The sequence below is a fragment of the Stegodyphus dumicola genome, chromosome 3 (assembly GCF_044657685.1).
Source record: "Stegodyphus dumicola isolate Sdum_Otavi_A_Nest chromosome 3, ASM4465768v1".
Classification (NCBI taxonomy): domain Eukaryota; kingdom Metazoa; phylum Arthropoda; class Arachnida; order Araneae; family Eresidae; genus Stegodyphus; species Stegodyphus dumicola.
In genome coordinates this window covers 169,928,973-170,073,151 of record NC_140770.1, presented here as the reverse complement: position 1 = coordinate 170,073,151, position 144,179 = coordinate 169,928,973, and the positions used below count along the sequence as shown (strand labels likewise).

The following is a 144,179-nucleotide window of genomic DNA, read 5'->3' as shown; positions in this document are numbered from 1 at the left end:
CCTTCTGCTAAATGAGGTTCAAGATCTTTCTTAAATGTGTTCTTACCCCTTCTTAGACATTTCATTCGACTTGAGTGCAATAGCGGCATTTTAACACATATAAACATTATTATTTTAATATATTATTATATAGTATATAGATTACTGCATTTGCATAATTTTAATAAGTAAATAAACTGTAAAAAAAGAAAAGAAATTCTGAGAGGTTTCAGATTTTAAATTTCGTGCAAAGGCGTGTTTTCTTAACATTTTGTTTGTTACCTTTATTTATTGAATATCACGTTCTTTGCACTTAAACCATAAAATCCAGTTCAAGAGCAAATATCGCAAAAGTTTTAAATTGAGTATATGTTTAGAATTTCGGATACAGTCTTGCGCGCTGGAGATAAAAAAAAAATTTCTGTACAACATTGCCATTCCTCGCTTTGAAATCCTTGAGTTTGTTAATCAAAAATTCGTTAACGTTTTACAAAATATGAAATCGATAATAAAACAAATTCCAAATTTCAAACTTGGGCTTCCACATTCTTAGACATTTCATTCGACTTGAGTGCAATAGCGGCATTTTAACACATATAAACATTATTATCTAACATTATTATTTTAATGTATTATTATACAATATATAGATTACTGCATTTGCATAATTTTAATAAGTAAATTTTTGTATAATTCGCAGGAGGATTATGTCATTCAAATGGCTCTATGTACCGTTGTTTTATCCCAATGCGAGAAATAAACATACATTTATGCGTATTTTTCCTTATTCAATTTTTTCAAACATAATACAGGACTCTAACATTGGGTGGCAACCATTTGAAAAGTGAAACGGACGTTTATAGTGAACCAACGCAAAATCGCAAAACGAAAAATTAGTCCTTCAGGGACAAAGCCCCTTCGGACTAATAAATTTTATTATTTAATGCAAATTAAAGCAAAATTTATCAATAAAAATTAATTGATTACTTAATTAATTAATTGCTAAATTAATCAATAACGTAATTAATAACGTAAATTACTTAATTAATTAATTAATTAAATTGATTACTTAATTAATTAATTGCTTACTTAATTTTATTATTAAGTAAGTAAATTTTATTATCTAAAAGGCAGTTAAAATCAAGCCTTGATTTTTAGCAAATAATTGATCATCCTATATCCAAGGTGATTACGATAAAACTTTAGAAATGCCTTTGATTATTTGTTGTAATGATTCAAGTATTCATAAATTTTGTTATTTGTTACGTTGTAAATTGTATTAATTAAGGGTATTATGAATTATATTCGTATGATATATTATTAAAAAAATTGAAGTCATAATTTTTTAAGGAGACCTTTTTATTACTTTGCTTTTAGTAGTTTTGCGGGAAAAAATACGTTTGATATCTTTGTTTTAAAATATTAAAAATATATTTAAAATTTTTATTACTTCTTAAATATTTTTAATAATATATATATTAATTTTTAGTTTTTTGCTGGAATAAAATAATATAAACGTAATACAAAATCCCCCCCAAAACTCTTTAATGTGTTTTTGTGAAAATTAGCCAAAAAACTTACATTGATCTAGATTTTAAGTATTCAGCTACCTATTAATCGATCGAAGTAATCCACGACATCCACGTTAACTCACGGTTAATCCGAAGGCAGTTTAATAAACACAGGAAAGAGAAATAATCTCTATTATTACTGAACAGAAAAGTACTGTTGAAATTTTTTTTTTAATTTTAATTTTGTTTTATTTCAATTTTTAGGTATGGAGAAAAAGTTTACTTTTTTACTCAAATAAAAAAGCATTCAGGAAAAAAAAAAAAAAAAAAAAATCAGCTTTCAGAAAAATTCTGTAAATAACGGAAGAAGAAGTAACACACCAACCCTCTTACTTGACTTGACGAGCTCTGTGTTTTTATTCTTATATGTTGCTAAATTGTGCGCCTTTTGCCTTAAAATTAAATGAATGATGTTGTTCTTATGTTCCTGCTAAGTGTTTTATGCTTTTAGTTAATGTGCCTGCAATAGTTGTAGAATTATGGATAATTGAAAAGTGTAAATAGCAGCTAGACCTAATGTGGCGGCTGTTTGTTTACATTTGAAACTCTTAGTAGTGCAATGCATTCAGTTGGTGCGCCAACCTCAGTATCTTTCTGCCCAATGACACCGGAAGGTAACTTTAAATTTTTGTGCAACGAAAATTTAGTCCTTTTTACGTTGGCTAAATTGCCTGTTTCGGCGTAAAAGCTATAATTTTAATTTTTAATTTTTTCTTTCATTTTTATGTTCTTTAACTGTATTTGGTGTTTTTAAGTGTATTTGAGCTTTTTCTGTATTTTACATTTTTTTTTTTTTTTTTTTTTTTTTTTTTTATGAAAATGTTTTGAATTCTTATGCATTTTTGCTTTGCTGCGAAATGAGAACTGAGCAGATTGAATGCAAAATATATCTAACGAAATTCGAGGAAATATGTTTAAATGAAGTGCAGCAAAAAATATGTATATTTTTCACGTTTCTGTAGCTTCTAATAATGAAAGGTAAGGAAATTAATTATGTTAAATTACTTAAACCTTTGAATATTAAATTCGCCACTTTTTTTTTTTTTTTTGACGTTCTAGTTCATTCTTTGCCTGTTTAGTTTCAATTATCTTAATTAAATAAGCATTATTATATACACACACATATATAGAGAGAGACAGATATTAAAAGAACTCTAGTCCTAAAGAAATACGTTATACCAAGTGGTTGCTATAATGAGCAGTCGTTATAATGTAGTGGTTGTAATAGTTTCTCATCAGTATGAAATTTTTGACACCGATCTTTGTGATAGAATGATTTCTACAACGAGCGTTTTTTATAGCAATCGTCGATTTTATAAACATATTTATTTTGTTCTTTTCTTTTAATTTTGTTAAACGCATTTCTTTTTTCTTTTTCCTAATGTTATTCAAAGTGTTAAGATTTCTTTATATTTTGATGCTTTTTTATTTATACCATTTTAAATTTTAAAATAAATTCAAAAGTAAATGCTAGAACAACTAAGTTGTTAATTTTACTTGACATTAATTTAAGTTGGTGTTATGTTATAACATTGCTAATAATTCTTATTGATATCATCATTCATTTATTTTATTATTATATATCGTTTATGTTAATAGGAGCTATATTTAAGATTTTGGGCGTTTTTTAATTAAAAATGTGGAAATTTTAATAGTATTAGTATAAATAATAAGAACTAAACGAGACTAAGAATACAAAAATTTAATAATTACGAGTCTTAAAACTGTTTTAGTGACAAAATCCTTTTAATTATGTTAAATAGTCAATTGAAATTTCTAAACTTAAAGTTTTTAAACATTTTGTTTTTAAATTTTTATTCTGAAAAGGCTATTACTCTCGACGCACGATTTTACATTGTTTGACATTAAATATCTTCCACTATAAATACGTCGTTTCATTTTCCATTCGAGTCTGCTGCCATTCGAAAAAATATAAGTTTATCGAAAAAATTTATCCTTCAAACTAAGTTATTTAAAAGCAATAGATGCAATTAAGAATAGCATTATTTTACTTTTGAATCGAATTGATTTAAACAAAAATGCATTTAGTTCGCAACATATCTATGTAAAAGTATTCTGCGTTTTCATAGAATGATGTTATATACATTTTTATTATGTGTTTCATATTTTGCAAAACTCTAGCGTTTTTTTTTATGAACAAGCTCAACGATTTGGAATCGAACAGCGGTAACACTGTATGAAATAAAACATTTTAACATTTTAACTCCAGCGGGCAAGACTGTCTCTAGAAATTCTAAAGACATGCTGTTTTTAAGTATTTTGTGACTTTGATGTTGAACTCAATGTCATGTGGCGTAAGTGAGAAGAAAGTGATACTTAATAGATAAAGTTAACACTTATAACGTTAAAAAAAAGGTCTGTACGCCATCTTACTAAAAAAATTGAAGGTTGATATGATGAACTGAGAAAAGACTGAAGAAAAATGTATCTCAGCACTTAATACTACATCCGGAATCCGGAATTCTAAACATATGTTGCTATGTTGCTTTTAAAATATTTGTGATTTTGCCATTGAATTATATCTGCCGTAAGTGCAAAGGAAACGATGCTTGATAAATAAAGCTAAAAAGACAAAAAAAAAAAAAAAAAAGGTAGGTTAGGGAGTGTAACAGCAGACTGGTAAACTGCGAGCTTAGCGAGAGGGTAAAAAAACTTAACAAACCCTTTTGGGTGACCGTTAAAATCTTAAACCTTTCCGAATTGCTTTTTCTTTCAAACATTTCTTATTTTATATTTTCTTGCTTGAGATGAGTTTCGGTATTCTTATTTTGCTCTTCACTCAGTTATATCATTGTTTTTACGGTGTGGAACAGTGCAACACTTAGGTTCTTCTTCATGATATCGCATCCAGCATTACTGAGGACAGCAGCAGAATTACTCAACACATTCAAACAAATGATTTGTCTTCCATAAGACTTGATTTATACGCTTTAATTATATTTGTCCGTCACGTAGTATTGGCGCCCCCTCACGGCAATTGGCAGAGAATGGAAGATTCTTCGGCGACGTTTCCAGCTTTCCTCAGGAAAGGTCAGGTGAGATCTTGACATCGATTGAAAACGCAGACGAGGAAGAGGAGAAAATCGTAAAATCTTTTTAAGAGGCTATAAATCAAAAAGGGTGATTTTGGCCTCCCCCTTACCCTCCCTTTTATAGCAGACGTGGAAAAGAGTAGGTCTAAGCATCAATCTTTGTGCAGATATTTAAGTTAATGTACAGAGAAAAGTTGACAAGATATAGTTCTGTTCTATTGACGAATGCTTGTGACTAGAAAAATGGGTCATATTCGAATCTTTGTGTATTTTTCGTTATTTAAATATTTCGAATTCTAAAACTCACTAAATATTTTGTATGTGGGAAGATTAAAATCCTAGTGCTCGTCCGCTCTTAGTTATCTGGAGAGAATTCATCTATGTTTGACGTATGTTTGTGCTAACTTTTTGTGTATTTCCCTTCTACTTTTGCTATGATTTTAAAACGTTTGGTTAAGAATTTCGAAAATTACAGCTATTACTAAAATGCATTTTGTCAAATTGTATGGAGGACAGGAATCTCAAGTTTCAAATTTTATTTTAATCTCAAGGTTTCAAAATTTTATTCGTGTACTTCTTTCTAAATTTCGTTTGTATATTCTTAATAAATAATAGTATACTTAAAAAAATTGTAAATATATATATTTTTTACTGCAAAGAATTTTGGATGTCATAACTCAATGGAAATATCCATTTTGACACCACTGGAATCTATTCGGATGACTTTTTTGCGTGACATCTACACGTACGGGCAGAATAAAGGATTCTTTTACCCAAAACGTATTTTTAAATGGATTTAAAATAGATTCAAAGAGGACTTTTCCGTGGCGTCTGTACGTACGTATGTATCTCGCATAACTCAAAAACTGGAGAAAGTTAAAATTTTGTCTGTGGGGCTGCTACAACATCTAATCTGAATCTGCATTTTCATACGACTACCCTCGTTCCGCCCCGGAAGTATTCGTCAAAATTTGAGCCGATCTCCACAGTTAGTGAGGTGGGATTATAACAGTATAACCTACGGTGAAATCCTGATATTCCATGTATTTATACCTATACTTCTGCTAATAGGTCATGAGCGTTATTAATTACTCAAAATTCAAACATAGCTGTTGAATTTCGAAAAGTTGATCGATATTTGGACCTTTATTTAAATAGATTTTTGTCATTTGGTAAATTTGATTCAAACAATATTTCAATTTGATAGTTTTCATTCAAACAGTTTTGATTGGTGTTTGGACCTTCACTCAAATAGCTTTGGTCATTTGACAAATCTGATTCAAATAGTTTCTGAATTTGCTAGTTTTCATTCAGTTTTTGCTGGATATTTGGACCTTCACTCAAATAGCTTTTGTCATTTGACAAATTTGATTCAAATAGTGTTTAAATTTGATAATTTTCATTCAGACAGTTGTGATAGATAATTGGACCTTCATTCAAGTAATTTTTGTCATTTGACAAATTTGATTCAAATAGTTTCTGAACTTGATAGTTTTCATTCAAAGAGTTTTTGATCGATAGTTTTTGCCATTTGACAAATTTGATTCAAATAGTTTCTGAATTTGATAGTTTTCATTCAGGTTTTGACGTATATTCGGACCTTTACTCAAATAGTTTTTGTCTTTTGACAAATTTAATTCAAATAGTGTTTGAATTTGATAATTTTCATTCAGATAGTTTTTGATAGATATTTGGACCTTCATTCAAATAGTTTTTGCCATTTGACAAATTTGAGTCAAATAGTTTCTGAATCTGATAGTTTTCATTCAAGTAGTTTTTGATCGATATTCGATCTTCACTCAAATAGTTTTTGACATTTGACAAATTTGATTTAGTTTTTGAATAATTTTCTTTCAAATAGTTTTTTAATCGATATTTGGACCTTTATTCAAATAGATTTCGTCAAATTATACTGGGAAAGCAAACCGAATGTTCGAGAGCCTTTATTCTTTACTTCATTTATTAAACTTTATGTGTTGTTTAGCAGAATTAAAGATTAAGCAAACGTATTCTAACATCAGAATTATAAAACAAATAATGCTTGTAATGATTTAATTCTTAATAAAAAGTGCATTTCTATGTTACTGAACAATTATTCTGCATAATAATTCTTGTTTGCATTAAAAAACACACAGCTCAATTCATATCAGTTCATTCTTAACAGCAGAGATGCCATACTTAATACGAGCCAAATCAATGAATGGAACAGGCATAAATAATTAAAAACCCATCTTTCAAAAATCTCACATACGTCATATTAAACATCCATCGTCTTGACAAAGTCCTGATGTGTATCTCTAAGATTAATATTTGAAGTCAGAGAGAAATTGCTAATTTCCCGTGCATTTTATTAGCAAATCTTAGAGTTTATTCAAAGCTGTTCTGTAGATGTTGTGCTCAGTATCTCTCCCCTCTTTACCCAAAGCATTTGCTTCCTGATTTTGAAGGCAACTTTGCATTTCATCAGATATTTTTGACAATTTAGCAGCAGCTTTGCATGCAACTACCTGTCAGCTCGTAGTCATATGTTGCGTTACTAACAGTAATGTAACTGATTTCCAGGAGAACACCAAAAACCAGGAAATGATTGATTCTGTGATAATTTTTTACTATAAAAGTCTAAAAGGTGTCTGAAAATGTTTTATTTCCTCAGTTCAACTAAAAATGAATATTATTTAACCCTGATATATCAAGATTTCCCCAGTCAGAATATAGATTTATCTGGCATTTATAGTATGCGATTAAAGCGACTAAGTTGCTCAACTATTAAAAAGAACTCATTCTAACGGGGGGGGGAGTCTCAGATCTTTCAGATTTTATATTACGCCCATGTTTTTTTCCCTTACAAACACCTACACTTTTCAACAGCATTTCGGCTAAAAATATTTAAAAACAGTATATCTTTAGAATTTCCGATAGACAATTTTGAGCGCAGGAGATAAAAAATGTTTTATTCTCTACAGTGTTGCCACTGCTCGTTTTGAAATTGTTGAGTTTTTTAATCAAACATTCGTTAAAGCTTTACAAAATATTAAATAGACAGTAAAAAAAATATTTCAAATTCGGGCTTCCTGATGTCCATGTTCGGGTGCGGGACTGTGTTATTCAAAATATGCTGAGTCTAGGTACCGTTGTTTTATCACAATGCGAGAAACATACATATATTGATATAGGTTCTTCATTACTTAGTTTCTGAAAATATAATAAAGGGCGATAATATTTGGTGACAACAATTTGAAAAATGATATTGCCGTTTATAGTGGTACGAAGAAAAATGCTGCTTCGAGACTAATAGCTCTTCTTGGCTAACGCCCATTTGGGTTTTAAAAAAATTGCAACTAAAAATAATAAAATCCGTAAGCTTTCAGATTTTATAATGCACCCAAAGGGACTTTTTTAACATTTTGTGCGTTACCTTTATTCATTATTTAATTTCTTTAAATATAATGCAGGACTCTAACATTTGGTGGCAGCAATTTAAAAGGTGATTCTTCGTTTGAACAAAATGCTGTTTTGAGATTAGTAGTCCTTCTGGGCTACCGCCTCTTTGGGCTAAAAAGTCAAGTATCTCAATTTGTAAAATACATAACTCGTAAGATGTTTTCAAAGTTCTATGAATTTAGGTATCATTTTTTTCGTGTATTTTCATCAATATTACAGTGCAGTTTTGAAAAATAATTCCCATTTGATAGAAATATTATTATTATTCCAATTAAGAACTAAGTTTTTAACCTGTCCTCAAAGATAGTTTTCAGTGTCTCCTCAATCCACCTATTTACGGCATGGTTAAAAGCCTCAAATAGAGCTCTCCGTGAAAGTGTTTTTTGGGGAAAGAGGGAGAACGGCCCCCAGCCGACTTCGGCTTGGTCACTACTAAGACTGCTAATAGGTGGGCCTTCGGAATTCTCCGGGATTCGAATCTAGGACCTTTGGTATAGCAGCCAGCTTCCTTAACCACTAGACCGTCTGGGCGGCTAGTTTGGGAACTGAATATTCCTTGCAGACGTTGAATAATTTCTGAAATTATTCCATCCTCTTCCCATAGAAAGAAAAATGACTGTTCTTCGCATCTGCCAGGGTTGCAAAACAGTGCTGCAAAAATGTGCTTTTATCAGTCAAACAACTGAATCAGATTGCACTATATTGCATGGGATATCTACATAAATATGTCAGGACTTGTCGCTGGTCAACAGCATTGCCTGTTAGTTCTAAGCACTGAACTAAAGCTTAGATCCTAGAACTTTGGACACATCCCATGTATATATAAATCTTTTTAAACTACAAGCAGAACCCTCTTAAGAAGATTTTCAAGGGATCCAAACAGAAAAATTTTATATATGGGAGCACTTTTCAACAAAATTACAATCAGAAAACAGCTTTAACATTATTCTAAATGTATAGCTTTAATAATTGTTCTTAAATTAAATCAATTAATTTTTATTTTAATGTGAAGTTAGGTAAATTATGATAATTTTTATTTTCAATTAAATTACTAGTTTAAAACACAATTTTTAATCGTAATCTAATTTGTTTTTGAAAATGGAAAATGGGGCAAAATGACTAAGTCCATTTTTTATACATTTTTTTAATATTTTTCCCTTTAAATCTTGCATTAATTAAAATTTTAATCTTTAACTTAAAAAACTTTTAACTTAAAAAAATTGTTAAATATTATTATTCCTTGTAAATTAGTTTTGTAAAAAATTCATCTAATATCTCAGAAATGGACAATACCATTTTAAAAGACAAAAGGAAATGTGAAGAAATGGTCTTTTTCTTGTTTTATCCCGCTTTCGTTTCTGTATTTGCATATTTCAAACAAAGAAAAGCTTTAGAAAATACTAATTTTCTTTTAATAATTTACAAAATATTTCCTAGAGCATTTAGTGGCCTTCTTTGCTTAGGGATTTCGATTATCGGTATATAAGGAGGCAGCAAGTGACATATGGTCAGTCCACAGGCATTGAGGGCAATTGTAAAGTCCCATAACAGATCTAAAATCAAGATTGACGGCTTCCGTTTCTAGTTCAAACTGTGAAAATATATTCCATAAGAAACAAACAAAAAAAAAAACTATTTTCAGAAGAAAGATTAGATTTACCTAAAGATTAGTGTGTACATCTTAAGCAGAAAAGTATTTTTTGTGTGAGAAAATTTAACATCATAAAATCAGAAAAGTGTTTAGAATTCTGCGAAGTAAACTTCTTAACTAGGTTTGACTAAGTTTAGTTTTTAGTTAAATGCACTAATACACTGTGGGTTTTTTTTAGCTATCACAACATTCATATTCATATGTGGCAGCAAACAAAATCATTGAACGAAAATAATAATTTACCTTAAATCAAATCATCAAACGCACCTACGATTTGCAAACGAATTGCGCTAGTCAATCTTTATATATCATTATGATACTATCATTTCTAGTATTCCCCAGAAATTCTCTAAACATCCCAAATCTGACATAGGATCCGCATCGACGTACGTCCGACAATAATTACCGGCATGCGACTAATAAATACTATAAAAAATAAATTTTGGTAACTGATAAAAAGCACTGATACGCATCTATAAACTGTACAGAATTCCCACAGCTATAACATCGACAATGCATAGAGTCGACAAGGCATGTCATCGATCGATAAGAAGTAAGATCGACAAGACATTCGAGAGAACAAACATTCGACACTATAAAACTATTTTTGATTATTAATAAAGAAACTGATACACATCTACAAATTCTACAGAATTTTCACAGCCATAGAATCGACAATACGTAGAGTCGACACCGGTATACTATTGACCCGACGTAGGATCAACAAGACATTGGAAGATACCACAGAATCGACATCGGCATATAGGATTAAAGCACTGTATGCTAGACAACGGCTTATGATATATATTAATACCACGTAGACAAGGTTTATAATTAACTAGAGGTATAAGATCGACAGGGGATAGGGAAAAGTGAACGGAGCACCAGGAAATCTGCATATGATCACACAGGTATTGCTCCGATCCTACTGTAAACACCTCTCAGAACCCAAAAGGCTCGAGTGGCGCAACACCGAGCAGGTATCGGTAGCGATCAAGACAGTCCCCTCCGGCGAGGATTAGGCCCTTTATAAGTTGGTTCATCATTTATTAATTTTGTACAAAATATACAATTGGTACCATTTACAGAGGTGCATATAATATCGTTTGCAATAATTTTGTTAATATAATCCAAATATAATATGATAATACAGCTTATAAATTCATAAATAAGGAATAAAATTAAATAAAAATGAAATGCCAGTTAAAGGAAAATAAACTTCATAATATAGTCTTTATCTTTAAAAGTCAATGTCTTTCTTTGAGTAAGTATTCTTCATTTAAAAGTTTTTAAATTGAAAACTTCTTATTCTTAATAAGTCTTTGTCATTTGAATGTCCTTTCATTTCATAAGTTTTATCGAATTAAATTTCTTTCTTTCTAAAAGTCTTTGTCATTTAAAAATCCCTTTCTTTTACAAAAATCTAAAGTTCATATCATGGTCTTTATTCTTAAAAACATGCTTTCTCCTGTAAAATCTTTGCCCCTTATTCATCATAAGCCTTTATTCTTTAAAAATCTTTTCAGGATTTAAAAGGTCTTTCCTTTAGTTTTTTATATTTAATATATTTATATAATAAATAACATTTTGTATAATGCGTGGAGAATGTTATGAGTGTGGGATGGCATCGTTCATTATAATCGGATGACGCGACAAGCTGTGAGAATAAATCTTTTATTTTTTAAATGATGGAAGTCAGACGATTCCACCATTAAGACGATGACGCGACTGAAAGATGTTTACATGTAAAAGAAGGTCGATTCTCTTCATCTGTATATATCATCTATGAAAATTCATCTTTCTACACATTAATCATTTTGTAGTTTCATGTTTTCATTAAATATTCAAGTTATTTGTAAATTGGACTAGTTTATTAGCCCCTAGACAGCCACAAAAGGAGTAAGTTTACAGACATCATACTCCTAGACAGTAAGTACCGATCCTATAGAATTGGGTGGTCAGGCCGGGATGAGCCTAGGAAGAAGCATGATGAATATTACAAAAGAAAAGTAAGTTTTGTTTCGATTATTTCCACATTGTTACTTCTATGAATAGTATTCTACGATATTGTGAATTAAGATGACTACCTTAAATTCTCTTCCTAGAATTTCAAATTCTTTAAAGACTGGGCCTACTAAGTCAATTAAACTTTTACATCAAATTATGTTTGGAACTTTGGATGATCGAAAAAATAGACCTAGATTGCGTAACTTTTGTGGTTTTCCATCTCTTTTGTGGTTTTTAATGCCCACCATACGATATGGGGATATAATAATATTGATACAAGAGGTGAGCATGTCGAAGATTTTATAGCAGAACATAATTTAATTCTTCACAATAATGATAACAGCCTACCTACGTATGAAACAATACATGGACGTGGATGGCCTGACTTAACTATAACCTCATATCAAATAGCTAACAAAATTTTATCATGGGAAGTTTTAGATACCATATCGCTATCTGACCACAAAATAATCTCATTCAGAATAGATCTTAATTTTGAAATAATCTTAAATCATTGATTTAAAATTAATCCAAGATCTATTAAAACTTTTAATCAGCTCATGAAACAAGATCTCTTCAAGATCCATCGGGAAATCAATAATTCATCTGATAAAATCACACTCAATAAATTAATGGAAAACCTTACATTATTCATACAGCACTGCTGCAAACAATCATTTATAACCCAAGAACCAAATAATAAACTTAACTTAAACTGGTGGACTAAAGAATTAAGGATACAGAGAAACAAAATAAGAGCATTCTATAGGAAAATGAAAAAAGCCTCCCTTCAAGAACTGAAAGATAGATTTTACATTATATACTCACAACAAAAAGCAATGTATAAAAAAATGATACTATCAGCTAAAAATAAATGCTGGAGAGATTATTGTATCAAAAACACAGAAAGATATGGAAATATTTACAAGATCTGTATAAACAAAGTTTTTAAACCAACCCAAATCTCCATTACTTCAAACCTCAATCAATCTCAACATCAAGATCAAGATGCAACTTTAATAACTCTTTCTAATATCATGGAACAAGTTTTGCTACAAGACTCCTCTCAAGAAGATACTCCTGAACAATCGTACATCAGAAATAATAATACAGCTCCAGATACAATGGATGACTTTCCATTTACATTAAAGGAAATCTCTATTATAATAAAAAATTTAACAAGAAATAAGGCACCAGGACCAAATGGAATACCTAACCAAATAGTCCAACTTATTCATTCTATTGATCGAACTATTTTCTTAGATCTCAGTAATAAGTGCCTACAATTAAGCACATTTCCTACTCATTTCAAAACTGGTCAAGTCATTTTGTTTAGCAAACCAAGCGCAGATGCAAATACTCTAAAGTCATACAGACCAATCAACTTATTACCGGCAATAGGAAAAGTCTTAGAAAGAATAATAGCAAATCGCCTACGACTTCATCTAACAAAAATAGAATTTATCAGCAATAATCAATTTGGATTCATCCCGAATAAATCGACAACGAATGCCATAGATTTAGCTTTAAACCAAATTCATATCAATAACTCCAGTAATCTGCATTCTGCTTTTATTTGCCTGGATCTAAGCAAAACATTTGACTCATTATGGTGGCCATCTGTACTTGAAGCATTAAGAAAAGCAAATTGTCCAAAAAATATATTTAACTTACTTCAAGATTATCTATGTGAAAGAAAAAGTTTTATGATATACAACAATAAGATAATAGAATATGCTCAACAAAGAGGTTGTCCACAAGGTTTCTGCCTTAGTGCTGACCTTTGTAAAATTACGTTTAACTCAATAACATGTTTCAAATGGCCAACCCATACACAAAGTGTTGCTTTTGCTGACGACGCAGCTTTTGTGATCAGTGGTAGAACAAGAAATACTCTGGAAAATAATGTAAATGAAACTCTTCATCTTTTTAAAACTGAATGCAACAAATTGAAACTGACAATAAGTGAAGAAAAATCAAAAGCTATAATTTTCCATAAAAAATCTCAAAAAATCACTCGACTACCAAAATTTTCAATAGAAAATAATAGAATAAAAATAGTTCCAAAATTTAAATTTCTAGGCATAATCATTGACAAAAACCTCAACTGGATTGAACATCTCAAATATATCAGAACTAAAACGCAAAAAATAACAAACAACTTACGTTATGTCCAAGGACTAAATCCTCATATTCAAAAAATATTGTTCAATACAGTAATAACAAAAATAGTCTTATATGGTGCAGAAATTTGGGCGCAGCCTATGACTGTTCGGAAACAAAAACAACTGCAAGCCATACAACGTCAATTCCTTCTCCGGATCACAAAATGTTATAAAACAACATCAAATGCTGCCCTATGCGTACTTTCAGGAATAGCACCTCTTCATACTTTAGCACAAACTGAACATGCAAAAGCCACAGTTCTCAAATTAAAAAAATCCTGCATATTACATGATGAAATATTTAATCCAAACAATTTTGAAATTTCAGTCAATCCCTACAGAAGACGACATCCTGCCTCTAATCCTAAAATATATAGCACAGTAAAACCTCCAACCAATCATATATCTCCACCAATAATATATACAGATGGATCGAAAATGGACTTAGGAGTTGGCTGTGCATGTATAATACAAATTGCTCAAACCCAGAAAATAACTCTCCAAAATCGACTCTCCAAGAAAAATAGTATCTTCCAAGCAGAATTACACGCTATTCGAATGGCAATAGAATACTCAATCGATAAAAATTTACAAAAAATCAATATTTTCTCAGATAGTCAATCAGCAATACTAGCTCTACAAAATCTCAAACACACATCTGAAATAATTCAAGATATTTTTAACAAAATTATCCAATATCCTCAAATATCACCAAAAATTTATTGGATAAAGGCTCACGTCGGAGTTCTTGGTAACGAAGAAGCCGATTCAGCAGCCAAATCAGCTACTACCAACAATAATATCCCTTCAAGAAAAATCTCCTGGCCGAAATCATACCTCAAGAAACATCTACATAAAATCAGCCTCCAAATGTGGGAAGAAGAATGGACAACAATAAATACAGGAAGACAATTACATCAAATAGCACCTCATGTAAATGATACATGTACAATGGTCAATGGTTATATAAACCGCTTTTTAACTGGACATGGGCCATTTCCCACATACTTCTTCAGATTCAACATCTCAAACTCTGAGCAATGTGTATGTGGAAATAAAGGTGATCCAATCCATTATATTACTCAATGTCCCTTAACAAAGTCAACTCATATTAAATTGCCTAATTCAAATATCAATGCCTTCCTTCGTTTTGCAATTACCAACAAACATTTAAAAAATAAAATAGAAAATACAATCAAATATCTATCTTCAATAGGCAAAAATTTATGTGAGCACTAATGTAATTAATGTCAAAATTCATTTTTGAAGCTGCAATTCATCTAAAACTTTTATTATCTAATTATCTTAAAAACAAACCCTTGCAGTAATAATGATACAGTAAAAAAGGGAAAAGAAGAGGAAAAAGATACAGATTCATATAATAAACTTTATCTCAAGGAACTATTATGAACTGTTATAAATTATGACCGTTAGCCTACTATTATTATACCTATTATAACTACTATAATTATATCTAATAGATATATCAATCAAAATATCGATATACTATTTATACTGTTATATTATGTGTTATATTGTACTATGTACTATTTTGAATATTACTTTAAAAATAAACCGAAGTGTAGTGGGACTATACCTATATTACTTATAGTAAACATTGGGTGTCCCACTACATTTCCACCTGAACCTGAACCTGGTTTTCCATCTGATTTTAATATTGAAGAAACAAAACAAAAATTACTTAAAACTCTTACTGCAAATGATTTTATTTCTGTGTATAATTTGTTACATCTTAATTACGATTCAAATCCTGATAAAAACTGTGATTTAATATTGAATAGTCTTTGTGATTTTAAGCTTTTAAAATCCGAAAGTGATGACGATGATGAGTTATCTGAAAATGAAAGTGTTTATGATTCTGATAAAAATGATGATATTAATTCTGTTCGGTCAGAATCATCTCCCATAAATCACTCAGTGGATGAAAACATTATAATGCCTAGCAATATTTCCCTACATTTTCGTGATATCTTAGAAACTGTTTCTGAATTTAATGGCACTGATACATATCCAGTTGAATTCTTCATTGGTGATTTAGAAGAATCTTTTAAATTATTTAAGTTATCGGAATTACAGAAAATTGTGTTTGCTAAAAAATTGCTTACTGGTTCTGCTAAAGTATTTATTAGGTCTTTGAAGGGTATAATATCATGGGACAAATTAAAAGAAAATCCTTTATCTGAATTTGGTTCTAAAATAAACAGTGCACAATTTCATAATTTGTTACAGAAACGACACTTAAAACCTGATGAATCACTTATTACCGAATATTTCATTGCTATGCGTGAAATAGCCAGTCGCGGTTCTGTTGATAATTCATCAATTCTTGATTACGTAATCAATGGGATACCAGATTAGAGTAGTAACAAAATTGTTTTATACGGGTGTAAAACAATTTCTGAATTCAAAGAGAAATTAAAAATTTATGAGAAAATTCGCGTTCCAGATACGAAAAATTAGGGTTATTCAAGTACTAACACACAAAATAAAACACGCGCTGTACCTAGTAAGATTAAAGAGCCAAGGTGTTATAATTGTGAAAGTTCAGGCCATAAATCGAATTTCTGTAACAATAAGAGTAAAGGATTTAAGTGTTTTAAATGCGATTTGTTTGGAGACAAAGCCGTAGATTGTTCGAAAACATCATCTAAAAATATCCAAGATGCCAAAGCTGTTACTCCAATAACTCAGACTTGTCAGAAAGAAATGCATAAAACTGTTAATTTGGGTAATTTTTCAAATTGATGCTTTAATAGATACTGGTAGTCAAGTAACGCTAATCCGAGAAGGTATACATAAGAAGATAAGAAGGTTCTCCTGAACTTAAGTCGGCAGATATACAGTTAACGGGGTTTGGTAATGGAAAATTTAAGCCTATAGGAAGATTTGAAGGTGAATTCGAAATTGATGGTTCTTCATTTAGATCAAATATTTGTGTTATCGCAAAAAACAAGAAATCTGAGAATGATTCTGAAGAGCAAAAAAATGCTTATTGCAATGGAAATGGTTCTGAAGAAGGATTTGAAAAAGTTGTTAATTATGGTTTTTTACTTCCAAAACCAGAAACTGGTCCTGTTAGTATAGTTCCTGTTACAGTACAGAATGTGATCAAACTGGACACTTCATCTACAATCAAAGCAAGTGGCATTGATTTCCTGATTGTGAATTCTGATGATGTCCAGAGTGATGCAGATTCTGCTGTAAATGAAAATGATGCTATTAAAGATGAATTAGTGCAAAAAGGAAATTCAAACACAATACAATTAGCTCTGAAGCCAACGAGGAGAAACGCCACTGCAGAAGGAGATTCTGAAGAGGAGCATTTTCCCGAAGAAGAGTCATTTGCTAAAGATGATGAAACAAATGCGAATTCTACTACCGTCTTTTTCCGAAAATAAGACACTGTCTTACATTCTTTTTTGATCCAAAATACGCGCTAGGGCTTATTTTCGGGGAAGGGCAAAAATAAAAGTATATTTATATATTTTTATTTAATATTTATTTTACACAGAATACAGAAATTTAAATTTATTCAATTTCAGTCATGTCATCTTCTTCTGGAACATCGTCATAAATAAAATTCTGAATTATATTCTGATTTTCTTCTAAATCCATTTCCTGTTGAATCATTGGTCTGAATCTCTCATGTCTTGCGATATAGCTATCGTTAAATGAATACTTCTTGTCTAAGTAGCCTGTTCGTAGTGCATTGGAAACATCACTATCAGTTATTTTGTCCCATGAATTTTTTACCCAATTCACAACTTCTTGTAAGCCTGGTTTTACAAAATTACCTCGATGATTTCTCACCATTCTTTTTTTCAATATATTCATTGCTTTCCATCCTCAAATGATCCTTGAACGGCGGCTTGTTTATTGCAATGTCAAGTGTCTGGAGGTAACCAGTCATTCCTGCCGGAATATTATTTATTTTTACCCACAAATCACCCCTTTTGATATTCAACTCATTCTGTGGGGGTTGGAAAAAGGTCGCTGCGTCGTATGTGTCTCGGGGGTTACGGTTCAGCCCAAATTTCACCCCGACGAGAGTCTGCCTACGCTAACGGATGACGATGGCTTTTCTGTGAACGTATCTCTCTCGGGGCAAACGGTGAAGTGGTTAAGATAAATTCCAAGAATTAATTTGAAACGAACTGTAGAGGTAAACAATTAATTTCTCGGAATATTTTGTTTCAAACATTTCTCTGAAATACAAGTACTAGGAAAGCTAAACATATTATTACTTAATAAATCAACAGCATTTTTTAACGAATTCTTTCTGTCACATTATTTTAGCTAGGGATTATTTTCGGGGGATGTCTTATTTTACAAAAAGTTCCGAAAATTACGATAGGGCTTATTTTCGGAGGATGTCTTATTTTCAGAAAAAGACGGTAGAACAATTTCAGTCAAATACCTTGCAATAGAGAAGCAAAAGAAGCCACTGGGGACGAAGAAACTACAGAGACCACCGGAGAAGAAGAGAAGATTGAAAAGCAGAAGTCAGTCAGAAAATCTGATCACAACGACGCTGATACGGAAAGCAAAGACGAAACGTAAGAAAGTAAAGAAGGTGAGAAAAAAGCGAAAAAGCAAATTCAGAAGATCCAGGAAGAAAATTGAAAATCTTTGATAATGAAATATCAATTTTGATGATTCCTGATTTAGACGTTTTTCCCGACTAGACAAATTTCTCCTGATTTGACTAATAGACCATTTTTTTAAAGACGTGAACTAATTTAAGAAGACTGAAGATGATGTCTAAGGATGAAATGTATGAAGGAAGACGGCTTAAAGAAGATGATTTTTGAGAAGACGCATACGTATGATGGATCTTGAAGATATCTAAGACGCATTCAGAAGACGTATCCAGACGGTATCTAAGAAGACGCATTCAGAAGACGTATTCAGATGATGTTTAAGAAGACGTAAATACGAAGACGAATCCAGACGAATTGTTCCAAACAAGATCAAAGGAAGACGTGTTTGTAAAATACATGTATTCAGATAGACTGTTCAAGATGAACGAACACTGAAAGAACATTTAAGAAGAGCTAACGCCGTTATTTCTGAGGATGTTAAGATGATAAGGGAAGATGGCTGAAATAAACTATTTAAGACGACTTTTCCCTCAATAGTAACTAAAATCTTTTTTTTTTTTTTTTTTAATTTTATTTTTCAGATCCCTAGATGAGATGGTGGTGCTACGAGAATACGAGGCCGCATTCCATCAGGATGGACGAGCAGTTGTGAGATGGCATCGTTCATTATAATCGGATGACGTGACAAGCTGTGAGAATAAATCTTTTACTTTTTCGATGATGGAAGTCAGACGATTCCACCATTAAGACGATGACGCGACTGAAAGATGTTTACATGTAAAAGAAGGTCGATTCTCTTCATCTGTATATATCATCTATGAAAATTCATCTTTCTACACATTAATCATTTTGTAGTTTGTAGCAACTATTCATGTTTCCATTAAATATTCAAGTTATTTGTAAATTGGACTAGTTTATTAGCCCCTAGACAGCCACAAAAGGAGTAAGTTTACAGACATCATATTCCTAGACAGTAAGTACCGATCCTATATGAGATTTAATTTGTATTAAAACAATTAGGATGTTACAGGATTGTAACACATTTCTTCTTTGTCAAGTGACATTAATTTTTAATAGCATAAAGATCGACAATGCGTAGGGTCGACGCTAAAATACCGTAAAATGCCGTAGCCATGTCAAGACACAGACACTGCACAGAATCAAGTTTGGAGTAGGATCGATACGGTGTTTATAGATATAAATTATTAAGATAGAAATAATTAAGATAAAATAATTTAATTAAATTATTATTTTAAAGGACTTGCACAGGACAGATACCAGCAGAGCATCGAAATTAATTTTTTAGATGTGTCGATGGTGTTTTAATAGACAGGTTGTCGTGCCTCAACTCCTATAGAGCACAATTTTACAAAGACCTGATAAAGTTAACCACTGCAAGATTTCGGGTGCAGATTTCTAAGTTCCCTATTTTTGCATTATTTTATATCTTGATTATTAAAAACTCAGTGCAATAAACATAACAGTTTATGTATATTAAAATTTTTGGAATGAGACTTCACTCTATTTTTCTAAAAACGCATTAAATGATATTTGAAAAACTTTCTGCGCCTGAAACTTTAAAACTACTTCTTAACAAAACATTATTAATGCACAACTCTTAGTAATATGTATTTAAGCGCAACAAAAATGTAATGTAATGGAATAAGGCTGAGTGCATCCTTACAAGGATAAGTCTGTAACTCGAACCAAATCTGATGTGGACACTACATGACTTCCTTATAATGTGTATAATTTAATAGGTTTTACAAAAGCCTATTAAATTATAAACATTTTCTGTTGCACTTTATTTAAACTTATTTCCTGGAATTATTCTAATTTAATTAACAGATTCCTCAAGGCAAATTGAAAACGACATCAAAAACTGCAAATTTTGAAATTCAGTTTTCCGGTCAATTTTTGTCAAAAAAATAAAATTAGAAGAAGTTAGTACGAGAGAGTAACTTCTTCTAATTTTATTTTTTCATAACGACTGTAAAACTTTCATAAATAAAAGTACGAGAATCAAGATACGAGTTAAATTACGTTAATTGTCAAAAGTTAATTTTCCTTAAAATTTTACATGCTGAAACATGAATATTTCGTCATTTAAAACACTCCTGTAACTGGAAGTGTATGACTCCGACCAACGATTGCGAAAATGAAAGCCGGATAAAGTGGTAAATATAGACATATATAATGTTTTACCCCTTTACAAGGATGCAATTATTATATTGTTGAGTTGTTATTTACAAGGATGCAATTATTATATTGCCTTCCTTTGACTCCAATTTACTTTGAACTTTAGATGCTTTAAAGTTGTATATCTTTTTTACAAATTAATGTGTCAAAATAAGCGGATGCGTAAGGGAATTTGAACAGAGAATTGAGACTAAAATTTTTGACATAGTTTATTTAAATCATTGAAAAATTTGTCGCGCACAGTTTCAATTGTCTGTTTCGGCGAAACGCGTAATGGAGTTGGCTTAGTTCGAAATTCATTTTAAAAAATTTCCTTTGATGAGCCAAAATGAACTTCGAATTGGGCTAATTAACCCTTTACCGCTTCTTAATTTTTAATTTTTATTTTTACCTTTTATTTTTACCTTTTTAGTATTTTACTGTGTTTTACATCTACTTACCGTAATTTCCGGAAGAAAGGCCGCATCAGCGTAAACGCCGCACTCGAGAAAAATGGCAGGAAAAAAATTAAAATTACACAGAAACGCCGCAATAGATTAAATTGCGCGTGACATCGTCGTGGGCCGTATAGATGCAAAAACTCAACCTAAGTCCTGATATATGACATACCAGTTAAGAAAAATGCATGAAATGAAACCATAACTCAAAAATAAATTAAAGGTAAAAAATGTATAGCTTCTGTGTCGTTTAGAGACATTTTCAAAAATTTTCCGCTCCCTTCTTACTTAAAAACTATTCAACAAGTACTTGTACCCAAACTGATGGGATCTGTATTTGGCAGAATGCCAAGAAAAATCCATTCATGCTGAAGGGGAAATACGTCAGAGTTCGTTATTGCGAGGCAGGTGGAGTCGTGTCCGCCTTTGAAAAAAATTGCAGAAAAGGCAGGGGTGGGGAGAGGATGGGTCCTGGAAGATTCATCGAATCACAGAGGAGAGAGACTATTCAAACTGATGAGAATGTTGATTTGAAAGGGGGAAGAATGTTATTGTTCTGAGATCTCGTTTAGGGTGAATAAGGCATGTAGGTCCGTTCAAGGAAAAGAATATAAACAAAATAACGTTCGCAAAAAGCAACTGAGTGGTCTTTTGTGTGGGAACAGCACCAGTCTATGCACAATGACAAGGCCATCCAAACTATGTACAATGACCATCATAGGAAATATTTTATCTTCAGTGCACCTAAACGCCGCATGGGTAGAAACGCCGCACCCGCTGAAAATTTAAGTTTTAAACACGTAAACGCCGCGGCGTTTCTTCCGGAAATTACGGTAATACGTTAGCATATAGCTTACTATTTTTATTTTCACCTCGATCAATTGATTATTTTTTTACTGTGTTTTAAATCTAATTAATTCGTTTAGCATATAGCTTACTATTTTTATTAATTTTACTTGTAAATATTCAAATGTTGTATATTTCTCTTTTTTCACACATTTCATAGCAATTAAATATGCTTATGTTGAAGTTTTCACGAAGCCACAGTTTTTGGTAACTTTTTAGCGTGCGTATTAAATTTATCATCTAATTTCCTTAATTTTGCAGCACAATGGGCAAAATTTTTGACCACATAGGTCTTTTTTCGTTTGTTCTTACTACTTAACTTTAAATTATATATGTATATAAAACGGTTGCAATTATTATATTATAGAGGCCTTACTTTACTTTAATTAATTAATTAATTGCCTTACTTTTATTCCAATTTACTAATTAATTTAGATGCTTTAAGTTTATTCTACTTCAATCCTGCAGCTATAGCGCAGAACGGGTTTTAAAAAAATGTATTCTAATTTTTTAATTCGAATTTTAGTATATTTATATATTTCTAATGCGCAAAGTTTTTGACTACATAGGTCTTTTATCGTTTGTTCTTTTTACTTTAATTAGTTTCTTTATATATATATGTACGCTTGGTACTGCCGATTGCAATAAAAAAGGGTGGTGCAACTTAAATTCTTTAAGACTTTGACAAATGTACAGTCTTATTGAATTTGTCTCTTTTCACGACCTGTTTCAGCTGCCTAAGTCACAAAAAATTGAAAGTTGAAATAATACAAACTAGATACAAAAAGTAATACAAACTAGATACAAAAAGTGAAACCAATATACTATCAAATACCAGTAAAATGATAAAAATTAAAGGAAAATCCTAAAAAGGAATTTGCCATTCCAGAATAAAATAAATGCTAACGAAAATTGTGACAATATAATTGATATTTTATTATCACAATCAAAGTAAGCTCAAACTTTTTTCAATCATGCTAATTAATTTGATTGTCCTGTGTATAGGCAAAAAAGGTGAAAGCTAAAATTCTTGAATTAATAAACTTTTGCTAATTTTTTTAATTAAATTGATAAACTGGTGAAAGTAAAAACGGTGAAGAGCATATCTGCTAAAAAATCTTTCTAGTAAAACCAAAGAACGATGAAATTCTTACATTGTAGTAGAAGCGACTTCCGGATTCAAATTGCAATAACATTTAACATAAAAATAATTACAGCCATATCTTTATTTCGAATGCAAAAACTGAATAGTTAGCACTTTTTTCTCACAAAATTCTTTTGAAATGGACGCAAATTTTTCAAATTTTCTAATTATCATATGACGTACCATCTGATTTTTCAGTCTTAAGGAAAACAGTTACAGGTAGAAGCTAGGCCAGTACTTCCATAGTATCACAGGTAATTGAGGTATTGCTGGACATAGCTAACTGTTAATCTTCGCTCCAATTTTGAGGAAGAACACACCGAACACGCCTCGGGTGTGGTCCTAGGGTCTCCCCTCTTCCCCTCCCCTCTTCCCTACCACCAACCTCTGGAGAGCACTTTTGGCTCGCCGTGTATTTTGAGTATCCTCAGGCCGCACGGACACTATACGCATACAAACATCCGCGTTTTCTTTGGAATTCTAACCCGGGCCCATCGGTACAGCAGTTAGTGTCATTAACCGCTAAACAGACTGGGCGGCGTTGAGCAAAGCATAGCATTTTGACATATAATGCAGGGAAGAGGTTGTGCATGAAATCTTAGGCACTTGAGGCATCCAGAAGTCAAAGTGTTCGTTCAAATGTCCTTTCTAAGATGAAAGGTGAATAGTTCTTGAAAGTTCCGCCATCAGCATTGTATTGTGGTGTTCATGATTCTCTTGAAGTTATCCTTTAAAACGAAATTACAGAGTTTAAATTGGACCCGGTTGTTTCGAAAGAACTGAATTTGTATAAAAATTAAATTAAAACTATAAATTGTGACAGTGTGTAGAGACATTAGAATTTTTGGAAGCAGGCAAGATGAAAAATGAGCAATCGTATTCGCCGGAAATCGAACTTGGGATAAGGGAAGCGCCCTGTGTTATACTGATTCTGAACGTGGTCATATTGAAGTGCTTCTTTGTCGGTTCTCGGGAAGAAGGGAAGAATTCATCAATTCTTTTACTTTGCATTGCAGAGTCCCATTCTTATTGCCACTTTGAGCGAACTATTGCATTTAGGGAAAATTTTAAATGGGGATTGGGCAGCGGGACTTGGATTAGCTCACTACTGATGTTAATCAATGATGCTTCCCATTTTGATTTTTAATTTACAGTATTTTGAGGAATGGTAAGCAAGTGGAATGGCTGAAGACTCGTTTTTTGACGCATAAAAGGTGGTGCTGTTCAGATGAACATCTTCTTTGAACTAGAGTTATTTTGGTTTTTGTAGCTTCCTTTGTCACAATTAAATGTAGAGGAGGTATCTCAGTAAGAATACATAATGAGTAATTAGCTGTCGTTCTTGAGCAAACAGAAATCTAATTAAATTCTTGAATACTGATACTTCAAGGTTTTATAATTTTTCTCTGGTGTTATCGTGACAAATAAAAAAAAAATGTGTGTATGTAACAAAACTGAATTGGCAGTCTTGGAAAGAAAGTGGAATCAATTCCCTTATTTTCTTCCTCTTAAAGGTTCATTCAGAAATCGGTTTTCAGTCTCCTTTTCAGTTGTATTCAACTTTTGCGTCTTTAGTATGTTATGATAATTTCCAAAATTCTAAGGGAAAAATAATTCAAGTATGTTCTCATATAATCAAAGTTTCATCGTCATCATTTTCTCTCTGAACTATTTTTTCTAAATCTAGATTTGCGAAGGACTCATTCAACAATGCATCGCCATCACATAACACCATATATTTACGCCGTATATAATGCATTGACACCGTATATTTACACCATATATATGCATCGACAACTTATCTTAACTGTTAAAACTATCACTCCACAAACGCTGAAAAATGCATGGCTGGTATCATGGCAAGTTTAAAAGATGCCTCTTTGGGGATTATTGGTGCTCAGAAATTTTGATGTTAATTAATAAGGTGGCCAGATAAAAGCCTTAGTGATAACATCCTACAGATAAAAACCGTACTTTTCTGATTACCCAAATGATATATATATCTGTGTGTGCTTGTATATACGAGTATATAATTGGATAAAAGCATATATTTATATATATATATGCTTTTGTCCAATGTTTTGGCTCATCAATGTATATATATATATATATATATATATATATACATATATATATACATTGATGAGCCAAAACATTATGACCATTCACACTTTTTTCAATGAACTTGTCTGGAAGACGTGAATGGGAGGTGATTAAGTGGAAATAGTATTTAACCTCTGATGAAGAAGGTAGAGAATCATTCTTGCACTTACTTTTGCGAGCGATGGAAAAGGCTGCTGATCTAAGCGAATTTAGGGAGCCGATCGTAATGGCCGAAGACTCGGAACGAGTATCTCTGAAACTGGCCGACTGGTAGGTAGTCACACACAACTAGTGTTTATATAAAGTATTTAGATAAAGTGGGTGAATGGCCGTGAAACCAGCACTAGACGACAAGGTATTGAACGTCCACGCGTCATCAAAGAAAAAGGAGACTGCATCGCTTGGTACAGCAAAACCGGCGCCAGACAGTGGCACAGCTGACAGCCCAATACAATGCAGGTCCAAGTGCAAGTGTTTCAAAACACACAGTTCAGCGCACACTGTTGGGTATAGGACAGCGCAGTTGATGCCTCATTCCTGTGCCTCTGTTGACCAAGCATCATTGTCAACTTCGGCTACAGTGGGCCCGGGAACATCAAGACTGGACCATGGATAAGTGAAAGACAGGTCGGTTGAATCCCAATTTCTCATTCATCACATTGATGGTCGTGTCAGGGTACGCCGTCTTTCAGGCGAACAGTTGCTCCCCCCCCGCCTGTACAGCAGGTCATACATAGGTTGTTTTTGGTGGTATTTATGCTTTCGGGGACGTTCTCATGGGCGGCTCTGGGACCCTTAGTTATGCGGACTATCTGAATATAACTGCGGATCATTTGTACCCTTACATGGCATTTGTCTTGCCAACTGGAAATGGAATCTTCCAGCAGAACAACGCCCCATGTCTCAAGGCTCGAATTTTGTTTGAGTGGTTCAAGGAGCATAAGGATGAAATCCAGTTAATGTCTTGGCCACCTGACTGACCCGATAGAGCACATTTAGTATGTCACGTAGTGGCAGCTCACAGCTCAAACACCACTTGTCGGAATATCTCAACTTTGAGAGACTGCTGCTTAGACATTTGGTACAACCTAACTTCCGTCATCTACCAAGAACTTGTGGCATCCATGCGAAGGCGACTTGCAGCTGTTTTGCAGGCCAAAAGTTGCGCAGCAGGTTGAGTAGGTAGCCATTATGTTTTGGCTCTTCAGAGGTACATATAAGGAGATTTCTTCTAAAGGGCAATTAAAATTATAAAAATGTGTGAGGTGAAGTAACAAACAGGAATAAATTAAAACTATTAACCACCCTGTGTTTAATGTTTCAAACAGAACTTTTCAAGGGGTTAGTGTTTAACACACTAAACCAGGATGATTGATTACTGTTTAATACACGTTTCTTCGTTTCTTTTTTCCTGACATTATGCTACTCAAAAACGCTTCTAATTAATTATTCGGGAAAGCAAAATAATATTTCTAATAGTCTCAAACATCTACGTGTTGTTCTTCACTATTAATTACAAGCAAAGAATAAAAGTAATTTAAAATCACACCAAAGTGCAAAAAATTCGATGCCCTGCACATTTTCCTCAGATGGGATAATCTTTAAACCAGACAAAAATCGTGCCCGATGTGTTGATAACATCGGTATTGTGTGTGACAATATTATTGCAAGTTCCGAAAAATCCGATATTAGAATTCTAAAAATAATAACGAATAAATAAATTAAAAAGAAAATTCATTATATCAATATGTGGAAAATGATTATGAATTTCATCGAAACACTGCGATGCTGCAGAGAAAGTCACAGAGGACACATTCAAGCCATTATTTTTCATTCATAAATCGAAGCATTTAGTAAATCGGAAAATGTTGTAAATTGTACAAATATTTTCCCTTTTTTTAACAACAAACTGTTTTATCAGGCATATAAAATCCGGCGCTTTTGTTGGGACACCCTTTAGTTAATAAACTAAAGCAATATATCATAAATAAAATTGTTCCATCAACAATATATTTTAAATAATTTTCAGAAATATAAGAGTTCCTGTAGCAGTATAACATAAACAGTGCTACTAGAGTAACAACGCTAATATCTGAAACGGATGGAAATCTGGAAATTATGAAAAGCGAAGCGAAAAGCTATACAAAAATATAAAACGTTAAATTACCAATCAGATACTTCCTTGAAAAATTTCTCGCTTTGAATTTCCTGGATAGATAAAAAACCTTCCTAAACAGATAAAAAGTATCCTGTGTTAAAAGATATAGTTTCTAGCTGACAAACCAAACCGAAACATCGTAAATAGAGCTGTTCCGATGGTAATTCTCATAAATGCGCCAAAAGGCACATCATGGATGCGTAATTCAGAAACCTAGGGAAGTCTAAACCGCACATATCTCGCAATTGTGACTCATCTATAATGAATCTAATCTCATGATCATACTAATTAGCTATATATGCTAATAACTTAACTATCCAAAATGGTACGGTCATTCCAAATCTCAGTTTTAAGTTGAATCAAAGTTCCTACTCAAGAAAATTTAAAATCAAATTAAGATCTTGAAAAATTTTTGTGGTATTTCACATAATCAATTTTTCTTATTCTGGCACGTAATTAGCTTAATTTTAATTTTTTTACATGAACAGTGCAGAAATGATAGAACCGTTTGCTTAAAATAAGTTTTAAAATATGCAATGTTTATTTATTTAATTAGAATATAGTATATGCGTAAAATATGCAATTTCACAATCATTTAATAGCTAGTTTTGATTAAGAGATCAAAGTTGATGACTACGTGACTGATTTCTTTAGACTTTTAAAGAGCACTTTTAAAGAATTTTTGAGTTCCCGCCTGTAGTTTCTATAAATAGAAAAAGAATAACGAACTTCGATCTTTGAAGGAAAAACGTGAAGTACGAAAAATCGCTGGAAACTTTTCATAACACACAAAAAGCAAATTTTTTATAAATATGGATAATAATTACGAACTTCCATCACTAAAGACAAAAAATGAAGTAGCATATACGCCACTGAATACTTTCGTCATAATGCGCAAAATGTTTCTATAAATAGGATAAGAATAGCGACCTTCCATTACTGAAGAAAAAAAAAATGAAGTATGAAAAATCACTGAAAAACTTGTCATAATGTACAAAAAGCAAAGTTCTTATAAATACGGATAGTAAGCTAATTATTGTAAACTTCCCAGAGTTGCCACAGGCATTAAGACCAATATTCGTAGGATCGACACAGACATAACATCGACATGGCGTAGCAAAGATTCATAGAGTCAAAATTATGTAGGATCGACAAGGAAAAGAATCAACAGTGCATAAAATAAATACAGGTTCAATATCAACATTGATATAGTATTCTATACAATGGATAGGATAAAATAAAAATTTTGGCAAGAGTAAGATGCTTATTCCACATCTGGCACCTTTTTAGATTTGTCAAAGGCATGTAAAGTTGACACCGGTACAACATCGAAACGGAGTAGCAACGACACCGTAATGGGCACTGCATACTGTAACCAAGGATTTTAATTAACAACAGCATATCATTAAGTGAGAAAGAACTTGGTTAAATAATTATTTCGTTAGGGTACCTGCGTAGGACCAACCTTAGCATAGGAAGGACACCGGCTGAGTCGAAACTGATTTTTGAGTGCCTTTTTGAGTTCGTGATTCTTTGCCGACATAAAGCTTGTCGGTCCTATGCACTGTCTAACCTGTGCCGCATTTCCTCGTGACCAGCATGTTGATCTCCAGTGATTGTCAAACTGCAGATCGCGAGGAACTAACTATTTTGCTGAGCACTGGTATTTTTCGATTTAATTCTACTTTAAAATCTCCTTTTAAATTTACTCTTTTACCCAACTGTTTTTCCTCCAGTGACTATTAAAAATCAGCTAACCTGCAGGTTAACGGACCCTTCCAGTTAACTCTAGTAGTCATTTCCAGAGCACTGGAAGCTCAACTATCACTTCCAGTGAATGTAAATCATGACCTTCCAGTTGCCGTAATCTGTAATGTAGTTATAGTCTGTAAGTCATAACCACATCGAAAATCAGTGAAAAATCTATGTGCGGCAGTGCTTGTCGACCGGTATATTAGCGATGACCAACAACCACATTATAAGGTTCATGTATGGTTCTATTTAATTTTAGTTTTAAAAAAAAACCTAAATTATTGCACTACCAAAGGCTGATGATTTACAGGTTGGCTCCAGTGTTCATCAAACTGTACGTAGTGATAATCGGACACCGTTGTGCTTTGATCAAATTAAAATTTTAAAATTTGTTAAAACTAACTTCACTATCCCACATCGCGGATCCTAATAAGTTGATCTTAAGAGACCATCATACTGTAGATCGCTATGGACCACAAATCACTAGTCAGCACACAGATAATTACCATGGTCTTGAAGAGTAGTAGCATGTTGCTATTTAATTTTGACTGTTCCTAGCGGAATTTTTCTATAATGTTGACATTAGAAAAGTCCATAGCGGAATGTTTCCAAAATATTTGGACCATTATGTTTTGTTAAGCTACAATGGACATACCATCCATGCTTCTCAGCACGTGTTGCCACTGCACAAAATATAATGTTTTTAATTTATCTTCCACACCTCTTACTCTTAAGCAGTTTTCATAGCGTTATCTTTCGGTAAAAAGTAATTTATCTTTCGATTAGTCAGTAAAAAGATAAATTACGTTTACTTTCGAATTAACCAATCTATAATTGTTTACCAAACCGAGCGATTTAAAAATAATCAATTGCATTTCTTAATAACTTAATTTTTGCTTTATTTTTAACAACACACTAATCAGATATCAATTAAAATACATTAAAATATAGTATACAAGTAATAAAATGACGTTTCAAATGCCACACGTTTCACGTTTCATTCCTGGTACAGAATTACATAGCTTTTTTGTTTTTCCGCCCTAGCCTAAAAGGCTTATCAGTCTCGAAATACATTGATTCGCTTGAGAAGTCATTAGGTTATTTCGAAGTAAGAGACATGAAAAATGAGCAACGCCTTCGCCGGGACTCGAACCCCGGACCTCTCGAATATGCACCGAGTGTGCTGACCATTACACTACGAAGGCATACTAAGAAGGCGGGAGAAACAGCTTGTACGCTTTAAAATGTAGTCTACTGTAAATGCGTTATTTCACTTTTCATTCGAGTCAGTTGTTATTAGGGGTAAATGTAAAATATTTATCTTTCAAGTTGAACATGTCTGTTATTAATTAACAAATTAAGCTATTTAAAAGCAAGAAATGCAGTTCTAGGAGTGTTAATTTTTTACTTTCGAATTTGATTGATTTAAATAAAAATGCATTAATCCATTATATATCCAATTAAAAACCTTCAAAGTCTCGTTATATATTAGAGACATAGACGTTACATATATGTTTTCATTTTTCAAATATACAGAAAATATATAACGTTCCCCAGTTAGTCTCAATCTATATTCAATTTATTTCCTACAGAATGTTCCATTGTTCCGCTTGGGTCATCTCTGTTGATAATCACTACTGATAAACCATATATCAAACTTCAAAAGAGCCTTTTTAAGTAATCATTAAAATCTGAACCCATTCAGATTTTTTTTAATTCCCTCATTCAGTACTGCTCTACTGTACTCTAATTATATTTTTGTAATTGAAAGTGCTTTTTGTTTTTTCACAGTGAGAAGTTTCAATAAAAATTACATCATGAAAATTCAAGTGGTAAAGTTAAGCTGATTTTCTTCTTCCGTATACTGTTGATTCATACTGAGTTTTTATATCTCACTATATAAGGGTAAATTCACGACTTCTATCATAGATTAATATGAATAAAAATCTTTTTTCTGATATTCAGTATATTATGACCGAAAAGCCGGTTAAACCAAAATTAAGGAGAGGCTGGGGGAATCATTGTTTTACTGATATTTGGAACAGAAAAGAAAAATATTACCCGCATGTACATTGGACTCTTCCTGTTTGACATGTATCACCCATTTGAGCAAACTCATCCAAGCCTGAAAGAGGGAGTAAGAAAGTGCGGAAATCGCGTTAATCACGTTGTATAAAATAGTTCAGTTAACAAAGGGTTAGCCAACGGAAAAACATAGAAGTTCTGTTTTTTGTGGTACTGAATCCGAATTTTAGGTTTGCTATATCACCAGAGGCGAGCTTCACAACGGAAATTTAAAAAAAAAAAAAAGAAGAAAAGAAAAAAAGAAAAGAAAAGAAAAAAACCCTCAAAATGTTGGTGCTTTTTTTAGTTTTCCATGTATAACTCCAAAACTAAACTTTCTTCAAACATGATCAGGCTACAAAATCAAAGTGGACAAAATTTCCTTCAAAATACATGTATTAAATGTGGTGTTCGGACAATCTGCGATGACATTAGATCGCGCTGAAAAAAAACGCTTCTCTTTGGCTCTTATGAAAAACGCAGAAAAAAAAATTCAGGTGGTCGATTTTGCTTTAATATCAACGTCACACGCCCGAAACTAATTATTTTTTGAATGCTTTGTGTGACTAGATTATATCAATGGAATTAACGAACGTCAATATGGCACATGGTCGGCAGACCCACTAGTTTTATGGAAAATTGCGCCTCTCCTTGCTACATCTGCAAATCTTAAATGAAACTTGAATATTTTGAGTGAAATGATGATACAGTAGCCTAATTTTGTATATTAGATTTTGTACTAAACTGGAAGATCTAGAGTCAATGCAATTCTTGAAGAAATCCATTGAAAATAGTGTGGAGGAATGAAAATTTACAGCTGACGAATGAGATTGAAGCTGAATTTTGTCCTCATCCAAAAAACAGTAAAAGCAGACCTCCTTGATCTCTTCAAGCTTCTAGAGATGCTGTAGTATGAGCTAAAAGAAAGAAAATATCGACAAATGTACGAAGAAATCATTTTCATTAGCCAATTGCTTACTTACAGCCGTGATGCCAAGTCATATGTGTCTCCTCTGCAAATAGAGGCTGCGCCATTTTTGGAAAGAAAGGACGGATCCGAACGGTTTCTTAATCCGCTGAGTTCATTAGGATTATGCTCATCATCCGCGGAAGCCACAAGTATTGAAATATCCTCCATCATCGAGTCACCCCTCGCTCATAATTAACAAGCACTTTCTCAAATGGTATATGATAATGAAGACTTGAATGTGCGAATTATCAATGGGTACAGCATATTCCACTTGACGGGCGGCATATTTTGTGCGACACCAAAGTCTGCTGTTGTCCTGAGTCAACACAGCTCGTCTGAAGGATATACCTTCAGTTGGAAGTATTGGGTGTGTCGTTCCATTGAAACTAATGCCCAACATGAAATATCCCAGGCCGTTAACACAAGGTCCATAAAGCAAAACAACCTAAAACAGGATGTACTAAGCCTTCAGGATGGCAGTTCTGGTCCATCCGGATGAAAAAATAGAGAGAAATCCTGACCCCTATGCAGGTATAAACTTCATACGCCAATTCATTCCAGCACATTCTATGTCTTTCGTCTTCTTTTCATATGATTCCATTGCTCAAACTAAGTTTTTTTGCAAGTAATAATCATCTGAAACTCCATCCTTTCTTTTACTGATGAAGATAATTCTCGGAAATATGGGAACTCAGCGTGACATAATATTTTATATCGACTGAAAACTTTTAATTACTTTTGCCTAAGAGTTTTTTTTTTTTTTTTTTTTATTTTAATTTGTAAGTAAAATTTTATTTCGAACATATTTCCTTTTATCAGTACTTCCCTATTTACTCTACAAGACAAATTATATCGTATAGCATAGTACAAACACAGAAGCTAACAAATGCTCTCTGTCATTGACGATCGACAATTTAGACTGCAAAAGTAGTCTACTGTACCTTTATTTCTTTCAAAACATTCAACCGGGGATTTATAAAATAATACGTTTCGGGCATATGATGTTGATATTAGAGCACGACCACACAGATAGAAGGGCGTTTTTCACTGAAACCCAATATGTGGTCATTTTTCAGTCAGAGTCATTAACCACTAACCCGATTGGGTGGCTATTGCCTATTTAAAAAATTATATAAACTTGTTCATTACATATTTAATAAATCTAATTTTGTGAATATTTATATCATTACTGTAATAAATAAAAGATAAAGCCATGTATTATTAATCATCTCGATGCAGACTAAACATTTCTTTCCCTAAATTAATACTAAATTTCTACAAAATGTGTAATTAAACTTTTGCTAATTCTAAAACTTAAGATTTAAAAGAAATTCTTATTCGCAAGTTGGGCCTACCAGCGGCCGAGCGGTAAAGTCTCTGAACACTGGTAGTTCGGTCCGAGGTTCGAATCCCGCGAACGGGCTGGCTGCATGGGTGTTTTCGTGGTTTTCCCCCTGTGTAACGTGTATACGAGCCAGTTTCCCTTAGACAGTCCTCCACGAAAGCATCCCTTCCCTTAGGCAGATAGCCCTAGTGTGCTTTGCCATAATTAAATACACCATACACCACCACTATTCGCAAATTGATGTCGCTTTTGAGCATTTAGGCAAAGCGGTTTTCTTAATTAAATTATATTTTAATGAGTAAAGATAAAATTAAAAACTATATTCAAAATGATAGATGATTCAAAATGCCAGCTTTTTATATTAAAAGTTTTGAATTTAGTTTGTTTCGATTTCTATTTTTAAAATTAGTTTAATTTTACATTTCTGCTATGTTTTGGACTTGTTTAGCCTCATGACTTGATAAACTGGTTAAGCAGGTCCTTTATATAAAATCTAATTCGCCTTAGAAGTATTACATGCAATAATTTATAATAATAATAAAAAAAGAATTTTCGTTGGTTTATTACATGATTTTTCCTTAAAAACTATTAATGTGCATTAAAATTGAACACAGCCACGAAGTATTAAAAGAGAAATCACAAATGAATGAGAGAAAAACCATTTTTATTAAAATTAAGCTGAAATTTGAGCTTTCAGTAAAGCTCATTTACATTGCAATTTTAGAAACAATAACTTTCAATCTAATAAAATATACATTGCACAAACCTTCGAGCTGAAACACTCAAAAGCGTCTTCTTGGTCTACAGAGATATTTAATTTCCTTATTTATTTTCCTGTACAGAACTTACATTATGCGGAGAGAGAAAAAAAATGACCCCGCAGAAAATGTGAAACACGCATAGAACACTCACAAAATACAATATTTCTACAAGAAAACGAAAGGTTCCACAATGAAATTTTGCTAAAAAATATCTAGTGGAACATCTATCCTATTTTCATCAAAATTGTGCTAGAGTTAGTAGTTTTTATGATGCACAAAACTGTTATATTCAGTGATGCCTATCCCATATAAACGTGATAAATTAACTGCTAATTTCAACAATTTTAGATTGACATTAATTTGCTAGTAATGTACATTTTTCCTCGAATATTTTTCAATACTAAAACACATTTAATTGTTAAAATTTTAAAAAAATGTATTGTCATTTATAATATATTGATTTATTGCATAATCTGTTTTTAAGCTAAAAACTGCTAGTGGTGCGCTAAGCATTTGAGCTTTAAAACTCTGGCAATGAAATATTACAGGAGTTATGTTTGTATTAACTCAAACAGAAAATTCTAGCAGTTATCGTTGGAATACTCAATAACCAAATAATTTAAAAGCAATAATTTATAAATTTTTACCATTATTTTACTTATTATCAAATTATCTTATATATTGAATATATCAAATTAGTTAGACTTCCAGAGAGTGGCAATCACTATCACGTGACGCAACACAAGCATGCACGTGCGCATTGATTTTTTATACTTTTTTATAAAGCTGTCACGTTACCAAGTTGCCGTAGACAGAAAGTCTATTTTATTTTATTCACATCTTAAATAAGAAGAGTGTATTGTCTACAAATGGTAGTTCAAGAGGCATTTATTGGCGCGATCATTCCAAAACTCTCAGTATCACTGATTACGATTTCAAGAACATATATATTTCAAGCTAAAAAAAAAAAAAAAAAAGATCTAACAAAATATTTAACAACAAATTTAAAGACTCCATTTATACAACTAATTAATTTTACAAAATTTAAGTTATCAAAATCACGATTTTGAGATATTTTACCTTCAAACGTTCTGTTCCAATTTTGATAACCTTGAATTATGAATACAAGCCTAATAGTTAAATCAAGCCAAAATTATAATATACATATATATTTACATTACAGTCAACGCAAACAGTGACGAGAGCCTTTAGCTTTAAAATTAAACAACATATTCGGAAACGAATATTTTTACATCGCAATTTAAATTCCTAAATTGAAGTGTAAAAACTTGCTGAAAAGTTTATAATTTCGAAGTTTCTTCGCAGTTTTATACATCAAAATTTAAAATTTTCCCACATTGCAATTGCTCACAATGGTAAAACACATTCATAATAACAGCAAGTAGTATATTAATCAGACTGTATTCGAAGATTCTGTCTATTGTACCCAAAGATTCTGTCTATACAACTAAGTAATAGTGGAATTCCAATTTGCAATTTATCTATGCGTGGTGGATTTTTTACCAGGGGTGACAGTAATCTGATTCCTTCCAATTTCGTGCATAAAAATGTTCTGCCATTCTAGATATAAGTATTCAATGGCACAATAGTCTTAGCACTGTCACAGAGAGAGGCCGTTTGGGGAACATATTAAATGTGTACATTGCCAACTTGAATCAGGTTTCCAGTTTGACAATTCCGAATGGCGACGAAGGAATACGACCAGATGACGTGCCAGACGTCGACGATGTTGAAGCTATGACAGATGTTGCAGCATGGTGTTGGTGGTGGTGATGGTAGAAAGAATTGAGTCCTTGAAGAGCATGCAAGGCAGAAGATTGGTGTTGGCTTGAACTAGAGTGCTCAACAGAATGATGGTTGGCGTAGGAAGAGTGCTGCAGGTTGTGTCTTCCTGCATCGTCGTTAACTGAATGTTGCTGCTGCTGATGGTGGTGAGTACTGCTCGATTGCTGCTGCTGTTGAGAATGCTGTCTGTGGAGCACACTTGGATCACATGATGTTGGAGATGTTGTAGTTGTGACAGCGTTGTGGTTGGATGCATAGCTACTAGTCGTCGACGCCAAGGAATAGTTAGCTGAAGCAGAAGATTTCATATCTCCGGGGCTGTTAGATCCTGAGGAAAAGAATTCACTATATTGAAAGGCTATACGACATACAATAAAGTGTTGTAACTTGAGTAGCAATCTGAAAAAGTTAAACTGACTTAAGAATTCAACAAAATATGAAATAACTAGTGCAACGTAACTTATGACAAAGAAGCAAGAGAAAGAAAATATGTTGTTCGGCTCTCATTAATCGTCCGGTTTAGTGTTTTAAATAATTACACCTTGATAAGTTATGTCTGAAGTAAGTTATGTTTATAAGTAAGTTATGTTTGAAGTAAGTTATGTCTGAGTTATTTTCTTCCTCCTTTCCGTATGCTTTCGTGGTGTAATTGGAAGCATATTCAAGAGGTCTACTGTTCGAATCCCGGCGAAGGCACTGCACATTTTCAGGACTCCTGCTTCAAAAAATCCAAATGACTCGACAATATATACATTAAATTCCAGACCCTGGGACGTATATATATATTTTAGACCTTGGCTACTCAATTGGTCTATTGATAAACGAATTAATATACATATATATATATATATATATATATATATGTCCCAGGGTCTTGAATTTTCTAAGATATATATATATATATATATGACTCATTGGTAGTGAAAGGATTTAAGCCTTTAATTAAAAATTAAAAATTTCCAAGTTCCCACATGCTAACCTTAGAGATTAGTTCCCAGATAACTAATCATGAGTGTATTTAGCTATACTTTTGGAATTTTGGAACTTTATCTATACTTTTGGAATAACTGAATATAGTAATAATGATTCGATATTCATGATTGATAATTTATATCAATCATGAATATCGAAATTATGAAAAAGCACTTCAATAAATTCAAAGTACTGAATAACTAGTCACAAACTGCCTATTTCCTGTTTTACATTCCAGTTCTTCTGATTACACCAACTGTTACTCTCATTGTTCTAAAAAAATTATATATTAGATCTGAATTTTAATTTTCTTAATAGAATTACAGGGCCTGATTCTTTTAGATATCATGCACACGAATTTGGTTAAGAAACATCTAGGAGAGGGGAGAATGTGAATTATTGAATAGGAGAGGTGCGAAAATTTTTCAAAGGAAAATGAAGGAGCGAAAAACAAAAATGCACTAAAAATCATTCATTTTTTGTACCCGCCTCTTCTATGAGTAAAGAATAGAGAAAAGGGTAGAGAAACAACAATGTAATAAACAGTTTGGATCGTGGCAGATGTTTCTGCAGTCCTTATTGTCTTTTTTTTTTTTTTTTTTTTTTTTTCTGTAACCTGTTTTTGCACTGCACCCCGTCGCGTGCTGTGCGGAGAAAGTACTTGACTCGATATAATGTAAAGACATATGACTAATACGCCCACTTGATGACATTACTCACAGAATGGCATCGAAAGTTACAGGAAACACTCTTCCGCCATGTTTTGATACCATCTTACAACACAACTGAAGGCACTGCGGTGAAGAACACGATGAGCTTTGAAAATTGGCGCAGAATATTTATAACTTTGTATATATTTGCATAGTTTGAAGTGATTCTATAACTTGATCTTTTACATTTACATACAGTGGCATTTAAAACACAAGGATAAAATAAAGACATATTTCATTTATTTTTATTCTATCTTGAGCTTCTCTCACTAGCAGCAATTTTATGTTCTAAGAGTAAAAAAAAAAAAAAAAACTAGGTAATCTGGTGGTCCAAAGGTACCTCAAGGAAGGTTCAATAAAAATTCTAGAATGTATTATTTATTTGCAGGATTTTACTTTACTATGAGTTGAATCTTTACTTTAATTCCTTTTCTCTGCGGTCCTTGCTAGAATGCAAATTAGTTGCTGTGTGCTAAAGCGGAGGATCTGAGTATTTTAAAGTTTCTGGCAGCTTCGAATTGCTACTGCCAAAGTCAAACCCTGTTTAGCATCTTGCTAGCCGACGTTTAAAATACACGCCGTTAATTATCTTGAGCCAACTTATTGTGTGTATAGTCTTACCTAATATTACCTACACTTGAATTTATCTTATGTCCGTAAATATTAGAAATCCATCTTCAGTACAAGCTGTGCCTTTTGTTCGTTTAGGAATTAAAATATGTAGGTTGTTTTAACCTTCTTACGTCTTCGTCAATTACTACAGACTAAAGCGATAACTTGCTTTCGAATCTAGTAGGATCTACAGGCCATTGAGACAAACTTATAAACGTAACATTTTTACCTGCATTTGCAGAACTTTGCAAATGCTGCTAAATGAAAAAAAATAATTTCATGTAAGTTCATTAGCAGATACTGCGCGGAAGTGTGTAACAAATTTATTAATAATTTTTCGGAATTTACAAACATTTAAGGAATTTAGTGGAAACTAAATATACCATGCTTAAAAATTACCAGATGAAAAGACAGATTAATATCGAATAGTATTCCATATAGATTGCTACAAGGAAGCTTAGTATCCCCAGCTTCGTTGCAGTTAGATGCATCCCTAACTGCAATGAAATTTTTGTAGAGCTATGGAGCAAATAATCCAGAGGCTCTTGGAAGACACTAGCGGACTTCTGTCTCAGAATCCTTTTTTATAATTTATCCTGCGCTATAAATCCTTTTTTTTTTTTTTTTTTTTTTTTTTGGTAGAAGGAGATTTTTTAGCACCATTCTGTCTCCTTCAAAGCCCTTCGTGGGTTTGATATTTCGTAAAGTATATTTCAAGTCTCTGCAATCAGTACTCTAGATTTCAAAAGCGCTAGCAACTCTCCTGCACAGGAAGCCACCGAATGAGCAGTTGTTCCTACTGAAAGACATTCAGCTTTTTCTGCTCATTTAGTGGCTTTTATATTAATAACATAAATACCTAAAAAATTATAAATAAAAATTAAAATTATACTGCTTTGAGATTTTTGCTGTTTATAATAAGATAGTTCATTAGAGTCTGAAGCTTCTGGCGAAGAGATTTATTCCTGATTGCTGAAACCATTCACGAGCATCGTTTGTTGCATAGGACCAAAAATGTAGCTCTTTGCTTATTTAAACACTGAAACAAGTAGTAATATGATGTACCTGGTAAGCCAAATGACGTACTATACAAAATGTACCACAAAAATGTACCACAAATGATACTGTCAGTGTTATGTAGCCCAAAACTAAATAAGAAAGCCACAAAAGGTTTATGAGACTGTCAGAAGATAAGTCACTGGCACTATTTGTAGAAACTAATTTACTTGAGGGGATGGGTAAGAAGGTAAATGTTCTTCTTCCAGTGACTTCTTGTAACCATAAAAATTTCCACTGTGACATAAGATCTTTTTCTAAACGAGATTTTAAGTAAGAAATTGTATTAATCAAAGACATAATTGATGTTAAAATACTGTTTGCAGGCTCTCATGCTAGCTAGCTGATCAGTGATCTCATTGCCGACAGTGCCCACATGGGCACGTGTCCAATATAATTTTGGTTTTGTACCTGTTGGAAAGTGCGTTAACAGATACTGAATATCTCTCATTAATGGTGAACGACTTTGCGTTACTACAGCTTGAAGACTCGAAGCACTGTCAGATATTATAACTAGCTGTAGAGAACATTTTTGCAAATTTAAATGTCTCTCAAATTGCCAATAGTTCTCAGGGTGTTGCATTATGATTAAATTCTCCAGGAATATCAAAGAACAATCAAACATGATATTGAATATCTTCGATACCACATAGTTCTCTAGCTACAGCTTCATTTTCCAATACCTCTAAATGAATCCATTTACCATGATACCTCCTCGTATTAGAATTCCAAAGCATTCTAGAACATTCTAGAGAGAGTAGTATACTGCTTTGAGGCAGATCAAATGATATCTAGAATCCGATTAGAGATTGAATATATAGGGTGTTTATAAAGTCCGGGACCCGTTTTGATGTTTAATAACTCAAATAATAAAGATAGATTAAAATTAATAACATAAATGGTTAGATAGACTTAAAAAGTTTCATGACCCTTGTCAATGAACTTCCACGTGTCGTACTTCGTCGCACGGAGAATATCAAGTCGATATTCAATTTAACGCCAGGTACCGGCAAGCATGTCGGCATCCACAGTCGTATACTTAGACATTTTGGAAAACTTAGTATTTCTACAACTAAGAAGAGCTTCAGCCGCATGTCGTTTTGCAACAAGATGGTGCACCACCTCATTGGGGTACCATCGTTCGTAGTTCTTTGAATGACCATTTTACAGGAAGATGGATTGGGCGAGGTGGTCCAATTCCTTGGCCACATAGATCACCTGATATAACGGCACTGGACTTTTTCCTTTGGGAATTTGTAAAGGACAACGTTTACAGGAGAAGAGTGTCGAACATTGATGACCTAAAAGCCAGAATTACAACCTCAATAGCCTCTGGGATGCCGACACGCTTGCCGGTACCTGGCGTGAAACTGAATATCGACTTGATATTCTCCGTGCGACGAAGGGGGCACACGTGGAAGTTAATTGACAAGGGTCATGAAACTTTTTGAGTCTATCTAACCATTTATGTTATTAATTTTAATCTATCTTTATTATTTTATGAGTTATTAAACATCCAAATGGGTCCAGGCCTTAATAAACACCCTGTATATTCATATGCGAAAGAATGCATTCCCAGCTGATAATTTGTTCAGTTTCTGTGGATGCATTACTAGCAAAGTATGAAACGCTGGTATTCCTTAGAATACCTAGGCATTTTAGAGAATGCCTGGCGTTTTTAGGGAAAGCACGAAATACGAGAATTATTATATACTTTACCTAAGCATAGTATATAATAGCTAGACACTCTGTAAAATGAGAAGTGCTCTTTAGGCAGAATATGAAAAAAAAGGTCATGTTAAGGCTATTGTTTAAAAGACGTTCATGCCCCAAAATACAAATGTTATTTTGAAAAAATAATGAGAGAGTGTGATAAAAATTTTTTATTCGAAATACGTAAGGAAAAACGTGAGTTGTATGAAACAATATTTATGCCTTTCTTATTAAAAAAAATACAATTTTCATATAAAAAGTAAGAAATTAAAATTAACATGTTTGTTGCAAAATGGTAGGCTTGAATGACATTTTGAATTCGTTACTTTTTCCTACACAGACGTTTCATAGTTCGGCACTTTCTTTTACACATATACTTGACGATTTCTTAGCCAATGCCATTGGAGTGAGCAACTGCAGCTGACCAGAGAAGAATTTAGTGGTCAGGAATATCTTCAATTCTAAGCAAATTCTGAGGATATAAAATTAACTGTGATCTCGTATAGTGTTGTTTCAAAATCCTTTCAAAAGTTCCTAATCGGTAGAAATTATCCTCTCTCACACTCATTACAACTGCCAATATATTGCACGAATTATTATATACTTTCCTTAGGCATTGTATATTACATGGAGGTGTATTTTATACTTTGCCAATTGACATTCTAAGCCTAGGCAATGTGTGAAATGTTTAAACGAAATGTCATACATTGCCGGCGAGTTTTCGGCATTCTATAAAATGCCTAGTATTCTACAAGATGCCGGGTTTTATTGCTTTATCGGTAACAAATACAATACTTATCGGTAACAGATACAATACTTGTTACTTGTTACAATGCATTAACAAACATCCTGATCCAAATCTCATTCTAAACGACTCTAAATGAGGCTTAGAATGAGCTTTGGATTTAAGATTTTATCGTTAAAATAAAGCCACTTTAAAAAAACCGTCTCACACCTTCATTTATCGACAATTGCTTATGCCGTTAAAATGTAAGATCTCGTTAAGTTTTTAACCAGTTATTTTATGTTCATGAACTTTCCAATCATTCTCATTTCCATTTTCCTACCAGAATGGAAATTTCTAGCTCGAGCAATATTAAAATAAGGTGAAAAGAAGAGAGTATCAAAAAGAAAAATAAGGTTTTGTAGGGTAGAAACAGAGCGTGTTCTGCCTGCTGAAGACCGCTTTGCTAATTTCGATTCTCCTGAATGTAGTATTTCATGGCGGTGTATAAGTCTTGCCGGTAGGCTTGCCATGCCGACTTTTACGTTACAGCCAACTTGCGCGTTACTTAAATTGTGTAGGCGTGAGGCTAACTTACTATTACTTAGTTAATTCAACTTCTTTATTTTTGATTTAAGCCGTAATTGCTGTCTATATCCTGTAAGCACGAGTGGTGCCATCTGTTAACTTTTATTTTGAGTTGAATAAAAAGTCCTTTACGTCCTTTCTCTGAGGGACCTTACAATATATAGTGATGATTCATGTAGTCTTCATATATTTCGTACATTTTATGTTCCAAAGAATACGAAACGTTCTAAAAGAAAATAAAGTCTAACAAGGTCATGAAACATGGCGTAAAATCCCTGCTACATAATCTTTCGTATAAGGTTTCTGATCTTCTAATAACTGCTAGATATATTGAACGAAAATGCAAGAGGCAAGGATAAATATTTTGCATCTATTAAAATTCCTTCGACACAGATATTCCAGTTTAGAGTTTTCAGAAGCCCTGGTTATGCAGTTGTATATTGAAATATTACTTAGCCATTTAATGGTATTTCACCCAATTTAATTTTTCTTTTTAACTTAGGCTTACAATCCTCCCCATGGAAAAGCAAAAATTAAGAAGTTATTTGAGGCGTGCGCAAATGCTTACATTTTCGAAACTACAAATGTTGCAATCAATCTAAATACATCATTAGATACATAAAGGACCACATTAGCAAACACAAGCAAAAATTTTAAAAATTGGAAAAATTATATACGCATCGTAACGCGTCAAAAATAGCGAAACTTTAGTGACGTCAAAGCTCCGTGGACATGAGCGATCGCATGTGAGTTGCAAAGCCGTCTGCAGACATCTTATATTATGCATCTTATGTCTCATATCATCAACCAACTTTATTTTGTCATTTTGAATGAATAAATGTAATAAATAAAAAATAAAATAAATAAAATATATGTGTGTGTAAAATCTTTTCTTCTCTGTAACATTTTTCACACTTCTCTTTGTAATGCTAGGCATTAAACAAAAATAGAAAGGCCTATCGTCAATTTTTTATTTTTAAAAATGCCTTTTTCTATGAGTGTAATGTTTCTTTTCCTAGAAAGTTTAGTAAAGTAAAATACACATACCAATTAAACCTCTAACGCTTTATTCCATTTATGAAAGGAAGTAAAATAAAATATAATAAACATGTAACAAGTAGTTACCAATATAATGTAACTTTTAGATAATTCTGGCTGGCATTAAATATTATATAGCATACTATTAAAACTGCATTGTAGAATTTGTTACAATATACGATTTTATACGTTATTAATCGTAATTAATACTTAATACGTAATTAATTTTCCAGTTCTAATTCTTTTAATAACTTTTGAGAACTGTTTTCTTTGTTTATACCTGAAGTTGTAGTCAAGGCTTTTCTCTTTACATCTTGATTAGCACTCTTTGGCTTTCTCTTTCGTTTTTGAATTCCTTCTTTCTTCATTGCAGGGGGTCTATTGACCTGTAACAATTAAAAGAACATACCCTTGTTATTGCAAAGCAGGAAAGTAGAGCTAAGATATATACATCTTAAAGAAGTAGAAAATCATGAAACAATAGATGCAAAGTATTAAATTTTAAGTCTCGAAATTTTTCATAAATATAAAGAGATAAACATATAGCATATAAACATAACGCTAAACAAAAGACACAGGGATTTTAATTATGACGTGTTTCGTTTAAATTTTATTTTTCATATTAATCGTATTGTAAAGATGTACTCTATTAGCCATGTAAGGTTTATTTCAATTAACATGTTATTTTCTAGGTAGAATCTTATCTGTGCTTCTACTGTTTCGTCTATTCCACCAGAAAATGCAAGTGGAATGAGTTTAAATCATGAACTAGAATCTAAGTTTAGAGAGAGAGGAGTTGGCAACCTCAGCCTACTAAAATCCACTGTGTCTGCCTACCTTTAGGCCTTAATTTGAACCGAAAGACAAACTCACCTGGGTGAGTTTGTCTTTCGATTCAAATTAAATTAGAAGCTTGTGAAGAAGCCTAGCCATTTGTTAGACTTTACTTTTGTTTTCAAATCAGATTTGCAAAGAATGTGGATGATTATTGTCTGTTAAGACCTCAAGAAGTTATTTCTTTAAATGCTTTCTTTTTCTTATAACTTCGAACTGAAATGATAATAAATGTTTGATTTTATATGCAGTTATTCATATTTTAGTACTTTAGGTTTGAAAATAAAGACAGAACTATAATTCATTCTACATATCGTCAACCAAGAAGATAAAACTAAGAAGAAAGATCTAAGAAGAAGTCTTAATTAGTATACACACCTTATCTAAGCTGAGTTTAATCTTAGCAACACAGACACTTTTTTTAATTAGTAAATAATGAAATAACATAAAGTCTTAAGTTTAATTAATGGAATTTGCTACAGACTTTTTACTTTAGAATAGGCAATTCAAGGCTACTTTTTGTCAAATCCATGACTCGCAGTTATGGCAACCACTGCTGCGGAAAAAAATTCGAATCCACCAATTTACTAAAAAATGTCTACTTCCCTTTGAGCGGTGAACACACATTACAATCATAAATAAAGGGAGGGTCAATATGATCTTGAAGTGTCTATTTTAAAGCAACAGAGTGTAAGAAAAGGCGCGAATATAATGAGATAGCGGCTGCATCGAATAAAAAGGCAAAATCATTTTAATTAACACGTACTCTATTATAATTCCTCATTTTCATATCGAGTATGATATAGGGATAAACTAGTACATCAACTAAGCAAATGGACATTGTAAATTATATAAGTCGTTATAGTGTTGTATTAATAAATATATAAGCATATTTAATAGCCAAATATATACCGTAATACCCATAAATATTTTTTTTAAATACCAGAAAAGGAAGTTAAATTATTTACTATCTTTAAATAAATGAAGGAAGAATAAATAAGACTTTTAAGATCTTAAGAATCTTAAGAAGAAGACGTGCGAAACATTGATACGGAATTTTTAAAACAAACATCACCTGCAAAGTGACTAGAAGACAAACACGCTAATGTGACAATCAAAAATCGTAAAAACAACCTTGTATCTGAGAATTTTCAGATTCCCATCAAAGAAGACATTCCACTGTTAGAAATAATATTAATGACCTTGTCGTGCTTCCATTTTATCCTTCTGTTAGCTATAAAATTGCACGGATTCTCCAGAAATTCAATTTTCAAGTCGGTTTCTCCCCTATTAATAAAATCCACCCTTCGATTCTAAAAGATTGCGTTTCTGTCTTGAATTCTTGGGGAATTTATAGTATATCGTGTCAGTGTGGTTTAAGATATATTGGCCAAACAAAAAGAGCGTTGAAGTTTCGTATCAAGGAACATGAATCTTATGCTAGAAAAGGCGAAATTAACAAGTCTTCAATAGCGTATCATAGTTGGACATTTAACCATAATTTTGACTTTGGGTCTGCAAAAATTATCCAAAAGGCTTCTTCCATAGGTGAATTGGATTTTCTCGAGGCTTTTCACATTCACAAAGATTTAGCAGGTTTAGTTAATGATTTGAAGTCCAATCCAGTCCTTCCTAATGCCTTTAAAATTCTACTATCTTAATTCCGTTATTTTTGCCGATAGATGGCGTTACCTCCTCGCGTTTGGTACTAGCAGAGGATATAAAAATCCGTTCAGTGGTTGCTTTCCACTATTTGAAATTCAGATTTTGAGCGTGAACGTGCATTTGCCCCTCGCTCCCTATTTTAACTTCTCTAATTTTTCTTGTCCTTTATCAGATAGCCTGGCTCAGTAAAAGTAGGCGGCCAGTGCAACTCTGATTAAAAAGCCAGTTATAACCACGTGCTGTGCTGATAAGGACCACGTGTTTCTGAGACACCTTCTCCTTTATTTTCTTCTTTCTAGGTATTTCTTTCTCCTGATGAGGAGGGACCTTTAGCTGCCCTCGAAATCGATTGAATGTTTCATTATACTTACGCTAAATACAAGGTTGTTTTTACGATTTTGATCACCTGAAAAATTCATGAAAAAATTTAATAAAAATTATTCTAATTTGAAAGTTTGTTGATGAAAGGATAATTTAGAAATGCTCAGTTCTTAGGAATGAAATAGCATTTCACTAGGAATGGGTGACACTATTACCAATTTTTTTTCATTTGTACTTTATTTTTAAAAGAATGACCTTGTTAAGAGATTCTCAGATTCTGAAGACTTGAGATATATTAATATGAAATGAATTTTAAAACAAAAATCACCTGCAAAGTTCGTGTAAAAATTAATCAAAATTATTCTAATTTGAAAATTTTTTGATGAAAGGATAATTTGGAAATGCCCCAATTCTAGGAATGAAATAGCATTTCGCTAGGAATGGATGATACTATTACCAATTTTTTTCATTTGATTACTTTATTACTTACTTATTTGATTACTTTATTTTTAAAAGAATGACACTGTTAAGAATTTCTTAGTTTTTGAAGAAAATTTATATGAAATCAATTTTCTTCAGAAATGAAATCAATTTCCTGAGAAAGATTAATGTGAAATCAATTTTTGAAACAAACATCACCTACAAAATTCATGAAAAATCTAATAAAAATCACTCTAGCCGGAAAATTTTTTGATCAATTAGTTGAATTGCATAAAAGTTTAAAGTGCTCCATGTGTAACTTCCCGCAGAGGATTATTTATCGGCTCTTTATTTATAATTGTAATTTAAGCACTTAGGTATGTATAAACAACTACTGTTATTTTCATAAACCACTAAAACTATCAAAACTAAAACTTTGATAACTGGGAATGTAGATGACACTTGGATACTGAAATGTAAGCAACATAAGTCCATTTGAATAGTTTTTAAAACAAAGTAAAAATTTCGAATATAGAAAAAAAAAAAAAAAAATTAACACATAAAAACCTTTCCTAACTTCAGTAAACTACCGTAAACTGATTTTTTTAACTTTAATCGCGTAATGCAGTGGACCTTCCTATCAACCGAGGCGGTTTTACCAGTTCCTGTCTAGGAAAAAACAGAATGAAAAGTTTATAGACTGCTCCAACAACGGAAGAATTATCATCACAAAACATCAATGAAAACAAACTGTGAAAAATACAAAAATAAAGAAAGAATGTTTGGGATAACATCAGCGATAGCAATAATGTCAAAGCATTTGTTGTTTTTATCCATAAAATATGTTACTTAATCTTATGTAATCTGGATCATATACTGTGCTCACGAAAATCTTCACCCGCCCTTCATATTCGCAACCGTTGGTTGTTGACTCTACTTCCAAATACAAAAAAGTTTATAAACAACGCAAATGTTCATGATTTCGAATTTTTAATTAAAAAAAAATCAGTTTTTTATAAAATACGAAATCTAACTTTTTATGCATTCCTTCGATTCCTATACTCAGAAAAATTTTGTACTCTTCGTAAAAAGTAAAACAGAAAAAGGTTTCAAAATTTGCAATATTCGACCTTATTTTAAATTTATATCAAAGTTGATATATCAATTAGAATAATTCGAGCTTGATTTCATTCCCCTTAAATGGCACTCAGTGGTATTCCTTTGCAATTTATTTATAATCATATCTAGTAATTTATAATTTTATTACATTTGATGTTTCAAAAGAATGCCCACGAGAGCGAACAAGTCCCCTATATGATAGTTTTTGTTTTTATCCCAATATGTTATCATAAATATGCGCCAGTTTTCGATTAAAAATTCTCCATGGATAGAAGGCAGTCAATTCTCGAGTGCTTTTTCATAATTATATTAGTAGCAAACCACCAACTTTCCGCTGAGCATTTAATTTCTCTTAAAAGAGCAATGGAACCCTTCCTAACTGTGTCCTTCCACGCTCATGTCCATAAATTAAGGATAATTCGCAAATGTAAAATCACTGCACACATCTTCAAGAATCATATGCAAATTTCAGGAAGTAGCCAGATGACACCGATGGTACGTCACAATGACGAGAGTGTAAGAGAGTGATATATAAAGAATACAGGCAAAGAAGTAAAATTGTTCGCAGGCGCTTTATAAGCATTTCAGTGCAATAACCGAATAGATATGACACAAAGGACGCATTTGGATGATTTTTTACGTGGTAAAATTATCGGCCGTCTGGAATGTGGGCGTACCCAACTGGAAGTATCAGACGAACTTGGAATTGCCCAGAGTGTCATCTCCAGGCTTTGGCAACGATTCCAAGATGATGGTAATGTGAGTAGACGTTACAGCACAGGTCGCCCCAGAGTTACAACGCTGAATGAGGACCGATATTTGGCAGTTACTGCCAAAAGAAACAGGCGGAGCACAACCTCAGACCTGTCTCGTCAAGACCTGTCTTCAGCTACTGGTACGACAATTTCAAGGCAGACGCTTAGGGCAGATTGGTCTATATGCTCGTAGACCTGTCAGATACGTTCCACTTACTGCAACTCACTGTCGCCTGCGGTTAGCCTGGAGTAGAGAGCATGCATTGTGGACACCGCAACAGTGGACTTGTGTGATATTTTCCGACGAGTCCAGGTTTAGCTTGCAGTCTGATTCTCACCGGACTTTCATATGGAGAGCTCCAGATACCCGTTACTACCAAGAGAACATCATTGAACGACACCGTTATGGTGGTGCAGGAGTGCTCGTTTGGGCCGGAATTATTCTGGGTTCCAGAACTGACCTGCATGTTCAAATTGGAACCATGACAAGCCAAACCTATCGGGACGTCATTCTGGAACAACATGTACGTTTGTTTCGGGGCGCCATGAGCGCATAATTTGTGTTTATGGATGACAACGCCCGTCCTCACCGTACAAACATCGTAAGCGAATGTCTTCAATCGGAGGATATCATCCGTATGGACTGTCCAGCATTCTCACCGGACTTGAATCTAGTAGAGCACGTGTGGGACATGCTTGGCCGACGAGTTGCAGCCCGTCAACCTCCTCCTACATGTCTACCGAAACTTCAGAGAGCATTGCTTTTTGAGTGGTGTAATATCCCCCAAGATCAGATCGTTAATTTGATACTCAGCATGCCTAGGCGTTGTACGGACTGTATTGCATCGTCTGGCAGACGTACAATGTATTAACAATCATACCAACCATGTAATACTGGTTTTTTGTAAATAGTTTTTTTTTTTTTTTTTAATTTGCTCCAGGGAGAAAAAATCGCTATTTTTTTTAATAATATCAAACATATAGCATCTTTTTTTGCTCTTTACCTTTTGTTTAATAAATAAGCTTTACAAATAAGTCAAATTTGTTTTGCTTCTAACTCTTCCTTTGCTTGATTTTATTATCCCTAATTTATGGACATGAGTGTATATAAAATAATCGGGTAAATTTATAGAAGTCGGCCATAGTGCGAAAAGACTTTGCGAAGTCGCCCATAAAGAAGTCCGAGCCTATATCAGAGTTATCAGCTAATTTAATTAATGTTTTTTAAAGTTACCTAATTTATGACTCCAATGAGATGAAAAAGCTGAAAACTGATCTGCATAAAGGTTCGGCACCTTTATGGCGGGCACTACTTTGAAGGCTTCCCTTAAAACAGTAATGAGAACTTTAGAAAGGATTTAAGGTAGTATTTCACTAGAAAATCAATACATTCTAAACTAATTGTTGTTTAAAAATCACTCCATAAACCAATTGACTTAAATTTATCTATACGTAGAGAAAGTGTCTACGCAATTTTAGAACGATTTTGGTGTCGTTTTAGTTCATGTTTAAAACATGAAAAAAAAAATATTTTGTAACGTTCCAAGTGTGCATCGTAATTTTCATAACAGGAGGGCTTTTCGTGAAATTTCCATTACTTTCCAAAGTCCATTCAACGTGGCGGGTTTGCGCTTAGAAAGAGCTCTTTTCCAGGCACTAGGGCTTCGTTCAGACCGTGGTATAAATGTCGTAGAAGCATAGTCATAAGATTCGGAAGTTCCGTTCACAACTGCAATACAGGTTCTAAGATCGTAGCCAATTAGAGAAGCTAGATTTGCGCATGTGTGGATTTGTCTTCAGCTTTCCCGCTCAATAGGTTTGGCGCGTTGGCTCTGATTGGTTCGATTTTTATACCAAGTCGGCATAAAGTTGGAAACTTCGAACTTTATACTCAAATCCCTAAACCAGTTTTTGTGACGTAGCGAGGTCTGGTTGCTGAGCTTCGCTGCTAGGTAACCAGTCCTTGCTACGTTACAAAAACTGGTTTAGGAGTTTTGGCATAAAGATCGAAGCTTTCATTCTTACGCCGACTTGGTATAAAAGCCGACCAATCAAAAAGAACACGCGAAATTTATTGAGCGAGAAAACAGAGCGGGAAAGCTGTAGCCATATTTACACATGCGCAAATTTAGCTTCTCTAAATGGCCTTCGGCTTAGACCCTCCTCGCAAGTGTGAACGGAACTCCGGCAATGCCTTATGACTATGCTTCTATGACATTTATACCACCGTCTGAACGGAGTCTAAAGGCACAATAGTCCGTAGGCAAAACATCAGAGGAAACGCAAAAGACGTTGAATAGGTATATGTGCTATACATTTATCATTCTACATATTCTCAAAGAATGCCGTGTACTTTTTTAAATGTGATTTGTTGCTTAGTCTTGATGAAGTTTCACTCTGAAAATCGCTAGGATAAAGAAATGAAGTATCTTCTCTAAATATCGGATATAAAACTTTCTCTTGATAGTACGCTTAGTTGATTTAATTTTTTTCTATTCTTCTTGCTTTTAATTTCCCATGGGAGAGAAACCTGCGACAATCATAAATCCCTTACTAAAACTTTTTTTGCATTGGCGGGAGCAGGTTTCTAATTTTTTATCTTCGTTTTCGGTAATAAATAGATTTTTTTTTCCCTTGCAGTCATTAAGGTAAATCCGTGGTTAATCAAGAGTCTCAATGTATTTCTATTTATCTGTGCTAAAAAGTTTTCATACAGAGTTTTAAAAATTATTATGCGCTGAGCCACATGCCTCGGCAAAAGCTAGAAAACATTATGTATTTTAGCATTTTTAAAGTTATAAATCTTAGTTTATTATTTTATATATGACTGCTACAGATGTATATAAAGACTTTGCAATCGATTTCTGTGGATTTTTCTATTGTTATCAATGATTTCACTTTAGAAACAGTACGTACTTTTTTCGGGTATTAGTATTTTGAGTCTTCTTTCCATGCAGAAGTAATGATTGAGGGTTTTTATTTCCTTATTTTAGTACCATGCATTTCACAATGTTTTTGAATTATGGAAATTTTGGATTATTTGGAAAAATTATATGGATTTCTCTTCGAAAAGCGCAAAAACATACCTCTGAATTCACAGATTGTTTACATGCGACATTTTGAAAAAGGAATAGTAGCAGGTGGTACTTCTCATGTCAAATCATAAGCTGTTACCAGAAATTTTTAACCCACAACATTTGCTTTTTTTAAAAAAGAAAAAGTTCTTAATCGAATTCGTTCTCAGAATCTGTAAACACCCTCTGTATTTCCCTAATGAGAAGATTTTTATTTTTTTATTGATGGAGGAGAAGATGTTTAAAAAATTTTCAGTGTCTTACATTGATTATCTTCAAGTCAAATTTTTCTTTTAATTTGTCTGTAATAATGTTAGATTAAGCTACTGATAAAGAACAAGTTGTACCCTCGGGTTTTTGCCATGATTGATTAATCTAGCTTGAAGGCAGAGGGTACGAAGAAGAAAGAAGATGATACTCTTAAGTCTCTTATTTCAGTTCTATGAGCAATGTCGGCGGTTTATGTCCATGGTTCAAGACAGAAGTGCTTTACATATTTTAATCTATTAAGCACTTCTACTTGCAGAACAATATATTTTGGACTGGAAAACAAAGAAGACGAGGAGGAACTCTGCACTAAATGAAGAATGTCAGCGATCTTTTTGTGGCCTTATCGTGAATTTTTCCACTTTATCGATGACTGAGGACAGGATGTTGTGGACCCGTGGAGTTGATTTACGTGTAGTTTATGTTTCATATCAGCGGCTGAATACTATTTAACGAAAGAATCCATCATGTGTCATCTGATAGAGGGATCAATGCTGCTTATCGATTAAAATCGGACGGCCGTACTTTGTTCGCTAGAGGAAAACTCCGAAAAGTATCATAACAACAAAAGTTTCCATTTTGTAATTCATTTCGAAAGTGAGAGAGATAGCCGCTTGAATATGTAACCATTTTTTAAATGAACCCAATGCCTGAACCATTTTTTAAATTCTTGCCACCAGATGTTATCGAGATGTGTTATTAAAAATAATTAAGTAATGAAGAATCTGTATGTATGCATGTGTGTATGTATATATGTATGTACGTATGTTCCTCGCATTGTCGGAACGCGATGACACTTAGATTCGGACCATCCTCTATTCAGTATGTTTTTCTCCACCCGAACAAGAACACCTCGAATTTTTTTAAAAATTATTTCATATTTTACACAAACGCTACGTTAAATTCTGAATCCTTTCAGATTTTATTTCTTTTATTTTATTATCTCTTTAACCAGATCGATAAATGCCCTCTCGTTTCAATTATAACACAATCTGCGATTTCACACACTTTTTATGAATAAAACTGAGTAAATTTAGTGTTTTTACTATATCCCTCAATTTTTACTTCGTTCCTTAAACAAGCATGATATTTTTTTGTCAATTGCTTATAAAGTATTTCTCCCGGCTTCGTGGTGTGGGGGTTTGCACGCTGGGCGCGGATTCCAGAGGACCGTGGTTTGATTCCCAGTGAAGGTGGTGCTCATTTTTCATCTCTGCTGCTTCCCAAAAATACCTAATGTCTCTACAGTGGCGTCCGAATTAAAAAGGTGGCGGATGATGATTCTCCGCACCCAGGATTTGGCGAATGGGTCCACTAAAACCCCACTGGCCCTTTAAAAGGGGTAGTATATACACACCTTCTTGGCATGCCTTCGTGATGTGGTGGTCTGTACGCTCGGCGCGTATTCTAGAGATCCGTGGTTCAATTCCCGGCGAAGGCGTTGCTCATTTTTCATCTCTCTTGCTTTTCAAAAAATACCTAACGTCTCTACATGCTTTCTTGCCTCTTCTGTTATAATTTCAGATAGGCAAGCAAGAGGCATAAATAGAACTTTGGCCGCCTGGGGCGGTTCTTGAATTTCCTGAACCTCTTGATGTATAGACAAATAACTACAAAAAATACCAAAACGACAAAGAGGGAGATAAATTAAAGCACTACATTTATATTTGTAGAAAAATATTAATTCCAACATTTAGCTAGAGATTCTAGCTCTGTTTATACCCGAAATGATCATTGACCAAAATAGTCTGATATGACGATGACGATTACCTGAGCATAATAAGGTTTAGCAAGTTGAATGCGAACTAGATAAAATTAACTTTACAAATTTACATTTTTTTTAAAAAAACATTTTTAATAAATAAAATTAATTAGGATATAGTTAAGTTAATTAGGATACAGATTTAAGCAAAGAAAATGACACATATAGAACCTTGCCCCCTTTTCTAGGGCTGAAATAGAATTCTTGGGGAAGGGGGTGATGGATACAGCAATGTGAATACATGAAAAATGAAAAGTTCAGAGTATTTTCAGGAATATTCTGAACTATGATCAGAATAACTTTTATAAGGAAGAATTTCTTATTATGAAAGGAGTATTTCAGAGTTTTATTTTCGTTACTGCTAGGCAAATAATCGAAATCCACAACAGCAGTCATTTTGAATTTTTGCAGTGTATTCTAAAATACAATCCCAAGAACGACATTCCAAATTTTGTATCGCTGTAAGTGTTGCTAGTTGTGAGAAGTGTTTTCCAAATAAAAATCATTTAGGAAATATTTAAGAGCTACAAATGTGTGTTTTTCATTTAAAAAAATCTTTCAATACATTTTACATAACGGCAAAATAATATTAACAATTGCAAAACTCTGAAGGTTTTCAGATTTTAACAATCGCCCAAAAAGATTTGTTACAGTTTTTTGCGCTCTCGCTGAGCTCGCGGTCTACCAATCTGCTGTTGTACACACTCCTGCTAGCCTTATTACTAAGCACCATTTTCTTTGCAATTACGCCATATACAATTCAACAGCAAAACTACATTTATTACTATTATTATTAACGTCTTATTTCATTAACTTAATTATTAAATCTTACGTTCTCAGCGCTGACGCCACATAAAATTCGATTCAACAGCAAAATTACAAAATATTTGTATTTAAAAACAATATATCTTTAGAATTTCCGTCAGACTGCCTGCCGCGCTAGAAATAAAAATGTTTTATTCCGTATAATGTTGCCACTGCTAGTTTTGAAATCCTGAGTTTGTTGATCAAAATTTTTTTAAAGTTTTACAAAATATGAAATAAATAAAAAACAAATTCGAAATTAAAATCCAGGCTTCCAGGTGCACATGTTCGGATGGAGGACAACGTTATTCAATATTTAAGGGCTCTTGGTACCGACATTTTTTTCACAGTACGAGGAACTTACATACATAGATGCATATTCTTCATTACTTAATGTTTCTAAAGATAATATAGGCGATAGTATTTGATGGCAACAATTTCAAAAGTTATACGCCGTTTATAGTGATTCAACGCAAAATGCTGTTTCCAGATAAATATCCCCTTCCATTTGGGGAAGTGGGAATTTGAAAATGTCCATGCATTGAAAGTAATATGCTGTGTAAAATTCCTTTAACAAAACTCAAGTGCCCATGCGTAGCTGTTTCATCTCTCTTAACAGTGTTGCTAGCTGAAAAACTAAAAGTTCTCTTCTGTGATAGAATGAACTAAAAATCTGTATTTAACTGAAAAAAAAAAATTATGTTTACTAACAGAAAAAAAAAATAAGCTAAGATCAAATATTTTTAAAGCATAAAAAAAATGAAACAAAAAGTAAGTCCAGTATAGTCTTTTCCGTGCAATCAATTTGTTTTGATTCTAGCAAGCCTGCTTGTTTACAAATACTTCAAGCACGATATTTGCTGATAACGTATCAGAATTCAATTCTGATCAGCTTGCAGGAATTTTTCTTATCCAAAAAATTTTCCGATCTAAAATCTACATCATTTTCTGATTTCCAAGATTTTAAAATTTAAAAAGTCGATTTCTAAAAAAGATATTACTGATTTCTTTCTCATATATTTTTCAACAGTAAAAAACTGCAGAAAACTAGATAACTTTGAATAGAAATTCGCAAAATTTATTTTATTCTTAATAAAGTACGTAGAATCATTTACATTACTAATTCTAAAAAGGAGGACTTTGAAGAATATTTTTAACCTAAGTTTTCAAAAAGCGAAATTCATAACGTGCACTTGTAGTTAAACCATTACCTTTATGTTCTATTTTTTTTTTTAATTTTTAAATAACGATAACATTAACAAATAATTATAAAATCAAATTATGAATTGCCATAAGTTTGTAACCAGAACCTAAGTAAAGCAAAAGAAAAGAGCTAATATTTTTTCGACATGTTCTAGAATGTTATATTTTTCTCATATAATATTCTAGATTTCTTATATAATATTAGTATTATGTTGAATAAATATTTCGGAGGCTTTAGTATACAAACGCAGGCTAAATTTTCCAACTGGATTAAAATGGAATTCATTATATTGTTGAAAAATTTCGTCTGCATAAATAAGTCAATAAAATATTTATCCGACATTTTCTTGTGTAAATAAAACTATAACATGGTGAAGAAGAAGTAACAGTTGGCCAAATTAGACAACTGGATAACGATTAGGACAATAAAGGCAAGCATTGAGATTTGAAACAATCGTTAGAACAATTAAACAATTACGAGAATCAGTAGGTAAAATTTTACAAAAATTTCTATATACAGAATTTAAAAACGTTCTTAATATTCCTGGATGGCATAATTACAGTAAAAAATCAGTTATAAATGTTTATATTTTTTAAGTATAGTGGGATGAGAATTTTTCCCCCCTTCAAATTAGTTTGAGTAACCGTCATTTATTATTTGATGCATATTATCATCTTTTATTCATATATATTAAACATTCATGCGTATTAGCATGATTTATCATTTCATGCATATTATTATATATATTCATTGTTTATTATGACTATAATCATGATTATCATCATTTATTTCATGCAATTTTGAGCGTTCTAAACATTTATTCTTGCTTTAATCAAACAATACATAAGCAAATGATGAATTATTAATCAATCCACATATTGATTAAGATGTTAAATATTAAACTACAGAATTATTGTTTTCATCATTGTCATTTTTATAAGCAATGAACTGCAAGAGTTAAATTAAAGAATTATTATTACTGATTTGACTTATAGAATTACTTATCTATTACATAATTATGACTAATAAGAATTATTAAAATTACTACATTATATTTAGAACTATTACTGATCAGAATCTATATATATGTAGAATTATTACTGATATACATATAAATTACTTATATTATTATTTACAGAATTTTTACTGATCTGTATAAAGAATTATTATTGGTCAGAATTGAAGAATTAATTATTACTGATCAGAAATAAACAAAATTATCATTTTTCGAATGTTCTACATTAATCATATTAGGTTTATTTAAAATAATTAGCTGCAGTAAGAAATGGAAAATTAGAATTAGTATTACCGCAAACAAATTATTCTAGAATTATTAAAGTTACGGCAAAATTAAATTATAGAATTATTATTATTTTACTCGATTTTTAAACATTTATGGCGCCTTAATTAAACAGCATACTGGTAAGTCGTAAACAGTCAGTCAACTGACTTATTGACCAAGAAAATCTCAGAACTTACCCCATGAAGTTTGAAGTAGAGGCCGCAAGCGTTGCATACTGGTTCCCCGTGGTTGTTCCGTCTCCAGAGAGTTGTCGTCGTCGTGCCGCAGTTGGTGCAGATTTGGCCGGCTCGTCTGTTCGTTGTCTGCAAAGAAAGCCGTGGAACTCCATCATCATCAGCATTCCAGTACTATAGTTTTCAATAAACATATATTTTTGAATGCCATCGACACATGTAATCAACAATTTTATACAATTTGTTTCAAGGTGATGTGCTTGCAAAATCTCACTGAAGTGCTTACAGTAATTTACTAATTGAATTTGTGAATTCGAAAACTCTACGTTTCCTTTACTTTATAATTCAAAATTTTTCGATCTCTAAGATCGATCTTCGATTTTATTTATCTAGATCCACGAATTTTTCAATCCAAGGATACATTTCAGTTATGTCTCTGTTGCAAAAATTTCAAAGTTTCAGTTATTTGAAAACCGAGTAAATGGAGCTAATTTCTTTACAGTGTGATATAAATCTTATTCGAAAATTTGATAATACAGGTTTTATTAATTTATTAATTTTTATTTGTATCTGTGAGAAAAACACAGATACTCAATTACAAATTTTGCACTAAGAATTATCGCTTTGTTTGGAAGTATATTTTTAGGTGAGCAGCTTTTTTCAGTAGTTGAAAATTAATAAGAAACGAACCCGATTGACAAAAAAAAAAAAAAAAAAAAAATATTTACAATCCGGGATGAAGATAATTTCTAGTCAGTTCTCTCCAATGCTACGAACTTTATCCAAGCCGAAACGCGATCAAGTGCATATTATGTTATAAAAAATGAAGTTTACAATTATTTTATTACATACACGTATTTTTATTTATGCGTCGAAGGAAAATTTAATAAATAAGAGAAAGAAATTATGTTGCCATAATTTACTCAAGTTTTGTACCTATACATAGAAGATACATAGAATGAATTAATTGAAATACATTGAAATATCGAAATAAGTTTCCTAATGCTTGCGCAATAGCTGCAAAGTAATAAAATAACTATTTATTGACTGATTTAATACTGAGTATATCATGTCCTTACATAAAGTTAGTAGAATTGTATTTGAATTAAACCAGAAGCATTTAAAATTGAAGCCCGAAAAAGGAAATGTAGATAGATATACATGCTTGTTTACTCAAGTTTGTTGTTTTCCATAATTTATTTATTTTTAATTTAAGGTAGGTTATTAAAGATAAAACAACCATAATAAACTTCTAATGTATTTGAATAACAGAGTATAACCGACAAAAATGGCTTTTACGTACCAAATTTTAAATATCTAATACAAAATAGATATAAACTTGAATTATTTTCCTTCCCAGCATTATAATTATTATCTACAAGTGTTTTGATAAATATTTTGTAAACAAAATGTAAAATTTATTACATTTTTTTTTCTCTTGTTAAAAAAAAAATTCTGACCAATAGATTGTACACTCGGCTCGCATGTAATATGAGTTTGAGAACACTGTTTTAAAATCAGATTCATATTTTATAATGAAATACAATCATTCTTGTACGTATTGTATTCAATCCTACTTTTCAAAATTTCTGTTTTTAGAATATGCCCTGTCCAAGATATGATATCGAAGTATTTCTGCTCGATGGTGGATTATGTATTAATTAAAAATTGCATTGCACCGAAAGTATTTCCTTAAAGTGACTAAACTATCAAAAACGAAAACATATTTATCAAAAATTTATTTCTATTAACTGTGAAATTTTAAAAACTTCTGCTGTACATTGAAAGTGAAATTTTTAAATTCGGTTAGGAAATTTATCAATGACCTGTTATTTATATTAACAAGGATTTCTAAAAGTGGAAAGGAAAAGAAAAAAAAAAGAATAAGGAAAAAAAGACGTACTTATTTGTGACATATTATGAGAGTTACAAATATATATGTATAAAATTCTTTCTCTCCCACTTTTGTAAGTACGGCAGTAAAGAAGTATTAATTTTATGTAGCACAGAACTGCATGCGTTTGCATGCGTTTTTAAAAATTCTTCCATGTGACACTTTTTCTTTAGTTTAGAAATAACAATTGCTATAAAAATAAAAATGTAACCTTTTCCTTATAGCTAAAAACGTATATTATAATCTTTATTTTTTAAAAGAAAAAATAGGTATTTTGAAATGGAAGATGTCGAAATTTATTTAATAGGAAAAAAATTTATTTTTGGAACATGTATTATTCAAAAAAAAATTCCTTTTGAAAATTATGAGTTCAAAAATGAGCCATTTTCATTTTGCATAAAAAAGGTCTCATCTCCAAATCAGGGGAGGGGGGTCACATTTTTCAAAATTAAATATTTTGTACTGGCGTTGCTCCAATCCCAAATAGCAAAAACTGTTTGAATTTCTAAAAGTAACCCATTCCTTTCTTGTTCGCTATCAAATATTTTATTTTTATCTTTTCAGTAAAATCAATTTTAATAAAGATGACTGATTTTCGAATTTCCAAATTCATTTTAATTTCCAAACAGAGATTTTAGCCTTTTTGAATCACTTTTTACACAGTATGGTGTCTTGTTAATCTGTTGTCGCATAACGCTGGGCTTTTCCATATCTTGGAGTGAACCATATCATTTCTTGATGTCACTATTTAGTTATTAGTTTTTCGAAATGCTTAATTTGATGAGTAAAGTAATTAATATGCACATTTATCTAAATCTGAAGTTGCTAAACTCGATCACAGAGTCGTTTTGTAGGAAACATCAATGCTTTTTTAAGAGTTATTCATGGCAAAGGCAAGTATACATACAAATCTGGAATAGTTTAGAGAATTATGACAGCCGTCAAAGTCGTAACGATTTCAAGACCACACTGCTTAAAGACCTATAATGTATAAAAAATTTTGATGCTAAAAACGTTGGAAAATTAGACACATGTAATTCTTCTTAATGTTTCGTTCAAGTGCAACAATTAAAGTTCACTGAACATTATTTTTCACTACAACTGAAGATATAAATTTAAAAAAATAAAATTTACTTGATGAGTTTAATCAAAATAAAATTCCTTGACAATATATTTTTCTGAGTTTATATCTTAACCTCAGAGTTTGGGCTACATTTTTCCTATCATCCATAAACTAATTTAACTATTTGTGAACATAGCTTATAATATTATATACAGTAGTGGCCGAAATTGTGGACACTTTTGGAAATTTTTATGATTTTGAACTTTGTATGCTTATAGAAATTGTTACGTTTCGCAAAATGCAAACTTGTATATATCATTTTAAAGAGAATTTATTACTGAATTCAATACAAAACACAAAATTCAATTACTTGCAATACAAAAAAGTTATATGTACTTTAATATAAATAAAACACACAGTTATGAAGTGGTTTGTAATGTCTAGCTTTCCTGGCCAATCACTGTTCTTGTTCTGAGAACCAATCAAATGTTAGTAACTGCCAGTAGAAGCTGACATCATGTTTACACTTGAAACAATTCATTATTTTGCTTTGTTTTGTAGAAGGAGGACCTGTTTCTTATACACTGCAATTACAAGTAGGAATTTTTGTAAAAATTTTTAATATTTAGTCAAGAAGCAATGATATCAAATAAAAGAGTAGATTGAACACCTAGAAAGAGATGTAATATTATTGTGTTACGAGAAAGGGGTCTTTCCTATGCTGAAATTGCAAGATAGGTGGGTGGTTCAGTGACTACATCTGGAGTCCGAAAGATATCAGGAGAAAAATTCAATAAAAAACAAAGAAGGAAAAGGCCGAAAAAGGTGCATCACATCTATTGGTGACAGAAGAATAAAATGACTATGGCTGCAAGATAGAAAAATGTCATCAGCGGCGATCAGAAGTGAACTGAATGATGCTGGTGTTTCTGTCAGTTCAAGAACAATCAGGAGAAGATTAACAGATGTTGGACTGAGAGGTAGAATTCCACGAAAAAAGCCTTATCTTAATTTTCAGCAACGAAAAACAAAAGACTACAGTGGGCAAAGGCACACATTAATTGGACAGATGATCAGTGGTCACAAGTTATATGGAGTGATGAAACTAAGATATCGTTATTCGGTAGTGATGGGCGAAAATATGTAAGACGTAGAATAGGAGAAGAGCTACATCCTGACTGCATTCAAGCTACTGTGAAGAACCCAGTTAGTGTTATGATTTGTCATGCATGTCAGCAGATGGTATTGGTCGCTTTCATGTCATCGATGGGACACTGAATGCCAGAAAATACATTGACACTATTCTAGAACCAAATCTTCTACCTTCCATCAGAGTCATTGGGTAAAGGTCCATATTGGTATCATTGGGAATGAGAGGGTGGATTCCCTGGCAAAGGAGGCTGCCCTGGGGGATGGGATCTCTGAAGGTGATCTACAACATTCTAAAAAAGTTACAATTAGCAAAATGAAAGATCACATGTATAAAACCTGGTTTGATCAATGGAATGTGTCTCCTAGAAGATCAGAGGCCTTGTCAAATATAATAATTAAGAAGAATATGCCTATATTTTGCGATAAAGATTATAATCAATTAGTAACAGGGCATGGACGCTTTCCTATGTACTTACAGAGATTCCACCTCCAGGGGGTAAATTTATGCCTTAAATGTGATACTGCTGGTGACTGCAATTATTTTATTGAAAATTGTACACTCACCGGGGGGGGGGGTAAGAGCCTTACATGGAATCGGAAGTGTAAGAGAAATGATTCAAAATTATAAAAAAAGGAGTAAAATTTGCACAAGACATTATGAAAGTCATCAATTCTCATAAACATGTCATCGGTATCTCTGATTGATCGAGCTAACATACTGAAAGCGTTCAATTTATGGAAACTACCCTTAAAGGGAGAGAAAGACTTTATATGCAGAGGTCCAGGGACAGCTTAAATATTTTTGTGTTTTTGTGTGCCGTGTTATTCTTTTTAGTATACTAACCTAATTTTCTTTTCATTCTGTTAAGCTGCTAAATTGATCTTGTTTTTTTTTGGGGGGGGACACGGCCGGCTCGTGTCGTTTGTTGTTGGAAGGGTTGCGCCCGCTTTTCTTCATAAGGTTCAACAAACCAGGCGGAAGGGCTGCGCCCATATAAAACAAAACAAAACCTTCCATCAGAGATCTCTTTTCCAACAATGCTTCGTTTATTTTTCAGCAGGATTTTGCTCCTTGCCACACGGCCAAAATATCTAAAGAGTGGTTTCGTACAAAGAGTATTAAATTGTTGTCATGGCCAAGAAACAGTTCTGACCTCAATCCTATCGAAAATTGTGGTACCGTTTGAAAACTCTTGTCCGAATGAGGCGCCCATCAAATAAAAGGGAACTAATTGAGGCTATAATTGTTTCTTGGCATCATGTAATAACGAAAGAAGAGCTTAAAACTCTTGTCAGCTCAATGAAACGTCGATGTGAAGCTGTAATCAAAAATAAAGGGTTCCCTACTAAGTACTGATAACTCACTGCAATCATCACTATCTAATGTATATCGATAACTATTATCGTTTACAGTTTTTGTATTGCAAATAATTGAATTTTGTGTTTTGTATTGAATTCAGTAATAAATTCTCTTTAAAATGATGTATACAAGTTTTCATTTTGTGAAATGTAACGTTTTCTATAAGCATACAAAGTTCAAAAACATAAAAATTTCCAAAAGTGTCCACAATTTTGGCCACAACTGTATAGTACAAGTTCATCCTTATATGAAGCTGTTTATCCTTACGAAGTTGCTATTAGCTGTTCCTATGTATATACATAAAAAGAAGTTAAAAAAATTCAAATTAAGATGATATATTATTAAAGCATTTTAATTAATTATTACTTAAAGAACATTATCTTGCTTTTAATTAAATTATCTTAATTGACATTTTATTTTAATTCTTTTTAAATGTTTCCAGTACTAACAATCATATAGACATAACTCAGAAACGGGGCTCTTATTCGAAAATTCTTAGGCTGCTCCTTGAAAAACAAGGAAATTTTTTACAGTTTTTAAAATTTTATAACAATTTTATGAATTTTATTGAATTGTTTTTCCAGTTTTTAAATAATTATGTTTCTGTTTTAATTTTGATATGCGCATTTCCTGTTAGAAGGTAACCCATATTTTATGAATTTGATTTTGATTTAATTATTATCTTTTGATATATATATATATATATATACATATCTAAACAGCCCTTAGAATGTTCCACCTGATTTCTTTGTGACCTGCTTGATATTTTGATTTAGAACAAATTTATGATGGGACACATCTTAGTAACCTAATTATTATTACTCAGTTATAATACGAATTATAATATATAAGTTATTTTGTGGTGGTTTATTTTTATTCAGCATTTAAAATGGTTTAAACTGTTTCACTAAATTAAACTCTTCATAAATAAAACTATAGAAAATTCAGCGTAAAACTCCACTTTGTAGAAAAGATTTTAAGTACTGCAATAGTAAGTTTTAATTTAACTTTTCTATAATTCTGTTTTTTTATTTTTTTTATTATTATTATTATTTTAATTTTATTTATTTTATTTAAATCAGCTTAGTTTAAACCTAACAGCTCGTAAAAATTAAGTTTCATTTTTACATTTTTTAGCCTGCAACAGTTTTTAAAAGTTTAAACCTTCGCCTTGACGAGTCACCTCTTTCTTAATTGTAAGACTGACTACTCGGAAGTTTTCAGAATTTAAATGAATAGCGTTTTTGAAGTATTTGTGCACAGTTTTCTAGTTTTTCTTTTAGTTTAACTATGATTTTGTATATAGTCTTTTAACTATTTAATATAATTTGTTTGAAATTTACTATTTTTTTCTGAACTTATTCAGAGTAAAGAGCATCATGTAAGGGCAGTTCTTTGATTTAAGACTATTTGAAAAATAATTTTACAAGCAAGAAAATTTATATACAATGGTTTGCCTCTTATAATGTCGAGAAGGACGAAACATATTGTTCCCATATGCATTGTTCATATTGTTCCCGTATGTAAGCATTAATCGTCCTGGTTTAATGTTTTGAATACTTGAAAAGTTCTGTTAAGCATTAAACAAAGGGTTATTAATGTATTTAAATTTTTATTATTCTTAAATTTAATTGTTTACATCACTTCGCACATTTTTTAGCTTTCATAGCAAATGTTGATATACATCTTAAGCCATAAGAAAATATTACAAAAATTAATGTTTGCATTAATATTTTAAAAGCGATGTATTACTTTCTGTTGTTTACTGAATAAGATTTTTTTTAATCGTGGATAATTCTTGCTTATAGTAATTCGCATATCTGCTTGTGCATCCAAGCGATTTCTGAATGTGTTTTGATTGACGAAAGGACACTAAATTCAGACTCACATAACTATATAGGGACAAATAGTGCCTTTTCACTAAATTTTGGGAACCTCTTCATTGCCAAACACCAATATTGTACCAGAGTACTGTTTATTGTTTCAAACTGCATTTCAAATATGATTTTTGCTCAAAGAAAATATAATCTGTCGCCCCCTCGAATGTGACCTCGCATGGGTTCGAATACCCCTGGATAGGAACTCCTGCATTAGATTTATATGCTGAAGAAAACCATTGGACTCTTTGCAGCAAGAAATGTAAAAAACCAAACTTTGCTCTGGCCGTGATTCGAATCACGAATCTTTCAGCTGTTAGATAGACATGATAACCACTTATACTAGCACAAAAATACGCAAGAAAGGGAGGCGGGGAAGGGAATGTGATAAATCTGTACATTTTCTGAAAATTTAATTTCATTTATAAAGAGATAGAACTAGAAAATCTCCAGTTACGATTCTGAGAAAACTTATTAAAGGAAATTAAAGTATATTTTCCAAACGAAATATTTTTAAATATTTAATAGAGTAGAAGACATTTTGTCTAAATCGTTAGAAAACAGCATAAACTTAATTTACATCTTTCATCAGAATTTTTTAATTTGATGCGTAATAATAATAGTTGAATATTTTATTTCTATTGTAATAATTATGTTACCACAAATGGATGACGTAAGCCTAACAAAAAATCTCTATTAACAATTTACTTGTGTTTCAAGCAGATTTATTCTGAGGAATATATATTAATTTGATTACGTAAATTAAATCAGAATTCAAAACAGAAATACAATTCGAAACAGAAAAAATAATGATTTTGATCACATTAATTATTCTTGTATTTAGAGAGTCAATGAGAACAAAAAATTAATAACTGTATACCTAAATTATACTTGCGAGTTAGCAAATTAATGATTTAACAAGAGTTATATATTCCATGTTACGGATAAATTATGTATTATTAGAGACAGAAACAGTTCTAAAATTATAATTTTCACAAACGTTAAGTAGAAATATAAGCCATTTTAAATGGTAATTAATTCGCTTGAAAACATTTCTACCAAAAATAGATTTCAAGAATAATTTTAACAATTTTCCTGAAATAGATTGCGTATAAAATTTTTATTAAGTATATCTATAACACTGTACGCTGTAAATCGTATGTTTTCCATTTTAGAACTCTCGAAATTACACATAATAATGCGTATGAAGGCGTCTTGACAGTGGGAAGACATTCGAACGAGTCACATTTAACCGAAGATTTATGTTCGACGGCTGCGTCTTCTCTGAAAATTCAATGTCAGTGTTCCGTGACTAACTTTATTATTATACACAAACTCGAATGAAAGTAAGAGGGAATGAACAAGAAAACGAAAAATAGGTTTCGTTCATTCGTGTTTGTTTAATTTTTCTTTTTATTATTTATTTATATTTTATCCCCCCCTTGGCCAAAAGTTTGAAATGGAGGTCCCAAGTTGCCAGTCAAACCGGTCGGTCCGTGTCACGTGACACACCCACCAGTCGTCTAGTATGACATTTAATTTATGAGATTTTAGGTGGCTGCACGTCTCAGCTAACTGAAGAACACATTTCTAAACACCAAGAATGAAAAAGAACATAGTGAACGAAAAGTTCTCATGAAAACACTATATAAAGCAGGTGTCTTCTATTTGTTATTTTTTCCCCCTAAATTTCCCCTAGTGACAGCTCGCAATGAAAATGGGTTGAAATATGAAAGTTGATAGGCAGAAAATTTTTTAATTACATAAATTGAAGAAAGCTACGTAAAAACAATCATTTAATGGTCTTGTCGACCGAATCTCAAATTGCTGTTCATGCAATTTCTACTGCAGAGAGAATGTGGTTTTATTTTTCTTTCAGAACTAATTTGAAAGAAGAAAACTATATACTTTAATGAAAAAGGACCGAACTGAATCCATTAATTTCTGTCGAAAAGCCTGTTGCAATGCATACCGTCCGGGTCACCAAGAATGTTGTCGCTTGCAATGTTCTTTTTTATAATAATTTAAATGACAAAACAAAAGCAATAATCAATTTTTCGTATTATAATATCTTTATTTTTTCTTCTAGCTCTCGGTAATTCCTTGCCGATTTTAGTCATGACAACACTTCATGCTAAGCTATGGGTGAAGCGAAAGTAGTAGTAGTTATTAGCTGGTAGTAGTTAGTTGTAGTTATTATGACCAATAATAGTTGTTGCCTACACGCCCATTGCTAACAATTTTCAGTTCTCCAACATTTCTTTCTCGTTTGATTGGTTAACCTTTCCTGAGGATAAACACAGTTTCAAAGTTAAATCTTAGTAAAAAAATCCAAATTTGCTGTCAAATTATCTATCTATCTATCTGTAAGGATCTCATCTAATTCAGTTCTTAACAAATACCTTAAATTAAGAAGAATTTTTACTCATTTTTATTTTAGATTTTGTTTATGATAAAAACTTTTTGGCTTAAGTAGACTAATATCCTCCTAATAATTGAATGTTGTACATAGCTGATGATCAAACTCTAACAAAATAAATAGTTTGATAATTATTTGATCCTTATTTGAAAATTTGAAAAACATTTACTGTTAAAGGATTTTTCCATACAAATTTTAAATAAATTTTACTACTATAAAATTATAAATAACTTTGTATACTGACGTGGAAAGCTACTTAAATTAATTACTAAAATATTTTCTAATAATTCATGGCTTTAATTTTTTCCCTTGGTGATAATATATATATATATACATTTTCTAATAATAAATTATTGATTATTGATTACATATATATATATATGTGTGTGTGTGTGTGTGTGTGCTCATCTCACAGAAGAGACAATAAAACTATAGGACTTTTATTCTTTATAGAAACCAATTACAATTTAATTATAATACATCAATAGTACATTTTAGAATCCTCCTCGATCCAGGTGTAGCTAGGTGGTCTCACGATTCACGATAGAATTTATTGTTTTTATTATTATCTTTATTAATGAACACTTACACATAAAGAAATGAAATGTGTTGAAAACTCGTAAAGGAATTGCCAAGAAATCACGATATTATATAGCTATGAACTTTCACTATGAATTTATTCCAAATCTAACCCACCTGTATTTATATAGGGCTAAGTTTCAAGAAGCTTTCAATGGATTCCAAGAATCCTCGAAGGATTGAGAGTGAGCAAGAAGCCATTTTGGATGTACCAAATAATGGCCACCCATCGCTGATAAAGACGCGAAATTCAACTTGGCGCATATCCGCCTTCAAAAATATAATTTCTAAATTTCTACTTCCGATTTTACTCTTTGTTTCTTAGTCTTCAATTTCATTCAGATTTTATTAATTTTAATTTTTCTCAGCGGCCGAGTTGTGCTCAAGAAATTCTTAACAAGCTCAGCAGAACACATGACGAAACTGGTACTTCTAAAACCAGATCTATTTCCTTTGAGAATTTGTTGAAGACATAGTTTCTAAAGTATAAATGAAGTTTCTTATTGAACTCAATAAACTTTCTTCTTCTAATGTCGATTCAGCCGTTTTCAACTCAGCCTTGTTAATTTTATTCCTAGCTCAGCCCGATCTGGAAGTATGATCTCATATCATTTGTCTTTTCACATAATCATCTTTTTATTAATAAAAGTTTTTTATTGTAAGTTCAGTCAATTACAGTAAGTTCAATCATTGTTCTAAACTCATCATAATACTACCTTACTGGCAGATCATCAGATCCATCGATTATTTACATTTGTACAAACATGCTTCAATTTGAAAGACCTGTTATCGTAAAAGGGAGGAAAGTGCTTAAACGTGTTCCTCAGCAAAGACCAAATGAACACAAATTGATAAAAATCACACACTTTTTGGTGGGGGTGTAAAAGTCAGGAGGTGAAGAGTCATATACTCCTCCCCATCTTTTATATTTATATGAAGGGGTAGAAATATGAGGCTCACTTAGGAATGAAAGTCAAGAGGTAATTTTGGTACGTATAAAGGAAGCGAATAAAATTCTTCGCTCTGAGTTGAAAAAAGGCTGAAGTGAGACATCACCCTTTTCTCTGCGTAACATCTGAGGATGTTCGGCCAAAATAGCCTTATTCCAAAAGAGCCTTGACGATTTCACTCTCGTTTTATCCCAAACCAGAAATAGCTGTTGACCATTCTTCCCATACTAGCCTCCGTTTTCCACCCCTTCGTATAAATGTAAAGGAGGATGAGTTTATGTCACTTCAGCCTCCATTTGTTATTCAAAAACAATCACGTGGTTTGCAATAGCCTATCTTCGGATTTGATCTTTAGACTAATTTCTAGAAACAGTTTTTTACATTGACTTTCTAATGTTCTTCTGAGGTTCTAATATCGAAATGCTCTCGAAACTCGACATTTTAATTTCTAGAAAGATGAAATGAAATATAGATAATTTCGAAATTATGACCAAATATTAGTAATGATTAAAATTTTTAGGATATGATAATAAACTGCTTTGTTGCATATCTTGGAAACGTATAAAAAGGGGTTAAAAGGTTCTGCTGAAACTGTACAAAATAAAGTGCATATCAAATAAAATAAAGGAGAATTTTGCGATCTGGCTCAGTTAGGAATACAATTACTGAATCCTCTCCTCAAAGGCTCAAACGGGAATAAAAGTATTAAGGCTCTTTTACGAATGGACTCAATCGACACTAAGCCCGATCTGAGATTCTACAACGTATATAAATGGACGCAGACTACCTTTTAAGTAACCTCCAACCAATTAACTAAGCGCATGTAAATAAATCATGCAGTTATATGTGAAATCGTTGTATTTTTCTGCATAATGTAACGCGGAAAATCTAAAGAGAGAACCTATACCGGAAAAGTAAGGATACAGGGCAAGTCCATTTGACATTAAGTAAATGTGTATCTCGGTTGTTTGGCGAGATATCATAAGCTGACAGCGTTTTGGCGACTTATTTACCGAGAATCGCCAATAGTCACTAAGCGTGGCGACTATTTGTCAGCATTTTGGTCCAGTCCTTGTATCACCGTAGTAGGTATTGTAATTGAATAAATTTAATTGATTATGTTATTAGCTGCAACTGTAATTCGACCGTCATATTACTTTCCAGTAATTTCGAGAAGCAGAAAATACTAGAAAGATCTCGTAATTCTCCGCTGTATGCCAGAATATAACAATATCAAAGTATGTTGCGAGTTGTTAGTTCAGCGTGAATTGGGATACCTCCGGATTAGCTTCCTCTTTAGGCACGCTTTAGATTGCGTTATGTTTAACGTTCTTAGTAGTTTGAAGTGTAGCTATTGATTGCACTCTGTGATACTGTGAACACCCGTACGAGTATTTCTGTGGAAAATTCCATCACTTTGAACTCTTTCTGTTGATCAAAATAAGTTTTATTTACCTAGCATCGGACCTGTGTGCATTCAATCTATTACGAACCCGTACGCACAGAACAATATAACATGAAATAACATATTTCTTTTATGAAAGCTCTATATACCGTCGATGAATATTTCAAATTTTTTCGTTCCTTAATCCATGTCTTATACGAAGCTGCCAATCTATTTCGCGATTTCTTCTATCAGAAAATTCCATGAAACTCGTCTCTCAATAAAAAATAGAATTATCAATTTCTATTAGAAACAGGACATTTAACCAAATTTATCAGAATCTTTGGAAAAGCTTTATTTGGAAAGGCAAATTACATTAGTATTTCAATATTAAATAATATATCCTCTAATCTCCTTCGTCAAATGATGTGTCATATGTGTCGTAAGCCATTCGTTCTGAGAATAATTTCCTCTTCTGCAATATACTGTCAACGTTTCAAAACATCAATGATTTTATTGCTATTGACAGCAATTTTATCGTGATAACAGGTTGGGCAGGTAAAAAGAGATGAAAATTGGTTGTTTTTTTCTCAAGCCGTTTCTTTCACCACTTATTTATGGAGTGATTTTCCGTTTGAGGAATCTGTTACAAATAATCGAATGTCTCATGATTGACAGCTTAAAGTTTCATTACTTTCTTACCTTATCTTAATAGATATTACAGCCTTTTTCAGGAATAATTTTTAAAGGCATTTGATTCCTAAAATTTATGAGCCTAAAAGGGACTATTAGTTTATAGTGCGGCGAATCACTATAAATGCGTTCTTTCACTTCCCATTCGAGTCTGTTGTCATTCGACAAAATGTAATATATTTATCTTTCAAACTGAATCTGTCTATTGTGGATTAACAAGCTAAGCTATCTGAAAGCAATAGATGCAGTTCTTAAGAATATTCGTTTCTTACTGTTCAATCGGATTGATTTAATTAATTAAAATGCATTTAATTAATGATATGTCTAATTAAAAATATTCCGAATTTTCAAAGAATGATGTCATGTATTTTCCAATACTGATTTTATATTTTAAACGACTTTAATGAATTTTCGATTAACAAACTCAACGACTCGAAAGCGAGCAGTGCTTTCGACACTCTGCGGAATAAAATATCTTTATCTCCAGTGTGCGAGACTGTCTATCGGAAATTCTAAAGATATACTGCTTTTAAACATTTTGGTATCTTGCTGTTGAACTGAAGTTTATGATGCATAAATGCGAAGAGCGTGATTTTAATAAATAATGTTAACATACAAAACATTAATAATAAAATCTGATGTGCACACCACATGACTTCCTTGCACGCAATATTAAATTATACGCATTTTTCTTGCATTTCATTTAAACTTTTTGGATTGAATTAAATCTACATCGTCGATAGCGAATAAACCACAAGAGAATAAATGCACTTTTTAAAATTCACCCTATTTGTTTACCATAGCGGCACTCTGGCGCTAGGTTCACTTAACAGCATTAAATTTCGTCCATATTATAATTCAGAATGCATATAAATTTATAGCATTTGAAGAATTATCTAATTGTTACCACATGTTCTATTCAAATACTATAATAAATCTGAAACAATGTATAAAAGAAATTAGGCAAATAAAACAAAAAAGAAACAGTTTCTCACAGACGATTCAGTATTTCTCACTCAATTAATTCAGATATCATATAAACTCAAAATATCTATATTAAAAATTACGAAGTAAATCTGAAACATTTATTTCTCGAATAAATTCCAGAATGAATTAAGCATGATTTAATTCGCAATAATAAAAGAAGGCGCTATCTTTGAAGCTTATTTTCTCTAGATTGGCAACAAATCCGCTATTTTGCCCAGTTTGAAATGTAAACAAACATGTCCGCCATCCGCAAAATTCGTTAGGCTTAGCTGCATTTAAACAACTTTTAAATTGTTGATAACTCCACAAAGATTGCATGCAGATTTACTAAAGACATAAAGAACAACATAATTCAATCATTTTTAAAGCAAAAAATGCCCAATTTACAAACATATAAGAATAAAGAAACTGAACTCACTGAGCCGAGTAACATAGTGAATATATATATATATACATATATTTATATACTTATGTGCAACCGATTGCAACCAAAATACGAGGTGCACATCTACGTGTTATAGCAGTCCTACATACAAAATTTCAACGTTCTGAAGTTACTCGTTTTTGAGTTATGCGAGATACATACGTACGCACAGACGCCACGAAAATTTCTCTTCAGAATTCCTTTTAAATCAGTCTTATAATTTTTTGGGGGGAAGAGAGTCCTTTATTCTGTCCTTACTTGCGTATGTCACGCAAAAACATCACTAAATTGCATTGGATAGCGATCAAAATTGATATTTTCGTTGAAATATGATACCCGAAATTTTTTGCGATTACAATGCTTCCTTTTTACTTCACAAGGAAGTAAAAATGTGATGTAAACACCCCTTGACTTCCTTGTACAGCCTATTTAGATACACACATATTTGCTGCACTTCATTTAAACTTATTTCCTCGAATTTCACCAGAGATATATTTCTCATTCAATCAATTCAAGTCTCACTTCGTCGCATAAAATCTAAAAACATCGTCGTTAAATATTGTAAAAAACAGAAAAACCTACAACACCAAATACAGTTAAAAACAGTGAAAAAATAATTTTTGCAATTAATATTAGAGTTATTGCACCAAAAGAAGTACCTCGGTTAACGAGCAGGAAGATAACAATATCGGTGAACAAAACTGAAAGTTAGCTTTTGCTCCCACTACCAAAAAATGTGAAAATAAATAAAAATTACTTTCTTTATGGGTAGCAACAAAATTATATTATTAAACTTTAAGAAAGAAAGGAAAAAGTCAACGTACCACCAAAGGACCTACCAGCCGTTTCTGCGGCCGCATGAGAGGTCTGTTCATGCCGTTCATTTTGCTGTAAAGGCCACAGGCATTGCACAAGTAGTGGCCTGTCCCGTCCCTCCTCCACAGTGGCGTGGAAATCGCTCCGCAGTTTACACATTCCCTTTCTTCCTGGAGTGCAAAATAATCTGTGCGATCTGAAGCAGAGAAATATTCATTCATTATTACCATCTAATGGCGTAAGAGGAAAACAATTATGAATTCAGAAAAGAAGAATGAATACTTAAATAAATAAATAAATAAATAAATAAAAATAAGAATAACCAAAAACAAAAAAATTCTGAAATGTTTCAGATTTTAAATTGCGTCCAAAGGGGCGTTTTTTTAACGATTTGTGTGTTACCTTAGTTCAATAGCAATGTCGCAAAATAATTTTAAAATGAGCCTATCTTTAGAATTTCCGTCACACAGCTGGACACGCTGGAGATAAAAAGGTCTTTTTTTCACCCGTAGAGTGATGCCATTACTCGCTTTTAAATCATTGAGTTTGTTACTCAAAAATTCGTTAAAGTTTTACAAAATATGAAATCGATCATAAAACAAATTATAAATTTGGTCTTCCACATGCCCATATTCGTAGGAGGATTACGTCATTCAAAATTCGATGGCTCTGTGTACCGTTGTTTTATCACAATGCGAAAAATATATATGCATTTATGCAGATTTTTCATTATTTAATTTCATCAGATATAATGCAGCACTCTATTGTGGCAACAGTTTGAAAAGTGAATCGGCATTTATAGGAGTCCAACGCAAAATTCCAAAACGAAAGTAATAGTCCTTCGGGACTCAAATCCCTTTGGACTAAAAATATAACCACTGTTATGACACTTAAGCAATAAATTCAACACTTCTACTAAAAACCAGATTTTGATATGCTTTGAGTGTGATTTCCTTAACCAGTTTAAGCCACATATTTTATTTTTGTTCTTTGAAGAAAAGTGCCTGTATGATATACTTTCGAAAAGCATAAAAAAATGCTTAATATTAATATTAGTAATCTAAAGTTGAATTTCATCTGCATTGAAATACATCTTTCGCCTATGTGATACTAACAGATATAAACGTTTTACTTATAATTACAATTTAATAAAAAGAAAAATTTCAGTGTACAATCTGCACAAAAAAAAAGGGGGTTACATGTTTATATCTCTCGTTCTGTTGGACCTTTGACGAAATTTAATTTGAGTTTTCCATGTCACAAAAGCGCGACTTTGATTATATAAGATTTGTATATAACAAAGTTCTAACACAGGGTATTCTGACACAAAATCTGAATTTTTCTGAAAAAGGCATGCGGTTTTTTTGTTTTTTCATATTTAGATTCTACGACTCAAATTAGGACGAAATATTAAATTTTGTAAAATTTGGTCAGAGACGTACCTAGAAATTAAAAAATTTATCTTGGCGCATTTTTTCAATTTTTGGCGCAAACTGAAAAAGTGCGTGAAATTTTTAACTTCGTTTGGCGATGTTCTTAATTTATAGTACCTCATTTTCCTTCCCTTTCATTGCACAGTTTTACAAAGTATGAGATAAATAATAAAACAACTTCGAAATTCAAAATTTGGGCGTCCAGGTGACCATGTTCGGGTGGAGGACTAGGTACCGCTGTTTTATCATAATGCAAGAAACATATGTTCATGCAGTTTTTTATTATTTAATTTCTTTAAATATATTACAGGGAGATAATATCTGATGGCAATGATTTGGAAAGTGATACAACGCATTGAAGTGTTTCGACGCGAAATGCCGTTTGAATACCAATATTCTGGACTAACGTCCCTTTTACTTTCAAATATTTTCTACAAACTGAAAGACTGTAAAGCAGTATGAAGCTTATAAATTTCCATTCTGAAACAAATTCAGTATTTATTATATCAACAATATTTCATTCAAAATTTGATTTTCTTTTTGCTTCATTTCATTCACATAATACGGAGGTTGCAGGTTGTGTGGTTGTGAAAAAGAGCAAAAAAGGACAGTTTTTGAGGTCAGTAAAATGCGTCATAAGAAATTTTCGTTTTTAAATAACTGACCTCTTATAACCTGTTTCTAATGACAATCTCATTTCAACAATTTTTTACAAATTAAAAAAAAAAGTACGAAGAGAATTTTTAAAATATACTTTCGAAATTTATGATCAACACTGGTTTAAAAACCAGCAAACTTATTAAAATGTTATTTGCGAACTTTTCGGTGCAACGCTCATTTTTTAACGAAAAGTTTATGATTAGACTCGAGGTGTGCCTTGGGAAATTTGACACTTTGTGCCTCGCGGACTGACGAAGATTGATTAACTCTGCACTAGCCCAATGGTTCGCAATCTATGGTCAGCTGCACATTACCATTCCTACCGCGGCTGCGTTATCGATTTGATATAATGTGTTCTGAATGCTTCCTCGTCTTTTGTTTTTATTTGCAGTATATTATAAGCGACACTTTTTTTTTTAAATGAATAAGCATTCTGTTTGTGTTTCAGGTTATGCTTTATATTTGTTTCTTCTGTCTTTCATCAACCATTAAGAGTCACATGAAAGTTGTACATAGCATTTAAGTTACAGTATTATGTTTACATGCTACTTTAAATATATTATTGCGTTCTACGCGTCCGTAGATTTGGAACAATTGATAGCAACGCTTGATGAAGAATCAAAACGCAATTTATTCACCAGTATTGCACAGGAGATCCCAAAAGACACGCTTATAGTCGTCCAAAAATTATGATAAGCACCCACCTTGAAACAATCAGCAACACGGCATTCAGGCTACAACATTGAAGACAGCTTCACGGCAAATCACTAAAGTACAGCTCCCGACTCGATTTGCTAGCTCTTAAGCTAATCTCTAATCTCAAAACACTACAACCGAACTCAACATACTATTACACTTCCAAATTTCAAAATACTACTTCCTCCGCGTACACCGAACCTTTAACCTACCTTCGAGAACATTCTCGAAGAAAAACGCTAAAAATGCGTTCTAGAATCTAGTCAAATATCGCCAAATGGGCGATTTCGCTCCAAATCTGGCAAAATGTGTATAAATAAATAGACTGTGTAAAGCAGTCATATGGTGTCCATAACGAATTTTTTATATAAACAAGCAAATTTAAATTTATAAATGAATAGGTGCCCAAACATACAATTGAATGTGTATAATCCATAAATTAGAGATAACATTACTTTTTTTTTTTTTTTTTCCAGTACTCTCTTACAATTTCTTTGCCATATGACATTTCATAGACAACTCTGTTATCAGACATTTATTTACTAAATCAATCAATCAAATATTCATGGACTTGGCAATTTCGCATCAATCCGGAATTTAAATGTATTTATGAAAATTATACATTAGTGGGAAATACTTAGGAGCAATCACGATTTCTAACTCCAAATATATGCCTCAAGCATTTAAAAAATATCACAAGTTATCGGTTAATTTTTCGTATACCAATAAAAAAAATCCTATTTTTTAATGCATAGAAATTGAAATTTTAAAAATAATAACCTTATATCACTGAAGAAATATTTCAGTTATAAATTTCATCAATTGCCTAAAGATTTATCTATTTATTTATCTATCTGTTTATTTATTTATTTATCTCTTTATTTATCTATCTGTTTATTTATTTATTTATCTCTTTATTTATCTATCTGTTTATTTATTTATTTATCTCTTTATTTATTCAACCAAAAAAAAAGTTATTAACGAAATCTGAACAAATTTTATTGTGATATTCGTAACTTTTAAATAAAGCATCAGTCAACTAGTTAAAATAGCATCTTACTGAATGTCAAATAATATTACGAATTTTTATATAGATATAAATAACGTTAGTGAAATTTATTTAATTCAGTCATGTCATTTGTCGCTATCATCCAAAGTTTGTCTTGGATTTTTAAAGAACTTATTCAAAAAAATACTTGTCACACATTGCTTGGGGACAATACATTGCAGTAAAACGATCGTATCAAAACTAATTTAGTTTTTTTAATCTTATTTTATTTGATGTTAAAACGATTTTTCGCACATATCTTCATTTCATAAGTTAAAAATTGCAAAATTTCGTTGTTTCAGTCATCGGATACAGAGGGAAAAAAACTGTCTGAATCAATTCTTTTAACTCTCTGAAATAATTCTTTTTCAAAATTCATAAAAAGTTTTTTATATCACGAATAACAAAAGTGTGGCGTACACTTAATAAATGTGTAGAGACGTTAGGTTAATTGGAAAAGCCGGAGAAATGAAAAATTAGCAACCGCCTTAGTCGGGAATCAAACCACGGATCTCTGGAATACCGGCCCAGTGTGCTGACCACTACACCACGAAGGCACGCTAGGAAAGTAGGAGAAATACCTTATATACGCTCCTTTTTAAAGGGCGAATGGGGTTTTTAGGGGACCCAATCGTCAATTCCTGTGCATGGAGAATCCTCATCCTACACCCTTTTAGTTCAGGCGCCACTGTAGAGAGAATAGATTAATTGGAAAAGCCGGAGAGATGAAAAATTAGCAACCGCCTTCCCCGGGAATCAAACCACGCACCTCTGGAATACCGGCCCAGTGTGCTGACTACTACACCACGAAGGCACACTAGGAAAGTTGGAGAAATACCTTAGAAATGTATAAAGATGATGTGTTATACCTTAGATAATTAAATCGATTATTAGGCTTCGTTATTTAAGCACCCAAGTTTAATTATTCGTGATATAAAGTTGTAGATGAATTTTATAAAGATAATTGTTTAATCTCTTGCTCCCGTCAGATTGTAAGATAAATTAGCTTTCTTTTTAGTTCATTAATTATTTCGTTTCGCGTATTTTAAATAAAAGCTATTTTTAGCCCAAAAGGGCTATTAATTTTGGCTTGGCATTTTGCATCGATTCACTGTAAATGTCCGTATCACTTTTCAAATTGTTGCCACCAAATATTATCGCCCTGTGTTATATTTAAAAAACGTAAATGCTGAAGAATCTGCATAAATGTATGTATGTTTCTCGCATTGTGATAAAACTATTGTACCTACAGTCATTTAATTTTGAATGACGTAATCCTCCTCCGAATATGGGCATCTAGAAGCCCAAATTCGAAATTTGTTTTATTATCGATTTCATATTTTATAAAACTTAAACGAAATTTTTATTAACAGACTCAACGATTTCAAAGCGAGAAATGGCAAAGTTGTGCAGAAAAAAACATTTTTATCTCCTGCGCCTGAGACGCTGTATCGGAAATTCTAAAGATATGTTCATTTTAAAATTATTTTGCGATATTGCTGTTGAATTGAATTTTATGGTTTAAGTACGAAGAATATGACATCACATAAATAAAGATAACACAGAAAACGTTGAAAAAACGTAGTGTATAAAATTTTATTTAAACCTTTTTATTAGTATTATTCACATTTTTAATTAAATTCAAATAAATTTTAATGCTAGTAAATTTTTATTTCCTGTTCTGTAGGACTCACACATAACATTCATATTTACGAGTTTCAGGTTTTCTCTTTTAAAGTATAAATTGGTCGCTAGAGATCGCTTTCACGCATTGTTAGCTGCAGTAATTTAACCGTCTCTTTCCTTTTGCCTAACCTTTAATCTAACGCTCTGCCGCAGTCTTTCTTCTACCGCCGCTCGGCTCTCGAAAGCTAGGAAAACCAATTAAGTAATGTAGACGTATCGCATTACGTCACGCACTGATGTTGCGTGAGATCCTCATACCGCTTCTTTGCGCAGGCACTTGTTCTCTTCCATATCACCGGTCGCTTCACGCGAGTGCTAACAACGTGCTCTGCGCATGATCTGTGACGTATTTATCGACGCCGAAATTAGATTCGTTATTTGCCGAATGTTTGGAACTAGTTTTTAGATTAAGACAATTATCATAATCAAGAACAAGCATACGAATGGTGAGATAGTGCTCATATGTATATAGACTTATATTATTTCAACTAAAATACACAAAAGAATAATTTTAGTAAATTAAAAGTATTAAATGTCAATATAAGTATGAAACAAAATGTAGTAATTTACAGTGGCTCACAACTGCTTTTAGTAAATTAAAAAGAATTAAATGTCAATATAAGTGTGGAACAAAATGGTCTAATTTACAGTGGCTCACACTTGCTTTTAGTAAATTAAAAAGCATTAAATGTCAACATAAGTGTGGAACAAAATGTAGTAATTTCCAGTGGCTCACATTTGCTTTTAGTAAATTAAAAAGTATTAAATGTCAATATAAGTATGGAACAAAATGCAATAATTTACAGTGGCTCCCATTTGCTTTTAGCAAATTAAAAAGTATTAAATGGCAACATACATGTGGAACAAAATTTACTAATTTACAGTGGCACACATTTGTATTTGTGAAATTTATTTGCGTAGTTTTTTGTACTAACTATTGAAATATAAACTTTCTTTTTAACATATTATTTTTTTCTTTATTGTTAACATTTATTTTTTCCTTGCTTTTTGCAAAATAAATATCAAAATATTCTTTGTAATAAAATAGTTTATTCAAAAAGTGTTTAATTAGTAACTCGCATAATATGGAAGTTATTACGTATTTAACAAAATATATTAACAGTACATATTTAACGTGAACATAGCAAGATACTACAAAGTAGTGACAAGCTCTATTGGAAATTTATTTATTCGTTGTTTCCGAAATATCCCAAAGCATTTGAAATATCTCCAATATTACCTTAGATGTTATCAGTGTATCAATATTCAGCTTTCTTAATAAGAAGACTTACAAAACTTTTATTATTATTAACATTTGCATGATAACTTTGTTTATCAAATATCATGTTATTCGCATTTACACCACATAAAATTCAACTGGACTGCAAAATCACAAAATATTTAAAAACAGCATAACTTTAGAATTTCACATAGGTAATCTCGAGCTTTAGAGATATAAATGTTTGATTTCGTGCAATGTTGTCACTGCTCGCTTTGAAATCATTCTGTTAATCAAAAATTCATTAAAGTTTTACAAAATATTTATTAGATAGATCATGAATTAAATGCATCTTTATTATTTAAATCAATCCGATTCAAAAGTAAGAAATGAATAGTCTTAAGAACTGCATCCGTTGTTTTCAAATGGCTTAATTTATTAATCCACAACAAACAGATTCAATCTAAAAGATAAATATTTTATGTTTTGCCGAATGGCAACAGACTCGAATGAAAAATGAAATGACACATTTATTGTGATTCGACTCAAAATTTCGACCATTTCGAGACTTGTAGCCCTTTGTGGGGTGAAATGTGGCTGCATCGTATTAAACTTTCATTTGATGCCATTAGGAATTAATGAATATGAAAAATGAACACCAGCAGATTAGAGCAGTTGAGTTAGCTGTTAGCAGTAAAGAGCTGCCTTTAGAACAGATAATAAAATGCGTGATAATTTCAGATAAAGAGCTTTAATCGCTTCTGTGTCTCTTTAAAATGTCACAGGTGAACTTCTTCTTTGGAAAGGATTCATATATTTTATCCAAAACAATAAAAGGCTGCAGAATTACTATTTGTTTAATAAATTTAGATGCAATTGACTCCCGGAACAATTAGTAATCACGCTATCATCTGTTAAAGTACTATTTTGTTACCTTTGTTCATTTAACTCAGAAGGAAACGGAATGCTATTTGCCAGAAAATTATAATAAATCATTAAAATGAAATTGAAATTAATTATATCAACATATCCATTTCGTTCTTTTAGACTTCTCTTTTTTCATTTTCTATTTTCATAAAAAATATGCGAATTTAAAAAAACTGATTTGCTAACACTAATTTTTTTTTAAATCAACTTTTCTCACATTTCCTTCCTTTTGGAAAAATTAAGAAAATATGCATAAGAATTCTTTTAATCTTCCTCAATTTCAAGTGATCAGTAAAAAAAAATTAAAATTCAGGTTGATTAGTAAAAACGTTCACATGACATACGTTGATAATACGTATAGTGGCAATTATAATACGCAGCTGACAATACGCATGATATGTCAGATGTGCAGACATATCATGCGAACATATATTCTTTAAAAATTACAAGATATTTACATACATTCTACAAAAGTTGCTTACATAACATTGTACTAAAAAAAATTACATATTTTTGAAGATGACTTACTTAAGACAGGTTCCAACGAAGGCTACATATTTTGAATATTTTATTAAAAGCTTCAGTACTATTCAATTTTAATTAACGCGTTTAAATGATGAAGAATGCATAGCAAGAAACTAAAAATTACCTATAATTAATGCACTGCTACAGAAATTATTAACTCCGAAATTAAACTCATTTTAAGCTCGATTTTTGTATTATAAGAAAAAGGAAAAATTGCACTAATTTAAAATTTGGAACTCATTTAAACTGCATAAAAAAAATTCTTGATTAATTCTTAATAAGTTTTAAATGAATTCCGACAACACAGTATCTTTAGAATATTATTTAATTTATTCCAAATTTAATTAATTCATTAATTAATTTCTTCCTCCAACAGATGGCGCTAATCAGCAGTTATGGTTATTCATCTTGGAATGTTTGAGCCATAGCTCCTTGGGTAGAAACAACTACGCTTTTCGTCGAAATAAATCATCTCTGGTGCTTATCATTTTTAATGGATATGCATTAATTCAAACTTTCCAAAGAATTCCTTTTAAGTTAGATTTGCTTGCGGATATTTGACAAATGGATGGACGAACACTCGTGGATGCTTTATAGAAAGTCTCCCGAATTTCCAAATCATTAGTAACTGTAGAAACTAAACTGGTGTGGTCTGTAATGCACGTAATGCATCAGAAGTTTTTAATACCATACAGAATTTGGTACAAGTTAAAAAAAAAATTTAGAAGTTGATTCGACGTCCGAATTGATAAGAAATTTACTGCAGTTGGAAGCTTTGGGAATTTCTGATAGATCCTATGACAGCCACAGCTTAAATGACGATGTTACCCTTAGAAAATTTTGAGAATGCGTAAAATCTCAGAATAACCAAATATACACAGCTTGCTTGCTGCGGAACGAGCGTGCAGGGAAATTACGGCATAGTTTTGAGTTAGCAGAAAATCGCTTTGAGTTGCTACGGATCAGATTTAAGAAGAATCCGAAGTTTTAAAAGTATTATAAAGCTTAAAATGACAGATCAGCATTTACTAGAAGGTATCACAGAAGAATTGGAGTTAAAAAAGGGAGCACTTTTTCCACGTCGAGCTGTATTTGCATAAAACAAAGACACCGGAAAAATTCGCTTTGTCTTCGAGGCATCAACACACGCTAAAGGCAAATTGTCATTGAATGATTGTTTAGAATCAGTCGTTTATTTCGATTTGAAACGTGTTTCACTTCTTTTAAAATTATATAAATATGGACTTGTAGGTTTTGGAAAATGTAGTTACGGCTCTCGAAATTTCTTGAATTCCAACATGCGGCTCTTACTGACATGAAGCTGGACACCGCTGCTGTATAAGTGGATATATATTTCTAGAGCTTACTGTTCATTTTGTGATACATACAACGTGCAAAGTCCGTCAGTCATAGTTTTCAAGCTATCGGCCATTATTAAATAAATAATATAGAAAATCGTAAAGATTACTGAAAATTAAAATACATACCCATAATTTTTATATTTCAGAAAAACAAGAATAAACATTTTAAGATTAACATATATATTACGAATTTCTTAGTGCGATGGCACATAGCTTCGAATATCTGTCTGCTACAAGACTGTCACCGTCATTTTATAAATTCGCTGTATATATAATCAAGCTTTTAACATTGTGTACAGATGAACATTTCTCATGATGTCTTATGAAAGTTTTCCTTATCGGCTCCCTCTCTCTCTCTTGCTCTGCATATCGTCTTCATCTTTATCACCCTCCTTCTCCTCATTATCATCTTTCTCCTTTCCTAGTACATGTCCGATCATTTCTTCGTCATGCTGAGAGAATGAAAGAGAATTATCAACATGCATCCAAGCCTATGCCTTCTCTTTTCTAACACTAATCTTCTCTGAAAATATAACTAAATTTCAGATGTCTGACTCAATTTAAAACCAAGAACATTTTCGCAACTCATCACTTATGAACATGCTCATAGGCCACACCAACAGCAATGAAAAGAAATGTTCTTTGGTTTTTTGAAGGCAAAAGCCAAAGTAAACAGCATCTTTCAATGCAAATTGTTTTTTGAAAGTTATGTACATTACCTTCAAGTTTCACATATCGAAGCATAAAAAGGGGTCTGTAGTTCATCTTTACATTTTGGATAATTTGATAAGGCTTATCACATGGTTAGGGGGCCCAAACATAGCAAGATGTTTCCCACATTAAAATCTTCGAATTGGTAGCTCATTACATCTTTTTACTTCCTTGTATGAAGCAAAGGAGATATTGTAATCGCGAAGAATTTTGAGTATCATATTTCAACGAAAATATCGAGTTTGACTGTTCTCAAATACGTTTGAGCAATCATTTTTTTTTTTTTTTTCCCTGTTACGTCTGTACGTATGGACAGAGTAGAAAGACTCTTTTTTCCAAAACGGATTGTGAAATGGATTTAAAAGAGATTCAATATGGTTTTTTTCGTGACAGCTGTAGGTATGTATCTCGCATAACTGAAAAACGAGTAAACGTAGTACGTTGAAATTTTGTACATGGGACTGCTATAATATCTAGTTGTGCAAGTACACCCTCCTTACTCAGGATAAAAGTCCTTACCGGGCATTTATTTTCGCCGTCGTTGGTCGCAGTCATATACTTCCAATAAAAGAAGTGTTTTAAATGATGAAAGTATTAATGTATCAATTTTTTAAAAATTAATTAATTTTAGACAAATAACGAAATCTAACTTTTAATGTGGTCTTCCCTTTTGTATACTTATATGTAAACGAGTTTTATACTAGTTGTGAAAAAATAAAAACACAAAAAGTTTGACTCCCATACGACAAAAATTAAGCGGGATCCTCAATTTCAAAATTTGTAGTTTTTGGTGTCATTTTCAACTTGCCTCGAAGGACCGGTTATTCAAGTTAGAATAATTCAAGTAAATGAGTTTAAATGAAGTGCAGCAAAAGATGTATATAATTTAGTAGGCTATACAAGGACGTCATGTGATGCTTACATCAGATTTCTTAAACACAGAATCTAAATTTCGGATTTAAAGTAGACCTATAAAAGTACCGTTATTTTGATACTTTCGGTTAACTGGGTGCCGTTTAAGAGGGATTTTACTGTAACAGGAATTGTACTCAAAGGATTCGGAGTGCACGGTGAATAACAGTAAAAGAGACATCAATAAAACTGTTAAATAACTTTAAAAGAAATCTGAAAGGTTTCAAATTTTAAATTACGTCCAAAGGGGCGTTTTTTTAAAGTTTTGTGTGTTACCTTTATTTATTAAATATCATGTTCTACGTTCTCATACCATAAAATCCACTTTAACGGGAATATCGCAAATTAATTTTAAAATGAGCCTATCTTTAGAATTTCCGATACAGAGTCTCGCGCGCTGGAGATAATTTCCTCCCCCCCCCCGTACAGTGTTGCTATGGCTCGCTGTGAAATCGTTTAGATTTTTAATAAAAAATTCGTTGGAATTTTACAAAATATGAATTCAATAATAAAACAAATTTCAAATTCAAATTAGGGCTTCCACATGCACATATTCTATGGAAGATTGCGTTATTCAAATTTTGATGGCTCTAGGTACCGTCGTTTGATCACAATGCGAGAAACATACATACATTTATACAGATTCTTCATTATTTAATTTCTTTAAATGTAATACAGGGCTCTAATATTTGGTGGCAACAATTTAAAAAGTGATTCGCCGTTTATAGTGAATCAACGCAAAATGCCAAAGCGAAATTAATAGTCCTTCAGGGCAAACTGCCGCTTTGGACAAAAAATTAACAGGAAACAAAAACACTTTTTCTTTACCTTTGCGTATGATACGTAATAAGAACTCAGGTTTATCAAATCGTCTAGAAAAAATAGCCCTTAAGAGAAAAATGGATCGAAAATATAATATTAAATTTAACTAAAAGTTAATTGAAAACTGGTGCTCTTCTGTTACCTGGATCGGACTAAGAAAAGTTTGTATGTATGCACTTGTGTATGTATGCGTGTGCATATAGGTGTGTATGTCTACATACACATTGTAATATATTTGCGTTGCTGCGCTTACAACATAATTCCACTAAGAAATGTAAATCACCGCAGACGATTATCCGCAGACTATGCGAGTGAATTGTTTTTCAGTTATTCTGTAAGTTTTGACTAATAAAGTTGGTTGTTCGTTCAAAAATGGCGAGATTTCTTTAAAACTTCATTACAGACGCATACAAGAATAAATATCTGGTAGCAGCGGTGGAATAAATATCTGGTAGATCTTTGAGCATGTACAGCAATTAATAAATGGTAATTTTTCACTGTCACATTTAAAGAATGAATACAAGAATGAGAGGAGATACTTCAGAAAACATTTTATTGATAGAAAATGTAATTGATGTGCATAATCAAAGAAATTGCCCGAAAGACCTTTCGCCAGCTGTAATGCAAGCTTCACACCTGCGAGATAGGGACTGACGCACATTTGCGAAGACTCCAGATATTTCCTGAATATCGCCAGCAACAACTGCTATTCTGGCACCTAGATCCATATTAGTTTCAAAGGGGCACTCGTACATTAGGCTTTTCATATGGAGGTACAGGAAAAAGTCCAAACACGAGAGATCCGGTATCTTGGTGGCCAAGCTATGGGACCACTTCAACTCATCCATCGCCCTGCATATTTCGCGGTTCACATAACCAGCCGTCCTCTTAGCAAAAGTAGGATATACCGTTGGGAACGAGGACTGACCCTTTTTATACCGTTTACAATGTCGTATAGTGGCTCGCCGTTTGCGTTCCCCCCAAACTTATGACGAATGTTGTTTGTATAGCTGCTTTCTATCACTCTGTAAAATTTTGCTTACTTTTTCAGATTCACCGCGTATATCCATATATACATGCATATAAACGTACGTTTCTGAATCCTGTCCTAATAACAGAAATACCTAAAAATTTTTAACATCAAAGTTAGTTAAAAATCCCTTAAAATTATTATTTCATTTTTACACTTAGCATGTTGACTGTTATCACGTAATGTACTAACGTAATACAGAGGCTGTTCACACATTTTTTAGACGATGTATATTGTATTCACAAAACTAAATTACATGAAATTCTTGTGTTTTAAATGTTCTATTTGACATCCCTTATTCTGAACTATCTTTTGACACCGCGATTTCCAGCATAATAATGCCTTTTGAAGTGGCACAAGAAGTATTCTATCCCATTCCTCCCGAACACCTTTCCAGAGTCCTGTTAGGGTTTGGGGACAACGTTTGGATAATGCAGTTTTTAAAAGTCCGAAAGCACAAAAATCCATAGGTGACACATCGGGAGATTTAGTAGGGATATTAGTGAAGGGTATGGCCTTGATTCCAGTTTTTTTTTTTTTTTTCCATTTCTTTTAGGAAATTTACAGTGGATTTTGATGTGTGACTGCTAGCTTTGTCCTGATGGAGTCTCACAGATTGATGGCACTGTGGGTAAAGCGATGGTATTTCATTCAGAAAAATTGGCGATAAAATATGTTCCTGATAGTATTTGGAGTTAATCTTGACATTTTTTTGCACTCTCTTTGTTTTTAACTTGCCATTATAAGAAAAACCAGCAACCATCATGAATCCCTTAGAAAAACTTACTTTCGATTCTTTGAACCATGTACTTAATTTTTTTTCTCCCCTTTTATGATAATAAATGGCTCTTTTTTATTACAATCATTTAAATACACCAATGCTTCATCTATTGTGACAATTGTTTACCATTTTTCTTTGGATAAGTGTTTCGCATATGGAATTCTCCAGCGTGTCCTGCGTTGAGCGATATGCTTTGGAAGAAGACGATGCACATTGCGTTTTTTCGCTATCTTAAAATTTACATCAACGTTTATCATTTTTTTACAGTGGACACCGAGCATTTTAATGATTTTGCAACTGTCCTTTGACTAGGGGATTTTCTTTTAACATTAAACAACGTACCTTTGCAATAGTCGAAGATGTCCGTTTTTTCTTTGGATACTTGTTTGGAATTTTTGTCCCACTTGAGGCTCCAATTTGACGTTTTTTCCTTTCTTGTTGATAATAACTATCGACGCTTTAGATATCACAAAACCATGACTCTCACATCGTTTTTGGATAACGGAGTATGCATATTTCTCTTCGGAAGGAGCGTAAATGTAGCCTTCGAACCACTGCTTTATTAAATTCGCCATTTTGAATAAAAACAAAACTTTCAAGCCACAGACGATAATTTTGACTTTTAAAAACATAGTACAATTGCAATTACTTCTTTGCAGCAAACGATTTTTTATTACCGCTTACCGAAATCGTCTAAAAAATGTGCGTACAGCCTCTGAATATTATGTAATCACTCAGTTTTAGCAGTAAATTAGTAAAAATATATTGTCGCCATTTTCATATCAGGTGCCTGATATTATTAGTGACACAAAAGGAGGTACACATTTATGAGCACCAACTTGTCCATTTACTTGACAAGTGGTCACATTTTATCTTGCCTTATACACTATCACCTCGTATTTCGATATCTGTAGACTCACTAGAATTTATGGAAGGCTACTTAAGGTATCGTTTGAGCTGTAACTTTCTATGAAATGCAATGGAAAATAATTTACGTTCAAATGATATGTGACTTTTAACCATTATACAAATATCCATTATATACAAATATCCTACTAACTAGTATACTGTCAATAAAATGTAACATATGATATTTGCTTAAAAGAGGCATTTCACTCAAATCTGTTCTTGTTATTAACGATTGGACTTGCTTTTAGAAAAAGGGGGGCGAGAGTGAATCTGCGTATCGTTTGTTCTTAAAATTAGAAGTTAGTTACTCAGAACGCTAAAACTTTTGTTATTCTCCATTTTTATACACATATTTAATGCCATATACACAAAACTTGGAGCTTTATGAGAGCTGTATTCTAAACCTCTGTTTTCTACTCATAGAACTTTCAAGAGGGATTATTTTTACTGTCTTCAAATAGTTTATCATTTGAAATTTGCTCAATTTTACTTTATTTTTAAATATGGTTGATGGCAGGAATGGAATTATACAAACGCATTATCAGCATAAAAATGTGTTTCTGTAAGTATAATATCTTCATAACTTGAAAAATAAAAATTCGTTTACAATTAAAACCAAGAGTTTCTGCGGAAAACCAAGCAATTCGTCCAACGGTCAGGAAAACCAAATTTTCGATGGACATGACTGAAAGTTAACTTTCGATCCCACTCGGCAAGAGGACACTGAAGATGCTGCACCTACTGGACTTAATTCACTGTACTGCTAAGATTTTCAAATGTAAACAAATGGTGGCTTTCTTAGATCTATCCCCATTTTTAAATTGTTGATAATTCTACAACCATTGCATGCAGATTAACTAAGGGCTTAAAAACCTTAACCGAAACATAAGAATAACATAATCCAACCACTTTTAGGGCAAAAAATGCCGAATTTACCAAAATATAAAAAACTGAGCCCACAGAGCCGCGTAGTAGAGTGGGTATACATACAGATATATATAACAAATATTCTCTATTCGTATAAAGCTAATTTAAATTAATTTTAATTTTAATTTTAAATTATGAAATTTTAATTGCATACAAATTAAAGATTAATTATTGCTGCGAACTAATTTACAATAGCATTTGAATTCTGAGAACATGTGTAAATTAAGTGCAAGGATCCAAAACCGTGAAAAAATATATAATATTCCGACCAAATAAATTTGCATAAGCGAATAATTGTTGAGCGGGCAGGAGACACATCTTATCAAGGGGAAGTTGCCTCCAAACCTAACTCTTCAATTACTCAATTCGTGTTTCGTCATCCATATAGGCATTGGTATAGTAATATTCAAAACTAAAACTAAAACTAAATGTAGTGAATTACTTAAAAAAGAAATTTAAACTAAAAGAATTTTGAGAAATTTAGTAAGCAAATTGACTGGGAATCAAAATATTAATTAAATGTAGATTGCAAAAGTAATTTAGAGTGGAAAACCAAAGATTTTTAGAAAACAAAAAGTAATTTAGAAACCTCTGCCTATTGGAAACTTCCCCGACACAAATTAAGCATGTAAACAAAAAATAAACTATATAAAATCTATAAAAATACAAAACTAATACTATAAAGGCATGTAAATAGTAAGTTTTAATTTAACTTATTATTTATTTGACCTTTTAGTATTTAGTGTGTATTTTTAGTATTAGTATAGTGTAGTTACTAGGTGTAGTACTACACAATTGTATTCCGGAGAATAGAGTAGTATTTGCTAAACTAAGTGAGGTTAAGTTGTTTGTTTCTAACTTTACTCTTTATTTATTCTTATGAATACTCCATACAACTTTGATAAATAATTTTCAGATAACTATGATTTCTAGAAATGCACAAAATAGTTATTATTTCATGCTGCACAAAAATTATTTCCATCGGCTCATCTGTTTAAAAAATGTTATTTAACAAAATCTCTTCATAACAAATTTCTCTTAAAAGAAACAAAATAGATCTTCTTAACAAAGCTAAACATAAATTTCTGCAAGTTTTTTTTCTCTGCCTTTCTTTTCACAGATATTACTTTGCCTTATCATCTTAGAAAAAAACTGCAATCAAGAAAGTGTTCACCACTAATCTAGCAGCATAAACACAAAGAAGGGGGGGGGGGGAAAGAGCTTTTATCGGAACTATAAAATACATTTCTGGAGTACATAATCAAATTCTGAGCAAGTTCAGATAAATTATTCCTCCATACAATCTCTTCGAAACTACCATTATATCGTATTTTTATTTTATTTATTTTGTAAACAAATTCCGATATTAATTCTGATTGTGATAATCAGCGAAGGTCAAGTTCTGTATTATCAAAGGCCAATATGAAATATAAAAAATATATTGGAGCTACGGGTTGCACATTATGTTATGTTAGCACATATTTAAAAGTATTCTCCTACAGAAGAAGATAGAATTCAGCTAAAGATATTTTTCTATCATTTTCTCAAATCATTTTCTCAAATTATCATTTTTTCTAAAGCTTTTCTTATAAATTAACACCCATTTCCAACTGAATTTTGATTTCAAAACTCAAACTTTTGTTTCTTTTCTGACATCTAGATAACTTATATTTACTCAAAACATTGAAAATCGACAAATTTTATTACAATCAATAGAGCTGCGGCAAGAAAACACCAAATACAGCTAAAAACAATTAAAAAATAATTTTTACCATTAAAATTAAAAGTTTATATGCCAAAATCAAGCAGTTTGGCTAACGGGCAAGAAGACCAAATTTTCTGTGCACAAAATCTAAACTGTGTTAATATGACGTTTCACATAAAACAAATATGTTCTACATACATAATTATTTGCAATAACTTTAGAAGTAAAACATGCGCAGTCTTCATAGATGCATCATTTGGTGTTTCCCATAGATAATAAAGGTTCCGCCAGAAAAATGTTGTACACTCCCTTTAACAAAGAAAATTCTTTGTCGTGTGCTATTACCGAATTTAAATATACTGCCACCAATTTTGTGCATATGTAAATAATCAAACTATTTGTGAAATCGTAGTATTTTTTGTATCATGTAATGCGGACGATACTCTGCCGGAAAAATAAGAATACAGGGACGAGTCTGTTTAACATTGAATAAATGGTTATCTCGCTAAAGTGGTAAGGTATCGTTAAGTTAGCGACGTTTTGGCGGCTTGCCAAATTTCGCAAGAAATCGGCCAAACTGTATATAACTGTAATTGGTATTGTGACTCAACAACTGTAACTAATCTATATATGTAACTGTAACCGTATCTGGCCCTCATATGTCTTCGAGAAATTTCAAGAAATGGAAGCTACTAGAGGTTTCTCGGCGACTGGATGAAAACTATATAAGACCGAAGATAGCATCAGTTTCTTAGAAACTGTTAGCTCACGACTGTCTTTACAGTATTGACTGTCTTTACAGTATCCGTGAGAACGCCGCCTTTTAGATGCGTTTGCGTTGAGTTGTATTTAACGTTCTTAATTGTTTGGAATGTAACTAATGATTGTGCTGTGGGATACCGAGAACAGCTATACGAGTGCTCTTATGGAAAGTTCCAGAACTGCAAAGTGTTTCTTTGGTAAAACTAAATTTTATCAAGCTATCATCGATTCTGTGTGCATTTAGTCCATGACGAACACGTACACGAGCAACTAATATTAATATGATCTTACATGTCATAGGTTAGGCTGAATTTAATACAACCTTCTTGTACCTGTAAACTGTACAATAAGTGCTCAAAGTGTCAAAGCGGAAAAAATGTTGCAAAACGGCGAACGATTTTCTAAACTACGTTGGACAGTGTGTCCACGAGGATTGTTGCACATACCGCTGTAAATTCTTGACGAATGACCTCCTGCATAACCGATTTCCTGCGCTACACGAAGCCTTCAAGGTCTTCCAAGGCCATTTTGATTCACTATCTAACGTCATACTTCTTCAACAGTAAACTTTGTTGGGTTATAGAAAATGCACCTGTTATTTGTTACTCAAGTAGTCCATAGCATCTCAGTTGCCACGAGTTTCTTTAGTAATCCCACAGAATTTTTTCAATATTTTATATATATATATATATATATATATAGTATATATATAGCCTATAGTTGTTGTGCATGCGCTAGTTACATAGAGGGTTCATGTACAGAGTTCAATCATACACACAACAAATAGCGCGTTAACATGACCCACAAGAGCATAACAACGAGACACCCAGGAGTAAGACAGTACACCAAAAATGAGGCAGGAATCAGTAGTGCATTAGGTGGCATGACAAAGGTCCTGTCACAAAAGCTGCAATTTTTCCAAGTTTCTCAGTAGAGTAGGCTATTAATGGTGCATCATCAACTGGCCGCCGCATCTACTACACCTCTGTGAGTAGTAGATGCGGTTATATAATGGTCTGGAGAACCAGCCTCGCCGCGCACACAGAGGTTAGATGAGACAAATACCCTTTTGCAGAATACTCTGGGAAGGGCCCGTTACAAATCCTCTTATGAAGGGTGCGAGTCGATCAGTAAAAAGGTCGCCAAAGACTTGTTACTCTCCTAATTTTAAATAGTTATGCCTTTAAATTTTAAGGCCTAAAATCGAACAAAAAATAATAACAAAACTGAAAGCGCTAGTGGAAAGAACGATACATCGAAAAAGATGATGACCCTAAAACGGTCATCATCTTTTTCGATGGTATAGTATTTGCGTATATTTCTTGGTTTTACACAAATTTTTGGAAATTTGGTTACTAGTAATAAATCTTACATTTATTTATAATAACAGAATCGAAGCAAAATACTCAATGACAGAATTTTTGTGATGAAAGTAATAATTATTTCAAGGTAATCCTTATTTTTACTTAAGAAGATTAATTAAATATTTTGTAAGTAATTTTAGTTAATAATAATTATTATTTTATTTGTATTATTCTGGAAAATGGTAATCACTTTTTAAGATCTAATCCCTCTTCATCAAACAGTAACTTTCAGTCGTGATTTATTAGGTATAGGCATTTCCTATTTCAGCTAACAAAATATAATTATCTTCTTTCAGTTCGTCTTAGATATATTATAAGTAACGAATTAATATGGCAGCATTGCCTTCAAATCAGATGTAATAAACGTTTTAAATTTTAGAAGTTAAAAAAAAATTAAAATGTGTAAAAAAAATGAAAATGAGTAAATGAAAATGAGAATCAAAGTAGAGTGCGAGGATGTTTTTTGGCATTTTAAATGTAAACAGATCAAATATTATTTCAGAAGCAATGAATATTAAAACTTAAGTAGCTATTTTTCGAAATTCTGCTACATCTTAAAAGTGGAAGCGATTTATAAATTTAGCATTAACCAAAGAGCTGGGTAAAGTTGTACTGTCACTTGCATAGTTTTCAGGGCTCTTGCCATCGACAGGCGCAATCTTGACCATTTAACACGATAAATTTCGTCGGCTTGCTCTTATTTCAGGTAACTGATCTGATGCTACTGTCAAGGGGAAGGGATGAGCCACAAACAAATCAAAACAAACCGAAGAAACAGTATACGACCAGCGTTTCGTTTCGTTCTGACAAAGGCAGAACTATGAGAGGTCTGGACTTCAACCACTAAACAGTTGAAGAGCTGCATTTAACTTGAATTTAATTACAATAAAACTCGATTCGAAGATAATTGAATAATTAATTTTTGTGCCCAGAATCTCAATTTCGAAATCATTCATGGCAACTAAATATTCCCTCCACACGTGTAAAGAGAATTAATTAAGAAAATAGGAATTTTTAAAAGTAATTGAAAAAATCCTCAAAGCTTAACATTATTGGAGTCTCGAGCATTTTGTAGCTCAAGTTAGAACTTCCGAAATACGCCCGAATTCTCAAAATTCACAAAATGTTCAAACGCTTAAGCCTCTTGCATGCGAAAGTTCATTAAATGCACAAAAAAACTGAATATGGTGTGTCTAAAACTTCCCTTTCAATCATTCTCCGCCCCCTCCCCAATTAAAACGAATGAATTTATTTTTAAAATCAAGATTTTGAAACTTTAATAAGTATTTATAAAAGAACAAACCACATACACACACGCAAATATGCATCTGAAATTTTTAGTAAATGACATAACATGCAGAAGGTTATTCATTTCATGACCATTAACTTCTTGATTACAAATTATATTTCTTTCATTAAAAACTTAACTCATTGTTTAACTCACAACCAGCATTACAATAAAATGCCCATTTAATGGAAATTACTAATTTTATGTATTATTAAATTTGAAATGTTTGTAGTCTGTGTAGAGATTCACTTACGCGCGCCCAAAAACATGTAGAAACACTCAAATCAAATTTAAAATTTATCTAAGCAGATATTTTCGGAAATTAATATTTATATTCTTAAATTTTCTCAGTCGGTATAAAGGAAGGTGAGAATCATGCATCTGCTGCAACCTTAGAGCAGAGATCATATGCAGATAATTAGCAAAATTATACAATAATGCTGAAATAAATGATTGATTATTATTAATGAAGTTTTTAATCTTAAAGCAGAGAAATCGCTACAAGCATAATTTTGCAGAAATTAGTGTTTATATTGTAGAAATTACTCCGATACATTTAGCTTTCATAAGCTAGTTTAATTTTTTTTTTTTTCAACGACTCAACTTTAAAATCCAACTTTCCTATTACGCCCTACAGAAATTGTGCTTAAATAAATAGGCAAAGATATCTTTTTTTTTCTTCGGCTACCTTTAAAACTTGCACAGAATGCCAACAAGATCCCCTGTTGAGCACAGCAAGCTGTCCGTCAGATCCCGCAGAGTTCCCCGTAGAGAGAAGGAAATACTAAACACGGTTTTCGCGCCAAGAAACATCTTTAGTATCACAATAATAACTTTTTTGTGTCACGGATTAACTGGAAAGAAATTATTTGAAATAAATTTCGCTTGGAATAGGAGTGTAAAGCTTTTGTAAATACATTGGTTAAGCTCTTTTTCCGGAAGGATTCTGGAGTTTACTTTTTGTCGAAGCTACAGCTAGGCATTTTGCTGCAAGCCAATATTAGATAAATGAGTGTAGCAGGAAGTAAAATATGGATCTGTTCCTATACAATGGAAAAAGGCGTATATTAAAAAAAAAGAAAATCTGAAATGTTTCAGATTTACCAAATTACAACCAAAGGGGCGTTTTTAAAACATTTTGTGTGTTACCTTTATTTATTAAATATCATGTTCTTCGCACTTAAATAATAAAATTCAGTTCAAGAGCAATATCGCAAAATAATTTTAAATTGAACATATCTTTAAAATTTCCGATATACAGCACTAGAGATAATTTTATTTATTTATTTATTTATTTTTCCCTGTACGACGCTGAAATTGCTCGCTTTGAAATCCCTGAGTTTGTTAATCAAAAATTCGTTTTTACAAAATAGGAAATCGATAATAAAACAAATTCTAAATTTCAAATTTGGGCTTCAAGATGCCCATATTCGCAGGAAGATTATGTCATTCAAAATTGGTTGGCTCTAGGTACCGTTGTTTTATCGCAATGAAAAAATACATTTATGCATATTCTTCATTATTTAATTTCTTCCAACATAATACAGGAGGATAATATTTGGTGGCAACATTTTGAAAAGTGACACGGGCATTCAAAGTGATTCGACGCAAAACCGTAAAACGAATTCAATTATCCCTCAGGAAAAAAGCCCCTTTGGACTAAAAAATTACCTTTATTCCATAAATTTTGCTAAAAATAACCTTAAGATATATAGCGTTAAAAATATTAAAATTTTAGCTAACTTGTGTACATTTTTAGATAATTTATGTAATTTGGAATGTTACTTAAGCTAATCATATTGATTATGAACAAAGTAAATCTATACATGGAACAAGCAAATTTTCATTCAGAAAACTTAAAAGTGCTTATATCAAAGAATATTTTCAAGTACTTCCTCGCATATAAATTTTGAGCCATTTTTTCATTTATTAATATTTTTCTAGCATAATTAATAAGTTGATAACAAGTATTTTTTATACATTTCATTAATAATAAAGGTTACTTTCAATTTATTTAATAGAAACGTTTCATGTTAACACAATGTAACAGTTTAAAAAACGCCATACCTTTTTTATATTCGCTACGCTATTTATATTCAGGATATAAATTGATGAAAAAATATGGATTTACTCTGGATATCTTCAACTGTAAAAATTTTTACTACTTCGAGTCTTCTTGGAACTGATTAAAAAATCCCCCCCCCCTCATCTCATCTGGAAAGTCTATTTACAGAGTTTATACAAATTGTTAACGCACAAAAATACTAACTCAGTATTTAGAAACATTGAAAAATACCTAAATATTTAATTAAAATGGTTTTTTTAAGCTGGGGTGGCAACAATTTGTAAAGGAATTTAAAATGGAATCCCAAGTTTAAAATTTAAACTTTCATTTTAGAAAATAGGTCAGATGTTATTGTGAATTTTTAGATTCCAATAATACATAACCAAAAGGATGTCGTTTTATTTTATGATTTGAGGATTTGATTCTGCGAACTGTTTTGATGTTAGTTTTAAGATATTATGAGATGAATGAACTTTGAGGCATGAGTTGCCTTTTTTAGTTAGTGTTTATATTAGTTATTACTTATTGTCATTCTTTCGTTATTGTTTCTAGTATTAGCAGTGATATCAGCATCTTGGCAGACTTTCGCTTGTTCGAGTCGCTGAAGAAGCCGAGGTTTGCGATAATACTTTATAGTTTATGAAAACAAAGATTGCTATGAATATTTCCTTAATCTTTTTAAATAAAATGTTATCCCAAAATCATAAGTATAAGGAATGAAAATGGAGCTTCCCGGGTGTAATAACGGTCGCCTCTTATGGTAAACGCTGATGAGCCGGTTCGGCCATTCCCGACTTGTTTAAAAACACTTGTTTAAAAAGTACGTGGGCGGACATTGGATTCAAATATATAAATAAATAAAACAAGGGGAAACGTAAAAAAAGGGGAGAACAGGCAATTTCAGGGTTTGGCATCCTGCTGACGATATATAATCATAAAAGAAAAAGAATTCGAGAGAATATGTAAAAAATCTGATGTGTACACCACATGACTTCCTTGTACGAAATATTAAATTATACGCATTTTTTCTTGCATTTTATTTAAACTTATTAGCTTGAATTAAACCTACTTCGCCGACAGCGCATAAACCACAATAGAATAAATGCATTCTTTAAAATTCACTTTGTTTACCATAGCGACACTCTGGCGCTAGGTTGACTTAACAGTATTATATTTCGTTCATATTATAACTCAGAATGCAGAAAATTTATATCATTTAAAGAATTATCTAATCGTTGCCACATGTTCTATTCAAATACTATAATAAAGCTAGAACTATTTATAAAAGAAATTAAGCAAACAAAACAAAAAAGAAACACTTTTTCATAGACCATTGAGTATTTCTCATTCAATTAATTCAGTTTTCACTTCGCGACAAGGCAAAAATACATAACAACTCAAAATATCTGTAGTAAAAATTACGAAGTAAATCTTAAACGCTTATTTCCTCGAAAAAATTCCAAGGATTAACCATGATTTAAATAATAAATGAAGGCGTTATGTTTGTTGTTGCGAAGCTAAGTTTCTCTAGATTGGCAACAAATTCGCTACTCAGCTGTTTCAAATGTAAACAAGAGCAATGGCCGCTATCAAATTAGGCTTAGCGGCACTTAAACAATTTTAAAATTGTTGATAATTCTAAAAATATTGCATACAGATTTACTAAAGGCATAAAACCCTTAACCGGAAGATAAAAACAACATAATTCAATCATTTTTAAAGCAAAAAATGTACAATTTACAAACATATAAGAGTAAAGAAACTGAAATCACTGAGCCGGGTAACAGAGTAGATATATTTATAGATATATTTATATATATATATTTATATACGTTTGGCCCGGCCGATTGAAACCAAAATACGAGGTGCACATCTACATGTTATAGTAGTCTTATATACAAAATTTCAACGTTCTGAGGCTAATCGTTTTTGAGTTATGAGAGATACGTACGTACGTTCGTACAGACGCTACGAAAAATTCTCTTCAGAATTAATTTTAAAGCAGTTTTTTAGTTTTTTTGGAGGAAAAGAGTCTTTTATTCTGTCCTTACGTACAGATATCACGCAAAAACATCGTTAAATTGCAATCGAAAGCGGTCAAAGTGGATATTTTCGTTGAAATATGCTGCCTGAAGCTTTTCGCGATTACAATATTTCCTTTTTACTTCGTACAAGGAAGTAAAAAGTAAAAACAAGTTAAAATAAAATATTTGTTTAATCGCCAATAATCAAATGCCGCAGAAATGCAAAAGTTCGCTTCGCTATAATAGATTTAACTACTTTATACAACTCAAAAATCATAAACATATATTAGGTGGAATATCCATGTAGAAGGATCTAATAATAATCCGGTAATAAAGTTCAGTTAAAAATAAATATTAAAATAGTTATAGGTCAGCTACGTTCTAGCGACCGAATTCCAAGGCGACGACAACGCTAAACGGTGTTGCCAAAGCAGAGCATTGAATAAATGTAAATTAATTATGAGAAGCATGAAAGTAAATATTATTTCTTGTGTCAATGCTGATTCGAGTTAATTAAATAGTATTTAAATTTTCATAAAAATGATCAAAAACTTAGAACGTTTTCAAGGAGAAAAGAAAGCATCCAGATTCGTGATTTTGGCGTGGTGCTGACGATACATAACCATAAGAAAAATGTGACTCAAAAGAAGAAATAATAATAAAAAAAGGTAATTCATAGTAAAATGTTATTAATATCTTAATACATACATCATGCATTATTATTTTTGATGTTTATATAATAGCCGCAAAACTAAAAATTTTAATAGAACTCTAAACCATCTTAAAATTTCAAAGAACCTTTTAAAAACGTTCACACTTACGTTGTAAATTTCAAACCATTTTGCACTGAGTCAACATCATGTGAGGTAAACATTTAAACTATAGAAATTGCAAAGCAAATAATCTTTAAATCAACGGTGACATTACACACGACATTTCTAAAGAGCGGAGTGTCTCTTTTTTTAGAAGTATGGAAACATCGAAAGTAAACATGGGTTGCAAATCGTGCCGCATTTTTCACGTCTAGAAGTGGTGAGCGACATCTAGCAACTTCAGCAAACTATCTCATTTAAACTCACTGGAAATCAGTCTTTACTCACGATGGGAGTAATTTCTTTATGCTCACTTTTCCAGTCCCACATTTTACGAATATGTGAACGAGCCTGTGACTTGATTTGTGAGGTTAAAATTGCTTTCTACTGTATTTCTTGGAAATCGAAAGAGGCGAAATCTCCATGAATGTACAGTTTTGAATTGTGAGATAAATAGTACGAATTGTGAGATAAATAGTACGAATTGTGAGATAAATAGTACGTTTTAAATGAGTTATAAGAATTCAGTTTTGAGTAATAGTTGAATAGTTATTTGAACTGAATTCAGTTTTCTGGTCTTATATTCCCAAATAATTCAAGTGTCACCAGATTCATATACATCGACTGAGTCCACACAATATGCCGGGCATTGAACCGCTAAACATTTATACATAGTCTCGGGTTCAGTTCCCAGCAGCTGAATGGGTTCTCATATCGGTTCCTAACTAAAATGACTTTCAGATCTTGTGTAAATTAACTAAAATGACCTTCATACCCTATTAGAATGTCAATTGAACTATCGTTTCGTCTAAGTAGATACAAAGTCCTGTTGGGTCCAAAGGTTTTAAATAAGCATTTTTGTTAAACTCGAACTGAACAAAATGCACATCTTGTGCGCTCAATCAAACCTTCCTTATTTGAAGGTAGTAAATTAACATAAAAAAAAGTTGCGATTAAGACTACACAAATTTGGCCTCACTAAGTTGGTTCAAAAGTTCAGTGGCTCAGCTTGCAAGTGACGAATGCCCGAATATTCAGAGAGCTACGGACCTCTGGAATACGCGCCCAGCGTACAGACCACCACACTATGAAGGCATGCCAAGAAAGCGGGAGAAATCCTTAAAAGCGATAGAAAGTAAAATTGCAAATGTTGATGTTAAAACCTCTGCATTTAAAACACTCAAAACCCTAATACTCTTTGACTCATTTGCTTCCGATGAGGGCTAGGGAAAGAAGAGGCTATAGTAAAGATGCAAGCAGTAAAATTTTATTAACATAAAATAAATACTTTGCCACCTGTAAGGCTGCATAAAAATTTACTTTGCTATTCGCCTAAAACAAATAAATAATTTAGCCTTATAGTCAGCATAATATTATTTATCCAGCCTATAAGGCTGCTTTAATTATTTTTAGTTTTACCCTTGAGAAACACCAATGCGGAACAATTTTTTCTTAGAATGCTCAAGTTCTCCGCGAAAGCTTTTTTCCCTTAAACAAACTCTCCAGCTTTGCGATAATTGCTAAATGACAATTATTCGTAATGGTTCAAGTTCATAATTAGCTACAACCCTAGCTCAGATACAGGTTTAGTTCTTTGTTGTCCGGAGAGTATGTTATAAAGTATTGTTATTATGGGCATCAATGGGTTAGATTTCAAGTTTAATTAACGCATTATCTTGTTATTTTTACTTTTACTGTCCTTCTACTTTCGGTCGCTCCCACGAGGAGGCAAATTAGTTATCGTGTACATAAGAACAATGTTTTTGAAATTAAGGAATGTGCACTAACCTTTAAGCTATATCACCCAACTCTTATTGAATTACATAACAAACTCCAGCCTTTTGCTAACGTTGTGGCTCTCGTATTTAGAATCCTGAGTCAAAGTTTAGCAGGACTTTGCCTTGTAAGTTTAAAGTGTTTATTAGTTAAATTCTACTTTAACATTTTATGTTAGTTTCACTCCCACTTGCAGTGGTGACTGATTTTTGCCATTTTGTTAAGTTATAATAATTTTGTTAAAAATTAATTTTTAAATTTTAATTAGTTAATTTGTTAAAAAAAATTTACAAGAAACGTTTTTTAACTATCTCAATAAGCCTGTGCATATGGTATAGGTACGGTTGTGAAACTATCTAGAAGGAATAAGTTTACAATTCTAGAAGTCTTTATTTAAAAAAAAAAAAAAAAAAAAGAGAGAGAGAGAGAGAGAGAAACAGTTTTCTTGTAGAACCATGCTATATATATATATATATTTTATTGCATAAATTCATTGAAAATACCCGAAATGAAATGACTCAAGAAGGATCCCATTTTAATATTTTTTGCAGGACTGACTAAAATTGTAGTATCATTAGGATTTTTTTTTTTTTTGGAAAGAGGAAACATGAAAAACGAGCAATGTCCTCGCCGGGACTCGATCCTGGACTTCTCGAATACGCGCCAATTGTGTTACCCTTACACCACGAAGATATGCAAAAAGGAGGAAGAAAGTACCTTATAAAGTAAAGTTCCAAAGTGAAGATTTTTTTTTTAAATATTTCTGAGACAAAGCTGAATAGGATGAATTTCAGTTCAGGGACAATATTTTCCAATTTTTAATTATGTGTGAGATGTACGCTGCCTTATGGACGAACCTTTTCAAGAGTTCGCCCGATTAAAAAGCATGTATTTTTCTATGATCATTCCTTTCATGTTGAATAACCGAAGTAAAAAATTACTGTTGGTTTAAATCGTAATACTTTTATCTACGTAATACATTTTGTCACTGCTTAATGACGCTATTAACACAAGAAGCTATTACCTGTTGAGATAAATGTGCAACATCTTAATATATGCCGATGTTCTTCTCACATCACATTAAGTACTTAGCTATTGTTGACTTAGCTATTGTTGACCTTTGATCGATAACCCTTTGGCCACTATTTCCTGTTACCTCTAATGGAAACCTCTTCCCACTTGTTTATCAACGCATGATTTACTATTTACTAAATATATGCAAATTTATTTACATTTATATGACCACATACATGAACGAGTTAATGAACTAGCATCAATATGTTAAGCTTAGAGTGCCAGCTTAATGGTTCTGAGCTATCTTTAAATAGTTAATTAAAACTGATCACGATTGTTAAGTAGGATGCAAAATTACAATGCACACAAAAAAATTGTAAAAATTATTTTTGCGCTTACTAGCTACCCATTTTATTGCTTTTTGCAGTAAAGAGTGGGATATTTTGTTCAACTGTACGAATGAGAGGAATTTTGAATGTAATAAAAAAAAAAAAAAAAAATCTGAAAGGTTTCGGATTTTAACGATCGACCAAAAGGGTTTGTTAAGATTTTTTACGCTCTCGCAATTTACAAGTGTTAAACTCACTCCTACAAAACCCCCGTTTTTTCCTGTCTTTTTAGCTCCATTATTAAACATCATTTTGCTCGAACTTACGACATATACAGTTCAACAGCAGAATTACAAAAATTTTAAAAGCAGAATAACAATATACGTTTAAAATTCCTGATGCTGCGTTAAGTGTAGGCATAACATTTTCCTATATTTTTCAGTCTTTTCTTAGTTCATCACATCAGTCCTCAGTTTTCTTACTAAGACGGCTTTACAAAACTTTTTTTGTCTTTTTATTATTAATGTTTTATGTGTTTACTTTATTCATTAAATATCACTCTCTTAGCGCTCAAGCTACATAAAATTCAAATCAACAGCAAAATCAGAAATATTTAAAAACAGCATATTTTTAAATTTCCCGGTAGGTAGTCCGGTAGAGCGTGTAGGGCATAAAAATGTTTTATTCTGTACAGTGTTGCCATTGCTTGCTTTGAAATCGCTGAGTTTGTTTATCAAAAATTCGTTAAAGTTTTACAAAGCAGGAAATAGATAATAAAAGCAATTCCAAATTCGGGCTTCCAGGTGCCCGCGTTCGGTTGAAGGGCTACGTTATGCAAAATTTGATCACTCTAGTTATCGTTACTTTTTTACAGTGCGAGAAAGATACATACCTTCATGCAGATTTTTCCTTATTTAATTTATTTAAATATAATACAGGGAGATAATATTTGATGGCAATCTCAAAAGTGATACAACGCATTTAAGTGTTTCAACGCAAAATACTGTTTCGAGACTGACTAATGTTCCTTTTATCTCACATTTTAAATGATCTCTAAGATAATGTTCATGCTCACTTAAGTAAAGGATCTAGAAACATATCATAATGAAGATAAAAATAAATATATATATTTTAAAATATACAGAGAGAGAGAAAGAAAAAGAGGGAGAGATATATGGCTGAAGTTTAGAATTTAATAAAAATAATAATAATGATGATGATAACGGATTTTTAAGCTCAACTTATATTACGAAAATTAACTCACTGCAATCCATACAGTAATACAAATATCACAAAAATACAACGAAACGTTAGAACTAATTCTGCACAGGTTTAAATACCTATTGATAGAAAATCCAAAGCAAAAGTATGCTTTGTGAAGATGTGTGAAAATGGTAAATATGTACAGAAATTTGTAAAAAAAATATGCTTTGGGATGATGTGTGAAAATGGTAAATATGCTTAAGAAAACGCTGATTTGAATGAGAAAGAACAAATAGGTTCGATAACTGACCTCCAAAAAATGGCTGACAACTTTCAATCACTATTATTAGTTATTTGTGGAATTAGACTCCTGCTAAGCTAGTACTTTAATTGTACGGATATTTTTGGGAGGCTTCAGATAGATGTCTGGATATTCCGTGTCTTGTGCAATATAAATGTAAACAACATGTTCTTAAAAAGTGCGCTACATAGTCATCGCTTGCTTTAGCCGTAATTAAATATTTAATCCTACCTAGTCAATAATGTGAAAAGGATTTTCCCGTGTTATATAATTTTCAGTTGGAAACCTTTTCTAACAAATCGCTTTCATTCATAAAATAATTTTCCTCGTTTAATACATTGTCTTACAAATTATATTTACCTCTATAGTCTTTTGAGATAAGAACTCGCAATAAATTATTCGAATATCAGGTACGTTTCAAATTCTGCATGAATTCTTGAGGTATGATTATTTAAACTGCCTGCTGTCAACTTTTGCCATAACTAACTACAGCCTTTTTTTTTTTTTTTTTTTTTTTTTTTTTTTTTTTTAATGGCTGCGCGTGAAGTTTCAGGTTAATTCTGAAAGCGCAAGTGGTTCTTCGGTACACATCGACTTCGGAATATAGTCCAATTTAGTATACGTCCTGTTGCACACGAGCGTCATTATGCCTTATGTTATAATTCAGTAAACAATCTGCTCTATAACTCTGAATTTTCAAGTTACTTTATGCTTTTCACGTAAATGTTTTGTAAATTTATAGACAATGGGCTTAAGAAAGTTAATGAGACGAATCAAGCAACGAAGAAAATAGTTAGGATCACCATGGAGGTGAAAAAAGATACTGTTTAAAAGTATGATGGTGTGTACGATTGTGAAAAACAAAGCCGCTATCAATTCGACTAACGTTGAGAAGGATATAAAATCAATTACCAGAGAAATACTAGAGACATTAAAAACGCGTTAAAAAGTGCTTTCGATATGGATAGCGAAACAATATTTATCTACAGTATAAAAGTGCTGTGCTTCATTTAAGTATAGTATATATTTTCTCCACTGCATTTGTATTTTAATATTAAACAGTGTTATAAATCAACAATAAGATTTACCGAATTAATTTAATTTCGAATTGTAAAAATTTATTTGGTATATTTCGAATTTTGTATACGTCCGAAGATTTGGAAAGAATAAATGACGTATATTTGAAGTTCCACTGCCCATGCCTGTAGCTTTCACAACAGTGCAGTTCGTGTTGAAACTTCGATTGCTATAGTTTCCATCCTGAAGCAACTTGATGGATAGATTGTAATTTTCATTTCCCTCTCATGCTCTTGCTCGAAGTTACTGACACTTGAAAGTTATTTCACGGAAACTGTAACTGAAATACTTGCAAAATTTCGAGATGGATATGGATTGAAAATTGCAGCTGAGATATGAAAGATTCGGTGGAAATAATTGTAAGAAAGGCAACGGATGAGACATTCCCCAACACGAAAGAAAAATGTGGATATTATACCCGAGATCGAGAAAATACGTGATGAAAGAAATAATTTCGCCTTAAAGAAAAATAAAGAAAGAATAAATTATAAAAATTTCGACATATTCAGCTGACGAAGATGTTGCAAATAAACGAGAACAGAGAAACCGTTGGGAAACAAAAAAGCATTAATTTTTTTCCTGTATGGTAGATAATCAGATCCTGACTGGCTGGAAAATTTGTCTGGTAACTAACCACGTCTGGTTTGAAGATGTTTGTAACCATCTCTGTTTTGAGAATGATGATGCAAAATTTCTTGTGAAAATCATTTTTCATAAAATAAAATTAATGACCAGCATAAACAGGCGTTAAATAAAAATACAGAATTATGATGCATTAGAAATTTTCAAATGGATTTTCAAAGTTACATTGAAATATTCTTCTGGTTTAATTATCACTTCAACGTCTTTACAGATAAAGCGAATGAACAGAAAACTTCATAATTTAGAATTTAGGCCAAATAAGAGTTTAACTAGCAAGAGCGACAGGAATTCGAAATTTCATTCAGTAATGGAACGCCGAAGAAATTCTGCTAAGTTTTACAAACTATAAGTAATTATAAATTTGCTTAAAGTACACTAGAGTACTTACTATAAAAGAGTGTACTTACTACAAAGTACACTCTGCCCACACATACACCGAAAAAGAAAGAGGGGGCAATTCTATATGTCCCATTCTATTGGGCCAATTGACGAAATTTATTTTGCGTTTTTCTTGTTTCGGAAACGCGACTTAGGTTACAAATTAGATTTATAGTATATAGCATTGTTCTAGCATAGGTATTATGATACAAAATTAGACTTTTATGAAATGACCTAAGAATTTTTTTCCATATTTCGATTCTACGACTCAAATTTTGCCTGAATATTATATTTTGTAAAATTTGGTGAGAAACTCACCGAAAAATTTAAAAATTCATCTTGGCGCACTTTTTTGAATTTTTTGCGCCGAGAATAACTCATTTGAGGAAATTTTTAATTTATAGTAATCTACTTTCCTTCCCTTTCACCGTGCACAAGCGGGAGAAAAAAAAAAAAAAAAAGATGCATTGTTTATTCTTTCAAATAATTTTAACAAAGTGCGTAAACCACATACGGCGTTATTATCACATACAACAAATATGCCAAATTTCAAAATGCCCCAATATATAAATCTGCGTATATCTTGGAAAATTTTGAGGAAAAATCTCTAATTTTTTGCAGGTATCCTTAGAAATACATCTACTTTAAGGTGATGGCAAAAATTGTTTATGTTGTAATTCAAAATGTTTTTAGTAAATTTATAAATTTACTGAAAAATACAAACTTCAAAAATAAATCAGAACATATATGCGAATTTATTTGGATTCAACCTAAGTTTTGAATTGTGAAAGAAGGAATCAATTAAGTTTAGTAAAAGAAAGAGGTATTAATAAATATATACCAAACTGAATTAACATTGGAAAAGCTAAAATTTTGAGAGCTAATTTTTTATAAACTATTAGAGCGATTCCATTCATAAGAACGGGAGGTATAGAACTGTCCCCCCTGTATTTTTTTGGTGCAGAATATAAATGATAACATATCTATTCGGTAAAAAAAAAAAAAAAAAAAAAAAAAAAAAAAAAAAAATTAATTCTTTGCATAAGCGGATAACATTTATTTAGACTAAAAAAACAATATGGAATACTTTGTCTTTACTAAAATAATTTATCGTAGTCTCTTCAACTAGCATCAGAACTTATACCAGTGCTATTATTACAAAACATGAAGTCTTTGTTTTTAATTGGGACATTAAAAACACACTGTTCATGCATTTTAATGGTAAATAATAATCTTCTACAAAAATAGATATTATTCAAAGTATTTCATGTCTATATTTCACTTCCTTATACATCTTAACAGTTCAAATTTGTTAAATAATATTTACATTTGACTCAGATTTCATGCATGATTAAACTCAGATCTAATATTAAATCTGCAACTCTTCGAATCATCTATATTTAAGTTTTAAGAAAGACAGAAATCTTTTGAGTGCATATATGATTGTATACATCAACTACAATAAGAAACGCGGAAATGTATTAAAAGTTAAAATCACTTCTAATATTTTTGTGAACATTTATTACTGTAATTCCCGTTAAGAAAAAAATTAAATACAAATTTTAATGCAACAGTCACCCGATGAAGTATCCAATTAAATCAAATAGAAAGAAAAACACGTCAACATAAAACTTAAAATTAGACAAAACAGTTGTTTTGCTTTACCATAAATTTTAAATAAAACTTTCAATTTCGAGGGCGATTAGATACAGATAAATTTTTTGAGGCGGACGGATCCTAAAGAAGAGAGATCTGTGCTGGTTGCTTTTGAAATCGACATAACTTTACTTAAAATTTATGCTAGAATGAGGTTACTATTTAGTTTAATTTTGAAGGAAAATTTATAAAGCATTTTCTTCCTCCTTTCGGCGTCTCTTCGTGGTGTAAAACTGAAAAACATGTCTGACGCATAATCGGGAGGTCCAGAGTTCGAGTTCCAGCAAGGGCACTGCGGATTCCTTCAGTTTCCTAGCATCGAAAAATTTCAAAAGACTCTACAGGTGACGCCCGAACTAAAAGGGGGTGAATGATAATTCTTCACCACCAGTATTTGGGTAGAGTACTCCTCATCCACAGTCGCCTTTTAAAAGAGGGAGCGTATGGGGTATTTTCTCCCTCCTTTCCTTGCACGCCTTCGTCGTGTAACGGGAAAGGACGTGGGACGTGTAATCCGGCGGTCTTGAGTACGAATCCCAGCGAGGGCACTGCACATTTTTCACATCTCTTGCTTCAAAAAAAAAAAAAAAAAAAAAAATCCTAATGTCTTCAAAATTACAGTTAGAATTTTTAAAATGCATTTTAAAAACAAATGAAATGGTGTGTTTTGTACCTTAATGAAAGTTTAAACAGTTAGAAAATTATCCCACTGAGGCTCTAAATTTTTAATTTCTTTAAGATAATAAACAGTTTGACAGTTTGATGTATGAATACAAATCACATATTAATAACGAAATAAATAATTTAGCTCTTCAAAATGGGCATAAAAATTAGCCTATTTATTTAGCAATTTTAGCTCAGTGTTCCGCGAATGCAAGTAATACAAGTCTGCTTAATATCGAAAATCAGTAACGCTCCATTGAGCCACAATCTGAATGTTTAATTATTGAAGATTTATGTTTAATCACGAATGCGCTGCATGCTTAATCATAGCCATTACATATTCATGATTATTCTTCTCATGAGGTTCATAATACGCATGATAATAATCACAAATTAACTAAGCATACATCTTAATTTTTCAACAGGAAATATAGATGCAGCATGATGTAAAGCAACTAGAACGTATGCAGTGAATTTGCTGTTGAATCTACAGCTCTTGCTTTCAATAAATAGATTTTATTTTCCTTATTAATTTTAGTAATTAGCCCTGGAAAGTATAAAGGTCGCAGCAATTAATAAGATAAAAAAATGGCAGTAACATAAGACAAGTCTTGTTGCTGTCATTCCCTATTTATATTCATTACCTAGTAACAAACTTGAAAAGGAAATGGTATTTGAAACTCGTGTTTGAATTATATGGAAGATGGTTAATGTTAATGGCAAAGATAAAAATTGCCGAAAATCATCTTTAGATTGGCACTGGTTTTATGAGAGATTTTCGATTTCAGGAGAGTAAGCTAGTGGTCTACATACTTTGTTAACTCACGAAAACCTTAGAACTAAAAGGGTTTTTCAAGGAACTCCCTACCCTTAGCGAAATAATATATTGAATGCAGTGAATAAAACATGGATTCTCTAAAATTTTTGGTATCAGTGGTCTTCAAACTGTGTCAGATCAATGAAGCCTTAGATCTAAAGGTTTTTTTTTTCAAGGAATCCCCTACCCTTAGAAAAACATATATTGAATGCGGCGAAGAAAACATGGATCTGCTAAGATTTGTCGCTATATATATATATGTGGTCTTCAAACTTTGTCAACTCACTTAACCTTTAGAATTAAAATGCTGTTTTAAGGAATCCCTTACCCTCAAAAAAATGTATATTGAATGCAGTGTAGAAAATGTGGTTCTTCTAAGATTTGTCGGTATATATATATGTGGTCTTCAAACTTTGCCAACTCACGGAACCCTTAGAACTAAAAGGGTTGTTTTTTCAAGGATCCCCCTACCCTTAGAAAAATATATACGGAAAATATGGTGAAGTAAACATGGATCTTCTAAGATTTTTCGGTTTATATCAGTGCTCTTCAAACTTTATCAACTCACGGAACCGTTAGAACTAAAACGTTTTTCTCAAAGAAACCCCTACCTTTAGAAAATTGTATATTGAATGCAGTGAAGAAAACATAAATCTTCTAAGATTTGTCGATATATATCAATGGTCTTCAAACTTAGTCAGGTCACTGAACGCTTAGAACTAATAAGACTTTTTTGGGTAATCCCTCCTATCCTTTGAAACATATATTTTAAAACAATTTTTAAAATAAAAATTATATATTATAGGTACAGAAGAGTTAAAGAATATTATTGTATTTTTTATTAAAAAACTTTATCATAAAATTAATGTACTTTTACTCATTACTCATTATTACTTTTACTCATTATCACTTTTACTCATTATTAAATCATACTCACTTTTACTCATTATCACTTTTACTCATTATTAAATCATACTCACTTTTACTCATTATCATCATTACTTTTACTCATTATTAATTTTACATTAAAATTAATGTACTTTTACTCGTGCTACAGGTGTCACTTGCCCCTGCATTATGTTTAATGGCAAATGTATGCTTGCATTATTTTACACAAACTATCAAAATCTTGCTCTGTTGATGTCGTCTGTAGTCTCATTTAATATTCTGCATTTTATTTGTTACAGTATTTTGTGTTTTTGTAGCCACATTCATAGAGACAATTTTTTTTTTTTTTTTAAATTAAATGCGTTGTTCGGAATGGCATGAAAATGTTTAATAGCTTTGTGCGAAGTTTCTAGGTATTTCAGCATGGATCTACAGCCAAAAATTTAGCAGCTGACCTTTCTTAAGTTTAGATATTAATTTGTTGATATGTCGATAAGTTTTTCCCTATCCTTCACTGGCAAGTCTTCTGATTTATCGTAGTACTCGAACGGGATTTTTATTGTCACATTTCTCATCTGGGAAATATTTTCTTAATAGTTAGCAAATGATATATATAGGAATTGCGAATTATTTATTCTTAATGAATTACCTTGCGATGATAAGATGCAAAACATTTGATTTTATATTAAAAGATTTGATCCTAGATCAGAAGAATATGAATCAGTCAGGGTTTCCTGTTTCAGTTTTTGCAACATGCCGCCATAAAATCGTGTATTAATGATAATACGGAATATGTTTTTATGAGAAAAACATACCATTTTGTTTAACTCGTACAAGTTTATTACCTTTAACAACAGGTTTCCTCCGAGTCAGTTGTTGGATAGACACTTTAATTATAAACTGATTTTTTAAAAATTGCTCATAAACAAAAAAAAAAAAAAAAATCACTTATATCCCTTTAAAAACAGAGCATCATTTTCTTTGGAAAAAGACCCTTTTGGTAAAGAAAAGAGATGGTGTCTTCTGTTTATCAACACACTGTCTTTAACACTGTCTTTTTTCAACGCCAGACACTATTCGGTTGAGAAATGACTCTTTTCTAAACTAGAGGTGAGAAGTGAGAATTTTCTTGCGTCATTTACAATCGTACACTTGACATTTAAGCGAAATCCACTGGCACAATATAATTTTTTCAATATATTTTTAAATACCGATGAACCAGCGAATGATTTGAATAGATTTTTTTTCAAGAATATGGGTTCTATGTAACGGGTATTTTGCTTCATTTGCCCAAATAAAAAGAAAATCGCATTACTTTTAGTTCAACCCAAAATCATTGCAGTTACAAAAGCTGTTCGCAAATTTTTATACGATTTTTCGTTGTACTTGATTCGAGATTACTGTGGTGCCTTGACACAAGATGATTATTTTTAAGATTTTCGTTGCTCTTCATGGGTAGCTGAATTAATCTCATAAGAGAGGTCCGTTCCCTTAAATACCCTTTATATTTTGATCTCATTTACGAGAGATGCATCAATGAAGAGAAAACGTTTCATTTAACCAAATGGTTATTTTTAGGTTACCCGAAATATAAAAGCTCTTTTATTTGTTTGTTCATTTATTTTGTCTAAGACCAACTGCTTTCTGTCTTCTTGCTGTATATGCATGTTTTTACGATGCTTTCAATTAAAGTAAGAGCAATTTAAATTACATTTACGTTAAAATTTTCAAAACATCATTACAACTATTACACAATTTTCATCTAAATTTCTGTCAGCTTCTGTTGTTCTATAAAAATGTTATCGTTTGATTTGTAATAATTATGTTTTCGTAAAAACTGATCCAGAAGTTACAGTTCAAAATAATTTTCTCAAATTATTCTGTGACTCGAATGAGCTATTGTGCTTCTGTATTTAGAATGAAACAGAACGTCAATGTAGAAGTTGAATAAAATGTTTGCTTTTCGAAATTTTAATCCGTTTGTGCTCTCTGAAATTTCCATATCCTGTACACAACGCCATTTTTTTTACTTGAAACATTGAATGTGAAAGCTCACATTCCTTTGTTATAATGATTATAATTTCGAATGGGATTCTTTTCGCGATTAAAAGATCAAAACTATACTATTTTTTACTTTATCAATGTACGGTGAGTAAGATCCTACGCATACACTAATGCTATTAGTGTTAAAATTTAAAGAAAAACTTAGCTTCCATTTGATTCATAAATAGCTTACGATTATTGCAAAATTCATCAATAATTATTCCCCGTAGAAACCATTCTTGTAAAGAACATTTGAATCTGAACTGAAATTTAGCTTTCAATAATTGGCAATAGTTAGTTACATTTATCCTTTTCGAGCATGAAGTCGCAATCGCTATTTTATTCGCATGTTTATTATGACTTTATAAAGACGTTTTTATAGAAGTTTATAAAGACTTTATTGTGTTTATTACGCGTTATTAGCTCATAAACTTCTGCTTTTGTTTTGACGCTTTGACTCCAGAGCATTATTTGTGCCTTCACAAATTCTGTCAAATGGAAATAAACATCAGTAATGGGGTAACCTTTAATCCAGCTATAAAAATGGCTTTTCCTATTGGTAACATTCTGTAATCTGTTATCTCAAATGATCACATCTGTTGAAGATAAGATACAAATATAATTCACCCCGAAGATAAAACAAACGTATCACTTGTCCACGCACACTTGAACAATTTTAACTATCGTAACTGATTTATTTACTATAAAAGTAACTCCAGATGGGTCTTTACACTCGTAAAAGTAAATCATCGCGCGAGCAAATAAACTTGTTAAACCAATATTACTTGAAACTGATACTACAGAAAGTAGTGTTTTTCGTCTCAAGTGGGAATTTTCTTCGAAGTTCAAAATAATTTGAGAAAGTTTCTTCAATTTTCCAGTTCATCCATCCAAGGTGGCTATAAATGGTTAAATTATATTACAACGTTTTTTCAAAAGTTTTTATCCACAGAGTTGAAGTGGTATGTAACGTAATAGGTCCGGGGCTCAGATTTGGTTAAACAACGATCCGTGCAATTCTCTTAGAAGCAAATTTGCGTAATTCGAACTGATCTTGGGATGGTTTGACACCCAGGAAAGTTTTATCTTGCGTTTGATTTATCCAGCTACCATAGAATACTAAATATCTGCTGCTTTTGATGTTGTCCTAGAGAACTTCGATTTATTAATAATTCTTTAGTGCAAGTTATGTATTAGTAAATAGAGAGTTATTTATTAGTAGGCTTACCATAATATTTATTTAGTAGTTATTAAACTTGTATATTTTTATAACTAGTATTCATTTAGTAGTTATTAAAATTGTATTTATGAGCTTAGCTTATTACTAAGAAATTATTACTTTTTATTACTAGTGTGAACTTTCTTTAAAAATTCTTTGTTATTTTTGATGGCATCGAAAAATCCACTGCAGTTTAACTCACTGTTAATTTTGCAGCTTTTTAAAGCTTTTATTGTGATTCGGCAACTCTACCTTTTTCTTCAGAATTCTACCTTTCTTTTTCTTTCGCTATTTATTACTTCAGGCTGGTGCCAATTTGCCTGGCTTTCTGAAAATGTATTCTATTATTTGAATGAGGCAGTGAAATGTTTTTGCCTTGGGCAATGAATTATTTTGGGGAATGAAATGTTTTTTTCCCTCTGTCATTTTATCCTTCACAAATTTTATATTTTCAAATTTCATAATTACTTGACGAAAAGGCTTTTGCAATCCCAACTTCATCAAAAGTTGATACATTGGTATTGTTTAATTTGCAACAGTTCAAATAATGTTTTCACCTGAAGATTCAGTTTCTGACCATCCTTAATTATCCAAATAATTTTCCATTAATAATCCATTAATTTTTATTTATCCAAATAAAATTTACTTCTCTACCGAAACTGTTTTAAAAAATGCCCAATGTAAAAAACACATCCGTTACAAAATGCCGTAAACTCTCCTAGGATTGTATTCAATTTATTTGTTCCATTATTTTTTAGTATTCTAAAGCTTTCTTCAAGCCCATAAGGTGTTAACCCAAATAAGCTGTTATTTTTTAAACATGATTTTACAGTGAATCGCTATAAACGGCATATCACTTTTAAAATCATTGCCACCAAATATTATTGCCCTCTATTATATTTAAAGAAATTAAGTAATGAATAATCTGCATGTATGTATATATTTTCCTCGGATTGTGCAAGAACGACGGTACCTAGAGCCATAGAATATTGAATAACTTAGACCTCTACCCAAACATGTGCAAGTGGTAACATGAATTTTGAATTTCGTATTTTGTAAAACTTTAATGAATTTTTGATTAACGAACTCAACGATTTGAAAGCCAGCAGTGGCAACACTGTAAGGAATAAATCATTTTTATCTCCAATGAGGCAGACCGTCTATCGGAAACTCTGAAGATATGTTGTTTTTAAATATTTTGTGGTTTTGCTGTTGAATCGAATTTTATCTGGCATGAGCGCCACAAATGTGATATGTAATAAATAAAGTAAACGCACAAAACGTTAATAATAAAAAGACAAAAAAAAAAAAAAAAAAGCTTTATTAAAACCATCTTGATGAGGAAACTGAACATTGATATGATGAACTGAGAAAAAAACTAAAAAAGCATAAAAATGCATGTTAGCACTTAACGCTGCATCAGGAATTCTAAATATATTATATTGTAATATAATATATATTGTTATTCTGCTTTTAAATTTTTTTTAAATTTTGCTGTTGAATAGTATATGGCGTAAGTGCGAGGAAAATGATGCTTAATAATAAAGCGAAAAAGAGAGAAAAAAAGGGGAGTTAGTAGGAGTGACTAGCAGCAGACTGATAAGACTGCGAGCTTAACGAGGGCGTGAAAAACCTTAACAAACCGTTTTGGGCGATCGTTAAAATCTGAAACCTTTTAGATTTCATTATTATTTTCTTTTTAATTTATTCATTCGCAATGCATTACAGAACTGCTTTGTCATTAAGAAAGCAACCTCAAATGTTTTTAAACCTTAAACGTGATCTAAATATATAAATATTCCATTTACTTCGTTATTATTTGCCCATTTCTTCACAAATTTTCCTATAAGCAACACCTCTAAAAACACTGAAATTATTTATACCTCATTTAGAATAAAATATACGTATGAAAATTAGCTTCAGAATTCCCTCCCACCCTCCTTGCTTGAAATAGTTTTACTCATTCAATGTTACTGTTTACTTATTCAATACAAATCCCGCCCTCAGTATTCAAATTCTGTGCAGTATAAAAATACGCCTTCAGTAAATGAAATAAAAAGCAGCTGCCATTATGCATGCTAAACGATTTCAAACAATCATTAAAAACCGCAAAATCAAGTCTTTTTCAGGGTGTTGTCCTTTGGCGAGGGTCAGTTCAAAGGTGGAATATTGTTGATACGAGAGTCCTTGTCTGGTTCATTACCTCGTGTAGCACAGTAATTACTCTTTAATGCTGTCTCGTTCTGTATTAACCGCATTAGTAAGCGAGGAAGCATACGTAATGAATGGCAATACAATTTTTAGCTATAAAAATTTCTTGCTTAACAAATTTAAATACTGTTATGGGTGATGCTAAGATATCTGTGACTTTGTACAGGAGCAAAAGTAAAAAGTCATTAATTTCGTATTCTTGAGAAATCTTCAAAAAGAACGCCAATAAAAAACACTGGAAAGTATTCACGACGAATTTCATATTAATGAGGCAAATGACGTTTTTGCAGTGGTAGAGGAATACGAAATAATTATGTTTTGTATTACATAATTCATTTACAGTTATTAAAAATTTCGCAGAGAAAGCTTTCATTAATTTCAGTAATGGTAAACAAAATTTAAAAAGCGAATTCACTGATAACCTACTTCTTTTTGTCTTTTTAACTTTATTATACAGTTTCATTTTCTTGGCATTTATGCCATATACAATTTAATAAAAAAATTCTAAAAATATTTAAAAGCAACATATCTTTAGAACTCTCGTAAAACCATTTCTCAATTCATCATATCAGTATTCAGTTTTTTTAGCAGGATCATTATTAACGTTTGCGCGTTAAACGTATTAACGTTTGCGCCTTCTCATTATTAACGTTTTGCGCCTTAAATTTATTAATTAAATATCCTGTTCTTTGCACTTATCCCACATACAATTCAATTCAATAGCAAAATCACAAACTATTCAAAAACAGCATATTTTTAAAATATGGAGAGCATTGGAGATAAGAATGTTCCCTTCCATACAGTGTTGCCATTGCTCACTTTCAAACTGTTGAGTTTTTAATCGAAAATTCAATAAAGTTTTATAAAATATGAAATATGAAATTCAAAATTCGGGCTTCCAGGTGGACATGCTCGGGTGTAGGACCACATTATTCAAAATTCGATGGCTCTACTTACCGTCTTTTTTCACAATTCGAGGAAAATACATGCACGCATGCAGATTCTTCATTAACTTCTTTAAAAATAAAACAGGGCGATAATATTTCGTGACAACAATTTGAAAACTGATTCGCCTTTTATAGTGAAAGATGCAATGTCCGGTTTCGAGACTAACAGCCCATTCTGTCTAGCGCCTTTTTGGGCTAATAATTTAACTATGAAAAATGAGTTTACCATTTTTAGACTCATACATTTGCTACATTGAACACCGAATTAATTGTTAAAAATTTGAAAAATAAATCGAGGATCAAATAAGACTTGAACTGTAACAGTTCTCAGAATTTTGCTAGCTGCATGGATAAACTGGTTACCAACCAGTAGCGATTAACTGCTAAGATAACCTGAACAGAAAAACTCAGTTCAGATCAGTGTTTCTGAAAGTTTTCATCATTGCGGAATCCTTGAAACAATGATTATACCTCAGAAGCACCTTTACAAAAATTGCATATGATTAGCTGAATCATGGCTACTTCTCGTGGAATCCTTCACAAGCTCACGAGCACTAGGACTGCGGGTTACCGTTGGAAAATATTAGAATGCCCATTTCTATATTCAGTTTCTATGTACGTGATTCATTCTGAATGCAACTCTGAAACAAATTCCATCTCACATTTTAATGAGGTTATTATTAGTAATTACGACAAGACATCCATATTCTTATCCAAAGTGTTTAGAACCTTACATTGAACGTAAATATACTGTTGCCAGTGTATGCCAGGAATTCTTATACATAAATGCGTAAATAATACAGAGGTTTTTCGCACATTTTTTATATGATTTTGCTTTGCTATAATTTTCAACTTGTAAATTTCTTAACTGAAGTTATATTTTTGAAAATATAAATAATCGTCTGCTATTTGACAGGTTTGCTTTCATACAAAATGGACTTTTAAAGTAAGCAATGGAGCTATGTTTGGGCTCTTTCCGAAGAAAATTATTCGAGCTTTTTAAAAAGTTTTGTGAAATCCAAGGTTTTTTTATATCTAAAGCTATGAATGTAATATTTTCAACGAGAAAGGAACACAAGTTTGCCTTCAAATGGAAGAATTGTCGTAAATACATATGCAAGAAAAAAATGGAATGTTGCAAAGGTAATATCTTTATTGCTAAAAGAAAATCCGCTAAGTTAAAGGATAGTTGCAAATTCATTAAAGGGTTCAGTGTCAATTGTAAAGTGATTAATGCTGATTTGAATCTTAAAAAAAAAAAAAAAGGAAAAAACATAACATGTGCATCTTTTTTCTCTACAACATATTGCCAAACGCAGAACGCACTGTAGAATTTTTTATAAGAAACATTTATCCGTATAAAAATTGAAAAATGTTGTCACAGTAGATAAATCTTGGGTATATATAAATGACCGTAATGAAAAGAGATCTATTTACTATCAACCAAAAGAAGAAAAAAATCTTAAAACAATGTTCAAAGAATCTATATATAGTTTTTAAATGGATTTATGATTATTGCTGGTTTTTCATATAACGGCAAATTAAAAATAAATGCAATGGAAAAAAGTGTCAAGATCAACTCCATATATTATCAGGAACATATTTTGTATCCAATTTTTCAAATGTGAAATACCTTCTCTTTACCCACAGTGACATCAATCACTAGAACTGCATCAAGACAAAGCAAGCAACCACACGTCAAAATCTATTGTTAATTTCCCGGGAAAATGGATTAAGAAACTTATATCAAACACTTTATTCATATTCCTGTATTAAATTTGCTGGTGTACCCATAGAATTTTGCGCTTTGGAACTTTTATAAAGGGGACTGACTATCCAAACGCCGCTCTATTGGGCTTTGGAAAGCTGTTCAAGAGGAATGGAATAAAACAACTGTTCCGATGCTACAAAAGGCTTTATTGTCTTAGAAATAAATAGTGTAGAAAGGTAGCGAAGAAATTAGATTATCACAAAGAACACTTAAAACACAAAAATTTTAGGCAAAAGTCGCCTGAAAATTATGCCAACAGCATCTGTATAAACTTTTGTTTAATTCATTAGAGTTGGATTAGCATTTGAATGTTTATTAACTGCTATCGTCCGCCTGTTAATAATTTTATTTTAATGTAAGCATTTTAAGTAAATACAAATTAAATTTTGTTACTTAATTTGTGAGTGGCAGCAATATTTGATTTCAGATCATTGTTGCTTTAGAAAGGATATTCTTAAAACATGTACATTAGGATGCTGGATTCTCTTGGCTTGCCTTGAAGAGTATATGCTGTAAATAAAAGTGTTTTTATTAGAGTAATGTTTAATGTGTAATGTTTCTTTATTAAAGTATTGCCTTTAAGAGGGGTTCTTTAATAATTTTAGGGTTTAAAGGGTCTAGTGTTTAAATATGGGTAATTTAGTGGCACAAAATTCAGCGAATTTTCGGGCTTCATCATACACTAACAATTGCATCAAAAATTTCAGTTAGATAAAATTTGAGTCAAAATAAAGCTCCGAATGAGGATTATTTAAGGGGTTAAAACAACAAGAATCAGCCTGATATTCATAAATTTCTAGGACTAGTTTCAAAGGCAAGTGAAATCATTTGCAGTTCTGCAGCTGAAGGAGGAGGTTCAACATTTAAACTTTCGGAACTAATCCTGCAGATGTACGAATAATACGCTGATTCTTGTTACTGCAATTCATTCCAATAATAAATGATAGTTGTTAGTTATGATGATGGGGAAAAATTGGGTCGACAAAAAATGTCTTCGTATAGGATTTTCTAGTTTTTTTCAGTCCTTACAGAATTTTAAATTTTTAAGAGATTTTTCCTAATTTTAACATTATTTATTGGGTGTTCACGAAATCTCTTGTGAATTAATACTTAGAAGTAAACTCGTCACAATTTATATTGATTTTAGTGATCCTCAAAAAGGATCGTTATGATAAAGGTTCTGAGTTTTTTAAGAATACTCTTAGAAAAGAATTTAAGAATTTTTCAAGAATACTCTTAGAGATTTTTGAGACCAGGAGAGAGTTATAGGTAAAAATTTCAACACTTCAGAGGAGCTTTGTGAATTCTGGAAACAGTTATTAATGGTTGCTGACATTTCAAACTTTTATACTGTATTTGTCAAATTGCAAGTTGCAGAATTATTCGTTTGCAATTACTTAAACTTGCATAACCATAGTCTCCTATAATCAATGAAATTTTTAGGTATTACACTTGTTTGATTTTCCAAGCAATTAAGTTACAATGAAAAGGCACTCGAAGTGATAAAAGTTCAACTAGTATCTGCTAAATAGTAACAAAATGTACATCAGAATTTAGAGTTTTCCCCTTCCCTGGAGGTTTTCGTCATTCTGATTATAAAGTTATTGCGTGTAATAATGGCAATATACATTCTCACGTTTATCTGTTATTATTTTACGAAGCAACTTTGTACCGTCCGCTTTCCTCCTGAAAAAATTTTGCTAAAGTAAACGTGCAGCTTGGTATCCCTCTTACGTAGTACAACGTCAACCAAAATAAATAAATAAATAAATAAATAAAATAAAATAAAATTTAAAAAAAAAATCTGAAATGTTTGAGATTTTAAATTACGTCCAAAGGGGCGTTTTTTAACATTTTGTGTGTTACCTTTCTTTATTAAATATCATGTTCCTCGCACTTAAACCATAAGATCCAGTGCAACAGCAATATCGCAAAATAGTTTTAAAACGAGCATATCTTTAGAATTTCCGGATACAGAGACTCACGCGCTGGAGATAAAAATGTTTTTTCTGCACAACGTTGCCATTGCTCGCTTTGAAATCCTTGAGTTTGTTAATCAAAAATTCGTCAAAGTTTTAAAAAATAGGAAATCGATCATAAAACAAATTTCAAATTTCAAATTTGGTCTTCCACATGCTCATATTCGTTGGAGGATTACGTTATTCAAAATTCGATGACTCTATGTACCGTTGTTTTATCACAATACGAGAAATATACATACATTTATGCAGATTTTTCATTATTTAATTTCTTCAAATATAATGCAGGACTCTAACATTTTGTGGCAACAGTTTGAAAAGTGAACCGACATTTATGAGTCCGACGCAAAATGCCAAAACGAAACTAATAGTCCTTCGGGATTCAAATCCCTTTGGACTAAAAAAAAAAAAAAAAAATCCTCTTAAATAAATTTTGTTGTCAAAGTTGTATTACATCTGATCATATCAATAATTAAATATCTATTTAGTTTTTGGCTGCCTAAATATACTTTTCATATAATTAAGAAGTACATAGCAATATACACAAAAAATCACTTTTGCAAAGAATGTTATGAGCGTCTTATTCAAGCATAACAAAGTTGTAAAAAAAATAATAATAATAATAATTCACACATTTGTATAAAGCTGGATTCCATTCAATGTTACCCCCGCCCATTTCCGAAACTCGTTTTTTACAGTTTTTGAAACGCATACTTTTGTACTAATTAAACTGTTACTTTGAGAATAAATTTTGTAAAATAAAAAAGAGATGTTAATTTTGTAAAAATAAAAGATGGAAAACTCTTGTTGTCTGGTTATGCTAATGTAATCTCTATTTTGAAGATTCTGATTTGATAGTTTTTATTTTGAAGATTTTGATTTTGGAAAGAATTCAACCACAATATTCCATTTTATTGTAGATTGAAGTAATAAGAATTTTTTATACAAAAGAAATATTTTCAAAAAATTATATGCTTTTGATTTTGAAAGTCTTTATACTTGAAATGAGCACTGTAATAATTTGACTATTAAATCTGATTTTTATTGTAAGTCAAAGAATTTTCTATAGAACAAAAATAATTTTTGAAGAATTAAATTCAGATTGGAAATTTTTGAATGGAAATACGTTTTTAAGAACTTTATTCGTATATAGCTTTTTCTTAAATCCATTTAGATGAAATAATTCGATTCCCTCTCTAAGCCGTATCAGAATGAAATTGAGTTAAAAAAAATAAATCCATGTAAAAAAAGAATTTGGTAGATTTATATTCTACAGGAAGAAATTATTGAAACGAAGGAATGTGTTTAAAAAAATTAATGCATTTTCATTACATGATAAAAATTCAGATCATGTTATTAATCTCTGGTTTTCCCTCTTCTCGGTTTTATGGCTGTGGGCATACTTTCGAGCAAATGCGTACTTCTTATATGAAGTTCAAGGGCAGGATAAGTAACTTTTTATTGTTGTTGTGATATTTGTATTTAACAATAAACAGTGTCAGTTACTGATGGTCCATCTAACAAATTAATGTTTAGATTTTGGATGGCAACAGAAGAAAATTTTTAAGTCATATTTTGGGAAACGACCCGTAATGAATATTATTAAGCAAAGTTGCAAACAATGGAACTATTATCAAAGTAGTGAAAGCCGCTTTGGTTAATACCATTGTTAACTTTGAATAACAGCATTTAGCTTTAATTATAAAATATGTATATGCCTCTAATGAACAAAACTGTAATAAATTTGATCACAGAAATGGGAAATAACTTATTTTTAAGGGTATTAATTTTATGTAGTCTCAAACCAACAAAGCAGATTTATGTTAAAGGGCTTCGAAAATGTTCAGCTATAAAATTTAGAAAAAGGAATTTAATTTAAAAAAAAAAAATCTTAAAGCTTTCAGATTTTATATTACTCCCAAAGGAGCGTTTTTTTCATTTACATATACATACACGTTCGAGCACTTTCGTTACATTTGAGCTAATGCTCTTTTAGGCTAAAATATTTTAAAACAGCCTGTCTTTAGAATTCCCGATAGACAATCTCGCGCGCTGGAGATAAAAATGTTATTTCTCTTACAGTCTAGCCAATGCTCACTTTGAAATCGTTGAGATTAATTCATTAAAGTTTTAAAAATTAGGAAATGCACTATAAAACAAATTCGAAAATCAAAATTCGGGCTTGTGGGTGCCCATGTTCGGGTGGAGGATTACGTTATTCAAAATTTGACAGCTCTAGGCACCGTCGTTTTTCCACACTGTGAGAAATATAACTACATTCATGTACATTCTCCTTTATTTGATTTTTTTTAAATAATACAGGGCGATGATATTTGGTAGTAACAATTTAAAAAGTGTTTCACCGTTTACAGTGAAAAGCCACAAAATGCCGTTTTGAGAGCATTAGCCGTTCTGAGCTTAAATAAATAAATAAATAAACTAATGCAAATTAAAGAATAATATCTTTTTTATATACATAATTTAGTATGCATTAAAAATGCATCTTTCTTTAGCATTTATTTAAAGTATATTTTTTATGCATTCAAAAGTGTGTTTTTCTTCTAAATTGCGAGTATTAATACTTATTGCGGATTTAAAATTAAACTATTAATATTCGCTATTCAGCTAGTAATAAATATCCTTTTAAAAATAGCTTTTGAAAAATTAGGTTTTCTCAATTTGTTTCGAAATATTTAGTTTAGCAAGAAAATAGCCTTCCCCAAAACAGTGTCTTCTAAATTTGTATAGAAACTGTTTTCACATTTAGTATTTTCAGAAAGTAGTATAAGCAAAGAAAAGATTTAAAATTTAGGCCGTACTATTGAAGAGATCACATATCTTTGACCTCGATGAAAATTGCATGGGTTCTTTACATAATATTTACAAATATCTCAATAATATGAATCTGAAATGTTAATTTTATTTTAGGGCACAAATATTGGAATAAAAAAATTCCCAAAATGAGCAGGATATGAACGTGACATTACTCATGCTCTCGAACCAGTTTTCTCCACTTAAAAATTTTTTAGCGATTTTATATAATCATAACGAAAACTAGATAGTCAGTTTTTACTATTAAGAGTTAAATACGGTGGCTGTTACACAATTTTAAAACTACAAAATATTATAATGCACTTCTAATATTAATTCGAAGATTCACTTCTCGATAATTTGTTTCTAGTGTAATTTATAGTTATCTTCGCATAAAAATACCAACAAAGAAGTTAGAATTCAACTTAATTAAATAAAGATGTAATTTTTAACAATGTAGTACTTTCAAACTTGAGCTCATATTTTATATCAAAGTTTCAAATTCCACAAAGAAAGAAACAATTAATAAATAAAGAAATCTAGATAAATCCAAAGATCCGATCTGTTTCGTATTTTTGGTACTAGTATTTTTTAAGTATGAAGTACCAGTGGAATTTGAAACTTTGATATAAAATATGAGCTCAAGTTTGAAAGTATTACATTGTTAAAAATTACATCTTTATTTAATTAAGTTGAATTCTAACTTCTTTGTTGGTATTTTTATGAGAAGATAACTATAAATTACACTAGAAACAAATTATCGAGAAGTGAATCTTCGAATTAATATTAGAAGTGCATTATAATATTTTGTAGTTTTAATTTATATATATATATATCAGCTCGATAGATAAGGGTAATTTTAAAACTCAGCAGATATTATAACAGTTTGCATATCCATATTAAGCTAAAAAAAATCCGAACCAAAATAATTCTGGTGTAGTTTTATAGAAAATTTTAAGAGAGATGAGGGATATAAGATATTGGTAACCGCAATGATTAAAAACATACTAACTTACGTTTCTACAGATGCAGAAATTTTAATTTCAAAATTTAACATTTCATCTATTCTTATTCTAATTATTTTCGCGGAGCATTATTATTCTTTACTTTTACCGATTTTATGCAGAGTATTAGTTTTCACTCTTTTCAGAATAAGTAAAGCATAAAATACATCTTGTAACAGTTCTCTGCGAACTATATTTTATGAAAATATATTTAATATTTTTTGCATAGTTAAACCAGCATCTATACTATTTTTCAAATTTATATTTAAATGTATTTAAACACAGGCATAGTAATTATATATTTCAAAATTGTACGTGAATGTATTTTTATCTATTGTATAAGTATTTATATACGTTATCTTGCATTACAGGAAGTATTCAAAATTAAAAGTATCACTGGGTTTCATTCTTTAGCAATGCATTAAAAAAAACAGTTATGTTTGAAGTGCAGTAAAAATCTTAAATTCAAAAAACTTTTTTTTTCACCATTAAAATTTCACATATAGAATTTCAGTGCATTACGGAGTAACAACGCAAGCTTTTAAAATGCAGATTTCAACGGAAGATAGACGCTGACTAATTGATAGGCGTAATAAAACTCAAAATTCTGTCAACTCAGATGCAAATAATTTGATACAAATGTCTTCATTATCTAAATAAGTAGTGTGTTTTAAAATTACTTGATTGTAAAAAATATATTTTCAGTTACTGGAGCATTGGTAAATTTTAATAAAAGATTAGAAAATTCTATTTGAATGCCAGAAAAGCACAATTTATGTGTTTGATATCTAAAACAAATGATAAAACAATTTAAAATTTAAAAAAAAAATGCGTTCATAAAATTCTTATCTGCATGCTTATCATTTAAATGAAATTCAGACCTAAGATATAGATTTTAGACATAAAACTGATAAGTTTAAAAATTGTATTAGAAATTAAAGCTTACCTTGGCCGAGATGATGAGCCATTCCTTCTGGACAGTAAGGATGCTGTAAACCGGATATGGTCGGATCTAAGAGTCCCCAGTGAGGTGCCATTTCAGGACGCAGATAACCATGGCCCGAGGATGCAAATGTCGAAAAGCCCGCGGTACGATTCAACTCGTTCTGGTCACACCCACTGGGCTGAGATGTTGCGGATAAGTTTAAAGAATTCTGGGCAAGGTTGAGTCCAGAGGTGAGTGCCGAAATGCCATAACCTGCACTTTGCTGATGATCATGGACATTCGGCGTTTGCGAACCCGACCAGTGATGCCCGCTTTGAGAAACCATTGACTGGTGGCCTCCCATAGTCTGCCCAGCAACGTAAGGAAGCATTGTCAGTCCACCTGTCGGAGACGCATAAAGAGCTGAAGATGGTGAGGCAGGATCTACAGTGTACCCCGAACTTGGTTTTCCAGGATACAGTTCCCTCCCTGAATACGAGGAAGGCGAAGAGTAATTACCAGCCATGCTGTAAGGAGCCATGCTGCCAAACGTACTGACCATGACTGAGTCACTAGCGCTGCTGGTGTCTGTTTCGCGTTCCCTATCCCTTTCGCCGTCAGATGGCGCGTGGTTCGTGGGTTGCTGGGGTTGTCGCGACTGGACGACCTCAAGGCTGTGTCTTGGACTTGATTCCCGCCCTTCACCCTCCCTACCAGGCGGGGACGAAGAAGCGGAATGGCTGAGAGTATCTGAATGGGGGCGGGACTCCTCTCTTTTATATGGAGATTCTATTGGTTGAGCTTTGTCGTTTTCAGTGACGGATGGGACTGTCTGGTAATTCCAATTGCCGCCGGCCATGTCTGCAGAAAGATGGGCGGTATCCAGCATCCATGCTTGTGAAGTTTTGTTTTTGTTTTCGTTCCATACCGGCTCAGAATGACCAAAATATCGAGAATTTCTTGATTTATTTTTATTTCCTTTCGTAACTGGCGTGATACCTTTCATTAAAACATACGTTGACTGAGTATTATTGTTAGCATGAGTCCAGAGTTTAGAATCGTGTATTACAGTATAAGAATGATTTTGATTATGAGAATCAGCAACAGTAGTGATTTCTTTATTACTGGTCATTGATTCTTCTCCTTCTGTTGAAATAGGTTTGTGAACATCTTGTTCAAGGTGAGGAATATTTGGAAGCCAAGAAGACATTTCTGATTGCTTTATATCGTGACATTCCTGTTCCCATGCTTGATGGGCATCCATCGTAATTTTCTCACGGTTCTTTCTCAATGTTTCTAAATCTTGATCAGCTGAAAAATTTTGGTTAAATGATTCATTATTTATTTGGTGATTTTGATGGTCTTCGCGACCAGGATGATTTAGCCATGAGTCGACATCAGCTTGAGCAACAGTAGAGTTGAGCTGCTGCTCAGAGCACCAGTGTTGAGTTGCTGATAGCTGCACATTTTGGGAGTCATTATTATTACTTGAACGCTCGTTATGCACTTTCTGTCTCGCAAAAAATTCCTTACCATGGTCAGATCTTTCCCAAGAGTGAGTATCATCAGATTTTTCTAAATTCGATACCGAGTTTCGTTCATTCCAATCTTGATGAGAATTCAAACTATCTTCTCCAGTTTCCATTTTTGTATTTTCTTTAGAAACAATAGACTTATTCCCCATCTCGATATTGAAAAACTGTTGTGTCTCCAACCATGACTTAACGGAAGCTGGTACCATATTATAATCGTTAATTATAAGAACATTTTGCTCACCTAACCATTCTTCTTTGAAAGACTGGTTCTGCTTGTTGGATATCCAAGAATCATGGAGTGTTGAATTGTTGACGTTACTGGAATGTACAGCACTGACTTGTGAAATGGAATGAAGCCTTGGTGTTTTCTCGTCAGAGTCCCTTTCAACATTATCTAAACAAGATTTCTCCTCATATTCTAGTTTCACATAATTCCCTCCCTCATCTACGTAATGCATTTCATTATTAGAATTTTCAAAATATTCTTTTTCAGTTTGGTGATGGCTAGAAAGTTCCTGCTCAAGATTTTTATAATGTTCTTGTTTTATCAGAGGCACTGCTCCTTCGTTGTTCATTGAATTTCTGCTGAAAGAGTTGGAATGTGCAGGTTCAAGGACGAACGTTCCATCGATGGTTTTGAAAGGATTTTTCGGAGGGCAATGTTGGTGAGCTTCATGATTATTGACTATTAGTCCTTTGGCATTAGCTTCAGTTGTAATGGTGTATTTGTCGTAATTCTCATAGTATTGTACCGTGATATACTCTTGCGACTCATCATCTGCAACATAATGCACTGTATGGGAGTTATTGCCATCTTCTTCCTTGACGTAGGGCGTACTGTAATTTTTGGTTGATACGTCATTTTCTTGGTGAGAGTAGGAATTCGAAGAAGTTACGTCAGGAATAGAAGCCATCGGGGTCTTTGGAAAACTTCCAAATAAAATATGTGCCTGCAAAATATAAGAATAATATGTAACTATAAAACGAAGAAAAAAAATCTTCATTTTAGATTTATTATTAAATCTGACAACTGATTTTGAAATTTTCTTTTCGTTTTGAAGAGCATAACTTAAAATTCGCCAAACTATTTAGAAAAGACAGTTCATGTCAAAAACTTTTCTTAGTGTAAGTAAATAACAGCAAATTCTCTAATTTTCTAAAAATTCGCGTTATTCGGCCCACAAGCGGCAAATGGTAACCCCGCTGAACGCTGGTAGTTCTGTCCGGAATTCGAATCTCGGCGAACGGGCTGGCTGCATGGGTATTTTTGTGGTTTTCCCCATGTGTAAATGTGTGTACGAACCAGTTTCCCTTAGAAAGTACTCCAAGAAGGCATCGCTTCCCTTAGGCAGATAGCACGCTTTTCCATACTTAAATAAACCAAATAAGCACAATTCGCTGCAAAAGAGCTTTCGATTCTTCTTAGTATGATCTAACTTTCTAAAGATCAGCTTAATTTCTTAAAACCTTAAATTCACTTTCAGAAGAAATCTTTTATTTTAGTATAGCGTTCATTTTTAGTAGCTTTCAGTATGAAATATATTACTTTGTGCCTCAATTATCCTCGTTCCTCACAATAAAAATTAATTACATAATGAAGGAAAAAAATCGGAGCACTTCAGATGGCAAAATAATTAATGAGAAGGTCGGCTTTAATTTTGTTAACTTGATATTAATTTTTAGTTTATAAAGTTTCCTTTTAAGAATCTTAACGCATCATTCTTTTACATCATCAAACAAATTGGAGGCGAAGGCAGATTAAATCTTCTTTTTTTTTTTTTTTTTTTTTTTTTTTTTTTTTTTTCAGCAGCATGTTGCGGACAGAAACAAGTTGACACATTAATTGTATCTATTCCAGAAAGTATACATTTTATGTAAATTTGCAGTAAGAAAGAAGGAGCAGACAGACTACAGTCTAACTAGACGAAAGCGTAGAAAGCAAGTGCGTTATGTTCAGAGTAACATCTTAATTCAGACTTAGTTTTGGTTTCCAATGCAGTTTGATTGGATAGTTAATATTGCTTTAAAATTACTATTAGCTGTTTGAGTTTTAGTTTCGTTTACATCATCAAAATTACGTAAAAATCATATGACATGGATTAAGCTCGAAATGACGCAGTGCAAATAGAAGTTACTATGCTTAGAATACTGAAGGGAATTTAAGTTGCTAATTTAATCCTTTACATATTCTTCATTTTTCTTACATATCCAAAATATAAAAAAAAATCCTTATATATATCCAAAAAGGGAGGTGCACTAGTACATGTTATAGCAGTTTCATGTACAAAGTTTCAACATTCTAAGGCTACTCGTTTTTGAATTATGCGAGATGCATACATATGTGCGTACAGACGTCACCAAAAATGTCTTCGGAATCCATTTTAAATTCATTTTACAGTCCGTTTTGAAAAACTGAGTCCTTTATTCTTCCCGTATGTACAGATGTCAGGGGAAAACATCGTTTAAATGGCTTCGAGAGCGGTCATAATGCATATTTTTGTTGAAATATGATACCCGAAATTTTTCACGATTCCGTTACTTCGTTCAAGGAACTTAAAAAAAGATTAAGTGCCCATTCATTCACTGACCAGGAGAGTTGGAAGCAATTATCATGACATCTGTTCCATCTTCAACACACGTGCTTAATTTCTAACCTCATAAGCAGTGCCGGCGGAAGCGGCTTTGCACCGCAGCAGGACGCCACACCAAAGAATTTTGGACAACCGCAATGTAACTCGTTATGTCCAACTGCAGCTTTATCTTATACCAGAGGAAGAGTTTGCTGAATAAATACGACAGGTTCGACAAGTGCTTTCAAAATCTGTAAGCTAATTGAAGAATTCGAACATCTGCCCGCGGCTGCGAAAAGGTCTCCCAGCTTTGAACATGTTCTCAAATTAACTTGGCCTAAAGCGTATCAGAAAAGAGGAAACAGTAGTCTAGACAGATACCAAAAGAGGCAGCGACTCGATGATTAGAGGAATATCAGAAGTGTAGAAGCATATGAATTTCCACAGTTTTCAAAATTACTGCTGTTTCCTGCTAAATTTTCTTCTTTAATCTTTTCCCCGAAAGCTTTAATTTCACTCTAATTTTGTTATTATATTATATGTTATTTTCATTTCTTCTCTTGATAAATATGGACGTTTCAGACGTTTATTTTGACTAAAAGTAAAAATCATTAGCCATTTATTAAGGTTATAAGTATAGAATTCGGCACAGAAGTAAGGAAAATGTACTTAATTGGATTTGCGTGACTGAAGAGAATAAAAACTGCAAGGAACCACTTAAGACCAAAGATGAAATCATTTTGGAAGACACCTCTCGTTCATTCCAACCTGACGCAGCAAATTCTTCAGTAAAAAATTAACTATTTGAGACAACAAAAGAACGAAAAAAAAAAAAAAACCAGAGAGAAAATATTACAGTTTTCAAAACTTACAGAAAAGAAGTAAAAAAAAAAAAATGTACAGTCAAGGCTTTGACATATTACCGCATATTCGGCGTATAAGACGCATCGATGTCTAAAACCCACCTATACTTTCCAAACTACATTTATTAATTTTTAAGTAAATTCGCCGTATAACGCGCACCCTTTTCGTTATGAAGAAGCCTGAAAGATACATGTGCGATGCTCTTATCTTTAAAGTTTTGAAGTCATTCATTCGAAGATTTTTCCCATGCGTTCGAACAATGGTATACTGAAAAGCGATAAGACCATAACGCGAGTGAATAAAATTTCTGCAAACATGGTGGATTGTATTCAATGCAGGTGTGCACCAGAATGTCATTCTAGGGTTTGGAGAAAAGACGGACAGAATTTGGGGATGACAGACAGAATGCCCTTTCGACCCGAAAGAGTTTGCGGAATTAGGAATCAGATGTTTTCTCTTCCTGTAGTCATATGAATCCGTCGTTTTGAAGTGAACATCGAAGGCCTTTAATAAACTGAATTTGCTTTAGCTGAAATACAGTTGCTGTAGTGTTTAGTATAAAATATGGCTCTTGCCAAAGGAAGCAACACAGTGCTGGTTTAAAAGGCGGCAAAGCCATTCAGTTTGCAAAAGAAAATGAACTCGTGCTACTGCAAGGATGTTTGGCGTTGGGGAAAGATAGATCGGCTGATGATAATTTATTTATGAATAAGGGTAAAAATGATGGTGAAGATGAAACAGAATTCGATGATGTGTCTGAAGATGTAACGGAAGACGAACACGACGAACTTTTCATGTTATCCTATAATGAAAATTTTTATATTCATATGATATGTCATTTCTTTTAAATCAGCAGCATTTGGGTACATGTAAAAATCAAATTTTTGTATGCTGATGTTTCCCTTAATTTAATCTATAATTTTTATATCTGGCGTATAACGCTCCCCGTAAATTTATATATATATTTGTATTAAAATGCGCGTTATGGACTGGAACACACGGTAACCAATACTCTATGCAGTTTTCAATACTGCGCTACACAACGCTAAGCGAAGTGCCGAAAAATACTCGGGATGCTACTTAAAAGAAAGATTTAGAAATTCCGAATGAATTATAACATCTTCTCTACATATAATAAAAGAAATAGTCCGTCTCTGTGTGTGTGTGTGTGTCTTTCGTTCTTGCTGCGCGTAGCTAATAGACCCAGAGCTACGAAATTTGGTACATAGGTCCATCTAGACAACAGCCAGTGCACCTCGAAGCGATTTTTTCAAAATTCGAATGAGATTTTTTTTTTAAATCTTTTTTGATGAAATCGCATCATTTTGAATAGTTTCATTCTTTTAGAAATGAGGTTTTGGCAACAGTTTTTCTTTCAATGCTTTGTTTACTCGACTGCTGACTGTTGAAAATGTGAGATGAAATATTATTAATTATACACGAAACACGCACATCGGTTTACATGCAACAAAGTTTTACATGCAACAAATCACAGTTTACATGCAACAAATCCCAGTTTACATGCGACAAATGTACATAGTTAAAAGGGAGGATACATATTGTTGCATTGTTAATATGTCTTTAAGCCGTCAATCTTTCTTTTCCATAGTGTGTTGTCCTTATTTCTTAAAATAAAAAGCCATTGTTCTGAATTGTACCTGCCGCCCCGTAGGCATATTTCACAAGTGCACATAAGCGTAGCCACTGAGGGAGGGGTTTTGAAAATGGACCAATGAGCTCCTATTGCTCTTGTGACGCTAAATCTTCGTGTATGTTATTTACGTTTTAATTTGCATTTGTTTCGCAGTTATAAATATATGGCGTAATAGTAGAAAATCTCGTAGTGCTTTCTTTTTCTGAGTTTCATTAATCGCTGACATTTTTATCACACTTTAATATTTGGATTGATATTCACGGTATATTATGTGGATTAAGAGAATTCAACTGTATATTTGAGCTGAGAATGACTGAAAGTGTTACAATGAATCTAGTGCTTTCTTATTTCAGTGCGTGCGTTCTTTTGATTTTTAAAGTGTAACTTTCAGAACACATATAATCTGATTATATCCTTTGTTAACATTCAAAATTATATGTGAAAAAATTGAATATACTCGTTGTGAATACGATAAATTCACTCTGTTTGATAAGCATTTCTTGTGTAGACAGTACATTTAAGAGTAAGCCTTTATTAAATGTGAAATTTAACGCACTAAATGTATACGAATGCAAATTAATAAAGTTCACTTTGAATAAAATTCTGCTTTGGTTATTATTATAGAACATCTTTTTTATATAGACTGCAATAAAAAGTGCTGACTTCTATTTACATATACTATAATTGGTGTAAATATTTTTCTCATACGCATAGTTTTATGTAAAGATTGCATCTGGGCTCAGATGTTTATCACATATTTCTTTCTTCATCTTATTTACCACTTATTAAGTAATATTTCCCATTGCAACATGTGTTTGTATTTATTTCAACCAGGTAATGAAATCTACCTGGTTGAATCATAATTTCCCAGAAATATTACTGGATGCTCATTGGTCCATCCTAGAAGCCACTGCCACGGTGGCTACACATATGTGCACGACTGAAATATGCGCCCCGTAGATACCTGTCGAGATCTTCCGCAGTTAAGGGAGAAGTAGACATCTGGCTTTTATGTTTATCATAGCATTTATATGACCTATGATGTTTTTCAGGTAAGCCAAATTTTCATAATGTGTTACTAATACAGGAATAATTATTTTCTGTAAAAATAAATGATAAAATCCTTAAATGTCAACCAGTTATTCCTAATTTTCCCTTAAGGTGTCGAGACGTCCCTGAACGACCTTATATATTGCTACTCTATTACCCGGCACGGTGAATTCAGTTTTTTTTTTATTCTTATATGTTGGCAAATTGCGCATTTTTTGCCTTAAAATTCCTCTTGAGGTTTTGATGCCTTTAGTTAATCTGCATGCAATAGTTATAGAATTATCAGCAATTCAAAAGTTATTTAAGTGCTTCTAAGCCTAACGTATGTATGTATATGAAACAAAGTAGCCGTAGAACGTTGAAATTTTATATATCTGACTGGTATAACATGTACTTATGCACAGCCCTTTTTCATTGCAGACTCTTCAAGTCTCTCTTTCTCTCTCTTTATATATATATATATATATATATATATATATAATGTTGTATGAACTTAAATCCATTTAATATATATACCCATTCTGTTACCCGGCTCGGTGAGCTCAGTTTTTTGTTCCAATATGTTGGTATGTGTATTTTTTGCTTTAAAAGGGGATTAAATTATCTAGTTTCTATGTTGCGGTTAAGGTTTTTATACTTTTAGTTAATCTGCATGCAAAAGTTGTAAAATTATTAACAGTATTATAAAGTGTAAGTAGTAAGTTAAGCCTAACGAACCGCCATTTGTTTACATTTGAAACTCAGAAGACTACTGAATTCAGTTTCTGCACCTTCACTGTCTTTTTGCCGAGTGGGACCAAAAGTAAACCGGACTAAAACGGGTTTTGTGGCTAGAAAAATCTGCCTTCTAAACTAAAATTCTTGCCCAGTGGCCGAATTTTTGCATAGAAACTCTAATTTTATTATTATTATTATTATTATTATTATTATTATTATTATTATTATTATTATTATTTTCCTTACTATTTTAACTGTATTTGGTCTTTTGCTCTTTCCTGTATTTTACAATTTTTAACGAAGATGTTTTGAGCTTTTGTATGCATCTGTTCTGCCGCAAAGCCAGAACTGAATTAGCTGAATGAGAAATATATATCCAATGAAATTCGAGGAAATAAATTTAAATGAAATGCAGCCAAAAAAAAATTTGCATAATTTAATAGGCCATATAAAGAAGCCATGTGGTGTCCAGAATCAGATTTTTTTAATAATGCTTATCTTACCGTCATGCCTGTTTATTATAATAAATTTATTAATTTATTTATAAACACTATTATTTTCCCTCTGAGTACGGCTTTACAATTACTAATTAACTAAAAATGTTCATAAATCTTTTTTAACAGGTTACCTAAAAATTAAATAGTGTTTTATTACTTTGTGAAATTAAAATTAATATACAAATAGTCACTATCCAGTATTAGGTAAAATATGTGATACATTAAAAATAACACACGTGTTTCACACTGAATTGTTGTCGTGGTTCCAAATATTAAATTTAAAAAGTCTGATGTAGATACCACATGACTTTTTGTATAACCTATTAAATTATACATATTTTCCTATTGCACTTCGTTTAATTCAATTATTCTAACTTGAATAACCGATCTCTCAAGACAAGAGTTAAACTTCTTACAATTTTAGTTTTTCTTAACCTTCTCGAATATAAATATACGAACCGGAAGAAGGTATTAAAAATTAGATTACGCTTTTTGCCAAAAATTAAATTTTATTTATTTATTATTTAATACTGCCAAAACATTTTCTTCTTATGCATTCAAACATTTAAAACACTTCTGTGAGCGGAAATATGACTATACCCAAGATTGTGAAAATATAGGCTGGGTAAGGACTTTTAAGTCGGGTAAAGGGGGTCAATACATATCTACTGTTGATACTGCCAATTGCAATGTAAAAATGAGGTGCACTGCTAGGTATTATAACAGTCCCATATACCAAATTTCAACGTTCTATGGGTAATCATTTTTGAGTTATGCGAGATACGTTCATAAGTACGTACACGCGTCACAAAACATTTATTTTAAATCCATATTACTATGCGCTTTGAGGGGGATAGACCTTTATTCTCTCTGTATGTACAGACGTCATGCAAAAATGTCTTCCAGTTGATTCGGGAATAGCCAAAATGTAAATTTCCGTGGAAATATGATACCCAAAATTTTTCGCGACTACAATACTTCCTTTACTTCGCAGAAGGAAGTTTGAAAATATATTGCAATTACACGGTAATTGTATATTACTTATAGTCACTAGAGCTGCAGATATTTGTTTGCACGTGTTTACAGTTGTCATGACAATACAGGAAGTCAGCTCAGCCAGACTTGAGATAATTACCCAACAAAGCGAACTGCGGCTTCGAAATGGTAAACAGAAGCAGTATAGAAATCCCCCGCTCGCAGAATCAACATTTGGGGGGGGGGAGTTGAAAGACGCTATTTTCACCGTTCTTGATAAAAATCTGGTGACTCAAATTTTAAAAATGTGAAAAGGAAGATCTCGACAAAGGTGCTTAAAAATCAAAGCGAAGCTGGTTTTCTCTAGGTGGACCAACAGCGATCCAAATAGCATTTGATCCACAGGTGAATGTATACTCAATAACCAGTGGTTGGAGCACGTTAAAAACGTATGTAACGAAGGCTATGCCAAATTATGTAAAGAATCAATGTCTGTAGATAAGGAAATTACAAATAACTGGATTTAAAAACGTGGTCTAAAGTAACGCTCGAGATACAGCAAAGTTACAAAACAGATGAGAAAGGAATTTTTTACAAATCAACAAAAACCGTTAGATTCAAATGCGGAAAATGGTGGGCTTAATGCTTTGCTTTTGATCCTGATGCAAAATTAGAAGCGTCATCTGCTAGGATTAAAGAACATTCACTCTGCAAAAATGCGAAAAATGCGTTGTATTCTATTTGCTGTATAATTACTTGCTGTAATATTACAAGCAAATAATATGTAACCGTTACAGATCTATCCTTGGGATTTTACACCAGAAAAATATGTTCTACTTACATAATTACTTGCTGTACTATCACAAGGTAATGATCTATAGCCTTTACATATATAATCCCTATAAATTACAAAGAATGAATCTGTAATTGTTACTTAAATAACACATGACATCCGAGTTTCCATGAGTTTTTCTTTTTTCTTTTTAAATAACCTTGTAATCCCCCCATTCTTCTCTTAGTGCTTGGCACAAAAAATTCGGATTTAAAAATCTGGTGTGAAGACCATTTTTGATTTGATAAGAGATAATTTGCAAAACACTTGCTCCTTAAGGAGAGATGGTCGACCCCATGTTTTATAAAGACATAAGGTCAAACTTCTGAAGAAAATTCAGCACGTTAAAAAAGTTCAGTAGGCACAATAACGTGTCGCTCATAGTTTCATTTTTGTCAAGCAGCTTCCAGCAAAGAAAGGCCTACTAGCGGCCGAGCGGTAAAGTCTCTGAACACTGGTGGTTCGATCCGACGTTCGAATCCTACGAACGGGCTAGAATGGATGAATGGTCCACGAATGGACCTTTTCGTGGTTTTTCTCATGCGTAATGTGTATACGAGCCAGTTTCCCTTAGAAAGCTCTCTCTGAAGACATCCCTTCCCTTAAGCAGATAGCCCTCGAGGACTTTGCCGAAATCAAATAAAGTAATCCACTCCAGCAAAGAAAAGTATCACAGTTCTGTGGTACCGAAGGACCCAGGTTGGAATCCCGGAGAAGACATGGATGTTTGTAAATGTATAGTGTCTTTGCGGCATGAAGGCACTCTAAATATATAACGAGCCGAAAGTCCTTTCGAGAGGTTGGTGGTAGGGGAAGAAGGGGTGGGAGACCATCGAACCATTCGAGCGGAACTGAGCGAAGGACAGGACTTTAATTTTGGCGATGGAGTTGAAAGGTGTTTGCGACACCAGTGTACCTGGGCAGAAACCCTACTTTTTTGTAGAAAGATTGAAAATTTCGAATGATAAAAGGCAGTAACTTAAAAATATATATTATAATTTATTTATTTTTTAATAATTTATAAGTTTACGGTAATAAGTCAAGCTGGGAATGTAAAGCATTATGCTAAGGGAAGATCGAATGGTGAAAAAGCTCGAAGCCGTCGAACTGGTGAACAAGTGAGGTGTGTAACTGTAAGATAAAGCAGGATAAGGCAGTGCAAAACTATCAACGCTCTAAATCCATCAAGAATTACAGCGGGAGCACATATTATATTTTAGTAAGTACATAATCAATTAATGCATAAATGGTTACCAAAATTCATTAAAAATCACTAATTTGTATTAAAATATATAAATTACATTAAAAAACACATATGAGGTTCACACAGAGAAAATTAGTAATAGTATATTAGAATATGTGCAAGGTACCAAGGATGTCAACATGTATCAAAATTACAGGATGTACTTAACTATGGAATTGTATGTGGGAGTAATATTTACATAACATTGCGAACAAAAAGATAAATAAAGTGCATGTAAATATGGTCAGTAGAGTCTATTAATTACTGTGCACAGCACCAAAGATATCCTCAAATATTGAAAAGACAATAAATAATTTGTCTATATAGCATTGGTGGTAGATTGAATCTCTGGTATTTTTGCTGTAACTTTACTAAGAATGTCTCTGAGGGAGATTCCTTCAAACATTTTACCAAATTCTCTGAATAACTTGATGATATCTAATAATACATTGAGACCAGAGTCTCCTGAGTCGCTAGTATTTGTAACATTTTTTTTTTTTTTTTTAACAGCAGGATTGAACCTAGGATTATTAACAGGAGTATTATCTGAATATGATTTGCTTTTGTATTTAGTTGAGCAGGATTTTTAACATCAGATGCATTTTTTGTTACCGGGTTTATATTATCATTAGTTTTCATATTCTTAATATGGTTTTTATACACATTCAATACAGGAAATTTAGGACACCCACGAAAGTTCGCGGTGTGTCCTATTTGATTGCAGTTACAACAGCGTACAGCATCTAATCTTTTAGCAGAGCAATTTTCAGTTTTATGGGGTCCTGCACATTTTACACACCTGGGTTTTAATTTGCATGTGTCAGATGAGTGATGGAAGTGTTGGCAGTTGTGACACTGCACAACACTTCCATTAATAATAAAAGTTTTCACTGTGACATAGAAGTCTAAAAATTTGTAATATCATATATTCTATCAACCCCACTACCTGAACTTGGAATAAGGGCATGGGGACCCCTGTTTTGATTCTGTGCGTACGTGCTACATGGTTAACTCTTCAGAAATATGCTCTATTGGGCAATCAATGGTTAAGCCACCGAAAACAACTTTCACGGGTTTGTCAATTTTGGCTAATACCACATAGTGGTAAATTTTCTTTGGATCTAAATATTAGGTGATAGTTCTATGATCATCTTCAGTACTGGAAAAGATCTTGAGGAAGCCCCCATTAACCTTATCCCCAAGTTCACATTTAGCCTCCTTTCTTAAAATTTTCATAAAATCACTAAATTTGATGTCGGGTTTAACCATGATAGGTCGAATTTTAGGTTTGGCCACATTAATAACATTTTCAGGATCATTTTGAACATCCACGCAGTCATTATCGATTACATTAGGTTCTTTAGTTGACAGCTTTTCAAACTTATTGGTAAGCGGTACAATCAAGATTGCACTTAACAATTTTACAAGGGCGAGCAGGGTTTTTAAGTAGAATAAATTTCTCGTTGTTCTGATCGTTCAGAAAACTTAAACTTCTTAGAAGATCGTCTGGGTTAAGATTTGTTAACATCACATGCATTCACATTATTAGAACTACATGCGCCCTCAATATTACAACCATTTGTTAACATAGAACATTCAGCAATATCACTTTTAACACTTTTTGCATTTGCATTAATCTGATACATGTATTTTTTCACAACTATTTCCCTAAGAGACAAATTAGCATAGTAAGGATTCAGCGCAAAAAGAATCGCACTTATCTTAATAAATATCCATCAGTCCTTCACCGAAAGCACGATGTTTTTCAAAATCCATTTTTAAATGGTTGGTCACTTTTTCTTCAGGAATTAATTAATTTGACATGTTCAAGTCCTCTGCTATTAATCCTGTCCATGAGTAGCGAAGTCCTTTTCCGAATAGGCATCCGTAGTAACAAACACTTGCCAATTTTCATCTAATGTTGAGTTAGGACTTTATTATATAGAGGATCATGCGGACTGTTGCCTGTATGGTGCTCAAGGCTCTTGTCAATGACAGGCGCAATCTTGCTGTCCCTGCCATGATGAATCTCGTGGGCTTGTTCAGATATTACTGTCAGACAAGTGAGATGAGTCGCAACACAATTACAAAGTATTACAGTTCTCGACCATTCCTACTGATGTACAGTTTGATCTCTGCAGATCATTTTCTCTTCCTATGGTTAAGTTTATTCTCAAACATCCTTATTTTAATAGCACTGAAGAGATTCAGAAACCGAAAGTCTCGCGAACGAGCTGGCTGCATTGGCGTTTTCGTAGTTTTCCCCGTCTGTAAAGTGTATACGAGCCAGTTTTCGTTAGAAAGTCCTCCACAAAAGCATACCTTCCCTTAGGCAGATAGCTGTCCAGGCTTTGCCGCAATTACATAAACCAAATCAAAACAGAAACCGAAAGCAGAGATTAAACAGTATTTAAAAAGATGAGTTCTACTTTGGAATCAAACAGCTGTATGAATTACCAAGCATTGTACTAATTTACAAGTATTGTACATTGAAGACTAAATTGTAAGACTGTTGGTTTCTTGAATTTTCAAAATTTTGGATGAACTTGCACTAAAAAATTTTGCTGACGGAGTGGGTAAAAACTATCATCAAAACATATATGTTCAGAAACAAAGATTTTTCATAGATGGTATTAAAATGGGGTTGTATGCTTAATTTCTGAAAGGTCTATTGAATAACTATGAATGAATTTTATGTAAAAAAAGGTGATATATCGAAATACTTTAGTCTTTTGTGCAAAAATATGAATGCATACAACGTGTAAATTTTAGCAGATGTATATATACTGCCTCTATATAACAAATGATTTTAACTTTTTTTAGTATTTTATAACAAGTGAAAGGTTTGCATATATAAAATGGCTTTGCATACATCAAGTATTATATATATATGAAGAAACGGTTTTGTAAAAATGAAGTTCGTATATTCAGCAAGACAGTTAACTAAGCCTAAAAATTATACATTTGGGTGATAAATATTGGCTTATATTCAAATCAATGCTGTATTTTATACATCATTAAATAAATGAAACTTTAACTAATTGCTAAATTACAGTAGTTAATCTACAGTGTTTCTTTATATATGTGTTATCGACAAAGTATGAGAATGAATTTCTTATGCATTAAAATTTAGAGAAAAGGCTATATATATATATATATTAATAGCATAAAACCATTATGCTTCTTAGAAGTGTATACTAAGGAGAAAAACATTATCTTATATTCAGGTCAATGCTACAGTTTTATACATCATTTAATAAATTAAACTTTAATTACCCGTTAAATTTCATTCATTAATAAATGAAACTGTAATACAAACTACAATAATTATTTATATATATAGGTTACAGGGAGAGTATAAAACGTCTGCATTCTATAGAATACTTAGTGCCTGGCGTTTTTAGGCAAAGTGAGAAATATGAGAAGTATTATATACTTGACCTAAAGGCAGATCATATAGTACCTAGCATTCTATAGAATGACAAATACTCTTTTGGCAAAATATGGAAAAAGGTTAAGACTATTATTTAAAAGAAATGCATTCCTCAAAAATACAAATGTTACTTTGAGAAAATACTGAAAGAGTGCCATTAAAAATATTTATTCAAAACACATAAAAAAATGGAAGTTGTACGAAACAAAATTTATGCCTTTCCTGTTAAAGAAAGCAAAATTTTCGAATAAAAAATAAGAAAAAATTAACCTATTTGCTGCAATATGGAAAGCCTGAAATACATTTTGAATTCACTTCATTTCTTTTTTCACACAAAGATATTTCATATTTCGGCACTTTCTTTTATACATATACTTGTATAAAACTTTCTTTTATACATATATTATTCTTTTATACATACAAATCCTTCGCCTCTGCCATTGGACTGAGCAACTGCAACTGACTAGAGAGGAATTTCGTGGTCAGGAATATCTTCAATTCTAAGCAAGTCCTTAAAACATAAAATTAACTATGATCTCGTATCTAATTGTTTCAAAATTCTTTCAGAAGCTTTAAGTCGGTAGAGACTACCCTTCCTCACTGTCATTACAACTGCCAAATATATTGCACGAATTATTGCATGCTTTCTCGAAGCATTGTATATGTTACCGACAAAGTTTGAAATCCGGCATTCTATAGAATGCCTAGGCATTGTATGTAAAGCCTAAATATAGCCGGCAGTGTATGAAGCGATTCATATTTCACACATTTCCTAGGCATTCTATAGAATGCTCAATGAGAAACAGGCAAAGTGTGAAATACATCTCCGATTCGTTTCAAATACCACGTGTATTTCCAATTGATTCAATATTTCACACATTCCGTTTTGGTTCAGGAGCGATGCGTTGCCGAAGCTCTCTTGGGTACCCGCGATGATTTCGCTATCCCAGTATAACATGGAATTTAAAGATTTTCGAACACATGTGAGTTCATAATTCTCTTGTGGTTCGGTGAAGTCCGTAGAAAATATGGAAGAAAGGAATAAAATCATGTCGAGGTAGAATAAAGAGTCCAACGTCGTAGTCCATCAAGTGATGTATGCGAACACAAAAGATACTCAGTTCAAATCATCAATTGTTGCAGCAAGTCCAAATCAGACATAAGACACTGTGAGGCGTTGAGTAATGGGCGAATCAACAGATAAGCAGGTTTACAAAGATATGCCAGTTTTAGTCTGTCATAATAATAGCGGTAAAGAAGCAGACATAGAAAGGAAACATGAGAGGTATAACAAGGTAAGTGTGGGGTGAAACCTTTTTTGTGTGTGTTTAAAGGAAACCAGTAATGCGCTTGGATGCAAAAAATATCGTCAAAAAATTTACACTTTCTGTGGCCATACTAGTAAAGATGACGAAATGGATATTTTGTGCACCCTTTTGTTTCAAAACTGAAAATGCTATTGAAGGTAAAATAAATTCTAAAATTAATCTGGAAGTACAAGCCCAAAAAGTGAAAATGAATTCGAAAAAACATTTTCTAACTTTGTCCCTACTTCTTTAGGAACTACTCTGAGAGTTCCTATTCCTGACATCGACAAGGGGCGAGGTGATTCACGTACATATATTGGCATATTTTATATCCCATAGAATGCCAGCGTCTTTGCCGGCGGCACGTATAATAAATAGCCTTATCAGGTCCTTTTTTCATACTTTGCCTAAATAGCATATAATTCTATAGAATGCCTATTGTACACAATGCCTAGGGAAAATATGTAATAATTCTCATATTTCATATTTTGCCTATAAACGTCCAGCATTATATAATGCCTAGGCATTCTATACAATGCCTGGGGAAAGAATGTAATAATTCTCATATTTCATACTTTGCCTAAAAACGTCCAGCATTATACAGTGCCTAGGTATTATATACAATGCCTGGGGAAAGAATGTAATAATTCTCATGTTTCATACTTTGCCTAAAAACGTCCAGCATTATACAATGCCTAGGGAAAGAATGTAATAATTCTCACATTTCATATTTTGCCTATAAACGTCCAGCATTATACAATGCCTAGGGAAAGAATGTAATAATTCTCACATTTCATATTTTGCCTATAAACGTGCAGCATTATACAATGCCTAGGGAAAGAATGTAATAATTCTCATATTTTATACTTTGCCTAAAAACGTCCAGCATTATACAATGCCTAGGCATTCTATAGAATGTTGGCGTTTCATATTTTGCTGATAACATATATAATACGAACATGTATATCATACTTTTCCGGTTTGTCATTTGGCATTAGAATGTCTAGGCAAAGTGTGAAATGTTTAAGCATTTCATACACTGCCGGCTAATTTCGGCATCATATAAAATGCCTAGGCACTCTATAGAATGCTGGATTTCATGCATTTCCGGTAACATATACATTAATGTATAATTGTAAGGAAACATTGTTAGCCATTCTAGACGTACTTATATAATAATTCTGTATCTAATTCTAGGTGACAGTACTTATGTATAGCATTCCTTAAATGAACAATAATCCATACTATTCTATAAAATAATACTATACGCTAATTCGTACTATTCTATATAATAATAACAAGCATTAATCTATGCCATTCCACATAATAATACTATTCATTCATGCTTTCCGTTATATAATTAATAATCCATATCGTTCATTATTATAATATCTCTACAATAACGATGTTTAATCCGTAATAATGCATATTATTCTATATAATTTACCAAAAATTAATCCATGCCATAACAGTATTAATAGACACCGTCTAAATAATAATGCTTATAAAATAGATTTCTTGATTAGTGCCTCTGTAATAGCTCATTTGACACAATTTTTATGTATGCTTGCCATTATAGAATTAATCCATATCGTTCAAGATTATAATATCTCTACAATAATTCTATTTAACTCCTAATAATCTATATCATTCTGCATAATCATACCAGCCATTAATCCATACCGTAATAGTATTATACCATTCTAAATGATAATATTTATAAAATAGATTTCTTGATTAGTACCGATATAACAGCTCATTTTATGCAATTTTTATGTAACAATACTATCCATCAATGCCTGCCGTTAAAGAATTAGTCCATATCGGTCAGGATTATAATATCTCTACAATAATTCTGTTTAATTCGTAATAATCTATATTATTCTACATAATTATACGAGCCATTAATCCATACTGTAAAAGTATTAACTGATAGCATTCTAAATAATAATACTTATAAAATAGATTTCTTGATTATACAATAGTTCATTTTACATTCGTTACAAGTTTTACGTTGTCTTATTTTTACCGGATGAAACAATTTTAAGCCATGATATCTAGTATGAATTGTAATAGACAAGGACTGAGTCTTAAGAATTCGAAAACAAAATATTCTGAATGTTTGTTTCGAAAACTGTAAAGCGAAGGGAATGGAATATTTTGGTCTTATAAACTCCATTACGACTACGCTTTGAAATAAACGCCATTTTAAAGGAGACCTCTTTTTAAGCATGGTAGATAAGATCAGCATGAGGTATCCAGATAGCGATATTCTGATTAAAAAAAGAGCTCTTACCTGACGCTGCAGAGGACACAAATGATATGCCCTTCTCCCAGCTCTAATCTTATTCTAACTGATATGACTATCAGCTTCCACAGTTGTTACCAATTGTAACAGTTTCTTTTGAATAAATCCATGAGACCATTCCACGCAACATGCGCCGAACCTTGCCCCGACGGAGTTTGAAATTGGAAACGTAGGATTGACATTTGTGGTGCGACTTAAATATTCCAGTCAAAATATTTTTTGCCCTCGAAAGAAGCGAGAAGAGTTGGCAGTCGGGTTTGTTGGCAGCAAGGCGACCGCGACATCGTGGCAGTATCAGTAAAAAGGGACTTTGGCCTGTTTGTGCACACCTATGTGGGGTAGATAATGGTGGACAAAAGTCGCCTCTTGCTTGCGACAGCGTCATTTTGTGACTGTTCGCCTTGTCTTGTTTGAGAAGAAAGAATGGGAAAGCATGGTTCATTTGGTAAAGGGGAGAATTTATTCATTTTAAATGCCATCGGCATTAGGAAGTTAAAAGACGGTAAACTGTGAGTAACGCATGAAAAAGAAAATTCGTGGAAGTAAAATGTATTTGCAATTAAATAGATGAAAAACACGAAATTATTTTACACAGGAGTTTCTCTGGTACAGTATGCGCCGGTTAATGCGATCGCGGTTAATGCTATCATTCGGATATTGTATTCGAATTGCTGAAGCCAAGTCCGTTTCTACACAAAACACGGATAAAACACCGCTTATTGTGACCGACAATTCGGTTAATGATATAAAAATATAGAAAAAATAGAATGAATTTTTTATTTAAACCGAAATTAGTTCTCCAAATAAAGTCAAAAAGAAAAATAACAGAAAAAAAAAAAAAAAGAAAAAAAAAAAAAAGAAACGTTTCGGATTTTAATGGTCGCTCAAACAGGCTTTTCAAAAATATATATACCCCCACCTAGTCTCTTCTCAGTTTATCACATCAGTGCTCAGTTTTCTTACTAAGAACTAACTTTACAAAACTTCTTTTAGTTTTTTTTTTTTTTTTTTTTTTTTTTTAATTAAAGTTTTTTTTGTGTTTACTTTATTTATTAAATATTACGTTCTTGGCGCTTAGGCCACATAA

At 32.1% G+C, this 144,179-nt stretch overlaps 1 protein-coding gene and 1 non-coding gene across 3 annotated transcripts; both read right to left on the bottom strand.

The window, feature by feature from the left end:
- Positions 1–30,260: 30,260 nt before the first annotated feature.
- TRNAM-CAU (transfer RNA methionine (anticodon CAU)) lies at positions 30,261–30,333 on the bottom strand. Its single transcript has one exon. It is a non-coding gene; the product is annotated as a tRNA-Met (tRNA).
- A 3,821-nt stretch (positions 30,334–34,154) lies between these two features.
- On the bottom strand, positions 34,155–143,382 carry LOC118197801 (uncharacterized). 2 transcript variants are annotated; one of them, XM_085813607.1, is made up of 6 exons: positions 143,081–143,382; positions 124,129–126,592; positions 72,795–72,982; positions 57,192–57,362; positions 43,768–43,873; positions 34,155–36,402 (listed from the first exon to the last, which is right to left on the bottom strand). In XM_085813607.1, the coding sequence occupies exons 2-6, from the start codon at positions 126,554–126,556 to the stop codon at positions 35,945–35,947; spliced, it is 3,351 nt and encodes a 1,116-aa protein (XP_085669733.1). In that variant the 5' UTR covers positions 126,557–126,592; positions 143,081–143,382; the 3' UTR covers positions 34,155–35,944. The 2 variants fall into 2 exon arrangements, with proteins under 2 accessions (XP_085669733.1, XP_085669734.1); XM_085813608.1 differs by having other exon boundaries at positions 57,192–57,317.
- Between the last annotated feature and the right edge of the window lie 797 nt (positions 143,383–144,179).

Bases quoted from the DNA above. Each gene is read 5' to 3' on its own strand.
- LOC118197801 (XM_085813607.1), bottom strand. From the start codon at position 126,556: ATGGCTTCTATTCCTGACGTAACTTCTTCGAATTCCTACTCTCACCAA. The intron at 57,363-72,794 runs GTACGTTGACTT...TGAAAACTATAG, and splicing joins GGCTGGTAGGTCCTTTGGTG to TACTGGAATGCTGATGATGA. The intron at 36,403-43,767 runs GTATAAACAAAG...TCTTTTCCTCAG, and splicing joins AGCCTTGACTACAACTTCAG to GATCTAACAGCCCCGGAGAT.